At 47.5% G+C, this 128,296-nt stretch overlaps 3 protein-coding genes across 5 annotated transcripts; 1 reads left to right on the top strand and 2 right to left on the bottom strand.

Annotated features, from left to right (window-relative positions):
- Positions 1-10,671: 10,671 nt before the first annotated feature.
- On the bottom strand, positions 10,672-42,813 carry PDCD6 (programmed cell death 6). Its single transcript, XM_075314915.1, has 6 exons — positions 42,657-42,813; positions 33,775-33,836; positions 26,796-26,840; positions 22,808-22,966; positions 19,857-19,966; positions 10,672-11,400 (listed from the first exon to the last, which is right to left on the bottom strand). Exons 1-6 carry the CDS (start codon positions 42,716-42,718, stop codon positions 11,302-11,304), a joined length of 537 nt encoding a protein of 178 aa, XP_075171030.1. The 5' UTR covers positions 42,719-42,813; the 3' UTR covers positions 10,672-11,301.
- A 14-nt stretch (positions 42,814-42,827) lies between these two features.
- Positions 42,828-68,571, top strand: PIGM (phosphatidylinositol glycan anchor biosynthesis class M). 2 transcript variants are annotated; one of them, XM_075314912.1, is made up of 6 exons: positions 42,828-42,886; positions 49,803-50,142; positions 52,128-52,687; positions 53,114-53,372; positions 63,268-63,369; positions 66,764-68,571. In XM_075314912.1, the coding sequence occupies exons 2-6, from the start codon at positions 49,951-49,953 to the stop codon at positions 66,932-66,934; spliced, it is 1,284 nt and encodes a 427-aa protein (XP_075171027.1). In that variant the 5' UTR covers positions 42,828-42,886; positions 49,803-49,950; the 3' UTR covers positions 66,935-68,571. The 2 variants fall into 2 exon arrangements, with proteins under 2 accessions (XP_075171027.1, XP_075171029.1); XM_075314914.1 differs by lacking the exon at positions 42,828-42,886 and adding an exon at positions 43,866-43,928.
- A 1,314-nt stretch (positions 68,572-69,885) lies between these two features.
- EXOC3 (exocyst complex component 3) lies at positions 69,886-125,270 on the bottom strand. 2 transcript variants are annotated; one of them, XR_012724318.1, is made up of 14 exons: positions 125,193-125,270; positions 122,727-122,876; positions 117,469-117,688; positions 115,471-116,152; positions 98,306-98,423; positions 85,825-85,950; positions 83,970-84,070; positions 81,748-81,858; positions 79,861-80,008; positions 76,972-77,094; positions 74,224-74,385; positions 73,870-73,997; positions 73,160-73,779; positions 69,886-72,941 (listed from the first exon to the last, which is right to left on the bottom strand). XR_012724318.1 is itself a non-coding variant. In XM_075314911.1 (13 exons), exons 2-13 carry the CDS (start codon positions 122,868-122,870, stop codon positions 73,593-73,595), a joined length of 2,250 nt encoding a protein of 749 aa, XP_075171026.1. In that variant the 5' UTR covers positions 122,871-122,876; positions 125,193-125,270; the 3' UTR covers positions 69,886-73,592. The 2 variants fall into 2 exon arrangements, 1 of the variants encoding a protein (XP_075171026.1); XM_075314911.1 differs by having other exon boundaries at positions 69,886-73,779.
- Positions 125,271-128,296: the final 3,026 nt, after the last annotated feature.

Here is a 128,296-nt window from a genome sequence, read left to right as displayed (position 1 = left end):
GGAGTCTCAACACAGAAACCAGCCAGAATCCTACTCCACACTGATGAGGGGCAATACCCCGAAACAGCTGTCTGTGGATGGATACCTGGCCTTGGTATTTCCCTTGTCATATCTTTAAACTTGTCAAAAAGCTGGATATTGACTAAAAGGGCCTCTTAATATGGTGGTTATGGTGGTCTCCTAAAAAGAGCCACCCCTTGGCTGGGTCCTTCCCGGAGGGATATCTGGCTGGTTTCTGAATCTCTATGTCTGTCAGTCTGTCTCTCTCTCTGTCGGTCTCTCCCTTCCACCCCCTCTCTTTCATACTCACCGGCGCAGCGCTGCACGGCTGTCACAAAGCTCTGGCGGCTTTTCCGCTTTTGAAAAAGCCGGCCACTCATTATTCCATCTAGTATTTACTGCTTTCCCCGCCCATCGGCGCCTATGATTGGTTGCAGTCAGACACGCCCCCACATTGAGTGACAGCTGTCTCACTGCAACCAATCACAGCTGTCGGTGGGCGGGTCTACTGTATATCGTGCAGTAAATTAAATAATTTAAAAAAAAACGGTGTGCGGTTCCCACCAATTTTCATACCAGCCAGGGTAAAACCATACGTCAGGAGGCTGGTATTGTCAGGATGGGGAGCCCAACGCTATGGGGAGCCCCCCACCCAAACAATATCAGCCAGCAGCCGCCAGGAATTGCTGCATCCATTAGATGCGACAGTCCCGCGACTGTACCCGGATCATCCCGATTTGCCCTGGTGCGGTGACAATCGAGGTAATAAGGAGTTAGAGACAGCTATGGGCTGCTGCCATTAAGTCCTAGGTCAATCATGGCAGGCGTCTCCCGAGATACTTTCCATGATTAACCTGTAAGATAAAGAAAATAAAGACATACACCAAAAAATCCTTTATTAGAAATAAATGACAAAAAAACACCCTCTTTCACCACTTTATTAAACCCCCAAATACCCCTCCAGGTCCGACGTAATCCTCAGAGGTCCCACGACGCTTTCAGCTCTGCTACATCAGAAGCTGACAGAGTGGTCACAGACCGCTATCAGCGATGACGTTACTCAGGTTACCCGTGGCCACAGATCTCAGGTGGAGGACTTCAGCTGTGGCCGCGGGTAACCTCAGTGACGACACCGCTGTTAGCGCAGATTACTTAAGTCACTCAGGGGATTTGCAGTCACTGGTGAGACCTTCACCGGTGACCGAAAATCAGGCCATGACACACAGACAGAGCCGCGGGATGACAATGAAGTCGGGTGAAGTTCATCCGACTTCATTCTGATCGCGCGGCTCTGTGTCTGCTGTCAGCGGCTATGTAGCAGAGCTGAATGGCAGATGACATAGCTGCTGAGAATAAAAACGGAACCCATACGGATCACACACGGATTGCACATGGACTACAATCATGAGAAAAATCACAGAATCGCATTACTGTTGCATTGTACACTGATCAAAACTCGGACAGAGCTCATGCTACTTTCTAGCATGAGACTCGGTCCGATTTTACACTCGTAAGTGTGATTCCAGCCTAAGGCTGGCCCTGGCTACGTTGTCATACTGAACCAATCCCATCGGCTGTAATGAAGATGATATTTGTATTCCCTTCTGTGACTTTTATAGCATATCGAAAGTCTATACCTGAATTTAAACATCTAGGTGCAAATTCTATTTACAGATCTCTTACTTCCACTAATCAGCATTGTATTGTTACATTCACACAGGCCTCAATTCATTTGTTTTTACCCAAGAAATCTGGTTTTTAAAGTTTGAAAGGTCATAGTTTTAGAGCACCGCCATGGTACACAAACGTGACAACTTTAACGATTTTCATGCCAATTTTGGCAAGCTCTGCATAAATATACGGGACGTGGCGGCGCCCATTTGTCTAATTCATGACAAGTTATGGCCCACCTTAGATCACAAATCTGCCTTGAGTAAGATATGTGGCGTAGCCCACTTTTAATGTGCGCCGGATTAATTAAGAGGCATCCTCATCTTAGTGAATCACGCGCATTGGACTCCAACATGGCCCAATTTTGCTTTGTCTTCATTTTCGGAGACCTGTAATGCTTTTACTTTCTTGTCAGTTGAGCTCTATGAGGGCTTGTTTCTTGCTGGGTGAAATGACATTTTCACTGACATCATTGTGTAGTACATAAAATAAAAAGTAATCAAAATGTTTTTTGTTTTTTTTTGGTCTAGTGCCCAAAAAACTGCAATTCTGGATTTGTTTTCCCTACTTCTTGGGTTTTACTAATTTTTCAATTTTATATTTGGTAGATTAGTCTTCAATGAATGCAGCACTACCGAATTATTATTAGTTTTTATTTAATTTTAATCAGTAAGCAAAGTTTATCCTTTTTTTTATGTTAATTTAGTCTCCTTAGGGGGTCTTGAATCTGTGATGGCAGTGACTGGATCCTTGAACAGGCCCCTGGCTGTCATAGTAATCAGTCTCCCGGCTGTCGCATCACAGGGTGCTGATGGGAGGCAGCACATGCCAGTGATGTTATTTAAATGCTGCTGTAAAAAAAAAAAAAAAAAAGATTACAGTGTCGTTGATTTGGTTATTAGCCACATCCAGATCTCTGCTCCTGCTGTTAGATACATGGCGGCAACATCCACATGTGGACGGAGCTCGACTCCTGAGCTCCTTTCCACATGCGGTAATCCCTGTGCGGATTTACAGTATGCCCATATGCGTAAAGTTATTCACATACCCCTCTAGTGCCAACCAAACTAGTCAAGAAACTCTTCTATGTATGAGGCATCCATAGATGTCTACACATTCCACCAGAAGTACTCACCAATCCCTGCGTCTCTGCTGCTTGTCACTACTCCTAGATTACAGGTTTTGCACCTGTGCTTTGGAGAGTAACCATAAAGAGATCAGTGGGGTAGTTTACAGTATGTGGGGAGGCGGCTGCTCTGTATTTCAGTGTTGGAGGGGGCTTATGCGATTACGTTTACTACTGGAAATAGGTGCTTTGAGAAGGATTAATTTCAAAATGACCGGTTCATTGTCTGCAGTGGTCACTTATGCATGGATAACACCAGTGGTGTAACTAGAGTTTGGAGGGGTCCGATTCAAAATTTTGGACCTTAAACACCACCTTCACGTTGGTCAGAAATACAGGCTCTTGTAGCATTCTAAATCCCATAAAGACATGTGTTGTGGATTTCTCTGGAATAAGACATCAAGGTAACCTTTTATTCAGTTTGCAATGACCTAAACGGCCCCTTAAAGGGAACCTGTCATCAGAAATTTAGCTATAAAGCTAAAAGTTCCCCCCTCTGCAGCTCCTGGGCTGCATTCTAGGAAGCTTCCTATAGTTTTTGTGGCCCCTTTTATTCCAAAATAAATACTTTACAAACTTGTACCTTTTCGTATGCAAATTTCTTAAATCTTCCATGGGGGCGGGCTGCCTGATGTACGTTGCTGTCCTCCTGCCGATTTACGCTGCCCCCGAACGCTGAATTTCAAACCTCAGGACGCCGCTCCTGGGCGCCCGTGGTCCCGCGCATGCGCTGTGCTACTGTAGCGGTGCCGTGCACTGTGTGCACGTGTGACCGCTAGTGACACTTTGCGCGGGCACGAGGTTATGGGCGGCGCTGTGTCATCAGCAAGTGCCGCCCATAACCTCGTGACCGCACTTTCCTCTCTTCCTCCAGCGTTCTGCGCAAGCGCTCGCTGGCCAGATGACCGGACGTCACCTCGTTCCCATCCTGCTCAGCAGCAGGAAATAGATGGCAGGAGCGGACGGAGCAGTCGGTGCCCGCGCAAAAGCGTCACCAGCGGTCACACGTGCACGCAGTGCACGGCACCGCTACTGTAGCACAGCGCATGCGCGGGACCACGGGCACCCAGGGGCGGCGTCCTGAGGTTTGAAATTCAGCGTTCGGGGGCGGCGTAAATCGGCAGGAGGACAGCAACGTACATCAGGCAGCCCGCCCCCATGGAAGATTTAAGAAATTTGCATACGAAAAGGTACAAGTTTGTAAAGTATTTATTTTGGAATAAAAGGGGCCACAAAAACTATAGGAAGCTTCCTAGAATGCAGCCCAGGAGCTGCAGAGGGGGGAACTTTTAGCTTTATAGCTAAATTTCTGATGACAGGTTCACTTTAAGACTGTTTAGGAGTAGTGATGAGTGGGTACTACCATGCTCGGTACTCAAAATGAGCAGTCAGACGCTCAGATGGGTTTGATTCTTAATACCGAGCATAATGGAAGTCAATTGGAAACTCAGGCATTTTTCTGGAAGATCTTCCAGGAAAATGCTTTATTTTTCTATAGCAGGTATAGTTCCTATAGAGCAGCATCATTATTGTAAGGTATAGGAATTATACTGGTGCCATTAAGAAAACAGTAATCTACATATCAGAAAAAAATGCTTCACCTTACAAAAGTTTTTATTGAAGCAAAATTATTTCCCATGCAAAATAGACACCAAAATATGAGCAGAAATTAAAAGTACTTGACATTAGACTGTCGTTGATACAATTTTTCAGGGTTGTCCCTATATAACATTCAAAAGTAATCTGCCATCGTTGAGTCATTGTTCCATTACTTTAATGTCCTGGTGCAGCCTCTCGTCTTGTTCATCGCTTACATCCCCAAGATTTTGAGGGAAGAAATCTAAATGTGAATGCAAAAAGTGCATTTTCAGAGACATGTGACATCCAAGGCACTGGCATGCATTTAGCAGCTCCTCAACACCTTCAACATATTTTGGAGATTTAGTTTTTCCTAAAAAGTTTTCACAGATCCACTTGAAGCTTTTCCAAGATCTCAATTCCTTATCATTTAGAGTTCCTTCAAACACATCATCTCTCATAAGCTCTCTGATCTCAGGACCAACAAATACCCCTTCCTTCAGTTTTGCTGGTGAAATGCTGGAGAATATCTGTGAAATGTACTGAAGGCCTTGTGAATTTGTCTTTGCCATGGCTTTCACAAAGTTTTTAATCAATTCCAACTTTATATCTAGTGGAGCAAGAAAGATTTTTGTTGGAGCAACTAAAGGATTCTGCTGAACATAGTCTCTACCTGGAGCATAGATGTTTCTCTGTCCCCAATCACAACAAACATAATGCTCTACTGTATTTGCACTGTCCCATAAACACAAGAAGCAACAAATATTTTGTGAAACTTCCTTGCATTCCCATTACAAAAAACAGGGAGGAAAACGGGTTTCTTGATGATTTCTTTTTTCCCTGAAGGAGGAGATGGACATGTCTCTGAAACGCGTTGGAATTGTTCAATAAAAGAATATCAATTTTCAACATATCTACACTCGTGGTTTTTTAGCGCGGCTTGAAACCAGTTTTCCTCCCTATTTTTTGTGATATACCATATTATCAAACGGGGCCGCTGCTAAACCACCCAGGCACTCACTCACGTCTACAAAGGGGTTGTGAATGGCACAATCCGATCAGGTGAGTGTATCATTCTCCTTTCTTTCTCACCCTTAAACTGGGTAAGACCCTATTGCGCCTTTTCTCTCCCAACCTACAGCTTGCATTCCGATTAGCAGACCAATCACTTTCAAATCTCCACAGATATTCCATTGATGATGCTTATATTGTATAGCATCCACAACTGACATTTTCATAACTTTCTTTTAGATGACATGAGTGAGCAATAGGGATTGATGGTTTCATATTTCCATTGTGAAGCAACACTGCTTTCAATCTTCTCTGGGATGAGTCAAACAATCGCCAATCTGAGAGAAAATACTCTTGATTCAGTTCTTCAAAAGAGGCCATTCACATTGTTACAGTACACCACTGGTCCAGAAACTGAAAAATTGTGTTAGTGTTACTTCTGTTTCGGTAATAACACACTTTGACATCATCATGAAGAAGATTCTTCTGTTTCAACCTAGATGCAAGAAGTTCAGCTTTATCTTTGACAATGAAAGGTCTCTGATGAGATCAATTAATTCATTTTAAGTAAAGCGTTCTGGCTGCTCCACCAGGTACATACTCATCTTGACTTGAGGTCTCCTTCTCTTTACCAGTAGCTTCAGCTCCATATTCTACTTTATTTTCATCCAATCCAGACAACAGTGGTACAGGAACTGGCCTAATTGGAGATTCAAGTTCAGGGTAATTAATCTCATGTTTGTGCTTTGTAGAAAAGCCCTTCAGTTTGACAAAACAAAAGTAGCAGTCATCACTATGATTTTTGGGTTCTCTCCAAATCATGGGAAAAGCAAATGGCATAGCCACTTTCCTCATATTCAACCAGTCACGAAAACCATTTGAACAACTCACGAGGGGCCCAGCATACATTGAAAATGCAGACAAAAATAGTTCTCCCTCAGAAGCTTTATGTGATTAGAGCAAAACTAAGCATATTTTTGGAATCAGGACATCAAACTCCAAAAAACAGACATATTACCTTTGCTGATGCTTTTTTTTGTGTTGACCAGTGTTATGCTTCGTAGTCGAGTCTGTCAGAGAGCCAACTGCTTGTTCCAAGTACTAAACACCTGAGGATGGTGGTGCTTTCTCCTCACTACTTAGGAGCGTTGATCCTACGGACAGATTCCCTTTAACCCCACGTGATCTATTGCCTAGGCCCAAGTAACAAGCTTTTGGCATTATTTGGTTAAGCTATGAACATTGCTACAACGCTTATCTCCAATCTATAAGCAGCCATTTCAGGCTCCATGTGAATTATGTAGAAGCACATTTTTAAAAATACGGTGTAATGGAGTTTTCTCAATGAAGTTGTGTTTTTCTCTACATGAAATGTCTTTCATTAATCTTCAGAAACAAGAATATAAATGCAGCCTCACAGCACAAGCATTACATGGCACTTAAACATTCAATGACCATAGGCAGAATTCCAGTTTCTTTATTAAAATGGTTCATTACTTGCATAACATGGGCCGTTCAGTTTATGAATGACAGTTTTCTGTAGAACGATGTTACAGAATCAGACATGCAGTTGTACAAGGAGTTAGTATGGGCAGCGCTGTATTTCATCCAATGGTGGATCAAACGGCACAGACAACGTTCACATGTATTCACACGCTACCAGCTCTGCTCGCCATGTCTTCTAGCATTACTAGGGAGCAGACTTTTGCATTACCAGTTTCAGTGCTAGTTGCTATATTAGTTTTGGCTTAATGTATTTTGACACACACAATGCCACAGCCACAAAGTTATTGATACAAGTGTAGTAAAAATGACATAAAAATAACTACTTTATGTAAAGAAAATGGCTTAAATTATTACATTTTATGGGGTAAATGTACAAACAAAATGTGCCAACAATACCGAAAAAATTACCAATTGTGCCATTTGTGCTTTTCTTGATTTATGGGGTGAGCATTGTAAGGCTATGTTCACACACTGCATCTTTTCTTAACCACAAAGATGCAGTGTTTTTGGCCCCAAAAAAATGCATCTGCATCAAAAACAGCATGTGTTAAAAAAACGCATTGGGCAAAATGCGGTATAAAGTCAAAACCGCTGGCAAAAATGCAAAAAGAATGGACATGCTGTCTCTTCAAAAATGCAGCCAAAATAGATTGACATGGTGGACACCAAAATAGAAATCTCATAGACTTTGCTGGGAGAAGGATATGCGTGCATTTAGGTGCATCTTTGGGATCTCAAAAATGCACCAAAAATGCAGTGTGTGAACTTAGCCTAAATGAAGCTCCCCGGCTGCTAGAGATTTGCATTCAGACAGGTGACCACTTATTTCAGTCAATATATTGCTTAAATACATATGTGTATATAGAAAGGAGTGCTTATACTGTAAACATAGCGGATAAAGAAGGCTGCAGAGGTTAAGCAAACGTAATTATTTTATGATGTCCATGTCTACACACAGAAATGGAAAATATCCACAATTCAGCCATTATTTGGTATATCCAATGTCTTCCCAGTAGGAGTTTGTCTCATTAATGATAGTCGAGGCATACAGCTAGGATAGACCAACGTCTGACATGACAGTGGTCCAACCACTGAGACCCCTGTAGATCAAACAGTGGTGGCATATTCCCCTATGCAGCATATATGGTTACGAACAATGTATGTAAACCATCATTTATGTTTCTTTGCTAGCCATTATTCTTTTCATTCACAACAAAATAACAGATGGAAATATATGGCTGTAAGAACATCTTGAAATAAAATTACAGAAAAAAAACCCCTTCGGAGGATTAAATATCAGATTGGTCAGTTATTGCCTGTCTGATTTTTTTTTTTTTTTATAAGTAAGTCAACAGGCCAAAAGCCCAAATCTGGAGAGCTATAGAGACAATGCCAGGACACAGTACAGGTACTGGAATCCTGGGTGACAATGCCCACATGGACTAATTGCAGATGCTTCAAATACAGAAATATTCATTTATGGCTTTAATTTAGTGCAAATCTCATGCTTTTGTTAATACATGGAAATACCCACACGTTACAGATCTGCTCGCTATTCTTCAGTCTTAATAAGATAGTGTGGCTAACATCAGCTACTATTTAGTGTAAAAACCTAGTCCTTGGTCAGAAAATCACCATACTATCTGTGGAAGTTAGGAAGATGCCCAATTTGAAGAGAAACTGCCATTTATATCCAGCAGCCTAATAAAAAAAAAAAAAAAAAAAGACTAAAAACCATTTGGGTATGGTGAGGCATCTGAACTGTTTTGCTCAAATAGGTTTACTCATTATGTAAAATTGCTTTAGAGACAGCATGAAAATAAGCAAGTTTGCAATTGACTTGCTTTTTAGTTCTGCTGTCATTGTCCTGCAATGAGTGCTTTTATCTTTCATGGTATACTGCTGGTTTCCATACAGCTCGACCACAAGTACCTGCCCAGACCCTGGCAGCGAATGTGCAGTAGTCACATTCCAGGTGGCGTTAACTCCTAACATCCTAGTCAGCTATCTCCAGCCTATTAATTTCTTAGCAGCAGTTAGATGCTCATCTCCATCCCCCTTCGATCGTGCCGGGGCTTTAATCAGTCCTATAGAATCACATCTCCCAGCACCACACCCAAGTACTGCAGTTCTGCTAATCAGGGCTCTCACTTTCATAAGCTGTATGCTTGTTCAAAGTTACTGATAAAGTAAATATAGTGATAGTGTTGTAGACAATCACTGACTGACCAATACTGTGTAGTAGCAGAATGAAGCAGCTCATCAATACTATCACTCAAGGAGTGGCACCTGCCTCCCAAGCAGCTAGGAAGTAAGTAGACCGCAGAATCCCTCTTTAAGTAGTACAGAGGCACATGTATTACTTGTGTAATTAAGAATCACATCATCTCATGGCACACTAGCTTATGCATGACTTCATGGCTGTTATACACATATGTCAATATTACACAGTATAAAGACTGTGCTTTAGTGCAACTATCACAATATCTGATAGTTCTTTTGCAAAGCAGTCATGCACATCATGGAAGACAACCCCCCCCCAAAAAAAAATAGATTAAAAAATGGCAGCTGTCACATGAACCATTCTCTAGTATATGCTACATTACATTGCTGATGCACAATGCAGGAGCTCCTATGTGTATTAAAAGAAAAAAAAAATGCAACAGGCCTTTGTAATTCTGCACACGTTACCCAACTGGTTTGCAGTCATGTCTTTTCTCTATTGGTATACAGATTGCCATGGTAACAACTCCACTGACAGGCATATAACGGTGTGTTAGAAGCGCTCCCACAATGCACTGCTCTATGTAGTAGTACACAGCTCTTAATTTAGGCTCAGTTATGAATTGTGATAAAAATCCCATGCTTAATAGAGAATCTGACAGGAGAGTCATTCTGCTCGAAGCACTAGTGACAGGTGACAAGAGTCTCCACAGGCCCAATGCGACTTTACACTGCAGAGAAAAGAAGCACAGTGGGCAGGAGATTTCTATAAATCCATCCACTGTGCGTGTGCTGTACAACCCGTTTTGGAAAACAGGCTGAGTGCAAAATGCTGCTATTCCTAATACAGGGTACATACCCAGCAGAACTTAGTGTCTGGTGCCCTTTTCAAGGGAACCAATCACCAGGATTTTCGTATATAAGGTAAAGCCAGTGCTATACTGGCACTATCAGGCTGATTCTATACATACCTGTAGTGGTCAGCTCGGATGTTTAGATTTTGAAACCTAACTAAGTAAAGTTTATAAAATCGGCAGCTTCTTGAGTGACAGCAGCAGAGGATCAGATAATATCTGGGGGGTATTCATAGTTATCCCCTCCTCCTGTTATGCTAATTCTAAGTATTATACAAACGATTCACTATTTCACTTGCAGGACCTGTGTGAGGTCATACCCATGTGACTAGAAGGGGTGGGGCGTCAGCCAACAGAAAAATGTTTTTTTTTGGCTGAGGCCCAGCTCCTTCTGGTCACATGGGTATGACCTCACACAGGTCCTGCAAGTTAAATAGTGAATCGTTTGTATAATACTCATGCTAATTCTAACAGGGGGAGGGGATAACTATGAATACCCCCCAGATATTATGTGATCCTCAGCTGCTGTCACTCAAGAAGCTGATGATTTTAAACACTTTACTTTCTTAGGTTTCAAAACCTATATATCCGAGCTGACCACTACAGGTATGTATAGAATCAGCCTGAAAGTGCCAGTATAACACTGGCTTTAGGTCATATATGAAAATCCTGGTGATTGGTTCCCTTGAAAAGGGAACCAGACAGTAGGTTCTGCTGGGTATGTACCCTCTATTAGGAATAGCAGCATTTTGCACTCAGCCTGGTTCCCTTTAAGTATGTACACTCAGTCACCTTTTCTATGTATAACTTTACTATGAAGTGGCTTTCTTTCCATTATATCAAGACATTTTGTTGTGCTAAATGCTGCACACTGTGTGGAAACTTTATTTTGAGCCATACTTTTAGGGAGCGGTAGCCCCAAGACATCTATAGATTGCAGGCAGTAATCATGCATTTCAAGGGTGCAATGCTGACTACAGATTCATGCACATAGGCGTTTGGCAGAATTTAAGAATTTCATGGCACAGTGTAATTAAAATAATGACAAAAGCTACATGCAAAAGAATATAAACAATACATATGGACATAATTTTAAGACATTGTGTTATCTATTGGTTCAATGCAAATAAAAATATGGCTAGATCAATATTATTACTAACAAACGGTAAAAATAAGCTCTCTGTATATACAACTCAGAATCTGTAGAAGATGTTAGAAAAAATGTATAGGAGGGTGAACCCACAGCACCGTACTCGTGCCACATTCCAGGAAATTAAGAAACTAGACATTTGGCAATTCAGTCTCTGATCAGGGCCAGTGTTCCTTTTGGCATCAAATCACACCAAAGACCATGTGAAGATATTGTTCATATGATACATTTATCCAGCCGTCTTGGTCTGTGTCTTGGCGTCGGAAAACATCGGTAAATTTCTGGAAAGAAAACAAAAATTTAAAATGCTAAGAAATGCATTACAACCATGTCAGACATCCCAATGTCAAGTACATGTGAAGCTTTTACTAACCACCTCTATCAATTCTCCTTGTTACTTTGGAAGGGTCTTCATTTTTGCCATGAATCCCAAATTATAACCTGATATAAGTATGTAATGTATTTAAATGTAAACTATTACTATTTATTTACTGCAGGGAATGTTCTCATTTTTTTTTATATCTTATGTTTTTGTCTAGTGATAGCCACAGTGCATATACGCACTTACACATTGTAATTATACCAACACAGGTGTGCCGGCACTTTTTTTTTTTTTCAGTTTTGCTTTAGTTTCTTGTACATATAGAGGTGTGGATCCACTCATCCCCCTCTTTTTGGGCTGTGCATTTAGTCTATATAGATTTTCCATGGGCAACTCCAAAACAGTCAAGCTTGCATCCAGTCAATTGAGGCCTGCTGGTACCTAGAGAGATTAAACAGTAGAGATCGTACCATCCTGATTAAGTACACCATGTCAAAGTATGATGGCTTGTTAATCAAAATAGTGTCAGCTAAGTACCCTATGTTATTTACACGTACTATTTTAATAACGGCAGGGTATTTTGCTGATTATTTTCATTCTAGGCTTCACCTATTATAAAAGAGTAAGGCCAGAAGCATTGGTTGCAACATGGCCATAAATTTGGGCTACATGGAGCCAATGTGTTTCCACTTGATTGATTTTACATATTGTTTAAGGCTAGTTTCACACTTGCGTTGAACGGTATCCGTTGCATTGCGTTGTGTGACGGATGCAACGGATGTGTTTAATATAATGGCACAACGGATCGTACAAAACAACGGAAAGCTTTTTTTAAATTTTTTCTTCTTTACAGTTTTACCGGCAGCAGACTATTGTGAACGATCAGCTGAGCACTCTCAATAGCCGGCTGCCGGGCGCTCAGCTGAGCGCTCTCAATAGCCAGCTGCCGGGCGCTCAGCTGAGCGCTCTCAATAGCCGGCTGCCGGGCGCTCAGCTGAGCGCTCTCAATAGCCGGCTGCCGGGCGCTCAGCTGAGCGCTCTCAATAGCCGGCTGCCGGGCGCTCAGCTGAGCGCTCTCAATAGCCGGCTGTCGGGCGCTCAGCTGAGCGCTCTCAATAGCCGGCTGCCGGGCGCTCAGCTGAGCGCTCTCAATAGCCGGCTGCCGGGCGCTCAGCTGAGCGCTCTCAATAGCCGGCTGCCGGGCGCTCAGCTGAGCGCTCTCAATAGCCGGCTGCCGGGCGCTCAGCTGAGCGCTCTCAATAGCCGGCTGCCGGGCGCTCAGCTGAGCGCTCTCAATAGCCGGCTGCCGGGCGCTCAGCTGAGCGCTCTCAATAGCCGGCTGCCGGGCGCTCAGCTAAGCGCGCTCACATGCCGGCGGCCGGGGCGCTCAGCTGAACGCTCTCAATAGCCGGCTGCCGGGCGCTCAGCTGAGCGCTCTCAATAGCCGGCTGCCGGGCGCTCAGCTGAGCGCTCTCAATAGCCGGCTGCCGGGCGCTCAGCTGAGCGCTCTTAATAGCCGGCTGTCGGGCGCTCAGCTGAGCGCTCTCAATAGCCGGCTGTCGGGCGCTCAGCTGAGCGCTCTCAATAGCCGGCTGCCGGGCGCTCAGCTGAGCGCTCTCAATAGCCGGCTGCCGGGCGCTCAGCTGAGCGCTCTCAATAGCCGGCTGCCGGGCGCTCAGCTGAGCGCTCTCAATAGCCGGCTGCCGGGCGCTCAGCTAAGCGCGCTCACATGCCGGCGGCCGGGGCGCTCAGCTGAACGTTCGGCCACCGAGAAACAAAATAAAGTTTCTGTGATAAAATAAAATAAAAAAAAAGAAGATGAGCATGTGCAGTTAAAAATAGGGGATGCCGCCGCTCAAAAAAACGTTACATGCTGTGTTCCTTCCGCCCGGCGGAAGCAACGCAGCATTGGCCAGCAGAAGCAGCTCAGGTACTTTTGGCACAATCCGTCATCCATACAAGTGTATGGGAAACAGCGGAATCCGTTAACGGATTCCGCTGTTTTCCAAAAGGGCGGATTGTGACGGAAGGAAAAAAACGCAAGTGTGAAAGTACCCTAACCCACAAATCTGCATGGCCATTATAAAAATGTGCAGTTCTTTGGTTGCACTGTTTAGTGTGGGAAACAAACTGAAATCATTCACCAGTTTTATCAATGAAAGAAGAAAACTACAGCCGTTGATGTGCAGACATTAAATAAGCAAAATTGCCAGGAAGGTCCAGCTCTGTAGCAGCAGAACAGTGAATGCAGCTGTGAGCATAAGACAAAATGGGATCAGTACAGAGTAAGAAACAATGGGGAGGTAAAGATGATAGGACATTCACAATGGCCATTATTATAGGGATCAGTACACAATAAGTAAAGAAACACTGCAGTGGTAAAAACAACAGACATAATTATAGGGCTAAGAAACCCCCTTCAATGGCTTTCCCTGCATTGTAGTATAATAGAGCCCTAAATGATACATGCATGGGTGGCCAGAAATGCTGTGGGTGAAATATGTAGCCTTCTTTTATGTTATTTTCCAAGCTAACCCTCTGCTACAGATGCAATCAAGAAAAAAAGAGAATTTTGTTACTTACCGTAAATTCTTTTTCTTGTAGTTCTGTCATGGGAGACCCAGACCATGGGTGTATAGCTACTGCCTCCGGAGGACACACAAAGTACTACACTCAAAACATGTAGCTCCTCCCTCCTAGCATATACACCCCCTGCTAGCCAGTCCTAGCCAGTTTAGTGCAAAAGCTGAAGGAGGACATCCACCCACAAGAGGAGACAGAGTAAAACCCGGAAGAACCGGAACCTCTGTCTACAACAACAACAACAGCCGGTGAAGACACACGGAACAAGAAACCTGCCAACAGGCAATAGGGAGGGTGCTGGGTCTCCCATGACGGAACTACAAGAAAAAGAATTTACGGTAAGTAACAAAATTCTCTTTTTCTTCAACGTTCCTATGGGAGACCCAGACCATGGGACGTTCTAAAGCAGTCCATGGGTGGGAATAAACAGACAAACTGAGAAGCAGGCGAAACCTAACTTCACAAATGGGCGACAGACGCCTGAAAGATGCGTCTGCCCAAGCCCGCGTCTGCCAAAGCATGAGCATGCCTTGGGTAGTGCTTCGAAAAAGTATGCAGACTAATCCGAGCGGCAGTCTGACAGACCTACTGAGCCGTAGCCTGGTGCCTGAAAGCCCAAAAGGCACCGACAGCTCTGATCAAGTGTGCCCTGATCCCCGGCGGGGAAGGCACTTGAGTACACTTGTAGGCATCGGAAATGGCCGACCTAAGCCAAAGAACCAGGGTCGGCTTAGATGCCGAGAGACCGCTACGCTGACTAGTGGTCAGCACCAGAGAGAGGTGCACCGCCTAATAACGGCGGAGCGAGCACATAGATCCGGAGCGCCCGCACCAGATCCAGGATATGCAACGCTTCTTCAAAGCGATGAACAGGAGCCGGACAAAAGGAAGGCAGGAAAATTGCCCCGGATAAGGTGGAGTAACCACCTTAGGGAAAAAGTCCGGAGTCGGACGGAGACCACATTGTCCACCATTGAAAAAGACCAAAAAAGGGGGTGACTCCGAAGAGAGTGCAGCCAAAACTCTCTGGCGGGAAATTATGGCCACTAGAAAGACTACTAAGAAGAAACAAGAAACCTCCCTAAGAGGCGCAAAAGGGGGGTTTCCGGGAACCGTGAGGACCGGATTAAGGTCCCAGGGCTCCATAGGCCGCCGGTAAGGCGGAATGATGTGAGATGCGCCCTTGAAGGAGCGCACCGGAGCCAGCCGGACGATACGCCGCTGGCACACACTGACAGAGCCGAGACCTGTCCCTTAATGAGGGATAGTCCTAGCTGTAGACCGGACTGTGGAGGGACAGGAGGGTCGGCAAGGCCAAAAAGGCCAAAGGACACTTTGGAGCTCGAGTCATAGTGGAGATGACTTCAGGAAGGATACCAGAAGTCGTCAAGATCCAGGACTCAAGAGCCACGCCGTCAATCTGAGAGTCCAGAATTCTGGCGGAAAAAACGGACCTTTTGAGAGAAGGTCTGGACGGTCCGGAAGATGCCATGGCAACCCAACGGACAGATGGAGCAGGTCAGGGTACCAAGCCTGCCTGGGTCAGTCTGGAGTATGAGAATGACCCGACGGCCCTCTTTACTGATCTTGCGCAGGACTCTGGACAAGAGCTAGAGGGTGAAACACGTAAAAAAGACGAAACTGGGATCAAACATGAACCAGTGCGTCTGCCGCAAAACCTGAGGATCGTGGACCACGGTTGGACAGCTGAAATAGTCTGCCTCGCAGTTTTCACATCTAGGATGTGGGCTGCGGATACGGTGGACTAGGAGTCCCTCGTCCACTGAAGAATGCGTTGAGCCGCCAACATTGCCAGGCGGCTGAGTGTCCCGCCCTGGAAGTTGATGTAGGAAAACGCTGTCACGTTGTCCGACTGGACTCGAATGTGCCTAGCCGCCAACAGATGGTGAAAGGCTTAGAGAGCTAGAAAATACAGCTCTGATTTCCAGCACATTGATCCAGAGGGCTGATTTGGACAGAGTCCAAGCGCCCTGCGCTCCACGGTGGAGATATACTGCTCCCAAGGCGGATAGACTAGCATCCTGGTGAGGATCACCCGGGACGGGGCCAGGAAGGAGCGTCCCTGAGACAGAGTGGCCGAAGCCACCACTGAAACGAGCCCCTGGTCAGTGGCGAAGCCACCACCCCGTGGAAGGAGGAAGTTCGCTTGTACAGCGGAAAACATCCAGTCTCAGAGGACGCAGGAGAACTGGGCAAGGAATCGCTTCCATTGACGCCACCATCTGACCAGCATCTGTATTCGGTGCCTGATAGAACGACGTCGACCGCCAGCGGAGGGACTACTGTTCGACTAAGAGCAGCTTCACAAGTGCCGACAGAGTCTCGAATTGCGTCCCTGGGAACCTCTGGTTCGAAGTCAGAGTGGACTTGGACAGAATGAAAAGCCACCCGAATTGGTTAGAGTGGCGAGAGTGAGCGAAGCACTCTGCTAAGAGTCTGCACTGGATGAAGCCCCGACAAGAAGACCGTTCAGGGCAAAAGATCACTGCCAATCCTAGAGGTGCAGGACCCTAATCACAGCTGCCCCAATGAGAATACTCGAGGGGCCGTGGCTAACCCCAAGGGAAGAGCCACGAATTGGACCACTCTGATTGCAAAACGTAGCCAACGCTGGTGTGAAACTGCGATTGACACCTGCAGATAGGCATCTCTGATGCCGATGGCTGCTAGGGAATCTCCTTGGGTTCTTGATTGATCCGGTGAAAAACACACGGAACAAGACCGAGACTCCATGTGAAAACGCCACACCTGACCATGCTTGAAAAGCTAAAGATCCAGGTCGGAAGGCACCGCCCTCTTCGGGGACTAGGAATAGATTTAAGCAGAAAACTCAGAACCGTTCCCAGTCGGGAACCGGTACAATTACTCCATTGGCCTGCAAGAAAAACCACGGCCTGTGAGAAGGCGGCGGCCTTGGAGCCGGGGGGGAGTTTGACAGAAAAAAAATCTGTTTGACGGGTGGATAGAATTCCATCCTGTAGCCATGGGAGATATAATCCCGCCCCCACTGAACGGAGACGTGTTAAAACTATACGTCGCCAAGTGGGAGAGCCTGCCACCGACCAAGGACGTTGTTGGCGTGGCTAGATAGCTCGGAGGAGGCTGACTCAGTGGCAGCATCTCCTGCGGTCTTCTGAAGACGCAGCTTCGAGCGCCATTTGGGTCTATGAACCTTGGCCGAGCTAGTGGACGAGGCCGAGGGCTTAGGGAACGATCAGATGGAGGAACGAAAACAACCGAAACCTCAACTGATTCCTGCCCTGGACAGGTTCCCTGGTTTTTGGTTTGTGGCAAGGAAGAACTCTCCCCGCCAAGAGCTTCCTTAATTTCATCCAGTTGGTTCCGAAGAGCCTGGTCCCAACAAAAGGGAGCCCAGCAAGGAACTTCTATAGAAGCATCTGACCTCCATTTCCGAAGCCACAGGAGCCTGCGGATAGCGAGGAAAGTAGCCAAGGCCACCGCCGTGCGGTGTCCAGCATGGCAGACATGGCATAGGATGAAAAGACTGAAGTCTGGAAGTTCAGGCAACCATTTCGGGCATAGAGTCCCTGAGAGGGAATGCATCTCCTCTAGAGAAGCAGAGAAGGCTACAAAAAACCCGCACTGCTGTAAAGCTGAGGAGAACGAAGCTCCTACCGCCCCCATACAGATTTGACCAGAAGGACAACCTGGCGGACCGCAAAACCTTAAGTGAGGAGCCATCAGCCACTGACATAACGGTCCGGGCTGAGCCCCTTGAGGTGAATGAGCCCACTTCTTGACCACCATTGGTGGACAGGGAAAAAAACAGTCCTCAGAATCACGCTTCATGGGAAGCGACTGTCAGAGCGGACCCTGGGCTTGGTCACAGTGGCCTGAAAACTGGAGTGGTTAAGGAACACACATTGTGTTCTCCTAGGCAAGGTAACTCCGGCGGATTGATGGTCCAGTACAGAATTAATGTACCGTTGGATCCTTATAGAGGTGCCGTCAGCCACTGATACAATTATCCGGGCTGAAAGTCTAGACACCGGAGGGACCACCCTTGGCGAATGAGCTCACTCCTTGACCACCTCTGATGGGAGGGGGAAACAGGCAGCAGAACCCCGCTTTGGGGTCTGACAGGACAGGCTGTGGGCTTGGACACAGTGGGCTGAAAACTGGAGTGGTTAAGGAACACACTCCTTGTCCTGTTAAAGGTATACTGATGCCTTTCTGCCAGCGGGGAATACTCCCCTGATACAGGCGGATGGAGGTCCAGTACAAGTATAATGGACACAATCCAATCATTAGCATCTGCGTCACCTACGGACAGATCAATGGTACATAAAGTAGCGTCCGAGCCCCTGGTAGAGACATCCTCCTCGTCCAGTGAGTCAGCTCGTAATCAGAGCTGCGGGACGGGGAGGACAGGGGACCCTGCGTCTCCCTGTCAGGAGGACGGGGTCTGAGACCAGAAGGAGAGTCCTCTGTGAGCTTTGCTGAGCGAGCTGTAGCAGAAAACGCCCTGAGAAGGGGGCTGCATGCTCAGTAGATTCAGAGACAGCCGACCCCTGGAAATAGGGATTGTAGCCAAACCAGGGGTCAGCCACCGAAGCCGGAGCAGCTGGAGGGACCATGATGAGCCTCCAGACTGAGGGGCCACTGTGTTTATGAGCTCGGTACAGCCGTACGAGACTACATGCAGTGCATAATAAAAACAGCCTTGCAGCCTCGCTCTGTGAGACATGCTGCAGAGGTGGGGGCTCTGTCCTAGAATGGCCCCCAGCATATATAAACAGATAAAATAAGCAGCTGCACAAACCGGAGGTTGTGGCTGCCAGATAGTTTAAACAGACATTTCTGTGCCCTCCAGTCCCTCAGCCCAGGTCCCCACTTGTCACAATGTGGAATCTCTGTGCCTATGCAGGCACAGAGAACGCTGAGAAAATGGCGACCGGAGCGAGGAGAGGGGGCGGGGCATACTCTGAGAGCGGCAAATGAGGTAGCCAGGGGAGGGAATCCTTCCTCAGTGAGGAGTGTCCCTTCCCTGTGCTGCACAGCCGCTGGGCGGAGTCACACTGTCACTCTGCCTGACTGACATGCAGAGGCAGTGGAAACCGAAACTAGGCCTCAGGCAAAGCCGGGGCCTAGAGTAAAAAAATGTGGCCGGCGTGCAGGCACCATCGGCGCGGTTCTCCAGTGAAAACTGGAGAACCGGCCGGAAACGTTAACACAAACATAAAAACACACTCCCCCAATAAATAAAGTATAAAGGACCCCTGGAAAGACCACTTTCTGTGGTAATAACGTCTCATATACTTAGCTTGTGAGACGCAGGTTGCCAGGTCCCTGGGGGGGTGATAGCTCCGTCCAGCAGGATCCTGAAAAAGGGCTGCGGATGGAGACCGGTCTCCTGCAAAGCAGTGAGAACCGTGTTGGCTCCCACTTCAAGCCAGAGCCCGAGGGATGGTGAAGGAGCGCGGCATGAGAAGGCTCCAGCCTTGGAAAAATCAACCTTAACAGCACCGCCGACACAGTGGGGTGAGAAGGGACATGCCGGGAGTCCAGCTGGACCCGCTTTTCTTCCAAATCTTTGATCCAAAAGGAAAAATCAAAAATCAAAAATCAGAGAATGCATGTGTGTGTGACCTCCTGAAACACAAAGCAATGAACTGGCTAGGACTGGCTAGCAGGGGGTGTATATGCTAGGAGGGAGGAGCTACACGTTTTGAGTGTAGTACTTTGTGTGTCCTCCGGAGGGCAGTAGCTATACACCCATGGTCTGGGTCTCCCATAGGAACGTTAAAGAAAACATTAATAAGCTGCAATATTTTAAGTTCTGTAACTCACCTGCAAAACGATACAGCATTGAATGAAATCATCAAATGCAACTTGACCTCTTCTCTGTCTGTCAAATTTTCTAATCAGGATATCATAAAACTGATCCGTCAAACGATAACCTTCAAATAAAATATAGAGAGGAGAAAAAGTGAATTGTTCAACAGGTTTGAAATAAAATGTAAACAAACACTAAACCGCAGTATAAAGCATGGAGGAGGATAGATCCAAAACCTGGGGACTCTTACAGCCCTAACAGTTGTTAGAATACGGAGGAAACTGGCAGGTAGGCAACATTGTGCCCCACGTGTGGGCCTGACCTAAAGGACAAGAGTTTATCATGCCTTCCATACATACATGGGATGACCTCTCAGTCAGGGTGGAAGGCATGTAATCCTAGCTCTCTCCATCTGATTTCCAGGATCCTAGCAACAGAGATGGCGTCTTCTGTATGCAGAGTCCCTGATGTAGACCGCTGCTCCTCGGTGATTGTCACACTCTTTACTATTTCAGTGCATCTGAATTCTTTTGCACTCTGTTTTGATCTCACATAGTAAAGCCTACTGTTAGGTGCCTGTGGCTATATTGTGTAGGCTTACCTGTCTCCATATATACAGACTAAACCGACCCTGTGCGCAGCCTGGCCCAGCAGGTGTGTTCATGGAGTCATACTGCAGAGCGTTACCAGGTCTACATACACATAAGTAACACATTTTATGCTCCATGTTTATTCTAGAATGGTATATGGAATAAATCAGAAGAACAAAATGACATTTTCCTCTCTTACCCCTGTAGAGGCATTACATTGATAGTATAGGAAAAAGGTTTTCTTGAGAATTTTTAACTCCGTATTATAGACGGTCAGGGATATGAAGTCGGATCACTGCCTCCTAGTAACACCTGGGCACAATGACTTAGGCGGCTTTCACACTACGTTTTTTTAACATCCGTCATGAACGTTTTTTTAACGCAAAAGCGGATCCAGTGCAAATGCGTTTTCATTTCAATGCATTTGTAATGGACTCGCGTTAACATGCGTTCACATGCGTTTGCGTGCGTTATAGTGAGGATCCAGCGAGTTGCAGTTTTTTAACATTTTTCAAAAACGCTACTTGTAGCGTTTTTGAGCTGCGTCCAAATACTGCAAATTGCTGGATCCTGACTAAACAGCATGCAAACACATGTGAACGCTGGCATGCTGATAGACAGGATCCTGCTTGCTCTACTGAGCATGCCCAGAAACCAGTCTCGGGTGATCAGTCCCTCTCCCTCCACCCTCTCATTCCTCCCTCTCTCTCTCTCTGTCTCTCCCCCTCCCTCTCCTGTCTCTCTCTCCCACCTGAGAGCTGCGGACACTCGTAACTAAGGTAAATATCGGGTAACCACTTCTCTTAGTTACCCGATGTTTACGTTGGTTACGTGTACAGACGCTCATTACCAAGGTAAACATCGGGTATCCAAGCAAGTTACCCGATGTTTACCTTGGTTACGAACCTCCGCAGTTGTAAGAAGCCGGCTCCCAGTCTGGCACGTTTAGTTCCCCTCACTCCCGATCACATGACTCCAATGCCCGCCCCTAAACATCCAGTGACAGGATCCTGCAAAATAACACATGCGTTAGCATGCGTTTTTTGCTGTAAAAGCAGGATCCGCTTTTACAGCAACAAAACGTTCATGACGCATGTTAAAAAACGTAGTGTGAAAGCAGCCTTAGGCTAGTTTCACACTACGTCTTTTTAACATCCGCTGAAAACGTTTTTTTAGCGGAAGTACGGATCCTGCTTTTACAGCAAATAACGTATGCAAACGCATATGTTATTTTGCAGGATCCTGCACTGGATGTTAGGGGCGGGCAAAGGAGTCATGTGATCGGGATTGAGGGGGAGCTAGACTGGGAGGAGGCTTCTGACAGCTGCATACGCTGGTAACCAAGGTAAACATCGGCCTTGGATACCCGATATTTACCTTGGTTACGAGTGTCTACAGCTGCTAGGAGCCGGGCTGCGTGCACATAGCAGAGCCGGGCAGCGTGCACATAGCAGAGCCGGGCAGCGTGCACATAGCAGAGCCGGGCAGCGTGCACATAGCAGAGCCGGGCAGCGTGCACATAGCAGAGCCGGGCAGCGTGCACATAGCAGAGCCGGGCAGCGTGCACATAGCAGAGCCGGGCAGCGTGCACATAGCAGAGCCGGGCAGCGTGCACATAGCAGAGCCGGGCAGCGTGCACATAGCAGAGCCGGGCAGCGTGCACATAGCAGAGCCGGGCAGCGTGCACATAGCAGAGCCGGGCAGCGTGCACATAGCAGAGCCGGGCAGCGTGCACATGAGAGAGAGAGAGAGAGAGAGAGAGAGAGAGAGAGAGAGAGAGAGAGAGAGAGAGAGAGAGAGAGAGAGAGAGGAGAGAGAGAGAGAGAGAGAGAGAGAGAGGAGAGAGAGGAGAGAGAGAGAGAGAGAGAGAGAGAGAGAGAGAGACGACCGACCGACCGACCGACCGACCGACCCCTGTCCCTGTACCGGGCATGCTCAGTAGAGAATCAGGATCCTGTTATAACGCAACTGAACGACTTTTGGTAGGCAGGATCCAGCACTCATTGACATGCATTGCAGCTCGCGGCGCAATGTCAAGGATCCTGTGACATACGTTAATTTGACAAAGCCAAAAAACGCTACATGTTGCGTTTTTGAAACATGTTAAATTAACGCAAAATGACGGATCCTGCATCTAACGGACGCAAACGAATGCAAACGGAAGTGGACGTGAGTCCATTGAAAATGCATTAAACACAAAACGGATTTGCACAGGATCCGTACTTCCGTTAAAAAAACGTTTTCAACGGATGTTAAAAAGACGTAGTGTGAAACCAGCCTTACTGGGATTCAATTCAATGTAGCTTTTCAGGTTGTACACATAGTTGCCACCAAGTGTATGATCCCGTGACATAGTACATGTATAGAATACTTACCAAAACCCGATAAGGCTTGCTTTAATTCATTCTTATCAATCAGCCCAGAATTATCTCTGTCGTAGGTTCGAAATATATTCTGCCAATCAGTGATATACTTCCACACTCCAGTAAACTCAGCGAAGTTCACTCCTCCTTTGTAATCACGGTCAAACATGGCTGAAACACAAAATGAGAGGACATTGACACACTAGCCATTAGGTCCACCGGATTTTGGGAAATAAGAGTGTATGCACTGAATACTTCTTCATAGCCACAGCTAGGAGGATACGATCGCATGTAGCCCACACAATCCTGACTAGATACACCCGAAGCATGAATCACTCTTCCTCCATGGGAAATAATTTAACAGAGGGGCGTGGCAGCTAGAAGTCCCCTTACTGGCAGCCAGACTGGCTTGCACAGTCTCCTTAAGGGGAATACTGTTCCCCCGTGGTCTTCCTCCATGAGATTTTGTCACACTATCAGTGGAAATAAAATGGAAGAACCTGGAATTCAGGCTGTTTAGCACCCAACAAAAACACATAAGAGGTTTACAGAAAGTTCATGGTTCCTAATGTCTTATACGATTAAAGGGGAATTGTCCCACCCCCAACAACTTCATCATCTTTACTTAATGAGGATCATCATAAACATGTATGTAATGTGAATCCAAGCTCACGGCGACCCCTGCAGAGCTGCATGCGCTATGTATCAGTGGTCCTCTGCTATGCTTGTTTGGTATTCAAGTCCCCAGTTCTGGACACTAAAAGGATAAACTTGGTCCTGGTTCATGTGACTCATAAGTCTCGAATATACCACTGTCGCATTGCAGGATATATAGCAGGTATATCATTTTGCATTGCTTTCTCTGCCTGAAACTTTCTAATAGGGTATTTTATATATTTCAGAGGCCTGCAGAAACAGAGCTTAAAGTTATACATCATGCACGCTGCCCATTTGTCAATGTAGTAGCTGCTGCAGGATTTGAGAGACACACACACACACACACACACACACACACACACACTTCCATAGGCACTTTATAATTACTGTTACACAGCATATGTCACTTCTGAATCCAAATTGTGAACCTTGCTGAGGTCCATAAGATATAAACGGTAAAAACAAATAGCATAAACGAATAAGCCTCACATAGAGAAGGTAAAAGTACATATTAAAAAGTACAAAGGTAAAATTCCAGTTCATTGTTCTTCAGTAATGGGGCCAACGTTCGTTTTTGATGATGCGGTGACCAGAAAAGCTTATAAAACAGAGATACTTCCCTCTGATGTGAGCTATATATGTAGTGCATGGCACAACTGTAGATATTCATAGAACAGATTATGCAAGAATCCTAATTCTTCCTTGAGTTAGTTTCCCCTGAAAATACCTGCTCCACTGTGGGTACACCCATCCTCTCCTACATCCATACACCTCTCACATTATAACCAAAGACCATTCCTGAGCTCTATAACAAGGGGTAAGCCGAGTACATCCCTCCGCTCCCTGCACAACTTTAGCTTTACTTCATACCCTAATCATTGACAGAGGGTGAGCTCCGTTTGGAGGTCATCCTCGAGATCCAGCTTGCAGTATATATAGTTGAGCCATGAATGTAGGCCTCTCAGTAATACCTATACTACTCCTACCCCTCCATCCATTTTGATGCCCATGGACAACATTGAAATTTGCCTATATAAAATTGGGACACCTTTACATGGCTTAACACAATTACCACCACCGCTTCCTTTATGGAACCTCGAGCAATTCTGGTAAAAGCAGCTCTTGATCATTTTAGAAAGTTTTCCTGGAAGGCTGCACCTGAGAAGTTAAGAAGTCTTCTAGATTCCTTAGCCTCTTCTCAGTGGTATAAGTCAGCCCCCTGATTATAGCTGCTTCCCTGTAGTCTGACAGGAGGTATGGTCACATCCCATCATGGCCCCTGCTCTGAGACAGAACAGAAGCCACTATTATCAGGGACCTGGAGTAGGCCACGCTCCCTGATGTGAGATGTAACGTACCAGAGGGGTGGGGGAGCAGTGAGGGCAGGAACAGCAATGTGCATCTCCTCTTTAGAGTTTCTGAGGGCAGGGACAGTAGAAGAATTTTTTTTGCATCCCCCACGAAATACCCCTTTAACCTTTCAGATTTCAATGTTGTTTGTAACTAGGCTATCACTACTATCCTTCAGGCCGGTTTCAGACGTCCGTGTTTAATCAGGTACAAGTCACACGCATGGTTATGGTCATGTGTGTGTCACACGCAGGTACCGGCGTAAACAAGTGTCTGTGAAATAAAAAGCTATTCCACATTTACCTGTATCCAGTGCTGCTTTCTTCGGCTCTGCTGCCTCCTGCTTCTGACCGCCGCTCATTATATTCATTGATTACTCACCGCACTCAGGACCTGGAAGCCGGAGCATCGCTGGGAACAGCGCTGGGTACAGCACCACCAAGGACAGCATTGCGGGGACAGGTAAGTATTCAGCAGTGTGTGTGCAGTGACTTCTAGGAGGTCATTGAGTTCCCAATGAACTCTGATGACACCCCGGCAACAGCGGGTATCAGGACGGTGACTTCATGGGTTCATCAGAGTTCATTGGGAACCCTGACGAGTCCCTGATGCTGTCCCCACGATGCTCCAGCTTTCAGGTCCACACACACACACACACCTGTCCCCAGCGATGCGGTCCCCGGCACCGAAGTCCCCAGTGCTGCTTTGGCTTCAAGCTCCTTAGTGGAGTGAATATTCAGTGAGTATAATCAGTGGTGGTCAAGAGCAGGAGGCAGCAGAGAAGAAGAAAACAGAACTGGATACAGGTGAATATAGAAAATCTATTTAAAAGACCAGTGTTTTCTCCAGTACGTGTCACACTGATCAAATCAGTATGCGATCCTTGTGATACCCGTGCTGCTGGGGAAAAAAAACAGACATGTCTCCGTGTGTGCATGCGGGGCCAAGAGGGGCGGGGGGGTGTCACATGGTCTGTGCTGAAACAAGGCCGTGTGAATTCCAGTATAGAACAACATGAGTACGTGTGGCATCCATGTTAAAAACGGATGTCACACGTACTTGAAACACGGACGTCTGAAACCAGCCTAAAAGGGTATATCCGGGATGTAAAAAACAAATAAAAAATAAAATAAAAAATATGCCTGAGCACTAATAGGCAAGTAGTTGCTACCTACTTGCCTGTTGTAATCGACACCGTTCTTCACCCCTTCTGCCATTAACCTGGATTAAAATGTTCTAGAAGATGTGACTAATCCTTTTTTGGAGAACTTATTAACCTACCTTATGTGTCCCATGCTCTTTACTGTAAAGTTTTTGGAAATCTTGAAGCTTTAGTGTAGCAACATGACATAAAAGAGTTCTGCTCCTTGGATGTAATAACATGACCCACTAGTCTAACTGTGATAAAGCAGATGCATAGCTACTATATAACAGCTTAATGAAATGCAAGGTTGTAACCCCAATAATTACATATAACTTTCAACTAAAACTAGTAAGAAAAGCTATAAAGAGATATAAGATGTCGATTATCATCTATATGGCTTCTGCCAGGGAAGTGCATACAAGGGAAGGTAAGAAAATAACTACTGTACGTGAGCTACTGGCCAGTGGCTTCACATCACCCATAACTGACCGGTACAATGGTGCGCCACGCTTCTGCTGACAGTGGATTGAATCAATAGATATCACAACATTGTGAAAAATCTTGCTACTATTAATGGCAGCCAACGTAGAATTTTTCAAGGTATGCAAATAGGGTAGACATAATATCCATGTGAGTACTATGTGTAACGACACACCTACCCACTCTTCAATATTCAACAGTTTACCGGCAAGAGCTTGAAAAACCGGATTGTGTTGTAGTTACTATATAGTATACTTATAGAATATATAGTTATATATTGACAAGACTGCTCCTTCCAAGTGTCGACAAGTCTCCACCACTGAAAAAGTATCATGAGAATAGCAAAAGGATTTGTGAGAGTGAACTTACAGATAATCGATCTGACAGTGACGGGGTTAAACGGTGTCCATGTACCTGAAATGAGAAGCAAAGGTTTAGTATTCAGATTGTACCTAGTCATAGATAGATATGGTAAATGTAGGATATAAATGTAGTGAAGGGACTAGTCCCCTGGGTGTTATATCCCCCGACTAGTCCACCCTCTAATCATGTTAGTACGCCCACAGGGGCGTGCCAACATGTTAGTCAATGCAGTGTTACCAGCGGTGATGCAAGTACCTGTGTCCGCAGAGCTAAATGCTGGGCACTTCTGGTCATGCGCAGTAGATCTGTCTGAAGCTGGGACGCGTACACTCGGCTTCATACTGCGCATGACCGGAAGTGCCCGGCCTTCAGAAGCGCGATCACACTGAACACAGGTACGTGCATCACCGCTGGTGACACTGCATTGAATTTCATGTTAGTACGCCCCGTGTGGGTGTACCAACATGATTAGAGGACAGACTAGTCTAGGATAAAACACCCAGGGGACTAGTCCCCGCACTCATTAGCATATGATATAAGATCTTTAGAAACACTTTTTCTAAAGATCTCTTTATCTATGCTAGTGTATACAGGGACAGATAGGCAGGGATTAGCAATATGCACCCAGAACTGCTCATGGTTCTGAGTGCATATTACACCTGACAGGTTACCTTTACTAAAAGCCTGTGTCTAGGTCAATTACCACAGGTATGTTATGGTGCCCTTGCTGTACGGATCAGCTGTCAGAAGGTTCACTGCGTGTCAGAGATCCCTGTGGTGACAAACACGACCAGTCTATGCTAGGAGGAAATACCACGCGATGGTATAACCAGAAAGTTAGTGGCCAGATGATTAAGCATGCCATGACCTTGATGTGTATGTACTGCGGATCATTTCATCAGGCTTACACTCATAGTTAACATTTGGTAGGTCGGAGATAGTGTATGTAGATCTGCTGATTTGTACTGATTATACAGGACAACCCCACAGCCAGTCTTGGAGGTCAGACACTAAGAACCTCTTGTGCAGAAGACTCGGAGGAAGGGAGATGATTGCTGCTCGGCTTCACTGTAAACCGTGTCTTATGGAAAGTCAGGGACAAACAAGAACACCGTGATCAGAGCCCGCCGTCCGGCTTCCATCACCTACAGCGTAGTGTGGTCTGTACCCAGACTGCTGTGTTCACAGATGTTTCCCTACCACTTGTGGCTCCAGTATAGAATCACTAACCAGCCATTTATTTGTATGAATAGAGGCAGTATTCAGGGCGGTAATCCCACATTACACTTAAAGATATATTCTCTAATATTGCCAATGCAGCTATTTGTTAAACATCACAATTTATTCAGATATTTTTTGCAATTCTTTGCATATCTATCAATATATTATTTTATTCTATTATACTTTCTTTTGCTCTTTTCTAGTATATTAGTTTACTATTACATAGCGGTTTACAGCCTTCAATGCATTACTGTTTTAAAAAAAATAAAGCAACATTGTAACTTATTTCACTCTCGCCAGTGTTGGTAATACCAAGTAGCTTTAGCTGCCTTATTAGTGATGCAATGTGCATCATCAACATGACGCTCTCTAGCAAAACGTCCCAGTATTCAAAAAACACTTTATCGTAAGGCAATTGTGTAGCAGACCTTGTCTTCCAGTCGTGGGTTTCACTTTCGAGCATTTAAATCACGCTCTATGCAGTCTGATGGCCTGGACTGCCCTGACGTCACAGCAATCGCCAAGTAAATCCCGCACTGACAATCCCTGGCCATGCACACTGAAACTAGGTGTATGGTCCCAGCTCCATCGCCTTCTGTGCATGCTCCGGTCCCAGCTCCATCGCCATCTGTGCATGCTCTGGAGCTGCTTAGTCAGTAGCTATGTGAGGTTTTATATTGTGAGCACGCGCAACATTCTCACCAGGAACTGAGTCAGCGTAAAAGCAATTGCAATGACGTTGGGCCAGTCCTGGCCATCAATCGGACTACATAGGGCGGGACTACTATGAAAAAGACCGTGCCTGGAACAAGCGCCACCCATGCAATTGCCTAATGATAAAAAGTGTTTTTTGAATACTGGGAAGTTTTTCTTGAGAACGCCATGTTGGTGATCACTGATAAGACATTTGGGGCAGTTTAGTATAGACAAATGACATGACAGATCATCTTTAAAGCAAGTCTGTCACCCAAAACACAAATTCTATTTATATAATTATATAGGGGACTTCGCTCTCAACAAAAATCATATGTGCAGAACAAAATGTCAGCACTTTAGTCATTGAGAAATCTGAGAACTTCCCCTTTCCAAATGCTACCTGATCTGAATCTGCAGCACACTAACACTGAAGGTGTCCAGGGCGTTCAGTGTCAGTGGGAAACAGTGACTGTGCGAGCATACACGGAGCGTGGTTGTAGGTGTGCTCCCATGCCTGGTCCTGTGTGTCTACGGCTCACTACACTAGTACACACAGTGCTGCAGACAGGACCCGGGAATGAGAAGGCACACGACCCATATGTGACGCCCTGGGCAAGCCAGGGGTCACAGGTCATAACACCACCACACCCTACACTCCAGTTAGGAACACCAAGGCTAACCAAAAATCCTTGTTGCCTTCCTCCAGGAGCTGGTGTTCACACCAGGGGGTGGGCCAGGCGGTTGGCTCCGCCCACCGAGGAGTTCACAGCTCTGGAGGCGGGAAAACCAGGCAGATCAGTTTAGGAGAGTGAAGAGTCAAGATAGAGTTTGGAGTTTGAACAGAGTAGTTTAGGAGGAGGAAGTGGAAAGTGACAGTTTGTAAAGCCTGAAGCTGGTCCGGGTGTGTGCCCCGGACTGAGAGACAGCAAGGTCAGCAGACGGCGGTGACTGTCTGCAGGGGTGACTGCTTGGAGGTTGCTGGAAGGACCGTGGACGGGTGGTGACCCGGCGGTCTGGAGCAGTATACGAAGAGCAGTCAGCACCAGTGGCAGGGGCCTTTCGGATCCCGGCAAGGCTAGGAGTCGCCGTGAATTTGCCAAATCCGTTAGTGAAGGGGACCTCTGGGTCTCCCAACAAGCAAGTCCCGATTGAAGGCAACAGTCCAACCATTACAGAGAGACACCGCCACCGCGAGGGCACCAGTTTCTCAGGGCCAGCGCCTGCGGGCAAAGTAGGGCTCCTCCGGCCCATATCCAAGCCGGGGAGCGGGTTACCGGTGGGAACCCATCGCAACCATCATCATCTTAGGTGCAGGAAAAAGGGACCGTCACCGTCAACTACTGGGGAAAGCAAGTGCAGCCGTCCGTGGGAACCGTCTTTCCAGCCGTGTGTTTTACCGAGAACTGGGTCATCGTCTCAGGCTGAGTGAGTACCACAGTGCCGCAAGTACCACAGCTGCCCCCGCGTCCCTGCACCCCACCAAGCCCTGCATCACCCACCACATCAATGGGCCCCAGGACAACCAACCCCCCTACCCACGGAGGGGAGGACTAATATCTAGCTGCTCCATACCATCACCCCCGGGATCCCCATACAGAGCAGCGGTGGTGTCAACAAATCACCACAACCGTGGGTGGCGTCACGGACAATAAACTATCCCAAATCCCAATCCCCTTTCACTCACGGGCGAGGAGCGCCGCTCGAGTCCCCGGGATCCGGCCCATCGCTTGAGCCACCGAGCAGCAGCAGCAGGCCGCAGCAGCTGCACCCGAGCAGTGGGAGAGCGTGACGTCCCCTCCTCCGCCCGCAACACATACAGGGTGTGCCCCTGCACTAAGGCCTACTTCACACATCCGTCTTTATAGTTTTCCATACTATTCACATATACCACTTGTATTCATAATAACCTATGATGCTGCTCACATGTCCGTGCTTTCACATGGACCGTGTGTCTGTGTAAACCACTTGGAAACCGGTCTTTCTTTTCCGGCAGCTCAGATGACAATACAAGCCTATGGGTCCATGTGCCGTCAAAAAGTATAGAAAGTTTGTAATATCTTTATTTCTTTAGCCATACCGGAAAACATGGATTTATGGGACACGGATTGAAAACAGAGATGACACTGGTACCGGAAGGAGGCCTAAGCCTGCGTAAGCACGGTCACTCCTTCAATGTCTGTGTGCCACATATTGAGTTCAGGGAGCGCTTATTAAGGACAAGTGAGCGCTGTCAATCAAGATAAAAAGAAACATTCAGAATGCCAACTGAGGAGGCACGAAAGGTGCACTGAGCCCTTGGTAATACCAAAGCTACAACAAACTGCCCTAATTTGCATGTGAAGAAGAAAAAAAACAACAACCCTTTTAGCTGTTAAAACACCAAAATCTATATTGCAAGCATGATTTGACAGTGGCCAAGTCCCCAATATAACTAAGTAGTTTCGACTGCAATTTAGAGGTGACAGACCATGCCATGAGAAGAGACCCATCTTTTCTTTTCCACCACATTTTGGATTTTTTTCTCTCCTCTATCAGTTACTGTAATCATGATGATCCCTCTAGTTTTAATTCATTTTCTAGTGCTTTTTCAGTTATTTTGATTACTTACCATTTTACTTGCTGCTCGTAAAGCACTTGTAACTAGTTTACTGTATTTTGAAGGAGTTGTCCACTGTTCTGATAAAATTCTGCAATTATGTGACTGCAGACTTCTGAAAACTTACAGTGTGCACACAGTACGCGGTCAGGATTCTCCACTGTTGCTGGCAGAGCGGGTGATCACGTGACTAAGGGCTACTTTGCACACAGAGATAAATCTTTGGCAGATCTGTGGTTGCAGTGAAATCATGGACATATTGTTCCATTTGTACACAGCCAGAAACCTGGCACTGATTGTCCACAAATTCACTGCAACCACAGATCTGCCGCAGATTTATCTCTGTGTGCAAAGTACCCCTAAGTTTATGATTTGCATACTACCGGCCACATTCTGATTAGATGTGCTTGGCCTCGCTCACCTGAAGTGAGCTTAGCAAGGCTGAGCACATCTAGTCGGAATATGGCTTGAAGTATGGAAACCATATACTTGCGGTCATGTGACCACCCGCTTTCACCAGCAACACTGTAGAATCCCGACAGCATGCAGAATGCACACTAAGGATTCAGAAGTTTGGAGTCACAAAGAATAAGTGCATACTTTTCAGAGGACCAGACAATTAATTTAAGGCTACTACAGATTTGCACTGTACATATACTACACCAACATTGTGAGGGTGAAATATTAAACTAAATTTCATTCTAAATCCTTATATATTTAGTGCCATAATGTAAACTATTTTCTAACATACTCCTGTTAAAAATTCCCTACTGTTCACTAACTGCACTATCTAAATGTTATTCTATTTTTCCCCCATTTCCTGTGTGATGATGCTTCATTTGAGAATTCCTGTGCATTCTGGGATGCTCAAATGAAGCATCATCAGAGCACTGGGCAGCGGCTATGGTCACTGCCACAGCCTCTGTCCCCTCCTGAACAGTAAACCTTGTTTCAGAGGCTGTGCTAGTCCCTGGCATGTCCCTCCCTGACAGCTGTGCGATCTGCACAGTGACAGCGTCTGCTCTGCTGTAGGCTCAGATCAGTAATCAGCTGGCAACACAGCGGGTTCACAATATCCAGTGTGCAGGAGACTAGCGCCACTCCTGCTAGTGAAGTCATTAGTCTTCTGCATGCTGGGTATGAATACCGTTTTGTTGCCTTTTTATTATTACTGATCTATGTTGACAAGAGAGCAGACGCTGTCACTGTGCAGATCGTACAGTGCACAGCGTGCAGGGAGGGACACAGCACGGACGAGCAAAGCCCCTGAAACAAGCGTCACTGATGTTTCGTTTCAGGGAGGGGACAGGACCTGTGGCAGTGACTGCAGCCTCTGCCTTCTGCTCTGATGATGCTTCATTTGAGTATCCCAGCATGCACTGGGACTCTTAAACAAAAAGCATCATCACACAGGAAATAGAAAAAAAAATAGAATAGCAGTCAGATGGTGTAGTTAGGGAACGTTTGGGAATTTTTAATGCAAGTATATTAGAAAATACTTTAAAATTATGGCACTAAATAGATAGGGATTTAAAATGAAATGTATGTGGACTTCGGACCACCCCTTTAAGTCAGAGTGTTCTTAGTCACAAATTGTTACAAAGAGAAAAAAAAAAAAAAATTCACAAAAAAACTTTAAAGAAAAAAAGAAAAGAAAAGCACATTAAGTGTAAATCTGAGGCTAAAATGTATATATTAAAAGACAAAAATATTCATTAGCCCAATGACTGGCATATTATTTTCATACTGATGAATGAATCAGTTGTACATTTTCTGCACTAATAATGTTGGAAAAAAAGGGCAAAATATTCATAAATAACATGGTTGTGTTATCCTTGAGGAGGGGTGGCAGTAACATTGGGATACAGCACTATCAGGATTAAGGATACTACACAAGACCCTATCGTTGGCACTTCACATACTCTTCCTACACTGAGGGGTTACATGGCTGTACATATGAACAGTAAGTATGGTGCCAAGAGGGTGTCTATATATAAATCAGATCCTTATGAAGTAGTCTACAGTGAAAGGGCTCTTCATCAGGTCATACTCAGGGTACACCGTCAGATGTGCCGGTTAGTCTGAACTATGAAGATATCCCTCTATAACTAAACGTCTGTGTAATAGGAAACATGAACCTCCCATCTGACTTGGACGCTAGCACAGCTATGTTTTCCTTCCAGACACAGGGCTCCATTGTGTAAACCTGGGCAGGGGCTAGGTCACTAAACCCAGGTTGCTTGGCTGTAAGTCCAAACATGGCTGAGAAGGCAGAAAATGAGCAGCTCGCCTCATACTGCATAATGACACGTGTTGTGTCCTGGGTATTTTTCCTACATTCATTTTTTTTTTCTTAAATTAAAAAGATACTGTAGGAAATAATGGAATTTTCTAATAATTCTTAAAACATAACTTTATATAATGTCTATAGCTGTTGGCGATTAGTGAGGATCACACACAAGGTTTCCTCACCATTGGATAACGCTTGCTGCAGTTCATTGTCCGATATTATGCCACTGTTGTCTGTGTCCACCCTGTAGATGAAAGGAAAGAAGGCAGGATATTACTCAGGATATACAAGTACAGACGTCAGGACAAAAAAACAAAGCAAGACCATTGCCAACCCGCTGCACATGTGACTGCATAGACGACTCCGCGACTTAAGCGCACTCGTCCACCCACAAATCACTGACACAGTGAAGCGCAGCACATTGCCTAGCCATTCATCCACACCACACTCACGGCTTTGATGGGCCAGCGAGACACCTGCCCAGGGTAACACACACCACCCATCTTTTCCCATCCAACACCTAAGGATTAGAGGCATTCCAGTCATACCACTGCTTCTGGTTCACCTGGACCTGTGCCATGTTCACCTCTACCAACCCCAGATTCAGTTTGCATCTTCTCTCTGAATCCCATTACGTAATATCTATGACGTATTCCCCTGGAATGGATAGTTCTCAGGCCGAGGATTCTTTTATCAGACTTAGGAGACCCTGTACCGATCAGCCATACAAGAGCTCAAAGGGGACCAGCTTTTGGCTATGATGATATACCCATAATTCAGGTTGATATCAGATTTTGGTGTTTTCCCGAAGCCAAAAATCCTAGCACTTGATGCCACAGAATTGATTATATCCGCTGATAACAGATGGATCTGCGAACAGTGTTGACATCAGACTATTATCAATATGGCATTTCCATTTCTGTCATGTGAGGTCTCTGAAATGCTGACAACCAGTCTGCCTTAGGCTAAGCGCAGTCGAGTGAATTACCTCTCATCTCGTCACTATGCTAATCACACTCTGATCAGTGTGAGCATATTAGATGTGGAGAACATATAATATATATCTATATATCTATCTATATATACACATACATACATACATACCCACATACAAACATACATAGACACATATACATACACACACACACACACACACACACACACACTAATATAGTTTTCTATCTTTTCCATTCTGTCAGTTCATATCAGTTTGATGTCAGTTGGACTGCAGTAGGACCCATTAATTTGCATGGCCGAGTGTGATCCAATAATCAAATGCAACTCACGCATGCTGCAATCTTTTTTTCAGACTGACAGTCCAAGGAAACAAAAATAAAATAAACTTGGTCTTGGGCACGGCCTCATGAAATAACATTGGTCTCAGTGGAATCAGATGTTCTGTCGGGTCACACTTGGGACTGAAAATACAGTCATGTGCATAAAATAAGCCCTAAGGAACAATTATCTTCACCTTTAATGTAGCATCTATTTGCTAACGAGGAGGTATACAGCAAGGCCACGTGCACACAAGGAGTATTTAGTGAGTTTTTTACCTCAGTATTGTAGCCAAATCCAGGAGTGGGTGATAAATACAGAAGTGGTGCCCGTGTCTCTATTCTACTTTTCCTCCGATTGTACCACTCATTGTTTTGTCTTACAAATACTGAGGTAAAAACTCACCAAATACTCGACATGTGCACGTGGTCTAGCAGTTTACTCTTCCAGAATCTGGCAGCTACTTGCTAATTCCATTTTGACATACAGTGGAGAATGCTGCCATGTATCCATTGGGTTTATTTTTCCATCCATACGTCACCTACAAAGCACTTTCAGTTGCTAATTCTTTTCCTCCAGAAAGATCAGGAATGAGAATTTGCTTGAACATAAGAGCTCAGAACTGGAGTAAAACTCCTTACAGACAATCGTGTACGGACATGACGCCAGTATAACAATTTGGTGGAGCAGGGTGCAGACATATTACACACATCTCCGGGAATTCTTCTCTGTCCATTAGTTCTTTCAAGGGACTGTCTATACAGCTATATTGAGGTCAGGCCGGATGTAATCCATGTCCAGAAGGGCACATCACCGCTCTGATGTTGGGGACTGCAGCTCATCTTCTATTCTCTTCAACAGGCGCTGATCTCCATTACCTGACAGTGAAGCTGTGGTGTTCACCAAAGACTGCTAATCAGTGGGAGTGTTGGACCTCCACTAATCTAATATTGACCTATCCTGAGGATAAGGCCGGCGTTACATGGGACGATATATCGTGCGATCGCACGCGCCCCGTTGTTTGTGCGTCACAGGCAATTTGTTGCCTTTAGGACTTTACGACTTTATGAAAATGAATGAGCAACGATAAGGTGAGTATTTTTGCTCGTTCACAGTCGTTCGGAGGTGTCACATGCTACGATATCTCTAATGATGCCGGATGTGCGTCACGGAATCCGTGACCGACGACATATCGCCCGATATATCGTAGCGTGTGACGCCGCCCTAAGGTTGTAAACTAAAAGTAGTGGACAACCCCCTTAAACCATTTCTCCTATTAAAGACGGGCATTAATGAATGTAAGAATTGTCCAGATAGGTAGAGAGGGTCCTGCACCACTGCACGCCACTTAGCAGTAGCACACGTGTGCTCAAGGAGGGCTGTGAATTACCGTGTCCTGAGCGGGGGTGCTCGTCCAAGAGGAGAGTCCACGTACAGCTGAGAAGAGAGAAATGAGGGACCGCACTCCGTCCGCTGTGCAGGAAATTCAGTTTATTGATCGGTGCAGGGTAAAAGGCTGGAGACGCGCCGTGAGCTGGCTCCCAGGCAAAGGACGACGGCCGTTCACCTAATTAATTAGGCTTCCATGGGTCCATTATTGTTGCACAGTGCACAGACCAGTATGAAGGTGATCACCAGGTAGGCAGGGAAAGGAAAGTGCAGGGTCCAGTATGAAGGTGATCACCAGGTAAGCAGGGAAACTGCAGGGTCCAGTATGAAGGTGATCACCAGGTAGGCAGGGAAAGTGCAGGGTCCAGTATGAAGGTGATCACCAGGTAGGTAGGGAAAGGAAAGTGCAGGGTCCAGTATGAAGGTGATCACCAGGTAGGCAGGGAAAGTGCAGGGTCCAGTATGAAGGTGATCACCAGGTAGGCAGGGAAAGGAAAGTGCAGGGTCCAGTATTAAGGTGATCACCAGGTAGGCAGGGAAAGGAATGTGCAGAGTCCAGTATGAAGGTGATCACCAGGTAGGCAGGGAAAGTGCAGGGTCCAGTATGAAGGTGATCACCAGGTAGGCAGGGAAAGTGCAGGGTCCAGTATGAAGGTGATCACCAGGTAAGCAGGGAAAGTGCAGAGTCCAGTATGAAGGTGATCACCAGGTAGGCAGGGAAAGGAAAGTGCAGAGTCCATTATGAAGGTGATCACCAGGTAGGCAGGGAAAGTGCAGGGTCCAGTATGAAGGTGATGACCAGGTAGGCAGGGAAAGTGCAGGGTCCAGTATGAAGGTGATGACCAGGTAGGCAGGGAAAGTGCAGGGTCCAGTATGAAGGTGATCACCAGGTAGGCAGGGAAAGTGCAGAGTCCAGTATGAAGATGATCACCAGGTAGGCAGTAAAAGGAAAATGCAAAGTCCAGTCAGTATCTGTAGGGCTATCTAGTAATGTAGCGATCTCAGTAGGGTTCTTCTCTAAAGATTCTTTTTTAGTGTTTCAGAAGTGTCAGGAAACATACTAGTACAAGATAAAAAGCGTTCAAACTCCTGTTGTTTTTACATGTATTTCACACTGCTGGGACCCCCCCCCCAATATTCTACAGATGGCAAAGCCCGTCCTCACAGTGCCATGAAGAGTACAACATCTCCCGTTGCACTGGTACTGTCCATCTCTCACATGTGAAGGTATGACTTGACCTTTACCTTAGGGGGTTACACTTTACAGCTCATTCCACTATAATATTCACTTAGGAATGGATTTCCCCTCTCTCGGGAATGCAGGGGGACCTTCTAAGCTATATAGATGCTGTTCTGATTTTCTTAAATCAGCAGCTGCTTTGACCCCCAGAATTAAGGTGCAATTAGTGGGGATTGTTGTAGACAGTCAAAAACTCACTCTATACAGTGGAATTTACAAAGAAGTATATGCTGGAAATGAGAGGTCAGTCACAGCGAGGCACATACCAGGGGTGGCACGGTGTCTCTGGGATGTCAATATGAAAGAAAATGTCAGGAATGAGGAAGAACAGCGTTGCAGGGCTGACAAGCCTCCTTTCAAGGCCACCTCATGTGTGCTGTCGGCATTGGGTGATTCATACACTTGTGGCCTCTGGTTATCACATGACTGACAATCGGGGCTCATGTATACAGTGCTGTACGGCTCCTGAATATGTAACCTACTGTGTACAGAGAAGACATGCTGGGATATGTGCCGGCCTCAGTAACAACCCTACATCAAACACACCCGATCACTACATATATTATCACAGCAGCATATAAACTGCTCACTTCAGTGACATGAGGCTGGAGAAGAAAGAAGAGAAACCCCAAGGTGTGATGCAGCAGGTCTCCTATCCATCCCACCACGTGTCCATGACGCCATACAGTCAGCGTGAGATATGGTCGTCTTCCAGGAATAGGCTCCAATGAGCCCTTATCAAGGGCGATGATTGATGCCTCCACCTATGTGCTGTATAAATCTTACACACTTAGGCCACGTTGAGTATTTGTAGCCAAAACCAGGTGTGGTACACTCAGAAAAGTAGAATGGAGACACGAGCACCACTTCTGTATTTATCACCCACTCCTGGCTACAAATACTGAGGTAAAAACTCACCAAATACCCGGTGTGTGCACATGGCCTTACAAACACTGAGGTAAAATCTCCCCAGCTCCTCACCGTGTGCACAGGGCCTAATAGCACAGCACGAGGTTCACACATCAGGGCACAGCGCAGCAGAGGAGCAGATTTAGAAACCTAACCATAGAGCGTCTGGTGGACTCCCCACAAGACAAAATCCACAGTGTTCTCTCCAGGTCTTATTCTGAGACAAGTGGTTAGTGTTGTACAGCGGGCGCCATACACAGGGCTGCACCCCTGACAGCACGAGCCCATGACAAATAGTGCACACACCTGGAAAAAGTGACATTCCCGGCCCGTCAGATTTCCTCACAGTGTTCTTTGTACGGAGGAGCTCCGCTGCTTGATGAATCACAAGTGCCTGACCGAGACCAGATGACTCAGTGTATGGGGATAGTCAGAAATAATGAAGTAACGGCAGAGAAAATCCAGGAGGTTGTGTATAATCACAACACTGGAGTGTAACAGCCACAGTGTCTTGTTCCTGTAACGCGACACTGATCTAACAAAGCCAAGCTAGTATAAGATGGTACAGGTAATCCGAGGTGCCATGTGTACACATCTGACGGGTAAAGGTGGTGTCACACACAGCGACGACGACAACGACGTCGCTGCTAAGTCACCATTTTCTGTGACATAGCAGCGACGTCCCGTCGCTGTGTGTGACATCCAGCAACGACCTGGCCCCTGCTGTGAGGTCGCCGGTCGTTGCTGAATGTCCTTCATTTTTTGGACGTTGCTCTCCCGCTGTGAAGCACACATCGCTGTGTGTGACAGCGACGAACTGAAGCGAGCAGGGAGCCGGCGTCTGGCAGCCTGCGGTAAGCTGTAACCACGGTAAACATCGGGTAACCAAGAAGACCTTTCCTTGGTTACCCGATATTTACCTTAGTTACTAGCGTCCGCCGCTCTCACGCTGCCAGTGCCGGCTCCCTGCTCCCTGCACACGTAGCTGGAGTACACATCGGGTAATTAACCCGATGTGTACTCTGGCTAGGAGTGCAGGGAACAGGGAGCCGGCACTGGCAGCAAGAGAGCGGCGGACGCTAGTAACTAAGGTAAATATCGGGTAACCAAGAGAAGTGCTTTCCTTGGTTACCCGATATTTACCTTAGTTACGCTTTCACGCGTCGCTGCTGGCTGGGGGCTGGTCACTGGTTGCTGGTGAGATCTGCCTGTTTGACCTTTCACCAGCGACCATATAACGACGCAGCAGCGATCCTGATAAGGTCAGATCGCTGGTCGTGATCGCTGCTGCGTCGCTATGTGTGACACCACCTTAAGATATGGCAGACACTGAGTGTTGGGGGTCCCTGTCCTGCCACCTCTGATGGAGCTACCAGCACAAATCACATGACACATACTACTACCCTTGTCAAAATGACCAGAGGCATTACAGACCCTACTGTATATGATGGTGGCATCTTGTGGGTACACTGACAGTGTAATACCAAGTCTGAACTAACATTGGTGTGCCCCCACTTCTGACTGACCGCTCACGTCCTACACTGACAGTGCCTGACTGCACACAGTGCCTGGGAGTGTTCTCCCCACTGATCCCGCTCACTACACACATACACCAGAATACTCTGGGAAGAGTGCACTGTCAATCACAAGCGGGGGAGGCTTCATGCAGAGAATGGGGCATAGCGGTGCACCGAGCTTTGGGCAATGCCGATGGTGCATAGAAAGCCCCTCATTTACAGATGGAACAACCCCTAAGGGCCAGGCAATTTTTATTTTTTTCCTCCTCTTATTCCATAACTTTATTTCTATAAATAGTTATGGAATAAGAGTTCCTATACTGTGAGCCCACTGTAATGGCTTGCCCTGCTCATTGGCTAATAGCCGGCCCCGAGGTGTGCATGTGCGCGCTCAGCGGAGTGTGTGTGTGCAGTGTGTGCGCGCTCAGCGGAGTGTGTGTGTGCAGTGTGTGCGCGCTCAGCGGAGTGTGTGTGTGCAGTGTGTGCGCGCTCTGCGGAGTGTGTGTGTGCAGTGTGTGCGCGCTCTGCGGAGTGTGTGTGTGCAGTGTGTGCGCGCTCTGCGGAGTGTGTGTGTGCAGTGTGTGCGCGCTCTGCGGAGTGTGTGTGTGCAGTGTGTGCGCGCTCTGCGGAGTGTGTGTGTGCAGTGTGTGCGCGCTCTGCGGAGTGTGTGTGTGCAGTGTGTGCGCGCTCTGCGGAGTGTGTGTGTGCAGTGTGTGCGCGCTCTGCGGAGTGTGTGTGTGTGTGCAGTGTGTGCGCGCTCTGCGGAGTGTGTGTGTGTGTGCAGTGTGTGCGCGCTCAGCGGAGTGTGTGTGTGCAGTGTGTGCGCGCCCTGCGGAGTGTGTGTGTGCAGTGTGTGCGCGCCCTGCGGAGTGTGTGTGTGCAGTGTGTGCGCGCTCTGCGGAGTGTGTGTGTGCAGTGTGTGCGCGCTCAGCGGAGTGTGTGTGTGCAGTGTGTGCGCGCCCTGCGGAGTGTGTGTGCAGTGTGTGCGCGCTCAGCGGAGTGTGTGTGTGCAGTGTGTGCGCGCCCTGCGGAGTGTGTGTGTGCAGTGTGTGCGCGCCCTGCGGAGTGTGTGTGTGCAGTGTGTGCGCGCCCTGCGGAGTGTGTGTGTGCAGTGTGTGCGCGCTCTGCGGAGTGTGTGTGTGCAGTGTGTGCGCGCTCTGCGGAGTGTGTGTGTGCAGTGTGTGCGCGCTCTGCGGAGTGTGTGTGTGCAGTGTGTGCGCGCTCTGCGGAGTGTGTGTGTGCAGTGTGTGCGCGCTCTGCGGAGTGTGTGTGTGCAGTGTGTGCGCGCTCTGCGGAGTGTGTGTGTGCAGTGTGTGCGCGCTCTGCGGAGTGTGTGTGTGCAGTGTGTGCGCGCTGTGCGGAGTGTGTGTGTGCAGTGTGTGCGCGCTGTGCGGAGTGTGTGTGTGCAGTGTGTGCGCGCTGTGCGGAGTGTGTGTGTGCAGTGTGTGCGCGCTCTGCGGAGTGTGTGTGTGCAGTGTGTGCGCGCTCTGCGGAGTGTGTGTGTGCAGTGTGTGCGCGCTCTGCGGAGTGTGTGTGTGCAGTGTGTGCGCGCTCTGCGGAGTGTGTGTGTGCAGTGTGTGCGCGCTCTGCGGAGTGTGTGCACAGAGTCGGCTGTCACTCACAGGCGGTGAAGGATTCCCCCGCAATGTGCAGTGGGCGCAGACTCTTCACAGCCCGGCCCAATGTCTGGCGAGCGGCTGTAAGGAGAATACAATGTCATTTTCTCCCTGCCACACTTCCAATTAGACTATGTTTAACAGTATTTATCAACAGACATACGGTATTACCACTACAGCTGCAAATAAATGCAACTTTTTTTTTTGCTTACAGGATCCCTTTAAATATTATGTGATGAAAAAGAAATAGTTCTTCGCCCCTAGGAGACCGATGTAGAGCAGTGATATCGAGCCCTCTAGCTGACACTCTCTTCACCATAAGGCTGGATTCACACAGAGTGACAGCAATCACACCAATGTCATCCAATGGGCTGTTCACGAGTGGTTTCCCCCCACAAGGGCCGCAAGAAGAAAAAAAAAAAATGGTGAATGATGCGATTTGCTTCTTCCGTATCTTGGATGCAACTCGCCCAAGTTAAGTCTATTGGTGTGGGGGGAGGAAAAAAAAGGAATCCGGCACCGATGACCCGACTTTACGGACTCTGCAATTCTTAGGTAGGAAGCGGCCTTAGGGATAGGATTGTACATTTTTAGAAACTACTGATGTAGAAAAACAGGTGCCATAAGGACGACATTGGAGATGAAAAATCAGACGATCTTTATACCCTGGTGTGAACTGAGCCTGAATGTGCTGAAGAGAAGGTGGTTGCAGCCTGTCCTGATGATCGTCCCCCGATCACCCAGTCACCGCATGGCACAGATGTGAAGAATGGAGGGCACACTTCCAGCCTGGGCTGATGATCGTTCCCCGATCACCCCATGGCACCGATGTCAAGAATGGAGGGCACACTTCCAGCCTGTGCTGATGTTCGTTCCCCGATCACCCAGTCACCCCATGGCACCGATGTGAAGAATGGAGGGCACACTTCCAGCCTGTGCTGATGATCGCTCACAATTCTTCCGTGGTACAGCGGGCACAGCGGTGCCACACAAGGCAGTTGCCAGCAGTGGACCCGATAATGCCCACATGTATATCATAGTTAGGGCCTCCCGCTGCAATCCGGCCAATCTGCCACACGAGACTCCCCCATGCCCGGCTCCCGGGCAGTGCCACTCACCTACGGAAGACGTTCATGAGGAAGGACTGGTCCTGGCCGCGGTACTGGTACTGGTACGCCATGGCGGCTGCTCCGTGTCAGGCACTGGCTCCTACTGCGCAGAGTACAGGCAGCCCGACCCGGAAGGTGTCACCACCACTCCTGTGCCCCGGCCCCTAACAGGCCATGGTGCCCGCCCCTCTGCCGCTATGCCCGTCCCCCTCTACTGTATGGCTGCGCTGGTGTGCGCGGTGAGTGAGCGCTGCGTACAACTCGGTACGGGGAGTGGGCACTGACTGAGCTAGGTATGGGGAGTGGGCACAGGCTGAACTAGGTATGGGGAGTGGGCACTGACTGAGCTAGGTATGGGGAGTGGGCACTGACTGAGCTGGGTACAGGGAGTGGGCACAGGCTGAACTAGGTATGGGGAGTGGGCACTGACTGAGCTGGGTACAGGGAGTGGGCACAGGCTGAACTAGGTATGGGGAGTGGGCACTTACTGAGCTAGGTATGGGGAGTGGGCACAGGCTGAGCTAGGTATGAGGAGTGGGCACTGACTGAACTAGGTATGGGGAGTGGGCACAGGCTGAGCTAGGTATGGGGAGTGGGCACTGACTGAGCTACGTACGGTGAGTGGGCACTGACTGCTGCTGGGTACGGGGAGTGGGCACTAACTGAGCTAGGTATGGGGAGTGGACACTGACTGAGCTAGGTACGGTGAGTGGGCACTGACTGCTGCTGGGTACGGGGAGTGGGCACTGACTGAGCTACGTACGGTGAGTGGGCACTGACTGCTGCTGGGTACGGGGAGTGGGCACTAACTGAGCTAGGTATGGGGAGTGGACACTGACTGAGCTAGGTACGGTGAGTGGGCACTGACTGCTGCTGGGTACGGGGAGTGGGCACTAACTGAGCTAGGTATGGGGAGTGGGCACTGACTGAGCTGCGTACGGTGAGTGGGCACTTACTGAGCTAGGTACATGGAGTGAGCACTGACTGCGGCTGGATAAGGGGCGTGGGTACGGACTGCGGCTGGGTTCGGGGACTGTTCCTCATTTACATGATTAGGGGACACTGGGTGACTTTGATAGCAACCAATAAGATTTCTACTTTCATTTTCAAAGTAAAAATCAGAGCTCAATTTTGATTGGTTACTGAAGACACTTTCTCTCGGCAGTCACCAGCTTTATTGGTGGCAATAGAGGTGGTCACCTAAAGGCTATGGCGTTAAGCATACGGCACTGGTGGCCATTGTGGGGCAGTTATTAACAGCTCCTGGTTCTGTGTGATGAGGTAAATGGCTGTGCCCTCTGAACAAATGAAAAATGTTGTTAGGAAAAAATCGGTCTCGTTTTTAAGAATCCGGTGGCCAATTATCAAGTCCTAAAACGTATTCTATTTTCCAGCGATAGTTTTAACAGTATTTCTTTGTCGCTCCATTGGGAGACCCAGACAATTGGGTGTATAGCTTCTGCCTCCGGAGGCCACACAAAGTATTACACTTTAAAAAGTGTAACCCCTCCCCTCTGCCTATACACCCTCCCGTGGATCACGGGCTCCTCAGTTTTATGCTTTGTGTGGAAGGAGGCACACATCCACTCATGCATTCTCAACTTAGTTATGTCGGTTAGAAGAAAAGAGGGCCCCCGGCATGTTCCCTTCTCACCCCACTACGTCGGCGGTGTTGTTAAGGTTGAAGTACCCATTGCGGGTACATAGGCTGGAGCCACATGCCGTCTCCTTCACCATCCCTTAAGCGGCTCTGGGAGAAGTGGGATCCTAAGCGGTCATCCATTTACTGGGACCGTGCTCCATCCGCAGCCCCTGTGGGAACCTGCCGGACCGGAGCCTCTTCAACCTCAGGGACCGGGCCCTGCAACTCAAAGGTACTCTGTGTCCCCATAGGGGACTGTGCAGGGAGCGCACCTTCTTCCTGGAAGCCGCGGCGGCTGCTGAATTCAGGAGGCCGGTGGACTTCCGTGCCGACCGTGCCTGCTTGTCGGGCGCGGTCTCAAATTTAGTCCCCGGCTTCATCGCGGCCTAGTCGCAAAAATCCCGCCCCCGGGCCTGCCTGTCAGGGGTAAGGGCGGGATTACCGACCTGACGTCGGATGTGAGGGCTGGAGCATCCTGCATGTTTCCTCCCCCCTCACTGATCACTGGGGGGACCCCAGATTCCTGCACTTTGCTGGCGCCGCCCACGGCTCCACTCCTCCCCTGAGAGCTCCGGCAGCCATTTTTTGGCATTTTGCCGGTGGAGGATTCTCAGTGAACAGCTCTGCAGCTCCGGGGGATCCAAGGCAGGGAATCTGGAGGACACACTCCGCTCGTTAGCGGTCGGTAAGCCACACCGGTCACCCGGTGCTGGTCCCCCTAGGATGCCGGATTAGATACGTATATATCTATATATATCTGTTCGGTGGGCTGTATACCCCTTTCCCATATACCCTCAGTGATCACTCTCCTAGGAGACAACAGCATGTCGTCCACAAGGACCAAAGCTGCTAAGGCACAGGGGTTTTTTGCGGCCTGTACCTCTTGTGGGGCTATGTTACCTGCGGGTTCCACCTACCCTCACTGTGAGCAATGCTCGACCCCTGTTTCGCTTGCTCAGCCGGAGTCTCGGACACTGGTGGGCCCCTCGGCTCATGTAGACCCCCCTGCTCCCCCTGACCAGGCTGCAGGGACAGAGTTCGCATCTTTTGCTGAGAAACTCTCTGAGTCACTTTCTCAATCCATTGCACAGTCTATGGACAAATGGTCTTCTAAGCTGCTAGAGGCTTTGCAGTCCAGACTGGACCTTTCACAGGCCCCGGCCCCTGTTGGCTCGTCGCCTCCAGGGCCCTCTCGGTCCGCGCCACAGCGCGCTCATAGGTTGGCCCCTCGGTCTCAGGCGGAAGACTCCTGCTCGGACCGTAGTCCTAGACCGGCTAAGCGGCCTCGCTGGGACTCTTCCCCGACTTCCTCTCGCTGCTCGGGATCCCAGCTTGAGGACTCTCTGGAGGACGAGGCGGACGTCGCAGCTCAGGGCTCTGACCCTGACGTCGCCCTTAACCTTGATACACCTGAGGGGGATGCCTTAGTAAATGATCTTATCTCGTCCATCAGGTTCGGGTGGATCATCAACTTCCCGAAATCCAAGTTGACACCGACCCAATCACTGACGTACCTTGGGATGGAGTTTCATACCCAGCAAGCGTTAGTCAAGCTTCCGAGCGACAAACAGCTTTCTCTGCAGGCAGGGGTGCAATCCCTTCTTCGGAGTCAGTCACACCCCTTAAGGCGCCTCATGCACTTCCTGGGGAAGATGGTGGCAGCTATAGAGGCAGTCCCGTTCGCGCAATTCCATCTTCGGCCACTACAATGGGACATTCTCCGCAAATGGGACAGGAGTTCGGCTTCCCTCGACAGGAACGTCTCTCTTTCCCTTGCAACCAAGACGTCACTTCAGTGGTGGCTCCTTCCCAACTCTCTGTCGCAGGGAAAATCCTTCCTACCCCCAACCTGGGCTGTGGTCACCACGGACGCGAGCCTGTCAGGGTGGGGAGCGGTTTTTCTCCACCACAGGGCTCAGGGAACCTGGACTCCGATAGAGTCATCCCTTCAGATCAATATTCTGGACATAAGGGCAGTGTATCTAGCCCTATTGGCTTTTCATCGGTGGCTGGAGGGCAGGCAGATCCGTATCCAGTCGGACAACGCCACTGCCGTCGCATACATCAACCACCAAGGCGGCACTCGCAGTCGTCAAGCCTTCCAGGAAGTCCGACGGATTCTGCAGTGGGTGGAAGCCACAGCTTCCACCATCTCCGCAGTTCACATCCCGGGCGTAGAAAACTGGGAAGCAGATTTTCTCAGTCGTCAGGGCATGGACGCGGGGGAATGGTCTCTGCACCCAGACGTGTTTCGAGAGATCTGTCGCCGCTGGGGAACGCCGGACGTCGATCTCATGGCGTCACGGCACAACAACAAGGTCCCGGCATTCATGGCACGGTCTCAGGATCACAGAGCTCTGGCGGCGGACGCGTTAGTTCAGGATTGGTCGCAGTTTCGACTGCCTTATGTGTTTCCTCCTCTGGCGATGCTGCCCAGAGTGTTACGCAAGATCAGGTCCGACTGCCGTCGCGCCATTCTCGTCGCTCCAGACTGGCCGAGGCGGTCGTGGTACCCGGATCTGTGGCATCTCACGGTGGGTCAACCGTTGGCGCTTCCAGACCGCCCAGACTTGCTGTCACAAGGCCCGTTTTTCCATCTGAATTCTGTGGCCCTCAAACTGACTGTGTGGCCATTGAGTCCTGGCTCCTAGCGTCTTCAGGGTTATCTCAGGATGTCATTGCCACCATGAGACAGGCCAGGAAGCCTACGTCCGCCATGATATATTATAGGTCTTGGCAAATCTTCCTATCCTGGTGCGCTAATAACGGTTTTACTCCATGGCCGGTTTGCCTTACCCACTTTTCTTTCATTCCTTCAATCCGGAATGGACAAGGGTTTGTCACTTGGCTCTCTCAAGGGCCAAGTATCGGCGCTCTCCGTGTTTTTTCAAAAGCGCCTAGCCAGGCTTCCGCAGGTCCGCACGTTCCTGCAGGGAGTTTGCCACATAGTCCCACCTTACAAGCGTCCGCTGGAACCCTGGGATCTTAACAGGGTGCTAATGGCTCTTCAGAAACCACCTTTCGAGCCGCTGCGGGATGTCTCTCTATCACGTCTTTCGCAGAAGGTGGCCTTCCTAGTGGCAGTCACATCACTTCGGAGAGTGTCTGAGCTAGCAGCGCTGTCATGCAAAGCCCCCTTCCTGGTGTTTCACCAGGATAAGGTGGTTCTGCGTCCGAACCCGGAATTTCTCCCTAAGGTGGTGTCCCCTTTTCATCTCAATCAGGATATCTCCTTGCCTTCATTTTGCCCTAATCCAATTCACCAGTGTGAAAAGGATTTGCACTCTTTGGATCTTGTGAGAGCACTCCGGCTCTACGTGTCTCGCATGGCGCCCCTGCGTCGTTCAGATGCGCTCTTTGTCCTTGTTGCTGGCCAGCGTAAGGGCTCGCAGGCTTCCAAGTCAACCTTGGCTCGGTGGATCAAGGAACCGATTCTCGAAGCCTACCGTTCTTCTGGGCTTCCGCTTCCTTCAGGGCTGAAAGCCCATTCTACCAGAGCCGTGGGTGCGTCCTGGGCATTGCGGCACCGGGCTACGGCTCAGCAGGTGTGTCAGGCAGCTACGTGGTCTAGTCTGCACACTTTCACGAAACACTATCAAGTGCATACCTATGCTTCGGCAGACGCCAGTCTAGGTAGGCGAGTCCTTCAGGCGGCGGTTGCCCACCTGTAAGAGGGGGCCGTTTTTTCGGCTCTTTTTTATTGAGGTATTCTTTTACCCACCCAGGGACTGCTCTTGGACGTCCCAATTGTCTGGGTCTCCCAATGGAGCGACAAAGAAGAAGGGAATTTTGTTTACTTACCGTAAATTCCTTTTCTTCTAGCTCCTATTGGGAGACCCAGCACCCGCCCCTGTACCCTTCGGGCTGGTTGTTTTTTTGTGTACACATGTTGTTCATGTTGAATTGTTCTTTTGGTTCATGGTTTGCAGTTCTCCGAACATCCTTCGGATTGCATTTACCCTAGACCAATTTATAAGTTTTCTCCTTCCTGCTTTTGCACCAAAACTGAGGAGCCCCTGATCCACGGGAGGGTGTATAGGCAGAGGGGAGGGGTTACACTTTTTAAAGTGTAATACTTTGTGTGGCCTCCGGAGGCAGAAGCTATACACCCTAATTGTCTGGGTCTCCCAATAGGAGCTAGAAGAAAAGGAATTTACGGTAAGTAAACAAAATTCCCTTCATCTCAGCTAGGGATGAGTGAACCCAAACACCTAGTGTCTGGGGCTCGGACACGGACTTCTCATGGAAGTCTTCGGTCAAGTTCAGATGCTGAAGAAAGTTTGCTGAAAGACTCCAGCGTAGCCAATCAAGAAGCTTTTTGGCTGTGGGCACTTCCTGCTATTACAGCCATGCCGAGTACTGGCATGGCTGAGATTGGCTGGAGGCATCATGTCATTGGGTCTATATAGGACCCTGTGATGCAATGCTTGGCGCACACTGACCTCTGGAAGTTGACAAAAGCAAAGTTCAGTCCTCCCCGCTACATATTGTAGACTTGTGTCTTTCATGGGACACTAATGAGGGCGTCACACGAGACGATCTATCGTGCGATATGTCGTCGGGGTCACGGTTTTCGTGACGCACATCTGGCATCGTTTGCGACTTCGTTGCGTGTGACACCTCCAAGTGACTCTGAACGTTCGCAAATCGGTTACAAATCGTGTATCGTTGACACGTCGCTCATTTTTAAAAAGTCGTTTATTCTTCTTTGCGCCGGTTGTTCATCGTACCCGGGGTAGCACACATCACTCCGTGTGACACCCCGGGAATGATGAACACAGCTTATGTGCGTCCTGCCGGCTATGCGGAAGGAAGAAGGTGGGCGGGATGTTTACATCCCGCTCATCTCCGCCCCTCCGCTTCTATTGGCCGGCCACTGTGTGACGTCGCTGTGATGCCGAACGTCCCACCCCCTTCAGGAAGTGGATGTTCGCCGCCCACAGCGACATTGCTCAGCAGGTAAGTGCGTGTGACGGGGGTTTAACGACTTTGTGCGCCACGTGCAACTAATTGCCCGTGACGCACAAACGACGGGGGAGGGTGCGAGCGCTCGTGCGATCACACGATAGATCGTCTTGTGTGATGCCCGCATTAGGGTGTTTTTAGCCTTGTTTAACTAATAAATAAATTATTTTAAAAAACTATGTGAGGTCCCCCCATTTGGTAACCAGCCAAGGTAAAGCAGACAGCTGGGGGCTGGTATTATCATGCTGGTTATTTGGCCCTTCCCAGCCCAAAAATACCAGCATGCAGCCACCCTAGAAGTTGCGCAGCACATAAGATGCGCCAATTGTGGCGCTTTGCCCTGATCTTCCTGTTCAAAAATTAGTGGAGCAGCGCCAATTAGAGGAGGGGCTCAGCTTAAATGTAGAAGCTCAAGTGAAAGTTTTCCTTTAATCTAAGTATTCCAAGCTGATCACTTATAATCTTACTGACGTATTATGGTTTGTGAATTTGTCAGTAAAAATGATGACTGTCTGTGATGAATACATGCTTTTCTTTTCCTGAAACAGGACTTCTTAACTGCAAGTGAAACCCTCCTAGCGCAGTATAATGGCTGTGATTTCATGCCATGTGCAGCTTGCACGTTAAGCGCAATATGCTCACAACTGTCCATTTGTGGATTCTTGTTACAACAAAACAAATAAAGAAGATATAACAATGGAAAAGAAAGCAGCGCTCCAGAAAAAACCTCAGAACTGTTTCCTAACACTCCCATTTATGTTTACAACTGCATTCCTTGTAAGAATGATCCTTATCACTTACGGCGTTTACCAAGACCGCACAATGTTGGTGAAATACACAGATATTGATTACCACGTCTTCACGGATGCTGCGCGATATATCACTCAGGTAATACTGGCCTTCAGTGCAGCAATAAGGCCAACATCAATGCTTCTAATGGAAATGTGTGAAAAATGTCTGTTATAAAGATAGAAGCTATGAGCGCTGCACCCTAATTTGCCATGGGCTTCTCTGAATTGGGGTGCCTGTCACCATCTATTTTATTATGACTACCACATTTTAATGAGAAAAGAATTGGGGCACCTCTTAAAGGGAATCTATCATCAGGATTTTTCTACCCCATCTGAGAGCAGCATGATGTACAGACAGAGATCCTGATTCCAGTGATGTGTCACTTACTGGGCTGCTTAGTTTGGTTTTTATAAACTCAATATTTTATCAGCAGGAGATTATCACTAGAGAACTAGTAAACCAGCTGCCAAGTAAACAGTGCCCCCACTTTCTGCCTATGCACAGTGTACACAGAAAGCTGCCAATCAGTGGTGTGGGCGGAGTTATACACAGCTCAAACTACTGTAGGCAGCCCAGTAAGTGACATGACTGGAATAAGGGTCTCTGCGTATATTTAAGCTGCTCTCAGATACCTGGTGGCAAATCTCCTTAATCACTGAATTAGGTTTTTTTTATTCAGCCCCATTGCTGCAGATGTATGACTTCCGGCACCTGCCGTGCAGTCTGCCTTTGCCAATACTTGTGAAAGATTGGCTACTTCTCTAGAGTTGGGTACTGTACGGGGATGACGCCATCGTAACAAGTCAGTTTGTAGAATTTCTTCCTTTCTTAGTATTTCATCAGCTCAGTTTATGAGAAGTGAAAGACAACATAAAGACATAAAGGTACAGAGTAGGGTGGTAACGCACCAAGCTTGTGGAGACCCTTCCCGGAAGGGCGGTAACGCACCGAGCTTGTGGAGACCCTTCCCGGAAGGGTGGTAACGCACCGAGCTTGTGGAGACCCTTCCCGGAAGGGTGGTAACGCACCGAGCTTGTGGAGACCCTTCCCGGAAGGATGGTAACGCACCGAGCTTGTGGAGACCCTTCCTGGAAGGGTGGTAACGCACCGAGCTTGTGGAGACCCTTCCCGGAAGGATGGTAACGCACCGAGCTTGTGGAGACCCTTCCCGGAAGGGTGGTAACGCACCGAGCTTGTGGAGACCCTTCCCGGAAGGGTGGTAATGCACCGAGCTTGTGGAGACCCTTCCCGGAAGGGTGGTAATGCACCGAGCTTGTGGAGACCCTTCCCGGAAGGGTGGTAACGCACCGAGCTTGTGGAGACCCTTCCCGGAAGGATGGTAACGCACTGAGCTTGTGGAGACCCTTCCCGGAAAGGTGGTAACTCACCGAGCTTGTGGAGACCCTTCCCGGAAGGGTGGTAACGCACCGAGCTTGTGGAGACCCTTCCCGGAAGGATGGTAACGCACTGAGCTTGTGGAGACCCTTCCCGGAAGGGTGGTAACGCACCGAGCTTGTGGAGACCCTTCCCGGAAGGGTGGTAACGCACCGAGCTTGTGGAGACCCTTTCCAGAAGGGTGGTAACGCACTGAGCTTGTGGAGACCCTTCCCGGAAGGTTGGAAAGAGAGATAGCTGTGAAGGTAGGGTCATCTCCATGTTAATGGGGCGTCCTAATAGTTCCTGGAGGTATAATGTGTATGTTTCATAGTTTAAGGCTGACGGTAGACTTAAGTCCTTAGCTTCGTTTTTTTGATCGTCTTCTGATTGAATCCATTCCCATTTATGGCTGTGACATAAAAATCTAACAAAGGATACTAAAAGTGTTTAAGTCCATATGTATTGACTTATGTAAGAAAAAATACCTTTTTTAGATGGGCACAATTCTGTTACCATCACCATAAAAAGACAAATATAAGTGGAAACTGCTGAGACACTGCGAAACCCTAAAGACGCAAATAGGATACGAGGAGGGAACGTAGATTACACAAATCAGTGGAAGAATGTGGGAGCTTATAATGGAGGCCTGGTACATGCTGAGGAGACGTAACACTGAGTAATATTTTGTTTCTTTCCTTTTTCAGGGATCGTCTCCTTACGAGAGGGCGACATATCGTTACACACCATTACTTGCCTGGATCTTAACACCAAACATCTATCTCAGCGAGGTTTATGGGAAGGTATTGTTTGTGTGCTGTGATTTAATGGCAGCATTCCTCATCCACAGACTCCTCACCCTGGAAGGCCTGGATAGCCACACTGCCGGCAAGTACAGTGCCTTCTGGCTCTTTAACCCATTGCCTATGGCGGTGTCCAGCAGGGGGAATGCAGAATCCGTCTTGGCGGTTCTTGTCTTAGCAGCGCTATACTTTGTGAAGAAGCGTCACCTGGTGAAGGCTGCTCTTCTCTACGGTCTCTCAGTACACATGAAGATCTACCCCGTGACTTATCTATTGCCCATTGCATTGTCACTACAAACACCGAGAACTAAGGGTAATAAGCCGCCTGTACATCGCGGGTCAGTGCTGAAATGGCTACAGAATTCCTGGGCGCTCTTCCTGAGGATCCTCAATTGGGACACCCTAACCTTTGGAGTTGTATCTACTATCACCTTATTTACACTAAGTGTGGTCTTTTACTGTAGGTAAGTTACTTTTTCTTCCTTTTTGGGGGGCCTAGAGTGCAGCAGATTTACTACTCTGACATATAGATGCCGTAAGCGTAGTCTACGCAGTCTGGATTCGTGCCAAATTTACCACAGTGGCTCATGCTGGTTGACGAATGGCCAATGTTATTTCATTTAATGCCGCTGCTTATGTAGCCTACTTTTAGAGCAGCTTTTTTGACAATGCATCTTAAAGGGATGGTCCACCTTAAATGTGGTTGGAGCTACAAATCATTTTTATAACCAGGTTTCATGAAACATTTTGCACCGTGTACCTTCTATAGCTGATGTATTACACTATTTACGGAATTACACAAGGTCAGGACTCTAGATGCAACATTTGTACCAAAATGTGGCCCATTTTCCCATGAGTTAACCTTGCTATATGTCTTATGTTTTCGGCAGGTATGGCTGGGATTTCTTGGAGCACACGTACCTCTATCACTTGACCAGGAGAGATATTAGACACAATTTCTCAGCATACTTCTACATGCTTTACCTTACTGCGGAGAGTGACTGGAGCTTTGTGCTTGGGCTTGTTGCCTTTGTGCCTCAGATACTGCTGCTAGCTATAGTCTCCGTAGCCTATTATAAAGACCTGGCCTTCTGCTGCTTCCTGCACACCGCAGTCTTTGTGAGCTTCAATAAGGTGTGCACATCTCAGGTAAGCTGAAAGCATGGTGGAACCCAAGTGTGACGTATTGTGGCTCACTGTTAGGGCTCACTCATAGACAAGTGCTATCTGATGTTTTATCGGATAGCCCTTGGACCAATGTTAGGGGTGCTTCACACACAGCGAGCTCACTGCCGAGATCGCTGCTGAGTCACGCTTTTTGTGACGCAGCAGTGACCTCATTAGCGATCTCGCTGTGTGTGACACTGAGCAGCGATCTGGCCCCTGCTGCGAGATCGCTGCTCGTTACACACAGCCCTGGTTCGTTTTCTTCAAAGCCGCTCTCCTGCTGTGACACACAGATCGCTGTGTGTGACAGCAAGAGAGCGACAAATGAACCGAGCAGGGAGCAGGAGCCGGCGTCTGACAGCTGAGGTAAGCTGTATCCAAGATAAACATCGGGTAACCAAGGTGGTTACCCGATATTTACCTTAGTTACCAGCCTCTGCAGCTCTCACGCTGCCTGTGCTGCCGGCTCCGGCTCTCTGCACATGTAGCTGCTGTACACATCGGGTTAATTAACCCGATGTGTACAGCAGCTAGGAGAGCAAGGAGCCAGCGCTAAGCAGTGTGCGCGGCTCCCTGCTCTCTGCACATGCAGCTGCATTACACATCGGGTTAATTAACCCGATGTGTACTGTAGCTAGGAGAGCAAGGAGCCAGCGCTCAGTGTGCGCGGCTCCCTGCTCCCTGCTCACACTGGTAACTAATGTAAACATCGGGTAACCATACCCGATGTTTACCTTAGTTACCAGTCTCCGCAGCTTCCAGACGGCGGCTCCGTGCAAGCGCAGCGTCGCTTGCACGTCGCTGCTGGCTGGGGGCTGTTCACTGGTCGCTGGTGAGATCTGCCTGTTTGACAGCTCACCAGCGACCATGTAGCGATGCAGCAGCGATCCTGACCAGGTCAGATCGCTGGTCGGATCGCTGCTGCATCGCTAAGTGTGAAGGTACCCTTATTCTATGGGGCAATGCCAATCACCGTTCAGTCCAATTTCAGCTGACTCACAGAATAGAGAACTTTTGTTCTTCTTCTGACCGTGTGCTCCAATTGTCTCATCCGAGAGAATCGGATCACACTAACCTGCCACTCTGATCAAAGTATAATCAATCCAATTCTCTCACATGAGGGAATCTACGACTATCTGACCATCGCAGCCTTAAATAGGACCAACTACCAGGATTTTGCTATATGAAGTATAGGCAGTGCCATACTGACAGTAAGATGCTGTATCCAAGCATACCTCTTGTTTAACACTATAAGTCCCAGAGAGGGTTCATTTAATATTTCTACCATTGGAACCCTATGGAGCTTGAAATTCCTGGGACTTCTAGTGTTAAAGATCTGACGCTTGGTTGCAGAAATATCTGTAAGCACAGTTGCAGACATGCCCTGCACTTTAATGTGTGCAATTGGAGGCGGTCCTTTTGTGGGTCAGGTCCTCAGCATATATTCCATCTCCTGCGTTTTGTACTGCATGTCCTTTTTATTTAAATATTGCGCATGCCGCCATTGCTGCTGTTCGCGACGCATACGCATTGCCACAGTATTTATGGCGCCAGAGTCCACACATGCGCGTACCGCAATCTCCTGCGCCATTTTATTGAAGACGCTGTCGAGAAGACGATGAGCGGCATCGGCGCGTGCACAATTTTTTTTTTTTTTTTTTTTTTACATTCCAAATACAATTTGATACCTATTCTGAGGAAGAAGTGGGGAATCACTTTGAAACGCATCAATAAAGCACCCTTTCTTTTATACTACAGATTGGACTATCATCTTATTCACAGTAGCACAGATTGAGCCACATTTTGCTAGGTTCTTGTATGTCTTGTTCAGCCTTAGGGCTAATGGACCTTGCGGCAGCTAAAAACATTTTTTTGCACTGGTTGTGGGTTACACCTGCTTTTTCAGCCTTTTCCCTTTCATAGCGGGTAAGATTCTATTGCACTTGTTTAATCCACAGCTATATACACTACATTGTATAAAGAGTCAGATCTTCAGTGTCGCACCATGAAAAGATGTATTAACCCCTTCACCCTAGGGCGATTTTCCGTTTATTTCGGGGGGGGGGGGTTTCCTTTCTTCCGAGAGCCGTAACTTTTTATTTCTTTGTCGCTCCATTGGGAGACCCAGACAATTGGGTGTATAGCTTCTGCCTCCGGAGGCCACACAAAGTATTACACTTTAAAAAGTGTAACCCCTCCCCTCTGCCTATACACCCTCCCGTGCATCACGGGCTCCTCAGTTTTATGCTTTGTGTTGAAGGAGGCACACATTCACTCAAGCTCCCATTTTAGTCAGCAGCAGCTGCTGATTGTATCGGATGGAAGAAAAGAGGGCCCTAACAGGGCCCCCGGCATGCTCCCTTCTCACCCCACTAAGTCGGCGGTGCTGTTAAGGTTGAGGTACCCATTGCGGGTACAAAGGCTGGAGCCACATGCCGTTTGTCCTTCCCCATCCCTTAGAGGCTCTGGGAGAAGTGGGATCCTAACCGGTCACCATTCACTGGGACCGGGCTCCCTCCGCAGCCCCTGGGGGAATCTGACGGACAGGAGACTGAGTATCATCAGGGACAGGCCCTGCATCTATAAGGTACTCTGTGTCCCCTTGGGGACTGTGCACGGAGCGCCTGTGTTTTTTTGTGACGACCGGGACTACCGCGCCGACCGCGCCTGTTTGCCGGCCGCGTTATTAAATTTAGTCCCCGGCTTCTGCGGCCTAGTACCATAACTCCCGCCCCCGGGCCTGCCAGTCAGGAGTAAGGGCGGGACGGTCGACTGGACGTCGGCAGTGAGGGCTGGAGCATACTTAGGTGTTCTCCTCCCCCCTCACTGAGCACTGTGGGGCACCAGATTCCCGCACTTTATTAGTCACGCCCACGGCTCCCTCCTCCCCTGAGAAATCTGGCAGCCATATTTACAATCACTTCTGCCGGTGGAGGATTTCAGAACGAGCTCTACAGCTCTTGGAGGCCCAGGCAGGGAATCTGGTGGACACACAACCGCTTTGGGCGGTCGGTAAGCCACACCGGTTACCCGGTGCTGGCCCCCCTTGGGTGCCGAAGTGTATATATATATATATATATATATATATATATATACATTTTCTCTGTTCGGCCGCATTGTTTTGCTTTTGGCTATATACCCTCAGTGATCACTCTCAGAGGAGACTACAGCATGTCGTCCGCAAAGAGCAAGGGTGCCAAGGCACAGGCTTATTTTGCAACCTGTACCTCTTGTGCGGCTATGTTACCTGCAGGTTCCACCTACCCTCACTGTGTGCAATGCTCGGCCCCTGTGGCACTCACTCAGCCGGAGCCTCGGGCACTGGTGGGACCCTCGGCTCAGGTAGAACCGCCGGCTTCCACTGTCCAGGTGGCAGGGACAGAGTTTGCAGTTTTGGCTGAGAAACTCTCTGAGTCGCTTTCACAATCCATGGCTCAGTCTATGGACAGATGGTCTGCTAAGATACTAGAAGCCTTGCAGTCCAGATCGGTCACACAGGCCCCGGGCACTGTGAGTTCATCGCCCCCAGGCCCCTCTCGGTCGGTGCAGCAGAGTGCTCCTGGGGTGACACCTAGGTCCCACGGGGAGGACTCCGACACGGACCGCAGTCCCAGACCGGCTAAGCGGGCTCGCTGGGAACCTTCCCCGGCTTCATCACGCTGTTCGGGGTCGCAGCATGAGGACTCTCTGGAGGATGAGGCGGAGGTCGCAGCTCAGGGCTCTGATCCTGACGTTGCTCTCAATCTTGATACACCTGAAGGGGACGCCATAGTAAATGACCTTATAGCGTCCATCAACCAGGTGCTATATCTTTCTCCCCCAACTCCACCTATAGAGGAGTCGGCTTCACTGCAGGAGAAACACCAGTTTAGGTTTCCCAAACGTACACGGAGTGTGTTTTTCGATCCCTCTAACTTCAGAGATGCTGTCCAGAAGCACAGAGCATTTCCGGACAAGCGCTTTACTAAGCGCCTTAATGACACACGTTACCCCTTCCCCCCTGACGTAGTTAAGGGTTGGGCTCAGTGTCCTAAGGTGGATCCTCCAGTCTCTAGACTGGCGGCTAGATCCGTAGTATCAGTGGCAGATGGTTCATCGCTCAAGGATGCCACTGACAGGCAAATAGAGCTCCTGATGAAATCCATCTATGAAGCCATAGGCGCGTCTTTTGCTCCGGCCTTTGCAGCCGTGTGGGCACTCCAAGCTATCTCAGCTTGTCTGTCTGAGATTAATGCAGTCACACGTACCTCTGCTCCGCAAGTTGTGTCTTTGACTTCTCAGGCATCGGCCTTTTCGTCCTACGCCATGAATGCCGTCCTGGACTCAGCGAGCCGTACAGCGGTAGCGACCGCCAATTCGGTGGCAGTCCGCAGGGCCATGTGGCTACGCGAATGGAAGGCAGACTCTGCTTCCAAGAAGTTCTTAACCGGTTTGCCATTTTCTGGCGACCGTTTGTTTGGCGAGCAATTGGATGAAATTATTAAACAATCCAAGGGTAAGGACTCGTCCTTACCCCAGTCCAAACCAAACAAACCTCAGCAACGAAAAATTCAATCGAGGTTTCGGTCCTTTCGGCCCTCAGCCAGGTCCCAATCCTCCACGTCCAACAGGTCAGAGAAGGGCCAGAGGAACTCTTCTGCATGGCGGTCTAAGTCACGTCCTCCAAAGACCGCCGGAGGAACCGCCTCCAAGGCGGCCTCCTCATGACTTTCGGCCTCCCCAAACCGCATCCTCGGTCGGTGGCAGGCTCTCCCGCTTTTGCGACGCCTGGTGGCCACATGTCCAAGCTCGATGTCCCAAGGAGACTTCCTAGCCTCAATCGACATCAGGGATGCTTATCTCCATGTGCCGATTGCACCAGAGCATCAACGCTTCCTGCGTTTCGCCATCGGGGACGAACACCTTCAGTTTGTGGCACTGCCTTTCGGCCTGGCGACAGCCCCACGGGTCTTCACCAAGATCATGGCATCCGTGGTGGCGGTCCTACACTCTCAGGGCCACTCGGTGATCCCTTACTTAGACGATCTCCTAGTCAAGGCACCCTCCCGGGTGGCATGTCAACACAGCCTGACCATTGCTCTGGAGACTCTCCAGAGGTTCGGGTGGATTATCAATTTCCCAAAGTCAAAATTGACACCGACCCAATCACTGACTTACCTCGGGATGGAGTTTCATACTCTCTCAGCGATAGTGAAGCTTCCGCTGGACAAACAGCGTTCGCTGCAGACAGGGGTGCACTCTCTCCTTCGGACCCAGTCACACCCCTTGAGGCGCCTCATGCACTTCCTAGGGAAGATGGTAGCAGCAATGGAGGCAGTTCCCTTTGCGCAGTTTCATCTGCGTCCACTTCAATGGGACATTCTCCGCAAATGGGACAGGAGGTCGACGTCCCTAGACAGGAACGTCTCTCTTTCACTGTCAGCCAAAACCTCTCTTCAGTGGTGGCTTCTTCCCACTTCCTTGTCGAAGGGAAAATCATTCCTGCCCCCATCCTGGGCTGTGGTCACGACGGACGCGAGTCTGTCAGGGTGGGGAGCGGTCTTCCTCCACCACAGGGCTCAGGGAACCTGAACTCCAACAGAGTCCTCCCTTCAGATCAATGTTCTGGAGATAAGGGCAGTGTATCTAGCCCTAAAGGCGTTCCATCGGTGGCTGGAGGGCAGACAGATCCGCATACAGTCGGACAACGCCACGGCGGTCGCGTACATCAACCACCAGGGCGGCACACGCAGTCGTCAGGCCTTCCAAGAAGTTCGGCGGATTCTGCTGTGGGCGGAAGCCACAGCCTCCACCATCTCCGCAGTTCACATCCCGGGCGTAGAAAACTGGGAAGCAGACTTTCTCAGTCGCCAGGGCATGGACGCAGGGGAATGGTCTCTTCACCCGGACGTGTTTCAGAGATCTCTTGCCGCTGGGGAACGCCGGACGTCGACCTCATGGCGTTTCGGCACAACAACACAGTCCCGGCATTCATGGCACGGTCTCAAGATCACAGAGCTCTGGCGGCGGACGCATTAGTTCAGGATTGGTCGCAGTTTCGACTGCCTTATGTATTTCCTCCTCTGGCACTGCTGCCCAGAGTGTTGCGCAAGATCAGGTCCGACTGCCGCCACGCCATCCTCGTCGCTCCAGACTGGCCGAGGAGGTCGTGGTACCCGGATCCGTGGCACCTCACGGTGGGTCAACCGTGGGCACTCCCAGACCGACCAAACTTGCTGTCTCAAGGGCCATTTTTCCATCTGAATTCTGCGGCCCTCACCCTGACTGTGTGGCCATTGAGTCCTGGCTCCTAGCGTCCTCAGGGTTATCTCAAGATGTCATTGCCACTATGAGACACTATGAGAAACCAACGTCCGCCAAGATCTATCACAGGGCTTGGAGGATCTTCTTATCCTGGTGCTCTGATCGGGGTTTTACCCCCTGGCCGTTTGCCTTACCCACTTTTCTTTCTTTCCTTCAATCCGGAATGGATAAGGGTTTGTCTCTCGGCTCTCTCAAGGGACAAGTATCGGCGCTTTCCGTGTTTTTTCAAAAGCGTCTAGCCAGGCTTCCGCAGGTCCGCACGTTCCTGCAGGGAGTTTGCCACATAGTCCCACCTTACAAGCGTCCGCTGGAACCCTGGGATCTTAACAGGGTGCTAACGGCTCTTCAGAAACCACCTTTCGAGCCGATGCGGGATGTCTCTCTATCACGCCTTTCGCAGAAGGTGGCCTTCCTAGTGGCAGTCACATCACTTCGGAGAGTGTCTGAGCTAGCAGCGCTGTCATACAAAGCCCCCTTCCTGGTGTTTCACCAGGATAAGGTGGTTCTGCGTCCGGTCCCGGAATTTCTCCCTAAGGTGGTATCCCCTTTTCATCTCAATCAGGATATCTCCTTACCTTCCTTTTGCCCTCATCCAGTTCACCAATGTGAAAAGGATTTGCACTTGTTAGATCTCGTGAGAGCACTCCGGCTCTACATTTCTCGCACGGCGCCCCTGCGCCGTTCGGATGCGCTCTTTGTCCTTGTCGCTGGCCAGCATAAGGGGTCGCAGGCTTCCAAGTCAACCTTGGCTCGGTGGATCAAGGAACCGATTCTTGAAGCCTACCGTTCTTCTGGGCTTCCGATTCCTTCAGGGCTGAAGGCCCATTCTACCAGAGCCGTAGGTGCATCCTGGGCATTGCAGCACCAGGCTACGGCTCAGCAGGTGTGTCAGGCGGCTACCTGGTCGAGTCTGCACACTTTCACGAAACACTATCAGGTGCATGCCTATGCTTCGGCAGATGCCAGCCTAGGTAGGCGAGTCCTTCAGGCGGCGGTCGCCCACCTGTAAGAGGGGGCCGTTTTTCGGCTCTTTTTTATCGAGGTATTGTTTTACCCACCCAGGGACTGCTTTTGGACGTCCCAATTGTCTGGGTCTCCCAATGGAGCGACAAAGAAGGGAATTTTGTTTACTTACCGTAAATTCCTTTTCTTCTAGCTCCTATATGGAGACCCAGCACCCGCCCCTGTTCCCTTCGGGCTGTTGTTCTTTTGTGTACACATGTTGTTCATGTTGAATTGTTCTTTTGGTTCATGGTTTTCAGTTCTCCGAACATCCTTCGGATTGAATTTACCCTAGACCAATTTATAAGTTTCCTCCTTCCTGCTTTTGCACCAAAACTGAGGAGCCCGTGATGCACGGGAGGGTGTATAGGCAGAGGGGAGGGGTTACACTTTTTAAAGTGTAATACTTTGTGTGGCCTCTGGAGGCAGAAGCTATACACCCAATTGTCTGGGTCTCCCAATAGGAGCTAGAAGAAAAGGAATTTACGGTAAGTAAACAAAATTCCCTTCTTTTTTAGTCAATCTTGCCATATGAGGGAGCTTTTTGCGGTACAAGTTGTACTTTTGAATAAAACCGTTAGTTTTACCATATAGGGTACTGGAAAATGGCAAAAAAATTCCAAGTGCGAAAAAAGTTCCAAAGAAGTGCAACTGCCTGATTGTTTTGGGATATTTTATGCACCGTATTCACAATATGGTAAATCTGATGTCTTGGTGTGATGCCTCAGGTCAGTACGAGTTTGTAGACACCAAACATGTATATATTTACTTTCATCTAAGGAGTTAAAAAAACAAAACAAAAGTTTGTCCAAAAAAGGCACACTTTTTTGTACCATTTTTCACCATCCACAGCATTCTCATTTTTTGGGATCTATGGCTCAATGATGCCTTATTTTTTTGCATTTCAGGCTGACATTTTTATTGGTACCATTTTTGCACAGATGCTACGTTTTGATCACCTTTTTATTGCATCTTATATGCGGCAACCCAAAAACATGATTTTGGTGTTTGGATTTTTTTGCCGCTATGCCATTTACCAATCAGATTAATTGATTTTATATTTTGATAGATCGGGCATTTCTGAATGCATTGATACCAAATATATGTATATTTTTTTAACACTTTAATTTTCAATGGGGCAAATGGGGGGTGATATGAACTTTTAGGTTTTATTTTTTTACCTTTTTTTTTTTTATTTATTTTACTAGTCCCTCAGTCTGATTGCTCATTCTTTTCTGTAGATCAGATCAACATTGCTCTGATTTTCAGAAAAGCTGCTCTTCTCTTAGACCCGGCGGTCTGCCGGCTGTGAGAGGAAATGACTCATGATAACTACAGGAGTCATCACATGACCCTATGCTACCTTGGCAACCATCGAATCCACGTGATCACATCATGTGAATTCCGATGGCGCCGGGTAATTGAATGCTTACTGCAACCGGCATGTACAGCACGCTGTGACATTTTCACAGCGCACTGTAAGGGGTTAACAGGCAAGAGTGGGTAGCGAATCCACTCGTGCCTGATAGCTGCACATGTCAGGTGTTCAAATCAGCTGACATGTGCAGAGATCGCTGCCGGCTGACCACGGCAGCATGCAGGAATTAACCCGACACGATCCATGATGTACCCAGTACGTCTTGTGTTGTGAAGAGGTTAAAATATTATAAAAAAAAAATGTGAGGGGTGTACTCACTTTTGTGATATACTGTACCTGGGATACACCATGATTTTATTATTGGTGTTTGATTCTGGAACCTCCACAATTCTGAGAATTAAGGGATTTAGCGGTTTCACCCCGCCCTCTCCCTTTTTCCAGTACAGCGGTGCTCTGTGTCACACAGCTGTGCAGAGAACATCAGCCAGCTCCATTCACTTTAAAGGATCACTCCAGTGTTTTGTTTGTTTTTTTTTTGGTGCTTTATATCTAAATTCCATACTCCTGGTCTTATACATACCCTCCGTCGTCTTCATCTGTTTTCAACGCTTCTCCTATTGGTCTTCGTCAGTTTGTGACCTGGTTGCTGCTTCAGTGTTTCATGCAGCGCGCCGGAGGTCACAACTCAATACATGTCTATGAGAGCATTGTCCTGGCTGTTGTAGACTTGTATTAAGAGCTTGTACCTTAACTTCTAACTTCCAGCCAGTCAAAAGTTATGGTCACAGGTTGGTGCAGCGGAACTGGAGTGACTTCGAAAAGAGATGAAAACACTGGAGTGTGAGTATAAGACCGGGGGCAGCTTTCAAACATAGAGGCACAGCTAGAGAAGGGAATGGTGTCTGTAATCATGAACTGGCACTGACTGACAGACAGATCTACACCGATGCAATATTGAGCCGGTTGTCACCAACTGTGTAGTAGACAGTGACTGGAGCTTCACCATAACTGAAAGCTGGAGGCTGCTGGGAGGAATAAAATTAGTTTCCTCCCAGTAGCCAGACAGCTTAGGATTGCTATTAACCTGCAGATTAACCCTATAGCTGCAGGTTAATAGTGGTTTGAGACCTGACAGGTTCACCAATTAGGGCAATTCATAATATAATTTGTTAATGTTTGTCTTTTATCTTTTAGTATTTCCTGTGGTACCTTTGCCTTTTGCCATTGGTTTTGCCCGGCCTGAAGATATCTTGGCAGCGGAGCACCTTTCTTCTTATTTTATGGTTTGCTGGACAGGTAACACAGTTTTTGGATAACTTGAATTTTCCTTCTGAATGAAATGTCTTAATTTAAATAGCTCGGACACCATTATACAATGTACCCTGAAATTCTGCTGTTCATTTGTGTAAATCATGACCTGCCTTTAATTGCTCCCAGACATGAGACATACTGAGCCAGCTCCATGCACAGCGGGTACCATCTGTGTTATACAGCCGGCTCCTGCCTGTAACAGAGATGGAGCTGACCACTGACAATGGTATACACGTGGAGCGCTCGCGTCAAGCAACTGTCAAGCAAATGTCGTAAAAAAAAGACAAACTATTTAAACTCACTTGGAGGGTTTTTTCCAGATTTCCCTGCACAATATGTGGTAAAGTGAATCATAGCATTCAAAACGCCATCCGCAATACAATCCCACACATGTAATTGTAGATGAAGGGGAGGAAAAAGATGAAAGTACAAAAAATCCCCTAAAAAAAAGCCACATTGGGTGGGGGTTAAGTAGCCACTAGCAAAACGCTTCTTTCACTGAAGTCAGTGCAAATACGTAGATCCCAGCTGAGGAAAGAAGGAAACTGTCCCTTATTTTTGCACTTTGGTAGAGCTGTACAGTCTTCTGAACGGCAATGTGAGTGAAGAATTAAAGGGGTTTTCTCCTATGAAGTCACTAGGGTATGCCAGCTGCCGTTCTGTGGGGTCTGATGGCTGGAATTGTAATTGCTGGAATATAGATTCTGCAGTGTCAAGTACTTACTTTCCTCTTCATACCTCCCAGTTATCTGCTAATCTAAGAACTATAAATACACAAAAAAGTCTAAAGGCACTAAACAACTTACCAGCGATCCCAACAACGATACAACCTGACAGGGATCACTGGAGCGTCGCTACACGTGGAAGCATGCTGCACTTGGTAACTAAGGTAAATATCGGGTAACCAACCCGATATTTACCTTGGTTACCAGCGCACACCGCTTAGCGCTGGCTCCTTGCACTCCTAGCCACAGTACACATCGGGTTAATTACCCGATGTGTACTCCGGCTACGTGTGCAGGGAGCAGGGAGCCGGCACTGGCAGTGTGAGAGCCGCGGACGCTGGTAACGAAGGTAAATATCGGGTAACCAAGGAAAGGGCTTCTTGGTTACCCAATATTTACCGTGGTTACCAGCGTCCGCAGAAGCCGGCTCCCTGCACATTCAGTTGTTGCTCTGTCGCTGTCACACACAGCGATCTGTGCTTCACAGCGGGAGAGCAACAACTAAAAAATGGTCCAAGACATTCAGCAACAACCAACAACCTCACAGCAGGGGCCAGGTTGTTGCTGGATGTCACACACAGCAACATCGCTAGCAAGTTGTGCCTCAGCAGCGATGTTGCTTAGTGCGACGGTACCTTAAAGCTAAAGGGGATAATCCAACAAAAAGGTACAAACAATAAACAATGGAAGCAGCGATCTCAGATAATAGTAGTACTCTTTATTAATTCAAGTAAGGAATAATCCTATAATGAACAGCAAAAAGGTAACTGTTAATGGTATACCCTACATAATAGGCACAAATTCAGCAGTGAATAACGATGTATGTATCAGAGACAGCCCACGGGAGAAAGTAACTGCGGATTTTGCTGCTAAAGACCCGCTGATTTTCCAGATAAATCCGCGGGTTTACGCAAGTACAGACACTCCCCATGTTATCCTATGGGATTCGGGAAGTGCTGCATCAATGCTGCGGTATTTGCAGCTGCGGATTTCCCACAGCTGCACGTAACTACATGTCAATTATTCATGCGGAGTTATCTGCGGAATTCCTGCCTTTCCACTATGGAGATACAGGGCGGGAATTCCGCATGAAATCCGCACGGTTTCCGCAGGTTTACCGCAACAATTCCGCAGAAATACCGCATCAATGGATAGCTGTGTGAACCTGCGGAAATACCTGCAGAAAAGTCCACAGGTACGATCTTCCTTGGGCACATCCGCAGGTACGATCTCCCTTGGGCACATGGCCTTAGAATGAAGATGTATACCAGTACAGAGTAAACACCCCCTGAAGAAGCTAATGTGAAACGCTGGTTGAAGTCTGTACCTCGCCATCCCAAGCTGATCCTACTTGTCTACTCCTTCATTCTCATCTTAGGTGTCTCTGATACTTGCATCGTTATTCACCATTGCATTTGTGCCCATTATGTAAAGTATACTATTATCATGTCTTTGCTGCCATTATTATATACAGCTGCATTAAGGCTGCTTTCACACCTCCGGTTTCTGCAATGCGGCACAATCCGGCACTTTGCAGGAAAATCGCAACCGTTTTTTTTTGCTGCCGGTTGCGTTTTTTCTGCATAGACTTTAATTAGTGCCGCATGGGCTCGCGTTTGGTCTGGTTTTTGCCGCATGCGGCAGATTTAGCCGATGCGGCGGCCGGATGAAACGTTGCCTGGCACGTTTTTTCGTGCGGCAAAAAAAAACGCATTGCGCCGCATTCGGCCGATGCGGCGCATTTTTCAATGCATGCCTATGCGGTTTTTGCCACTGCGCATGCTCAGTAGCATGCCACAAGCGGCAAAAACCGGACGGGCCGCATGGGAAAAACCTATGCAAAGGATGCGGTGTTTTCGCCGCATCCGTTGCATAGCTTGCACAGCTGGATTGAGCCGCACAGCTCAAGCCGGATGTGTGAAAGCAGCCTAATATGGAATATATTCTACCTCCTAATATTCTTTTTCAGTTTTTTACCTTGGACTTTTTTTACTTTCCTGCATTTTATTATAACTGTCTTGTTGACTCATGGGGAATATGGTTTTTCTTTGCTCCAACTCCTTTATTTCATTGCTTTTATCTCTTAATTTTTAATAACTCAAGTAAAAAGAGTGCTGCTTCTATTGTTTATCGGATTTAAAACTATTTTTTTTTTACTTATTTGCAATTATAAATTCTCAGATTATAAATTGAGAAGTAGGAGTCCCATTGTCATAGAGTGGTGTTGCAGTCCCTTGCACAGTAGGGGGCCAGAACTGGTGGGAAGAAGAAATATCAGGGGGACCACTGTCCCTTGTTCTCCAGAGGAGTGAGGGCCCCAGACTTCAGACACTTACTTATAATGTTATGGCATATCCTAGTGATATTTTAGAATACCCCTTTAATTATACTATAAACCCACTTAAAACCTTGTACATGAAGGACCCTTTTAGACATCCGTGATCATCGCTCTGATTTCAGATTGCAATGAACGGACTGACCGCTATCTCTTGACCCGAGCGTGATAGACTCCTAAAAATACATGAAGCTGTCATGCTCGGGTCAGGAGAAGTGTAGCCAATCCATGCAAGATGATGGCGGACATCGGAAAGAGCCCTAAGCCATGTTCTGTTACATTTTCTTGCTGAAGCTAACTGATTTCCTTTGTCTTGCAGGCAATATGGCTCACTCCTGCCTACTTTCTGGAATTTGAAGGACTAAACACTTTTCTATTTGTTTGGCTGGCTGGGCTGGCCTTCCTTATTGTAAATAGCTATGTTCTCACCCAAATTATTGTCAGCTACAATGTACACAGCAAAAACGGTAAAACACATAAACAGGAGTGATACTCGTGTTTGTTGCTATACTTCCTCCTTCATGTATAGATTACCCTTTATTGGGGAATCTTCTCTGAAGAATTTTGTTAATAAGTGACTGTTTTACTCATACACTTCAAAAATATCAATAATAATAAGGGTAATAGCTCACTAATGCAAGAAACGGGATTGACCTTTAAACAAGAGAATAGGAGTCTTGTTGTGGGACTAGAGAACAGTGCCGGGTCCAAGGGCCGATGAACGATTCTGCAGTGTCCACACACATTAGACATGCTGGCCAAAACCACCAATTTCACTGGGACTATCCAACGTATAAAGTGTTCAACATGTCCTAAGATCTCTAGATAGGTTACCGGCAGACGTATCTGGCAGCTGCCTATTCCCCTCACCCCAATGAAAATGCATGCACAATTGGCTGAACATAGCATGCATGCATGCATAGGGGGTGTGCAGCCACCCATAGACTTTGTCCGACTTTCCTTTAGATCAGACTGGACCTGGATACGTAATGTCTTATCAAAAGTGATGGTGACATGGTGCAGGTTTCAGCATATCCAATGATCCCTCACAGTGCTAATAATAATAAGCTAAGAGGGTTTATTAAAAGTCAACAAAAGAGATGTTTTCATCCTGTGCTGTGTGACAGCATCATTTACTAAAGACGAAAAGGTGAGTGGTTAGGTAAAGAGGTACAGAGTATAAACGGGTAAAAGGACACGGAGAATTGCTTATTTGTTGTGTAAGGCTGTGTTCACATAGAAATGTATCCTGCATTGCATGGCTCCATTGGAGGATTACATCTAAACCCCCTGAAAATGGGATTCGAGCCTATGCAAAACCAGGGGCCATTGACCTTGACGTTGCAGAGATTACACAGTGTGCTCTGTCATACATAATGTTTAGCCTATTGAAGGCGAGCAACAAGACGTATTAGACTATGTTTTACACCCGCCGTAACTAGGTGTAAACAGCCGAAAATTTACGACTGTGACTGTTTGCATCATAATAATCAGAGGCCCCGTCCTTGCATACACTCAAATCCCATTTTGGAGGGGTTTGAGACATATGCCCTAATGGAGCTGTTGATAGTGTTGTGAACCCTGCCTAAATGTTAGGGTCAGTTTAAAGGATTTTCCAGTCAATAATCCCTTTAAATATCCTTTACGTAGTATGTTAGATAACGTACCAATTAATTCTTATTAGCCCTGATGCATCAAACTGTGGCTCTGGTGTTCCACGCGTGTACTAGGCACATGGCCGCATATGCTGGGTAGGAATTTCCATAGCCAAGTCATCCCTGTTTCCCAGCCGCAGAGGACGTCAGATAGGAGTTGGTTAGCAGGCTCCCGTCCTGCGGCCACAGATTATTGGTGTAGGGTTCACACTCTCTATCGTTAATACGGTATTATTTATGCTCTGCTTTCATTTCCAAATCTTTTTGTCGTAGCCTGAAAATATTTTGAGAAACAATGCAACAAACGTAGTAGAAAATACTCCACAAACTCAGGGACTTTTAAGATTTTCTATTTTGTTGAGAGGGAAAATGCTGTTCTGATGAAGGTTTTTATATGATGCTGGTCATTGGGGTATTTATTTTACAAGGGTGATGCAAATGTATCTGATTCAATAAAGTGGATTTTGCTCAATGTGGTGATTGCTTATTAATTGGCCTATAAAAAGGGAACTTTGACAATTTTTGAAGTATAAAAAGAATTCTACTTCTGCATGGATTTTGTTACCAGGGCTGTGTAGTCGCTAAACCAAACCTTCGACTCCTCAATTTCCCTTGCACCGACTCAGACTCCTACATATATTGCTTATAGTTAGGTGAAAAATTTATTGTAATACATGAACATGTGTATGTGAACATCAGACATTTAATAATTTTTATGATACAATAATCAAGATATTTGGATAGAACATAAAATATATTTATTGGAATACAACTTTAGAACACAAACTAATAAATTGTAAATATGTAATACACTATGTAATATACAGTAGATTACATATATCTGTGTATATATATTATATTACATATTGTATTACATATTTACAATTTTAGTTTTGTGTTCTAAAGTTATATTCCAATAAATATATTTTATGATCAAATATCTTGATTGCATCATAAAAATAATTAAATGTCTGATATTCACATTGTACTACAATACATTTTTCACTTAAATATAAGCATTATACTAAATGTTGTTATTTAGTAAAATATTCAGCACATTCTGCATTGCACTACTGTCCCCAATTTATTATATATTTTAGGAGTCTGTGCATTTTATACAGACTCAGACTCCACCAAAATGAGCTCCGACTCCACAGCCCTGTTTGTTACATCCCATTTCAGTTTCTTCACGTTAATGAAACTAATGATCAGAAACATTTTAAGGCCCTGTGCGCACACTGCGTTTTTGACATGTTTTTGGGTGCAGAAAACTTAATTCATGAAGTCCTTCCCCAGCAAAGTCTATGAGAAATCCAAAATTCTGTGCCCACGTTGCTTCTTTTTTCCTTACAGGTTTTGCTGCAGTTTTTCTGAAGCAAAGAGAAGCAGCATATCACTCCTTTTCTGCAGGTCCCTGCATTATTTATGGCATTGCTTAATGGTAAAGGCATAAAAAAAATGCAGGGACATAACACACCAAAACAACGCAGTAAAAATGAATGCGTTTTTCGGCCAGAGGTGCGGTATTCTGCTAAAGGGTGTGTTTTTTTGCTAAAGAAGCAAATCTTCAGTGTGCACAAGTACTATGGTGGCTAATGAAGGGGTACCAAAAGACAATCAGAATGTGCAGTACCAAATCCATTGAGTTCCAGTAGCTTACCTAGTTCAGTTCATTGAAATGTTATGTATCCATACATACACAGCTATATATATATTTAGAATTCTGTTGTATTACTACATGTGAAATTAATATGAAAGAAAGTGCAGACAATGAAACCAGAACACGTGCACAAAAAGTTGCGGTTTACTAAATAAAGTCATAAAATGTACAATTTGCACAATACCGCCCCCACCACCATAAACTACTGCCATAAAAAGATTAAGTCCTAGTCCATGGTCCAGGACTGGTGGCCATCTTTATCCATACAATAACATGGCTCATAGTAACTAAGGTTTGCTAAACATTTCTTTAGCGATTTTTCTCTTTATAAAGCAATTCCACACACACATTTGTGAAGTCTAATATCTATACATAAAACTGGCATTAGGGCTAATTAAATAAAAGCTTCTGTAGATGCCCAAACCTTCAGAGGATGGCGAGTTTTGCAGAATTCAGACTTCTGGTATACCGTGTGAGGGAGGGAACGTGCCACCACTTAATCTTACATCCTTTTTTAGATACATCTTAAGTAACAGACAGACTGGGCTTCTAGTACTACACACCGGTTCATCGTCGCAGTGACTTTTTCAGGACTGATAAGAAGAAGCCGTCAGCCATTCTGCTTCACCCAGCTCCCTTCTTGTGCATCCATAAAATGATCATCGAGACTTCAGTGGTACATTACATTTGACATAAACTACTCCTCTCGTTACTATTACATAGTAGGTGATGAAGCCTTTCAGCGTTTCTTTGCCGGCAGAGATTTATAACATTCAAGTGTAAACATAGGTTTCGACTTCTGCTCTGGTGACAGACCACATTGCTCTGTATTATATTCTTAAGTATTGAATTAGAAAATGTCTTTATATAAAGTTTATGATAGTATTTTGTCAGTGTTCACAAAGTAAGAGGTTGGTCATTTAGGCCATGTGCCCACAAGAGCCTGTTTGTGTGGATTTTGCCGCGGAAAACCTGCAGATTTTTCTGGATTTTCCAGATAAATCCACAGGTTTTAGCATGTACAGGCACTCCCCATGTTATCCTATGGGACATGAGGAGTGCTGTGTCCACGCTGCAGAAAGTGCTGCAGATGTAGGCATTCGCATGTATAATTGCATGTCAATTATTCATGCGGATTTACCTGTGGATGTTTCGGACCTCCGCTATGGAGATGAGAGGCCGCGACGTTCGCAGGTAAGCCGCGTGAATCTCCGCATGTTTCCCGCAGCTATTCCGCTGTAATCTAGCAGCTAAAAATAGCTGCGGGCAGCTGCGGGAAACATGCGCTCGTACCTGCGGATACATCTGCAGGTACGAGCGCCCGTGGGCTCATAGCCTAACAGTGAAGAATGAAGTCTGGAGGACCAAATCTTGGTGGGAGCCAAGATATTCGTCTAGAATCAGTGCCTCTCTGAGAAAATAAATTCAGTACATATCACATCCTACCGAGTGTGGCATATAAGATTTATACAGAAGCCAAAACCAAAAAACCTCAATATGTATGTGTACTAAAGGGAACCTGTCAGGTCCAATATGCACCCAGAACCACGAGCAGTTCTTGGTGAATATTTCTAATCCCTGCCGCAATCACCACTCGACGGGGGATTTTGGATCATACGCACTATGAAGCCGGGTATACGCGTCTTGGCTTCAAACTGAAGTAGTGTTCATGACCCAAACTCTGGGGTCATGTGCACTGAGCTGAAATCCCCCGTCGGATGCGATGGCGGCAGAAAGGTAAGTGAGATCATCCTGTGACGCTGCATATTCATTAGCATGTTAGCACGCCCACAGGGAGGGAAACTAACGCCCAGGGGGCTAGTCCCCGTGCTCATTAGCATACGATCTAAGATCTTTAGAAACACTTTTTCTATAGATCTCTTTATCTATGCTAGTGTATACAGGGACAGTTAGGCAGGGATTAGCAATATGCATCCAGAACTGCTCGTGGTTATGGGTTCATATTGAACCTGACAGGTTCCCTTTAAATCACAGACCTACAGAGGTCCAGTTGAATATCTATATCAGTATATACAAGAACAGCATTATATCTTTTCCGGCCCATACAGATGGGGCTACTAAGTGTGGACTCTATTTCTGGTATTATTGAGGTTTTTATTTTACTGTGAAATAAGGCATTTAATGTGGCTTATATTACGTGTAGGCTCCAGCTAGAGATAAAGTTCTGAATACAGGAAGTTATGGTTTAAGAGGAAAAATTTATTCCATAGCAGTAATTTTTATATTTATTTTCTTTGGATTCAATATCTGGGGTGTCACATTCAATGCACCCGGGTGCTACCAGGCCTTGCACCTCAGTCAGTGGATGAGAAGACTGAACATACAGGTAGCTGAATGTAAAAGATTATTTCTTATGGCAACCACGATGATCTGCTGGGGAAATCTATGTACATATGTATTGTGAACGCTGTCTTAGGCCTCTTTCACACGTACGTGCCTCCGGTAAGTGGCTGGTGCGTTTCCTCACGTACTGGAGACACGTACACACGTAGACCTATGTTTTCAAATGGCGTTGGACACACGTATGTATTTACGCACGGAACGTGTGTCCGTTCCGTACATACGTGTTTCTCACGGCAACATGTCCGTTTTTTTCCTGCATCACGGGTGTCACACGGAACGCAAAATGGACCACACGGAGGTGTTTCGTGTGACACGTGCTAGAGAAAACACGTGTTTGAGAAGAAAAAAAACAAAAACTTTACTTACCTTCTCCAGCCCTCCTGTCTCTGCTGTCACTTGCTGCCGACCGCCGCTCATTGAATATTCACTTCACTGCAGCCGGAAGCAGCAGCAACGGGGAGTCGGCAGGACCGGAGACCGAAGATCAGAACTATGGACAGCGACACCAGGGACAGGTGAGCAGTAAGTTTCCGTTCTCCGTGTGTTATCATGGATAACACACGGAGAACACACGCAGGGCAAACTGCACCTTTGACACGTTCGTGAAAAACATGCGCGATTTGCACGAACGTGTGAAAGAGGCCTTAGGTTGTGCTAGTTCATCCATTTATCAGGCCAAAAGACCATCATCAGCTCTATTATGGGCGCACATTTGTGTAGCACTATGTCTTTTTATAGTCTCAATCCATTGCTTATTTTATGATCCAATGGATATTAGTAATGTACAGACAGCGCATGCATTAAAACTTACCAGTTGCCTCTGTCTTTCCTCTCTGTGTTACTGGTTTCTACGGTTTAAAATGAGGATCTATGTATCACCACAATGACTTATAATCCACTATGACTCCTATGACAGTTTAATATTGTCCAGATGTTTGATGAAATCTATCTATCATTACATGGTCCCATGCTCTTTTATTGTATGCTTATGAAAATTCAATAAAAATTTAAATTGGAAAAAAAACTTACCAGTTGCAGTCTTCTGCCGTTTCCAGCACTGATCTGTTCCCTCTACTGCATCATGTGACTGCAGCTCTCACTGACCCGCTCACACCATAGACCAGAAGTCCTTCTCTTAATATAAGATCTTTGTTCTGACTTAACATGGAGAAAATCACTTCTGGTCACAGAGAAAACGCTGTAGCGAGCCGGCTAGTCACAGTTGATCCAGGAGAGGACCAGAGTGGCGCCGGAAACTACAGAAGATGGCGACCGGTAGGTATTTTAATGCATCAAACATACATTAATGATATCTAATTGATAGTGAAATTTAAAAACAGGAAGAAATCGCTCAGTGGTACTTTCTGGAGAGTGGCAGAACACATGCACGTTTCCACTGCTGTAAAATGTACCCATCATGTAACGAGACACAGATCATTTATGAAGTGAAACCTGGAGGCACAAGAACACTACTTCAGAAGTTTTGGCACAGTCAGTGTTGGCACGCTGGGCACAATTATGTCTTTAAATATTGGGGTGAAGTTTTGACCCTGTTGCCTCTGACTCTGATTTTGATCCACAGTTTCTATTATTGTCTGTTTCATCTCCCGGCTGGCATCGCCCCTCATTGCAAGTAGAGCAGCAATGTGATCATCCCTGCCAGACAAAAAGAAAAGGAAACGTTAAACTTTATACATTTCCTACCAACAAGAAATGGACACAAGCAAATAAATTCAGAAACGTTACCTGAGATCCGGATATCTAGTAACCAAAGTGGAGACTTCCAAGTAAAGAAGTGAAGGGTCTGTGAGCTTTATAACCTCTGCAATATCAACGATGGTATCACAGAGTCCATCCGTCTCTTCCTTAAACCCCTAAAGAAATACTATAGTTTAGGAAATCGCTCTGAACAGACTACACCCCAGTCTGCACATGCGCTAGTGTATCATAAGCCGTAGGTTTCCTTACTAACAATGACAGACACATCACAATATTAAGGACGGGGCAATATAGCCTTCCTCGAGCTTTGCCTGCAGCTTCATTTTATTAGTGGCAATAATACAGGCAGTCATGTATGTATTGGTATTAACAGATACTTACAGATGTAAGACGCTTAAACAGGAACTTAAATTGCTCTGCTTCCTTAATCATGCGCTCTGCACCCTCCTTGCGTTCTTCTGCATTTTTGAAGCAAATCCGTTTTTGCATGATAGCTTTGATATATTCCGTCACTACTTTCCTGTGGGCTTTTATGGTCATTTTCTACGAAAACAGAAAATGTTAATATTATTGATTTTTTTCTATTAGGTAAACAGATAATCAGTCACAATAGAGTTTGGAAGCTTTAAGACTACATAACACACGACACTATTGCTAGATTTTAGTTACACAACAAGTCACCTGGATTAGACGGGTTGCAGAGAGATTTACAAAAAGTTTGGCGACGTGTTGTTGCCGCAATTAATATATGCAGGAGGCGGTGATAGTAGTAATTCTTAAGCCGGGTAAGGAGCCCATTCTCCCTGATTTCTACAGACCTATTTCTTTGCTCTCCACGGATATTAAAATGCTGGCCAACGTTCTTGCTACAAGACTGAGTAATGTGATGAAAGTCATACATGCAGATCAATCAGGCTTTTTGCCTGCTAGGTCTGCAACAATTAATGTTCGTAGGCTATACCTTAACCTCTAACTACCAGTAGATAGGATCATATGCTCGCTTGATGTGGCTAAAGCCTTCGATTCACTTCAGTGGGAATACTTATGGGCAGTGATGGGAAGGGCGGGTTTGGGTTCCATGTTCATTTCCTGGCTTCAACTGTTATATGTTAGGCCGTTAGCTAAGAAAAGGCAGAATGGGGGACTCTCTTCAGGATTCACTTTGAAAAGGGGGACAAGGCAGGGCTGCCCTCTCTCCCACTTAAGGCTACTTTACATACTACAACATCGCTAGCGATCTCATTAGCGATGTGAAATTCTAGATCGCAAGTGCGATCTTTAGAGATCGCACATAGGTTATTTTACGCATGTGCGATCTCTAAAGATCGCACTTGCGATCTAGAATTCACATCGCTAATGAGATCGCTAGCGATGTCGTAGCATGTAAAGTACCCTTTATTCTTTGCCCTGGAGATCGAACCCCTTGCAGTGATTATTAGGGGACATACTGGCATAACAGGTGTTAGAAGTGGCAATGTGGAGGAGAAGGTGGCTCTCTATGCCGATGATGCTCTCCTCTTCCTGGCGGATGCCTCATCTGGTTTAAGGGTGGCAATGGACACTATTGAAACATTTGGTACGTACTCTGGTTTGGTTATTAATTGGCAGCCGATACGGGGTAAAAAGGCGCCTAGGGTTAGATTGGAAATGCTGCAGACAAAAAAAAAGAGGTCGGGTGAGGGGGGTTTGGCGGTACCGAATCCTTGGGCATATTTGGTAGCTGCCCAACTACGACATTTTCGGGTACGGCATGATCGGGGGGTGGAGTGGGGGTGGGAGCGGGAGCAGTGGAATTCAGTGTGTACTGCTCCAAATGTTAGACCTATATGCGACATTCGAGGCTCTGCCGGGTGACTTTCCTACAGTGGTATTGATAATTAAAATATGGTGGAAAGTGAGGGCTCTACAGGATATCCATGGGGTTTCACAATACACATCGTTGTGGGACACCTCATGGCTTACTCTACATGGATAGTTTGGTGGGGTTCCACACCTGGAAACAGAGGAGGATAGACAGGTTATATTAAGGTTTTTTTTCTCAATTACAGGAGGAATTTGGTCTTCCCCATAATTCATTTTTATAAATATCTTCAATTGAGACACACGCTTGAAGCTGAAAAACTTTTGATGATGTTCCCCAAACTCTTATTATTCGTAAAATTGTACAGACTGGTGGATCGATGGGGTTGACTTCTACCCTGTATATTAAACATCTTATATCTTGTTTTGAAGAACCAGATGGTGAACTCGAGGGCAAAATTGGAGGGTGGATTGGGCCGAGATTCTGGAAATAGTCACTGATCTGTCCCTGAGTGACCCACATAAACTATCATAACTGTACCTACTTCACTATAAATACTGCACTTCGCAGTTCCTATTTGATATAGGACTATGCTCTTCCCCTTTATGTTATAGATGCAAAAATCAGGTAGCAACCTTATCTCACATGATATGGTCCTGCCCAAACTTGGAGCGATTCTGAAAAGCGGTTGTGAGCACTATAGGGAGGGTATACTCGGTAGTAATAGAGCTGACTCCATTGGTATGTGTTTGGGTTATGTTGAGGATTTGCTAATAGATGATTATGGTAAGCCAGCTATAGCTAGCATGCTATATATGGCTAAGAAACTAAATTGTGCAACACTGGATATTGGAGAGACCCCGCAATATCGGAATATATAGATAAGATAAATTGGGTAATAAATATGGAAAAGCATATCTATGACAAGAGGAAGTGTATTACTAAGTTTGACATAATCTGGGCACCTTGGATTGATCATTCAGGGTTAGCGTCCAGGGAGATGGCGTGGTTCAGGCATGGCCTGATTTAGTACGCTACTTCTTTGTTTGTCAATCCATAATGCCTTAGAAATTTCGTTATGGGGATGCCATATATGCAAATGTTCCCTATTATTATTATGTCTGATGTTTTATGTATTGGGACTGACTAGTTTATTGGTTTCTCCTTTCTACTCCTATATACACGCTTTGTCAAAACATTGGGAGGGTGGGTCATGACCTGTATAGCGCTGCAAATTGCAGATGTTGCTGTGTTGTTGACTTTGTGTGTAAAAAGTTAAAATCTATGTTCAATAAAGAATAACTGATTTAGATTTTAGTTACACATACCTGCTTGTAATGGGTTTTAATTCTAGCAAAGTCGTTAAAATAGTCTTCTATGGTGACACATATAGTGTCCACAGAATTCGAGCCAGCAAGCCATTTCCTAGTCATCAGGTCATTCAGATGTGGCTAGAGAATAAAATCGTTATTTATTAATGGAGATCACATGAAATCTAGGAGTAAGCAGTGTCCTGGATAGTGGAAGTCAATAATAGGTTTGGGTTACTTTGATTGTAATCTGTTTTATCCTTTTTATTAGGAGGAGAAAACAGTCTACAAATTTTCACATATAAGATTTTCACTGTTACATCTTTCAAAACTTCGATCAGTGTAACTAACAGTGGTAGAGGATTAATCTTAGGCTATGTGCGCACGTTGCGTAATTACATGCAGTTACAATGCGCTTTGTAGCGCAGCGTAACTGCATGCGTCCTGCGTCCCCTGCACAATCTATGGAGTTTGTGCAGGGGACGTGCGCACGTGGCATATTAGAACGCAGCGATTCGGCTGCTGCCCGAATCGCTGCGTTCTAAGAAGTGACATGTCACTTCTTCAGTGCGCTGTGCCGGCAGCCCCTGCTCTGTCTATGGCAGGAGCTGCAGGCAGAGCGCACGTTCTCTGCCGGCACCATGCGCTTCAGAACGGAGCTTTTCAGCTGCGCTCTGAAGCGCACCTTTTAGGTGCAGTGCAGAGCGCACACGTGCGCACATAGCCTTACATATACCACGATGGAATGTCCCTCCCAAAATCTGACACTATACATATTACGTATGAAAATGACCCCACAGAAAACACAAGAAAATATAGTGCTACGTGTTGCACAAACAATAAATGCCACAACATTTTTTGGGGGTTATTATATGGTACCTGGACTTGACAGCTGGCATCAAGCCCAGGGGTTAGTAATGGACAGGCATCTATCAGACATCCCTTTTACTAGCCTGGTAAGTGTACAGTTAAAAAACACACTGGAAAAATTAATTAATTTAAAAAAATCCTCAAAGCTCCTACGTAATCCAATGGTGTAATGCCCCACGACATAAATCGAATCCTATGGAGCCTTGTTCTGAGAAGGAGGCTCCATAGGTCACTCCCGGGTAGCGGCTGGTTTGGTATTTAAGAAATCCTGTACCTGTTGCTAACAGACTGGCCTATGTCGCAGTTGACATCAACCCCTAAAATATTACCCCGACTGCCACCGCACCTGGGCAATCGGGAAGACCTGGGTAAAGCGGCATAATTTCTGGGGTGGCTGCGGGCTGCTATTTTTAAGGCTGAGAAGGGTCAAATAACCATGGACCTTCCCTGCCTGATAATACCAGCCCATAGCTGTCTGCTTACCTTAGCTGGTTATAAAAAAAAAAAAAAGGGGGTGTAATCCCACACCATTTTTTCTTTTATCCCTAATCATAAGTATGAGACGTATAAGGAAAGAATAAGGCACTGATTCATTAAGGCGTTTTTGCTAGTTTTCTGGCGTATAACACTAAAGTCGCAATATTTTTATGTAACTTTGAAGTAGTGCAAAAATTGTGAGAGACTTTTTGCCTTTTTTACATCAGTCCCACCCACCTTTGCCAAAATGAGCAAAGCATGGGTGGGACAGGGTGTGGCTCTGGCTGCCCATCTAATTCATGAAACGTTACACCACTTCAGTAGTGTAACTTTTGCCAAATATGTACACCACTGCTTGAAAGGAGTGCATTTCTGGCAGAGGAGCACAGCACTTGTAAAATGGGCTTAACTCCTTAAGTGGCAAGCGCCTCTTCATGAATTTGGTGCATCTTACTCCTGCCATGCCTTTCAATAAAGCTGGCCTCGCTGATCTTAGTGAATCGGGCCTTGAGATTACTTCTTTTGAATACATGACTTCAACAGGTAAACAGAGGCTTTAGAGTATGCTCATGTAAAACTAAAGCACTTAGCCCATAAATAAAAGACAATTGTTATCAGCTATATTACTAAAGTGATGTCCGCTCTTGATTCTACTTATTATTGAGCTGGCATCCGTGTTTATGACAAGATATTTTGTGTTATACGATAGCGTAAGACCTGGAGTGATTCATCCTTTAACCCCTTCCCGCTGTGGTCATTTTCTGTATTTGTTTTTCTTCCCCTTCTTCTAAGAGCCATTACTTTTTTATTTTTCAGTCAATATAGCTTTATGATGGCTTGTTTTTTGCAGGATGAGTTGTACTTTTGAAAGACGCTATTCATTTTACCATATAGTATACTGGAAAGTTGGGACCCAGCATTATAATTCTTCAGCTCAGTACGAGTTTGTAGATACCAAACATGTATAGTTTTTTTTATTTTAAGTAGTGAAAATTATTTTTTTTTTTAATTTTTGGTTTTGTCACTATTTTAAGAGATTGGCAATATTCTCATTTTTCGGGATCTGGAGGTGACATTTTTACCAATACCATTTCGAGATAGATACAATAGTTCAATAGTTTGGTGAGTATATATATATACACATACATATATATATATATATACACATACAAAGCAAGAAGGCCTGCGGAGACACAATCACATGTTTCTCAACGCTGGCAGGAAACTAGCCAGGTATTTCACCGGGAAGGAACAACCACGGGAAGGGCAGTCTCCAGTCAAGGAGACCACCTATGCCAAACATGGTATCCATCCACAGACAGCCGTTTCGGGGTATTTCCCACTAGCCAGATTCCTACTCCACACTGATGAGGGGCAAATACCCCGAAACAGCTGTCTGTGGATGGATACCATGTTTGGCATAGGTAGTCTCCTTCACTGTTGACTGCCCTTCCCGTGGTTGTTCCTTCCCGGTGAAAGACCTGGGAGACGACCTAGGACGTAAATATACGTTACATGTCGTGAAGGGATAATAAAAAGCACAGGTAAACTCATGCCCACCTCTAAGTCCATGAAGACTTCATCTAGAAGACTCCTGCAGCCATCATTGGCAATGTTGTCCAATATGGAGTCCATATTTGTAGAGCCAGATGCCATGAAATCATCTTCACTCCTTAAATATTTTCTTTTCAGGCTCACAATCGACTCTCTACAAAAACAGAATATAATAACGGCTGTATTACAATATGTAGAGATAATGATTGCAGAATGGAACTTAGTACATCCTCCTCCATTCTTGGTAGGTACTGATGTGTAGAAAAATCCATAGCATTGAAAGAGAATCTTCATCATATAGACAGGATTGGTTTACTAACGAGATTGTGCAAAAGTAATCAAATTTGTTATATATTTTTCAAAGAAATGCAGGTAGTGCATTGTGATGAATAGAGGAACCCTGCTGTATGTTCTCTAGACAAGCCTGTAAAGAAGTGCCGAGGCTCACATTCCCGCTGCCTCCATGCTTGCTTTTTATGTCATTTGTGCTTTATGAAATTATGCTTTATTATCTAAAGAAAAAGGTGTTTTGTTTTTTTTTAACTTTATATTAAGCTCTTAAAGGAGTTGTCCAGTTTAATGTTTTTGGCCATAATCTTGTTATAGGTTATAGATCTTGTTAAAAAAAAAAAAAAACAAAAAAAACCCAAACACAGTCCTAGCAACTTTTGATGTCCTTGAGTTTAGCATTGCTTCTCCGCCGATACTCCAGTCTCTGTTGATAAGCTAAAGCAGCGAAGTCACATCTATAGCACACGCCAACCCTGCAGCCAATCACTGGGTTCAACGGTGATGCAGATTTAGGCTACACAGGCCTTTGAGCCCAGTGATGGGCTGCAGTGGTGTTGTTCGCCCTAGACCTGACATCACTGCTGCAGCCTCTCAACAACTGCCGAAGCGGCTGCAGAGAAGTTGACCCAAGGATGGTAACAGTTGTGATTGTTATTTTAAAGGTCTGGATACCTAAGGCTACATAAGATTTTAAACTAGATAACCTTTTTAAGAGATGGGTTTTGTAAGGGATTAATATGTGTAGATTACACTGCTCAGCATGGCCGCTAAAAAGAGATAATGGAAAGTGTAAAGGTACTGTCACACTTTGCGACGCTCCAGCGATCCCGCCAGCAATCTGACCTGGCAGGGATCGCTGGAGCGTCGCTACCTTGTCGCTGGTGAGCTGTCAAACAGGCAGATCTCCCCAGCGATCAGAGATCAGCCACCTGTGTAACGGCGCTGTGCTTCGTAACCATGGTACACATCGGGTTACTAAGCAGAGCGCTTTGCTTAGTTACCCGATGTGTACCTTGGCTACGTGTGAAGGGAGTAGGAAGCCAGCTTCTAGAAGCTGCGGACGCTGGTAACCAAGGTAAATATCGGGTAACCAAGCAAAGCCTTTGCTTGGTTACCCGATGTGTACCTTGGTTACCAGCGTCCGCAGAAGCCGGCTCCCTGCACATTCAGATTGTTGCTCTCTCGCTGTCAAACACAGCGATGTGTGCTTCACAGCGGGAGAGCAACGACCAAAAAATGGTCCAGGACATTCAGCAACGACCGGCGACCTCACAGCAGGGGCCAGGTCATTGCTGGATGTCACACACAGCGACATCGCTAGCAAGATTGCTGTTGCGCCACAAAAATCGTGACTCAGCAGCGATGTCGCTAGCGATGTCGCTTAGCGAGACGTGGCCTTTATTCCTGCTGTGCTACCCACTTCTGCATCGAGACATGAGTGCTGCTAATAACCATCAACAGATACCTGTAAAGATGGATGAACCAGAATAGGCCATTTTCAGCATTCACAGTAACAGACTTTGAATAACTATTTTCCTTTTAGAATATTTTCACCATCTCACTAAGACACCTTGAATTGCTTTGAGCAGATGCACGGCTTACTTAAATGTCTGGCAGTTATTAATGATGGCTATCATGTACTGGACGTAGCATGCCGGGAGCTGTCGGTTCTTTAAGTGATCTTCTTTATAGAGCTTCGCTTCCTCGCTGTACCTGTAATCACAGACACATAAAGGTTACTACAGATTGTATACAATATTTCAGCATATAAGTACTACAATATTCCATTGTACCTTATTTAATACAGATAGATGAGAAGTGACCCCACATATTTCATGCTAGGTTATTACTATACAAACTTATAAACTGTACTGGATATTGTTTACCAAGCAGTCTGCCAAGTGTTGGGACACATGGGAACGAAGCCTGATCAGCCTGAACATTAATCAGTGGTACGTGTGGAGGCTTGCTGCAATCCCACCATGTCTACCTAGCATGTGCTCACAGAGCAGCATGACATGAGGATCTGTATTACTACTTTAGTGATTTAGAGGTTAAGATTGTGGATTTTCAGATGCTGAAGTCACAGTTGTGAAGCTATAGGAAATGAAGGCCACCTATGTATACGTGACGTTACAAGGGTGGTGACATACACTTTATTGCTAAAGGCACAATACATACATGGACTGACCGGCAGCACAATAAGGCTATGTGCCCACGCTGCGGAAAATGCGCGGAATTTGCCGCGGATTCTTCACGGAAATTCAACGGTTTTTTTTCAAAAATCTGCAGCACAGCTACTCCCCAGCCATTTCTATGGCATTTGGGAACTACTGTGCCCACGCTGCGGATTTTTCCGCAGCGGAAATAATGCGGATTTCCCTGCGGAAAATCAGCAGCATGTCAATTATTCCTGCGGATTTCTCCGCAGGGTCCCATCTACTTACCTGCCTCACTGGAGTCACTTTCTCCGTCCGGTGTACAGGAGCGCGGTGGATCCAGCCATCCAGGTATAGGAAGGAAGAGGTGGGCGGGGCCTGCACGAGCTCCGGTCATGTGACCGCTGGAGCTAGTTCAGGCCCACCCACCTTCTCCTGCAGACGCTGACAGAGTGACCCGGCCGCCGGAAAGCGAGGTGCTGCGTGATGGAGGCGAGTATGAACTCCCGATCACTGCAGCACTTGTTCTGGATTGAGGATGCAGTGCCGAAGCCATGGTACTGTATCCTCAATGCAGAATGACCGCAGTATATCCGCAGGACATTCCGCAGCATGGCAACAGACAGAAGTTGTGGTGCAGTTTCCTGGGAGCTCCTGCGGAATGTCCTGTGGATATATCCGCAGGACACTGTCCCCGTGCGCACATAGCCTAAGGTTGCTGATCGGCAGTCGTTTGCCTCTTTACACAAGCAGACAAAAGTAAACGATGTGCACTTAGCGCTCTATACAATATCGCTCAGTGCACATAGGCTACATGTTTTTGGGAGGGTGAGTCTTGTTTACACAGGATGATGCACTTCTGAGATTAATGATGTTCTGTGCTGTACTGATGAACGGGCATTTTGCATACATTCACACTTGTTCACAATTGTATTGCAGTGTAAATGCTCCTTTAGGGAGGTCTCATGGACATAACCTACTTGCTCCCAACTATGACACCAGGACGTGTGATAACACCTATTTATTAGTGCTAGTGCAAAATGATTTCTACGATCCGGTCTATAGGCCAGGTCAGTAATAACTAATAACTGAGTGTTGGACAAGAGCTGTGAGAACCACCTCTTTTGATTAAACAGCCAATATAGTGTAATGATGCATTTAGGTTTGTTCACAGGTATAATAATGTAAATTTAAAGAGGTTGTCTGGGCATAAGTATTAATGACCTACCTAATAGATAAATTATCAATACCTGATTGGTGGAGGCCTGACACTCCATGATGAACTGTTACTGGCGGTCAGATATAAACACTTTGAATGAAGATGCGGAGTCATCTTCATTCAAAGTGTGGCAGCCACTCCCGCAGCTATTGCAGCACAGCTTCTAATCAGAACAGGCGCTGTGCTGCAGTACCTGGCAGTGGCCACTACACTTTTAGCGGAGCTGCTGACTACAACTCCATTCAAGGTGTTCCCATCTCGTCGCTGCCAGAACAAACAGCTGATCAGTGGTGGTGCCGGGTGTTGGACCGACACCAATGTGCTTTGGATAACCTATCCTGTGGAGAGGTTATCAATACCCATACCCGGGCACTCCATTTAAACACTACCACATAAAAGTAATGAAACATTAGTACTATGGCACAGGAGTAACTTATACTCCATACCTGTTGAGGAATGCATTCATTTGTTGCAGGCACAAGTGCAAAACCTTCTTCTTCAGCTCTTCACTTATCTGAGCTGCGACTTGTAAGTTTTGTTCAAACATCTGAAAGAGAAAATAAAATGGATACCTGCATCAGACAGCATTCACTACAGGCTCAGTAAGTGACATGCTATATCCCTCCGCCTGAGATCATTTAACCAGTGATTTACACCGCAAACAATATTAAATCACCCACAAATTAGTAATTGTGGTCACAGGGTATGGACCTCACATTATAGAGTCCAAAATGCAGAATAGTATGACAAGGCCTAGTAATGCTCTCTTCCACTAAGCGTTCAATCCCAAAAAATAAAGAACAGGATAGAGTAAAAGGGTTTCCACAGAAAATCTTTCATCACCTATCAAATAGAGGGAATCCCACCAGTAAAGATCCCAAGGATGAACGAGGGATCACATCCCTCTGCTCAAAATTGTGGAGTCTCAGCAATGAAACATATTACATCTTCTTAAAATGGGATAAATGTCTTTCATTGGTAAAGGCCTTTAAGGGATTTTCCAATTTCCAAAGACAATCTTAGGGTGGCTACTTACAAAGTAAATTACTACTAATGCCCATACTTCGTGTAACGGTATAAATTACTGCAGTGATGGCATGCCATACCGGCACGTGACTGCTGCAGCCAAATACATATACAGTGGAACCTCCGTTTACGAGCAAGCTTTGCTGTACAAGCAAATACTCATCGCTCACACTTCCGGTTCCGTACTTTAACAGCGCTCTAACACGCTCTTGCAGTCTGCACATACACAAACACACACACTTATTATGCTCACCTTACCTTACCTTCTAGGCCTCCTGGTTCTTGTAGTCCGCAGGTACAGGATGTGTATCGGGTAACCATAGCGACGATGGAGGAACTTCCACTGTCAGCTGCTACGCAAAGGCAGCGCGCTGACCAATCAGAGGCAAGCGGCTCCTGCCTTTGATGTCAGCGCTCTGGCAGCGGAAGGTCCAACATCGGTCACGATGGTTACCCGATACACATCCTGTACCGGCGAACTACAAGAACCATGAGGCCGGCGATGGAACGGAAGGTAAGGTGAGCATAATGTGTGTGTGTGCTTGTGTATGTTTGTGCGTGTGTGGAATGGCACAATAGGGGACCAGGATGGGACATTGAACAAGTTGTGGAACGAATTGTCTGAGCTTGCACTATTTCCTATGGGAAATCTTGCTTTGCTAGACGAGTAACTTGGTTTACAAGCACATTCCCAGAACGGATAGTTCTCGTAAACCAAGGTTCCACTGTAATGAGAATGTGGCCAACAGCTAGAGTTACCGAAATACTTATTACAGTTATGTAACAAAGTCAGGACACCCCATGGAAAGTTACATATTTGTTAACATGTGCAGATGTATAAAAGTCTCAATCCGGACACATTCTACCTCTTCTCATCCTCCTTCATCTTCAACTCTATAAAATCCTCCAAAACAGCTCAATTCTATTCCATTTCTTCTATGAAAAACACATGTGTGCCCATAGCCTTATAAGCCCTGAGATTTCAGAAGTCATCATTCACACACTTGTTTTTTTTTTCCCCTGACTGAATCTGAGAATCACGGGATTTATGAAATCTGCAGCATGTCAACTCTCTCCATGTATTGGCAATGTTTTTTCACCCATAGAAAGTAATAAGAAAATGAAAACTGCAAAAACAGAAAACAAAACCGCAACAATCATTTTTGCTACGTTTTCAATGCATTTTTAGTGAATAAAACCAAAAATTTTATTAAACGTACTGTATAGAAAGCCCAGAAGTAATGTGCACCGGAGAACTCCTAATAATGTAGTTACCTGGAACACAATAGCCGGCAGGGTGGTCTGGTAATACCCATCTTGATCCGCTTCAGGTTCTGTATTTTTATCCCAATCCTTTTTGTCTGTCTCTAAGGCTTTTCTCAACCATCCAATGATATTGGACTTAAAAAAACAAACAAACAATAATTATGTCTTTTCTTATGTCTGAACCTTAAAGAGAATCAAAGGAAAACAAATGGTGGAATTGTGAAATCCATTCTCTATGCTTACTGATGATGGCCCGGATCTGTACATTGTACACCTGTTATTGTGTATATGTATGGGGAGGTCAGGAGGAAGAACAGTCAGCCTAAAGGGTGCTTTACACGCCGTGACATCGCTACCGATATATCGTCGGGGTCACATCGTTAGTGACGCACATCCGGCGCCGGTACCGACATCGCAGCGTGTGACACCAAGGCGCGACAATCAATGATCACAAAATCATCCAAAAACAGTGATCGTTGACACGTCGCTCCTTTATTTAATATCGTTGGTGGTGCATGCCGCTGGTTGTTCGTCGCTCCTGCGGCAGCACATCGCTATGTGCGACACCGCAGGAATGACAAACATCTGCTTACCTGCGTCCACCGGCAATGCGGAAGGAAGGAGGTGGGCGGGATGTTACGACCCGCTCATCTCCGCCCCTCCGCTTCTATTGGACGGCCGCTTAGTGACATCGCTGTGACGCCTAAAACACCTCCCCCTTGAAGGAGGGATTGTTCAGCGGGTACAGCGACGTCGCTGCACAGGTATGTGTGTGTGACGCTGCCGTAGCGATCATGTTCGCTACAGCAGCAATCACGAAATGTCGCACGTACGACGGGGGCGGGTGCTATCGCGCTCGACATCACTAGCGATGTCGCAGCGTGTAAAGCACCCTTAAGTGTATGTCGCCTCTTCCATCCCATTAAACATATCACGCTGTTGAGGAGACATAATACCTTCAGCCCATGGGGGGAGGATTGTTTGTACCCAGATACTACTCGTTTCACAAAAGACATTGAACATTATTATCAGTGTATTACAATTTTTTAGGGGTATTACTGGTGTGTACTTGATCTCAGGTTATGCCAAATTTCATGGGTCGGGTGATGATCTGCTGGACGTGCAGAGAAATGTGGTGTGCCCCTGAGCCTGTCAATCACTATGGTCCCATCCAACAGAAGGCAGACCGGAGGCGCACAAAATATATTACAATAAATAGATTACAATTAGCATTCTATCCATCTATCCCCGTAATATCAATGTAATATAATGTAAACTATCTGTATAGTTGTTTTTTTTATTATTAAAGTTGCAAATGAAGGGAATTTTGTTTACTTACCGTAAATTCCTTTTCTTCTAGCTCCTATTGGGAGACCCAGACAATTGGGTGTATAGCTTCTGCCTCCGGAGGCCACACAAAGTATTACACTTTAAAAAGTGTAACCCCTCCCCTCTGCCTATACACCCTCCCGTGGATCACGGGCTCCTCAGTTTTGGTGCAAAAGCAGGAAGGAGAAGAAGACTTATGAATTGGTATAGGGTAAATTCAATCCGAAGGATGTTCGGAGAACTGAACCATGAACCAAAAGAACAATTCAACATGAACAACATGTGTACACAAAAGAACAACCAGCCTGAAGGGAACAGGGGCGGGTGCTGAGTCTCCCAATAGGAGCTAGAAGAAAAGGAATTTACGGTAAGTAAACAAAATTCCCTTCTTTGTCGCTCCATTGGGAGACCCAGACAATTGGGACGTCCAAAAGCAGTCCCTGGGTGGGTAAAAGAATACCTCAATAAAAAGAGCCGAAACGGCCCTCCTCTTACAGGTGGGCAACCGCCGCCTGAAGGACTCGCCTACCTAGACTGGCGTCTGCCGAAGCATAGGTATGCACTTGATAGTGTTTCGTGAAAGTGTGCAGACTAGACCACGTCGCTGCCTGACACACCTGCTGAGCCGTCGCCCGGTGCCTTAATGCCCAGGACGCACCCACGGCTCTAGTAGAATGGGCTTTTAGCCCTGAAGGAAGCGGAAGCCCAGAAGAACGGTAGGCTTCGAGAATCGGTTCCTTGATCCACCGAGCCAAGGTTGACTTGGAAGCCTGTGAACCCTTACGCTGGCCAGCGACAAGGACAAAGAGCGCATCTGAACGACGCAGGGGCGCCGTACGAGACACGTAGAGCCGGAGTGCTCTCACCAGATCCAAAGAGTGCAAATCCTTTTCACATTGGTGAATTGGATTAGGGCAAAATGAAGGTAAGGAGATATCCTGATTGAGATGAAAAGTAGATACCACCTTAGGGAGAAATTCCGGAACCGGACGCAGAACCACCTTATCCTGGTGAAACACCAGGAAGGGGGCTTTTGCATGATAGCGCTGCAAGCTCAGACACTCTCCGGAGTGATGTAATTGCCACTAGAAAGGCCACCTTTTGCGAAAGACGTGATAAAGAGACATCCCGCAGCGGCTCGAAAGGTGGTTTCTGAAGAGCCGTTAGCACCCTGTTAAGATCCCAGGGTTCCAGCGGACGCTTGTAAGGTGGGACTATGTGGCAAACTCCCTGCAGGAACGTGCGGACCTGCGGAAGCCTGGCTAGACGCTTTTGAAAAAATACGGAGAGCGCCGATACTTGGCCCTTGAGAGAGCCGAGTGACAAACCCTTGTCCATTCCGGATTGGAGGAATGAAAGAAAAGTGGGTAAGGCAAACGGCCATGGAGAAAAACCGTTATCAGAGCACCAGGATAAGAAGATTTGCCAAGACCTGTAATAGATCTTGGCGGACGTTGGCTTCCTGGCCTGTCTCATGGTGGCAATGACATCCTGAGATAACCCTGAAGACGCTAGGAGCCAGGACTCAATGGCCACACAGTCAGGTTGAGGGCCACAGAATTCAGATGGAAAAATGGCCCTTGTGACAGCTAGTCTGGGCGCTCTGGAAGCGCCCACGGCTGACCCACCGTGAGATGCCACAGATCCGGGTACCACGACCGCCTCGGCCAGTCTGGAGCGACGAGAATGGCGCGACGGCAGTCGGATCTGATCTTGCGTAACACTCTGGGCAGCATCGCCAGAGGAGGAAACACATAAGGCAGTCGGAACTGCGACCAGTCCTGAACTAACGCGTCCGCCGCCAGAGCTCTGTGATCCTGAGACCGTGCCATGAATGCCGGGACTTTGTTGTTGTGCCGTGACGCCATGAGATCGACGTCCGGCGTTCCCCAGCGGCGACAGATCTCTCGAAACACTTCTGGGTGCAGAGACCATTCCCCCGCATCCATGCCCTGACGACTGAGAAAATCTGCTTCCCAGTTTTCTACGCCCGGGATGTGAACTGCGGAGATGGTGGAGGCTGTGGCTTCCACCCACTGCAGAATCCGCCGGACTTCCTGGAAGGCTTGACGACTGCGAGTGCCGCCTTGGTGGTTGATGTATGCGACGGCAGTGGCGTTGTCCGACTGGATACGGATCTGCCTGCCCTCCAGCCACCGCTGAAAAGCCAATAGGGCTAGATACACTGCCCTTATTTCCAGAACATTGATCTGAAGGGAAGACTCCATCGGAGTCCAGGTTCCCTGAGCCCTGTGGTGGAGAAAAACCGCTCCCCACCCTGACAGGCTCGCGTCCGTGGTGACCACAGCCCAGGGTGGGGGTAGGAAGGATTTTCCCTGCGATAGAGAATTGGGAAGGAGCCACCACTGAAGTGACGTCTTGGTTGCAAGGGAAAGAGACGTTCCTGTCGAGGGAAGCCGACCTCCTGTCCCATTTGCGGAGAATGTCCCATTGGAGCTGCCGTAGATGGAATTGCGCGAACGGCACTGCCTCCATCGCTGCCACCATCTTCCCCAGGAAGTGCATAAGGCGCCTTAAGGGGTGTGACCGACTCCGAAGAAGTGATTGCACCCCTGCCTGCAGAGAAAGCTGTTTGTCTCGCGGTAGCTTGACTACCGCTGACTGTGTATGAAACTCCATCCCGAGGTAAGTCAGTGATTGGGTCGGTGTCAATTTGGATTTCGGGAAGTTGATGATCCACCCGAACTGCTGGAGAGTCGTCAGAGCGACTGTAAGGCTGTGTTGACACGCCACCCGAGAAGGGGCCCTGACTAGGAGATCGTCTAGGTAGGGAATCACCGAGTGGCCCTGAGAGTGTAGGACCGCCACGACGGATGCCATGACTTTGGTGAAAAATTATTAATTTTGGTGAAATTAATAAATTAACCTAGCCTCCTCTTGTAGCAACAATTTGTGCAGGTCGCCCCCCCTTCAAAAGGGAGGGAGACCTTTTTGAGGCCGGCAAAACGCAAAACGTCGGGGTCACCATCATGACAATCCTGGATATGGGAAATTAATCTGGGAGAACCTTTCCCTGATGTTATTGAACTATAATGTTCCCTGAATCGCACATATAAGCATCTTATAGTCTTGCCTATGTAGAACCTGCCACAAGGGCAGAGCACCACATAGACCACAAACTTAGTTTTACATGAGATGAATTGATGGACAGTGTGCAAGTGCGGGCCGACTTGTACGGAGCGACCTTTTAAATGCTGGCTGCAAAAACGACACTGACCGCACCGGTAATTCCCTGGTGGGCAGCATTTGTCTAGCCAAGTTGTCGAATTGGTAAGTCTGTTCCTCACAAGTTTGTCCCGCAAATTGCCGCATCGTCTGAACGATACCAAAGGGTTGGACATTGTCCTGTCAGATAAAGCCGGATCATTCTTCAAAATATGCCAATTTCTGCAGAGAGCAGTTCTAATGGCATGCTCCAGAGGTCCAAATTTAAAATTAAAAAGACAAACCTACCCAAATTGTCAACACATTTTCTGGTGCGGTTTTTACGGACAGACGTGGCGCCGTCTGATCTAGCTCTCTCACAGGCCGAATCAATCAGTTTTTTTGGGTAGCCTCTTTGATGTAATCTAATCTTCAACTCCTGAGATTGTTGAAAAAAAGATTCCTCTGAACTGTTTGCTCTACGTACTCTCAGGAATTGACTGTAGGGCAAACCCGTCTTAATGTGGAGGGGGTGGGCACTTTGATAATGAAGAAGGGAGTTTGATGCCGTCGGCTTTCTGAACAACCTTGTACAAATATCGCCCTCCTTGATAGAAACCTCAATATCTAAAAAATTGAGAGTATCGTCACCATATGAGGAAGTAAAGGACATATTCATGGTGTTACAGGTGTTAAGATAGGACACGAAATCAGCAAAAAGGACCTCAGTGCCAGCCCACACTATGAATATGTCGTCCACATACCTCAAAAAATGGCGAATATATTTCAAAAAAGGGTTGGTGTCAGAAAAAACATATTTGCTTTCAAAGGAGCCCAAAAAAATATTGGCCATGGCACAAGAGACAGGGGTACCCATAGCGGTACCCCTGCACTGCAAGTACCAACGGTCCAAAAACATGAAAGCGTTTTTAGATAAAACGAAATCAAGGGCTTCCTCAATGAAACTGCAAAACAACGCATCTTTTCCAGTCTGCGCCACCAAATCCCTAACAGTCTGTATACCCAAATTCTGAGGAATGCGGGTATACAGACTCTCCACATCAATCGAGGTTAAAGCAAAGCCCTCCTGCCATGTCATACCCTTTAGCAGTGTTAAAAAATCACTGCTATCCTTGACATAAGAGGGGATATGACTCATAATTGGTCTTAACAGCCAGTCCAAATAGTGCGACAAAGGCTCAGTTAAAGAGCCGATGCCGGCCACTATTGGGCGACCAGGTGGATTATCCCTGCTCTTATGTATTTTTGGTATGCAATACCAGTGGGGCTTTGTAGGAAAAGGAGGAATTAGTTTTTCAGCCTGTGAGCGAGACAGAAAACCCAGCCCCACGTATTTGTCCAGCAACCGCACCAAAGATTTTTTGAAATCTTGAATAGGATTTGCAGAAAGAGGACAATAGGTAGATCTGTCCATTAGTTGTCTATTGCATTCCTGGATGTAATCATGTTTAGGAAGGAGGACAACGTTGCCCCCCTTATCGGCCTGGCGGAACACCGTGTCCTCCCAACCCTGCATGACACATATCGCGGCCTGTTCTTTTTGACTTAGATTCTGGATCGGCCTGGCGTACACCAATGACTCGACATCCTTCAAGACAGCTTCCTGATATAAATCAATCAAATTTCCAGGTACAGTAGGGGGACAAAAGTCCGATTTTATCCCCTTAGTAAACCTTTCCAAACCTGGACTATTGCTGGAACCCACGATATCAGTTGAAACATTTGGCTCATTCAAGCTGAGCAACACCTCAGCGTCTTGAAGGATCCCAGAATCAAAAGCCCCTATCAGACCGGTCCGAGCATCAGCTATACTGCACAGAACATGTCCAGCAGGCGCTGTATGAGCTGTATTAGGCGCCGTTTGGAAATGTTTGTGCAGATGGATCTTTCTAATAGCCTTAAAAAGATCAATCTTGAACTCAGCAAAATCGAACTTTTCCGGAATGCAATATTTAAAACCTTTAATTAATACAGAGACCATATCTGGAGTAAGAGTATGAGATGTTAGATTGATGATCGCATCGGAAGGGGGACAAGAAGTAGACTGGAAACTTAATTCCTCCAAGTTACAGACTTCCTCTTGCGACCTCTGCCCTGTGTGCCTTTTCCTGCCCCCCCGTCGGATCCGTTTCCTAAAGGGGTGGTGGGTGCAGCACCAAGGGGGTTAATACCAGAGGGGCCCGAGATCACGTCCTCTGATCCACTGGATTCCGAGTCCGTGGTCCAGTACCCCCTGTTAGAGCCAGCACTACCTCGTTTTTTTATGTGCGCTCTCTGTCTATAATTATGTGGCCCATCTTTTGTCCAACAAAAAATCTGTTTCTTTTCATAATCCTTCTTGTCCCTTAGGAACTTTTCCCTTTTTCTATGTTTTATTTCCGTCTGTACGGTCACCAAACGTTTATCCAGCCTCTGACTAAAGGTGTTCCAATCATCCGCTGACATCCGTACTTGGGTGTCATGCATCCTTTTCCTACAAAGCCCCACTGGTATTGCATACCAAAAATACATAAGAGCAGGGATAATCCACCTGGTCGCCCAATAGTGGCCGGCATCGGCTCTTTAACTGAGCCTTTGTTGCACTATTTGGACTGGCTGTTAAGACCAATTATGAGTCATATCCCCTCTTATGTCAAGGATAGCAGTGATTTTTTAACACTGCTAAAGGGTATGACATGGCAGGAGGGCTTTGCTTTAACCTCGATTGATGTGGAGAGTCTGTATAGCCGCATTCCTCAGAATTTGGGTATACAGACTGTTAGGGATTTGGTGGCACAGACTGGAAAAGATGCGTTGTTTTGCAGTTTCATTGAGGAAGCCCTTGATTTCGTTTTATCTAAAAACGCTTTCATGTTTTTGGACCGTTGGTACTTGCAGTGCAGGGGTACCGCTATGGGTACCCCTGTCTCTTGTGCCATGGCCAATATTTTTTTGGGCTCCTTTGAAAGCAAATATGTTTTTTCTGACACCAACCCTTTTTTGAAATATATTCGCCATTTTTTGAGGTATGTGGACGACATATTCATAGTGTGGGCTGGCACTGAGGTCCTTTTTGCTGATTTCGTGTCCTATCTTAACACCTGTAACACCATGAATATGTCCTTTACTTCCTCATATGGTGGCGATACTCTCAATTTTTTAGATATTGAGGTTTCTATCAAGGAGGGCGATATTTGTACAAGGTTGTTCAGAAAGCCGACGGCATCAAACTCCCTTCTTCATTATCAAAGTGCCCACCCCCTCCACATTAAGACGGGTTTGCCCTACAGTCAATTCCTGAGAGTACGTAGAGCAAACAGTTCAGAGGAATCTTTTTTTCAACAATCTCAGGAGTTGAAGATTAGATTACATCAAAGAGGCTACCCAAAAAAACTGATTGATTCGGCCTGTGAGAGAGCTAGATCAGACGGCGCCACGTCTGTCCGTAAAAACCGCACCAGAAAATGTGTTGACAATTTGGGTAGGTTTGTCTTTTTAATTTTAAATTTGGACCTCTGGAGCATGCCATTAGAACTGCTCTCTGCAGAAATTGGCAAATTTTGAAGAATGATCCGGCTTTATCTGACAGGACAATGTCCAACCCTTTGGTATCGTTCAGACGATGCGGCAATTTGCGGGACAAACTTGTGAGGAACAGACTTACCAATTCGACAACTTGGCTAGACAAATGCTGCCCACCAGGGAATTACCGGTGCGGTCAGTGTCGTTTTTGCAGCCAGCATTTAAAAGGTCGCTCCGTACAAGTCGGCCCGCACTTGCACACTGTCCATCAATTCATCTCATGTAAAACTAAGTTTGTGGTCTATGTGGTGCTCTGCCCTTGTGGCAGGTTCTACATAGGCAAGACTATAAGATGCTTATATGTGCGATTCAGGGAACATTATAGTTCAATAACATCAGGGAAAGGTTCTCCCAGATTAATTTCCCATATCCAGGATTGTCATGATGGTGACCCCGACGTTTTGCGTTTTGCCGGCCTCAAAAAGGTCTCCCTCCCTTTGAAGGGGGGCGACCTGCACAAATTGTTGCTACAAGAGGAGGCTAGGTTAATTATTAATTATGGGGCACAGGGCCCGCAAGGTTTAAACGATCGTGTGGATCTATCTGTGTTCCTATGATAGTTCTGCCTGTCTGTCACCCTTTGCTTCATTTTATTCAGGTGTGTTCTTTTACATGTTTGATATCCGTGTTCCTATGACAGTTCTGCCTGTCTATCACCCATTGCTTCATTTTATTCAAGTGTGTTCTTTCACATGTTTAAAATTTGTTGTAAATTCATGCATGGAAATGGATACATGTATTTTATATGCATACACAAATCTCCTATTTGTTTTTATGTGGTCTGGGGCAATCTGTGAGCATTCCTTTAAAAGGGGTGTAGCCGTGGCTCCACATGTGGACCTGTGGAAGCCCAATTTGGGCGAAACAGCTGTCGTCCATTCTTGAGGAGCCAGCTCACAGTGTGTCTCCAGCCCTCCACTCTGCACGTGTTTGAATAAAGAAATCCTTCACAGCGGATTGAGTGCGGTCTCTTTCTACTCTCATGCTTCATCACTGGACTGGGGTAAGGATGAGTCCTTTCCCTTGGATTCCTTAATAATCTCATCCAATCGTTCGCCAAACAAGCGTTCGCCAGCAAACGGCAAACCGGTTAAGAACCTCTTGGAGGCAGAGTCTGCCTTCCATTCGCGCAGCCACATGGCCCTGCGGACTGCCACAGAGTTAGCGGATGCCACAGCTGTACGGCTAGCAGAGTCTAGGACTGCGTTCATGGCGTAGGAAGAAAAAGCTGACGCTTGAGAAGTCAAAGACGCAACTTGCGGAGCAGAATTACGTGTGACAGCATTAATCTCAGTCAGACAAGCCGAGATAGCTTGGAGTGCCCACACGGCTGCAAAGGCCGGGGCAAAAGACGCGCCCGTGGCCTCATAGATGGACTTCACCAGGAGCTCTGCCTGTCAGTGGCATCCTTTAGCGATGAGCCATCTGCCACCGATACCACAGATCTAGCCGCCAATCTAGAGACTGGAGGACATTGAGCCCACCCCTTAACGACTTCAGCGGGGAAGGGGTAACGCGTGTCAGTGAGGCGCTTAGTAAAGCGCTTGTCCGGAACCGCTCTGGGCTTCTGGACAGCGTCTCTGAAGTTAGAGTGATCGAAGAACGCACTACGTGTACGTTTGGGGAACCGAAACTAGTGTTTCTCCTGCTGAGACGCCGACTCCTCTACAGTAGGAGGTGGGGGAGAGAGATCCAACACCTGGTTGATGGACGAGATAAGATCATTCACTAATGCGTCCCCCTCAGGTGTATCAAGGTTAAGGGCGACGTCAGGGTCAGAACCCTGAGCTGCGACGTCCGCCTCGTCCTCCAGAGAGTCCTCAAGCTGGGAACCCGAGCAGCGTGAAGAAGTCGGGGAAGATTCCCAGCGAGCCCGCTTAGCCTGTCTAGGACTGTGGTCCTGGCAGGAGTCCTCCGCGTGGGACCCAGGGCCCAACCTGGGAGCGCGCTGTGGCTCGGACCGAGAGGGGCCTGGAGGTGACGATCCAACAGGGGCCAGGGCCTGTGTAAGGACCGGTCTGGACTGCAAAGCTTCTAGTAGCTTGGCAGACCATTTGTCCATAGACTGAGCCATGGATTGTGAAAGTGACTCAGAGAGTTTCTCAGCAAAAGAGGAGAACTCTGTCCCTGGCGCCTGGACAGGGGGAGCAGGGGGGTCTACATGAGCCGAGGGGTCCACTAGTGACCGAGGCTCCGGCTGAGCAAGTGAAACAGGGGTCGAGCATTGCTCACAGTGAGGGTAGGTGGAACCCACAGGTAACATAGCCCCACAAACAAGAGGTACAGGCCGCAAAAAAACCCTGTGCCTTAACAGCTTTGCTCCTTGTGGACGACATGCTGTTGTCTCCTAGGAGAATGATCACTGAGGGTATATGAGCAAAAACAGGGTATACAGCCCGACCGAACAGAAATATATATATATAAATACGTATCTATTCCGGCACCCTAGGGGGGACCAGCACCGGGTGACCGGTGTGGCTTACCGACCGCTAACAAGCGGAGTGTGTGCCTCCAGATTCCCAGCTTTAGGTCCCCTTGGAGCTGCAGAGCTGTTCCTGAGAATCCTCCACCGGCAGAATGCTCAAAAAATGGCTGCCGGAGATCTCAGGGGAGGAGTGGAGCCGTGGGCGGCGCCAGGAAAGTGCGGGAATCTGGGGTCCCCACAGTGATCAGTGAGGGGGGAGGAAACATGCAGGAGGCTCCAGCCTCACATCCGACGTCAGGTCGGCAGTCCCGCCCTTACCCCTGACCGGCATGCCCGGGTGCGGGATTTTTGCGACTAGGCCGCGATGAAGCCGGGGACTAAATTTGAGACCGCGCCCGACAAGCAGGCACGGTCGGCGCGGAAGTCCGCCGGTCTTCTCAATTCAGCAGCTGCCGCAGCGTCCGGGAAGAAGGTGCACTCCTGCACATTCCCCAATGGGGACACAGAGTACCTTAGAGTTGCAGGGCCCGGTCCCTGAGGTTGAATAGACTCCGGTCTGGCAGATTCCCACAGGGGCTGCGGAGGGAGCACGGTCCCAGCAACTGGATGACCGTTCAGGATCCCACTTCTCCCAGAGCCGCTAAGGGATGGTGAAGGAGACGGCATGAGGCTCCGGCCTTTGTACCCGCAATGGGTACCTCAACCTTAACAACACCGCCGACGTAGTGGGGTGAGAAGGGAACATGCCGGGGGCCCCGTGGGGGCCCTCTTTTCTTCCAAACGACATAACTAATATGAGAATGCATGAGTGGATGTGTGCCTCCTTCCACACAAAGCATAAAACTGAGGAGCCCGTGATCCACGGGAGGGTGTATAGGCAGAGGGGAGGGGTTACACTTTTTTTAAAAGTGTAATACTTTTTGTGTGGCCTCCGGAGGCAGAAGCTATACACCCAATTGTCTGGGTCTCCCAATGGAGCGACAAAGAAATAAATTTTTTAATCACAAAAACAAGTTGCCATTTTCATTGATATCACTTCAGGACAGATGTTTTTTTATTTGCTTCTTACTGCATTTTTGTTGCTTCTGACAAAACAGAAATTCTGATATTTGGAATGTTTTTATTTTCACAGCGTTTACCAGCTGGATTAAATAATTGTTTATTTTGATAAACCAGACTTTTATGGGAATAACAATACCAAAATATATACATTTTATTTTATTGGATATTTGAATGTTTACATTTTTTGTATTGTTTTGAAATTATTTTTTTTTCACCTTTTTGCTTTATTGATGCCAACGCTTGAGATAGTCTTATTGTTTATATTATATAATGCAATACCACAGTATAGCAGTATATAGGACAACTCACGGTTTCCTATTAATGCAAAGCAATAGGCTGGTCTTCATAAATATAACAGGCACAAGAGCCTTCCGCAGGCCTGAGATGTCGTGACACTCCATGATCAAGTGCGAGGGACTGATGTGTGAGTGTGAGTGTAATGGTACCCCTCCCCCCCCCGAATCGCACATCTAAATGCCCTGTCAGAGATTAACTGCAGCATTGAACGACTTAAAAGCAGCAGGAGGCATAGTCATGGTCTGCTGGGAATGATGCAGGCTCAGCTCCCGGGCCTGTATGAAAGGCGAGGATGCATCATATCTATTAGTTTGTGATATGTCAGGAATGGGTTAACGGAGGCACTAATAAAATTGATAATGTGTAGTATAAACTAGTACTTTACTAAATGTGCTAAACAGATCTGGGTTTATAAAGATATAAACACTTACAGAGGAGGGCAGATTTATCAAAACGGTCAAAAGTAAAAATTGGCCATAGCAAGCACAGTGCAGCTTTTATTTTGATCTTCTCGAGTCGATTGGCTGCTATGGCAATAAGGGTGGTATTTCTTTTCGGCAGGTTTGATAAATAAGGCCCACTGGTTTATAGACACAAGTCATGGTAAAAGAAAAATAAAAGATATCTTACTTGGAGAGTGGCCATGTATTTGTGGAGAAGCTGGTCCACAACGTCTTGGGAAAGAAGTGGCTTCATTGTCTTTATGTCAACTTCTGGGATCAGGTCCACATTTCCCATCATTTCTGAACTGTGGCAGAAAAAAGAATAAGCTTTATTCCTTAAGGAAGAATAAGAAAGATGATTATGGCTGGACTTCTAATGACAGGGTTGACTGGAGTGAACCCGATCATACAGTGGGGGATGCCCTACTACATGTCGTCTTCATTGCATTAGCTGTCCTAATCCCTATCCCCACCAATCATCTATTTATAGCCCCTTTAAATGGAAGGTGTTGTCAAAATCCTACTGTAGAACTAGCTCACATTACAGCTGCAGTAAAGTGGGTGGAATCTGTTCTCCTGTGTGTGATATCACACCTCCCCCCTCCCACTCTGGGTGTTTCCAACAGGATAAGGGAAGATGAAATTTAGGATCACAATGCGGAGCCATTTGGTTGGTGGCCACAGAGTGATCCTAATATGTCTAAAGTGTCACTAAGGCCAGCTGCATAGTGCTCCACTGTCTCCCCATGCCCCGCTCGCTGTCTCCCCATGCCCTGCTCGCTGACTGTCTCCCAGTGCCTCACTGTATCTTGCGCTCCCATATACTGTGCTGCCGGCCGGCACCAGTACTCACCCCATCCATCCCGGCGGGAAACAGGGGGAAAGTGGAGCACACAGCATACGCTGTCAGCTCCACAAAGATGACGCTGATCTCCCTCTGCTGTGATCTGGACAGCCCAGGGGGCGCGTCCATTTCATAGCAGATACTGTCTCTGTATTAAGTATAAGAGTCGGAGTCCGACTATCAGAGTAATGCCCTGGGAGCTGCCATAAAGGAGGTGAGTAACTGTTACGCACAGCAAATCCAAGATGGCAGCCCCCAGTGCTTCAGTAAAACTAGAATTAAATAAAAACTAACTAAATAGTGAATCTAATTTTGTATTAAAAATACTTGATTTCATAATCACTATTATTATTACAAAAATAAAAAATGCGACACCTTCCCTTTAATGGCGGGCCCCATGGCGAGCATATATGCCTTATACAGCGTAGCGATTTCTCTGGTGTGACCCTTTAAGCCAATAACTTTCCTCCTTCACAATTACTATATAGTTCAGAAAACAGACCCCTGAATCCATGTAGTTAATGGGTGTGTTGGAAACTGAAGCAAACTCAAATCAAACCCGATTTAAACCAGTTTCACACCTCTATACTTCAGTCATCAACGACTGACTATGGCAAAGCGGCAGCCCTACCGCACAATGATGATGCCATATTCGACATGCCAGCATATTATAGACTATAGTAGTTGTCTCACTGCAGATATTCGGGTATATGTGCACATTTCACCCTTCTCATCATAGTCTGAATGAATTTTGGAAAATCTCACCCACAATTCTGCTGCTCTATTAGAAGTGTTTTAGAAAAAGGAAAAAAAAGTGGGTTTAGTTTTGTCCAAATCCAGGAATGGATAAAAGGTAAATTAAATACTGATACTGCTCTCTTTGGCTCGAATAGGTTGTCAGAAGACAAATCTATCGTGGGCCTGAAGAATTTAGTATTCTCAACAACACGACACATTCAGCTGTGCTATGTACTGTTAGTTTGGGGTTTTCTGTACCTTCTAGCTACCCGCGTGTTTCTTTTTATACAAAAAAGCATTATTCTGTTTTTGACAAAATATGTAACAGGAAGGTGCATAACTCATTTACTTCGGTTCTGGGTATATCGTTATTACTGGGAGTATGCAAATGGATCTTCTAAAGAAGGGAATTTTGTTTACTTACCGTAAATTCCTTTTCTTCTAGCTCCTATTGGGAGACCCAGACAATTGGGTGTATAGCTTCTGCCTCTGGAGGCCACACAAAGTATTACACTTTAAAAAGTGTAACCCCTCCCCTCTGCCTATACACCCTCCCGTGCATCACGGGCTCCTCAGTTTTGGTGAAAAAGCAGGAAGGAGGAAACTTATAAATTGGTCTAAGGTAAATTCAATCCAAAGGATGTTCGGAGAACTGAAACCATGAACCAAGAACAATTCAACATGAACAACATGTGTACACAAAAGAACAACAGCCCGAAGGGAACAGGGGCGGGTGCTGGGTCTCCCAATAGGAGCTAGAAGAAAAGGAATTTACGGTAAGTAAATAAAATTCCCTTCTTCTTTGTCGCTCCATTGGGAGACCCAGACAATTGGGACGTCCAAAAGCAGTCCCTGGGTGGGTAAAAGAATACCTCGATAAAAAGAGCCGAAAAACGGCCCCCTCTTACAGGTGGGCAACCGCCGCCTGAAGGACTCGCCTACCTAGGCTGGCATCTGCCGAAGCATAGGCATGCACCTGATAGTGTTTCGTGAAAGTGTGCAGACTCGACCAGGTAGCCGCCTGACACCTGCTGAGCCGTAGCCTGGTGCCGCAATGCCCAGGATGCACCCACGGCTCTGGTAGAATGGGCTTTCAGCCCTGAAGGAATCGGAAGCCCAGAAGAACGGTAGGCTTCAAGAATCGGTTCCTTGATCCACCGAGCCAAGGTTGACTTGGAAACCTGCGACCCCTTACGCTGGCCAGCGACAAGGACAAAGAGCGCATCAGAACGGCGCAGGGGCGCCGTGCGAGAAATGTAGAGCCGGAGTGCTCTCACGAGATCTAACAAGTGCAAATCCTTTTCACATTGGTGAACTGGATGAGGGCAAAAAGAAGGTAAGGAGATATCCTGATTGAGATGAAAAGGGGATACCGGGGGGCGGAGCTGGACATGGCAGGCTAAAGACGTGCTTCTCTGGAGCTCCTCATAATCCTCCATAAAGCCGGCTATTATATACATAAAATGGGCAAATCATCGGCCAAAAAGGGCAAGCTCAACACCCCAGGACGGCCACCTGCACCCCTGAATAATATTGGAGCCTACTTTACCCGCTCCAAGGAATCGGGGGCAACCTCGCAGCCGGAGCAAGAATTGCGGCCTGCAGAATCCGAAATGAGTCCTGCCCCTGTCCGGATGCCTGAGGACACAGCAACCCCGGAGACCCAAAAGAGGGGTGAAGCAGCTGAGACCCCCCATGATGCGAAAGGACCCACCGGGAGATCCACAGCAGCGGTGAGCAAGAAACAAAGCCCTGCGGCGGGGGACTTAGTGAAGCTGCAGACGCCATTCCAAGATGGCGCCCACCTACCTGAACCGCGGCCCCGGAGGCCGGAGCTGGAAGACGGGACACTCGCAGCCGCGACCTCGCCTGCCTCATGCCCTGCTGCATCGCGGATGGGAGCGGTGAGTCCCCGCAGTCCACCCGCGGCTGGTGTCGGCGGGATCAGGGAGATCTCGGCGTGCAGCCGTGGATTGCACGTGAGATCGGGCCTGGAGGATGAGTCACCGCCCCAGCCCCGGACTCAGGGAGAACAGGCTCCACGCAGAGCAGCTGAGGCCCAGACGGGAGCAGCGGATACCCCTAACAGACTGCCTGATCCCAGGCCCCCGGTGCGGGGCTGGAGGGGGGACTTGCTGCCGAGGGCCCATACTAGTAACGGCAATAACAACATAAGCCACACTTCCTCGCCGAGGGACACACAACCCCTGGGGGACCCAGTGACTGGAGGGGGACCGCATGAATCCAGGGAGACGGCCACTGAGTTCTGGGGGACGCCCCAGATGGAAATGCCCCCCACCTCACCCAATAGTTGGTGCACAGGATCCTCCTGGGCTGAGAGCCTGGGGGACACAGACGGGGTTCCGGAAGGGGGTGCACTGATGCCCATGAATAAGGGGCCCATGGTGTCAGGGGTAGCCCCACTTCGTCTTGTAACCGTATCACCATCATGGAGCGGCATAAATAATCCCCAAAGTGCACAGCAAATGATATACGGTCCAGCTGTACAGGACTCTTTCTGTGCATACCCCAATTTATCCTACGCTGCCGCCTCGACAAGGGAGGACCGCCCGGCGTCCTTGGCAGACCTGCGATCACTGCTGCAAGCGATCCCCACCAAGAATGACATCGCAGCACTGGCTAATCAAGTGGTGGCGGAATGTAAGCAAGAATTTATCCAACTGCGATCTGATCTTTCCTCACTCACCCATAGGGTTGATACCCTCACTGAGCAGCAATCACATTCACAAGTCTCTATGCAATCTATCCAAGAGACAGTACAAAACCAGTCTAAGCAGCTATTTGCCCTTCAACAACACGTTGATGATCAAGAGAACAGAAATAGAAGGAACAATTTAAGAATTAGAGGCCTACCTGAATCTATAGCTGCTCCCGACATCCCTGGCGTCCTTCGTTCCATTTTTAATAATTTGCTAAAGAAACCGCCTGGTGCCCCCCTAGAGCTCGATAGAGCACATAGGGCTCTGCGTCCCCCAGATCCGGATGATCCCCGCCCAAGAGATGTGGTCTGTAGGGTGCATTTCTTTGTAGCAAAGGAGGCTATTCTACAGGCAGCCAGGAAGAAGCCAAACTTGTCATACAATGGTTCTGCCATCCGCATAATGCCAGATCTCTCAAGACACACTCTAGCCCAACGCGCTACTTTGAAGCCCCTTCTGGATGTTCTGAAAGAAAAGGGACTTCCGTTCCGGTGGGGGTTTCCATTCTCCTTGGCGGTGCAAAAAGACTCTCAATGGCGGGTCCTGCGCTCCCCAGAGGACCTCCCGGCATTCATCAGGAGCCTGGGCCTACCCACAATTTCTATAGCAGCCTGGCCAACTACCCTGCTTCAGACCTGGACCCCCAGGGAAAGGATCACACCCACCAGACCAACCTCATTCCCGGGGCCCAAGAGGGGCCTGCCTCCGAGAGGAGAACGGGGCCGAGGGGCAGGACGCTTTCGATACCCGACATAGAGAGGCCCTGAGGCCGTGTGTGCCTTCATGACATATTCTACACACAGTTATTTACAGTTATTTACAGCTAAGTGACTCTCATCTGCTGAGTTTAAACCTATCCATTGCCCGTATTACATTAGTCATCAATTCCTTAGCCGGTGCTTGTGGTCATCCTTAAGGTTTCTAGTATATCCGGAGTTCTGTTTTGCTTTGCTATGTCTGACATCTTTTTTCCCCAAATAGGTTGGGATCCCCTGTCCTGCCATTCAAAGGCTGACATGTTCCCTAGGAACGTTTGTTCGAATCTAGTTTATCATACAAGGTTTTGTGCTTTGTTGTTCTCTTTGTTTTCTTCTTCGCTATACTCTACCTCTTTCAACTCTCTTCCTCCTTCCTCTCTTGGCGACCGGGCTGATCGTGTTCGATTCCCTCTCTCATTTATCTTTAATGTCACACTCTCTTTTAGATGGCGGACCTGACTATTGCCTCTTTTAATGCCAGGGGCCTTAATGTTCCGGAGAAACGAACACAGATCCTGTACCACTTCCATAAACAGAAGGTGAGCATGGTATGTTTCCAGGAGACCCACTTCAAACAAGGGCATGCCCCCATTTTCAAAAATAAGTATTATCAGACATGGGTATCCTCAGACAACCCGGATTCCCGATCTAAAGGGGTGGCGATAGCCATCCATAAATCCCTCCCACATCAAATCCTAAAATGTACGACTGATAGTCTTGGACGGTATATCATCCTCTCGCTAAAGGTAGGGGATCAAACACTCACAGTCATTAACGCATATGCCCCAAACCAAAAACAAGACAGCTTTGTCACCCGCCTGATAGACGTTGCGGTCCCTCTGATTCAGGGTACAGTGGTTCTGTGTGGCGACCTCAATGTCACCCTCGACCCCACATTGGACAACTCCAGGGGGAAATCTAACATTGCCTACAGCACGATCAAACGTATCAAAAAAGCTCTATTGCGTATTCAACTGTTCGACACCTGGAGACTGAAACACCCGTCCGACAGGGACTATAGTTTCTATTCCCATACTCAAGACTCATACAGTCGCATAGACTATATACTTTTACAACACAACGCTCTCCCCTGGATTCGATACACTGGGATGGACAACATTCTATGGTCGGATCATGCCCCGGTCTATTGTACAGTTGAGATACCCTCCCTCCCGACCCCCAGGGGTTCGTGGCGGCTAAATGAGTCGCTGTTGCTGGATGAGCTTTGTGTTTCCGACGTTCAGACCTCTATCACGGGGTTCGTAGCAGACCACTTAACCGATGACACAGCCCCCACTTATAAGTGGGAAGCATTGAAATGTGTCATACGGGGTATTTTTATTAAGCATGGGTCCCGAATCAAAAAAGAACGGGCCCAAGATATAGTAACAGCCCTTCGTAGGGTCTCTGAACGTGAGCTTATACACAAACGAACACTATCGGCCACGAACCTGCAGGCCCTTCTACAGGCCAGGATGGAAGTCAAAAAGTTGTTGGACTCCTCGTATAAGCGCCTGATACAGGTAGGGAAAGGGAGGTTTTATGAGTTTGGAGATAAACCGGGCAGATTGCTGGCCAACGCATTGAGAGAGGGAAGAGCCCACACCCTTATACCTTGTATCAAGAACACACGTGACGAGCTACTCTATGCCACCCCCGACATCTCCAACACGTTTCACGACTACTATTCCAAGCTATATAATTTACCTGTCGAACCCTCTGAGTTGAGTGCCGAATGCCCCTCAATGCCCTCACCCTTTACGCGCCTTAGTAGCTCCACAATTGAGGACCTGGAAAGTCCATTTTTATTGAATGAATTGTTGATGGTGATTCGTGACACACCGGGTAATAAGAGTCCTGGACCTGACGGATTCCCCGCTAAATTTTATAAAGCCTTCTCGGAACAGTTAGCTCCCTTAATGCTCCTCTCTTTCAACTCAATCTCGGACTCGGTCCCTTTCCCGCCCCATTCAACCACTGCCCATATTTCTCTGATTCGTAAGGCTGGAAAGGACCCTACAATATGTAGCAGTTTCAGACCGATATCACTCCTTAATGTAGATTTAAAAATCTATGCCAAGCTTTTGGCAAATAGACTGGGCCCTTTGCTTCCTGACCTGATCCATCCAGAACAGGTCGGGTTTGTCCAGGGCAGAGAAGCTAGGGACAATACTATAAAGACCTTGGACTTAATCCAACACGCACACACTAAAAAACTCTCTTTGATGCTTTTATCTTTGGATGCTGAGAAGGCCTTCGACAGAGTCTCATGGCAGTCACTTTCACAGACATTGGAGCATATGGGCCTGGGACCCATTTGCTCCTCTAAGATTATGGCTTTATATCACTCTCCGACTGCATACATTAAGATTAATGGCACTCTGTCGAGGCCCTTCCCCATCCGGAATGGGACCCGGCAGGGATGCCCCCTATCACCTTTATTATACGTGTTGGTAATGGAACACTTACTGTCGGCCATTAGGGCTAACCCAGATATTCAAGGCATTCGGGTTGCAAACCGGGAACATAAATGTGCCGCATTTGCCGATGATCTCCTTATTTATTTATGTAATCCTCTCACCTCCCTTCCGTCCCTGCTAGTGGAGCTAAACCGCTTTAGTAAATGGTCCAATTTCAAAATTAATTTTGACAAGTCGGAGGCGCTGAATATCTCTCTGCCCCACACAATGGTAAACGCCCTAAAACCAAGTTTTCCCTTTAAATGGCCATCCCATGGTAGCATTGAATACCTGGGCATAAAGATTCCCTCCGATCTGACTAGGCTCTTTCAATTAAACTATCAAACCTTTCTGTCAAGACTCAAGGGAGACCTAGCCTCATGGCAAAAAGGCACTCTTTCGTGGTTTGGCAGGATTGGCGCTCTCAGGATGACCGCCCTGCCGCGATTATTGTACCTGGTCCAGACGGTCCCGGTATATATCCCGGCAGCATATTGGGCCAAGATACAACGCATATTTAATCAATTTGTCTGGTCCAAAAAACGCGCTCGCTTGAGATGCAGCGTTTTAACCAGGACCAAGAACGCGGGGGGAACAGGTCTGCCCGATTGTAGGCGATATTATATGGCAGCCGCTCATGCCAGGGTCTTGGACCTTTTGCACTGCTCTAAGTCTAAGCTCTGGGTTTGCCTGGCACAGGATCTGTGCCCTTTATCGACATCGACCTTGCCGTGGACCTGGCCCCTCCTCATCAAACATAAAATTGAGATGTCCTATAGTACCAAACAAACACTACGAACGATACACTCTATATCATCACGCAACCTCATGATCCAGCCTAGGGGACCCCTCATGCCACTAACTGACAACCCGGAGTTTCTACCGGGAGCATCGTCCAACAACTTTCTGGGTTGCACGAAACTAAACCCCCTGAGATTAAACCAGGTAGTTTCGGGGGGGTCCCTCCTTCCACTCCGGGAGATTGTAGAGAACCGCAACTTCAAATTGCGGTTCCACTTTGAATATGCCCAGCTCAAGCACTTCATAACCTCCCAGGACATTGACATAGCCCACCACCTGCCCCAAACGCCTTTTGAAAACCTTTGTAGTGGGCCCTCTGGTGCACGCCATGCAATCTCAAAGGTGTACAAATGTATGACGAACGCGGCGGAGACGTCTTCCCCCCGATTCTGTGCGGCATGGGAAGAGGAGCTCGGCCAGACTTTCCCTGAGAATCAGTGGAAACGTTGTTTCCGTTTGACCCACAGGTCCGTGGTGGCCACCAGGATGCAAGAAACCAGCTATAAAATACTGTCTAGATGGTATAGGGTCCCAGCATCTCTTCATGCATGGTATCCCGACGTCCCTGACACGTGTTGGCGATGTGGAGCGCAGGGGGGCACTATGTCGCATATCTGGTGGTACTGCCCGAGCTTGTCGGCCTTTTGGAAAAAAATACTGGCGGCCATTCATGAGGTCACCGGGGTTGTGGTTCCGAGTCGCCCAGAGGCGGTATTATTGTACATCTTTAATGTATCCGAAAAGGTCTATAAAAATTCTATCCTGGGCCATCTTCTCCAGGCAGCTAAGACAGTGATCCCACGACGATGGAAGGACTCTGCTCCCCCTTCGTTGGAAGAATGGGTCATGGAGGTAAATGTGATTCACCGTATGGAGGTGGTGATGGCTCAGTCACGCGGGCAGTCGGTGGTGACAGCCACCAAATGGCTTCAGTGGGAATCTTTTCTGTCTAGTAAAAAATTCTTGGATCTGTGTGACTCCTGAGGAGCAGGAACCCCCGGCTCCCTCCCTTCTTCAGATGACATACACCATCTTTTCGAATGGTCTTGGTCCGGCGGACAGTGTATCAGCCCCGGTCACCGCGCTCTACTTTCTATTTTTCCTCCTTTCTCTCTGACCTACGCTATCTTTCCTACATACCATGACTGCTACTCTCCTCTGTCTTTCCTCTCTGTGTTACTGGTTTCTATGGTTTCTACGGTTTAAAATGAGGACCTATGTGTCACCACAATGACTTATAATCCATTATGACTCCTATGACAGTTTAACATTGTTCAGATGTTTGATGAAATCTGTCTATCATTACATGGTCCCATGCTCTTTATTGTATGCTTATGAAAACTCAATAAAAAATTTAAATTGGAAAAGGGGATACCACCTTAGGGAGAAATTCCGGGACCGGACGCAGAACCACCTTATCCTGGTGAAACACCAGGAAGGGGGCTTTGCATGACAGCGCTGCTAGCTCAGACACTCTCCGAAGTGATGTGACTGCCACTAGAAAGGCCACCTTCTGCGAAAGGCGTGATAGAGAGACATCCCGCATCGGCTCGAAAGGTGGTTTCTGAAGAGCCGTTAGCACCCTGTTAAGATCCCAGGGTTCCAGCGGACGCTTGTAAGGTGGGACTATGTGGCAAACTCCCTGCAGGAACGTGCGGACCTGCGGAAGCCTGGCTAGACGCTTTTGAAAAAACACGGAAAGCGCCGATACTTGTCCCTTGAGAGAGCCGAGAGACAAACCCTTGTCCATTCCGGATTGAAGAAAAGAAAGAAAAGTGGGTAAGGCAAACGGCCAGGGGGTAAAACCCTGATCAGAGCACCAGGATAAGAAGATCCTCCAAGCCCTGTGATAGATCTTGGCGGACGTTGGTTTCCTGGCTTGTCTCCTAGTGGCAATGACATCTTGAGATAACCCTGAGGACGCTAGGAGCCAGGACTCAATGGCCACACAGTCAGGTTGAGGGCCGCAGAATTCAGATGGAAAAATGGCCCTTGAGACAGCAAGTCTGGTCGGTCTGGGAGTGCCCACGGTTGACCCACCGTGAGGTGCCACAGATCCGGGTACCACGACCTCCTCGGCCAGTCTGGAGCGACGAGGATGGCGCGGCGGCAGTCGGACCTGATCTTGCGTAACACTCTGGGCAGCAGTGCCAGAGGAGGAAATACATAAGGCAGTCGAAACTGCGACCAATCCTGAACTAATGCGTCCGCCGCCAGAGCTCTGTGATCTTGAGACAGTGCCATGAATGCCGGAACTTTGTGGTTGTGCCGAGACGCCATGAGGTCGACGTCCGGCGTTCCCCAGCGGCAACAGATCTCTTGAAACACGTCCGGGTGAAGAGACCATTCCCCTGCGTCCATGCCCTGGCGACTGAGAAAGTCTGCTTCCCAGTTTTCTACGCCCGGGATGTGAACTGCGGAGATGGTGGAGGCTGTGGCTTCCGCCCACAGCAGAATCCGCCGAACTTCTTGGAAGGCTTGACGACTGCGTGTGCCGCCCTGGTGGTTGATGTACGCGACCGCCGTGGCGTTGTCCGACTGTATGTGGATCTGCCTGCCCTCCAGCCACCGATGGAACGCCTTTAGGGCTAGATACACTGCCCTTATCTCCAGAACATTGATCTGAAGGGAGGACTCTGTCGGAGTCCAGGTTCCCTGAGCCCTGTGGTGGAGGAAGACCGCTCCCCACCCTGACAGACTCGCGTCCGTCGTGACCACAGCCCAGGATGGGGGCAGGAAGGATTTTTCCTTCGACAAAGAAGTGGGAAGAAGCCACCACTGAAGAGAGGTTTTGGCTGCCAGTGAAAGAGAGACGTTCCTGTCTAGGGACGTCGACCTCCTGTCCCATTTGCGGAGAATATCCCATTGAAGTGGACGCAGATGAAACTGCGCAAAGGGAACTGCCTCCATTGCTGCCACCATCTTCCCTAGGAAGTGCATGAGGCGCCTCAAGGGGTGTGACTGGGCCCGAAGGAGAGAGTGCACCCCTGTCTGCAGCGAACGCTGTTTGTCCAGCGGAAGCTTCACTATCGCTGAGAGAGTATGAAACTCCATCCCGAGGTAAGTCAGTGATTGGGTCGGTGTCAATTTTGACTTTGGGAAATTGATGATCCACCCGAACCTCTGGAGAGTCTCCAGAGCAATGGTCAGGCTGTGTTGACATGCCTCCCGGGAGGGTGCCTTGACTAGGAGATCGTCTAAGTAAGGGATCACCGAGTGGCCCTGAGAGTGTAGGACCGCCACCACGGATGCCATGACCTTGGTGAAGACCCGTGGGGCTGTCGCCAGGCCGAAAGGCAGTGCCACGAACTGAAGGTGTTCGTCCCCGATGGCGAAACGCAGGAAGCGTTGATGCTCTGGTGCAATCGGCACATGGAGATAAGCATCCCTGATGTCGATTGATGCTAGGAAGTCTCCTTGGGACATCGAGGCGATGACAGAGCGGAGAGATTCCATCCGGAACAGTCTGGTTCTCACGTGTCTGTTGAGCAGTTTGAGGTCCAGAACGGGACAGAATGATCCGTCCTTTTTTGGCACCACGAACAAGTTGGAGTAAAAACCGCGACCACGTTCTTGAAGGGGAACAGGGATCACAACTCCTTCTGCCTTCAGAGTGTTCACCGCCTGAAAAAGTGCATCGGCTCGCTCGGGGGGCGGAGATGTTCTGAAGAAACGAGTCGGAGGACGAGAGCTGAGCTCTATCCTGTAACCGTGAGACAGAATGTCTCTCACCCATCGGTCTTGGACATGTGGCCACCAGGCGTCGCAAAAGCGGGAGAGCCTGCCACCGACCGAGGATGCGGTTTGGGGAGGCCGAAAGTCATGAGGAGGCCGCCTTGGAGGCGGTTCCTCCGGCGGTCTTTGGAGGACGTGACTTAGACCGCCAAGCAGAAGAGTTCCTCTGGCCCTTCTCTGACCTGTTGGACGTGGAAGATTGGGACCTGGCTGAGGGCCGAAAGGACCGAAACCTCGATTGAATTTTTCGTTGCTGAGGTCTGTTTGGTTTGGACTGGGGTAAGGACGAGTCCTTTCCCTTGGATTGTTTAATAATTTCATCCAATTGCTCGCCAAACAAACGGTCGCCAGAAAATGGCAAACCGGTTACGAACTTCTTGGAAGCAGAGTCTGCCTTCCATTCGCGTAGCCACATGGCCCTGCGGACTGCCACCGAGTTGGCGGACGCTACCGCTGTACGGCTCGCAGAGTCCAGGACGGCGTTCATGGCGTAGGACGAAAAGGCCGACGCCTGAGAAGTCAAAGACACAACTTGCGGAGCAGAGGTACGTGTGACCGCATTAATCTCAGACAGACAAGCTGAGATAGCTTGGAGTGCCCACACGGCTGCAAGGCCGGAGCAAAAGACGCGCCTATGGCTTCATAGATGGATTTCATCAGGAGCTCTATTTGCCTGTCAGTGGCATCCTTGAGCGATGAACCATCTGCCACTGATACTACGGATCTAGCCGCCAGTCTAGAGACTGGAGGATCCACCTTGGGACACTGAGCCCAACCCTTAACTACGTCAGGGGGGAAGGGGTAAAGTGTGTCATTAAGGCGCTTAGTAAAGCGCTTGTCCGGAAATGCTCTGTGCTTCTGGACAGCATCTCTGAAGTTAGAGTGATCGAAAAACGCACTCCGTGTACGTTTGGGAAACCTAAACTGGTGTTTCTCCTGCTGCGAAGCCGACTCCTCTATAGGTGGAGTTGGGGGAGAAAGATCTAGCACCTGGTTGATGGACGCTATAAGGTCATTTACTATGGCGTCCCCTTCAGGTGTATCAAGATTGAGAGCAACGTCAGGATCAGAGCCCTGAGCTGCGACCTCCGCTTCATCCTCCAGAGAGTCCTCATGCTGAGACCCCGAACAGCGTGATGAAGTCGGGGAAGGTTCCCAGCGAGCCCGCTTAGCCGGTCTGGGACTGCGGTCCGTGTTGGAGTCCTCCCCGTGGGACCTAGGTGTCACTCCAGGAGCACTCTGCTGCGCCGACTGAGAGAGGCCTGGGGGCGATGAACTCACAGTGCCCGGGGCCTGTGTTACCGATCTGGACTGCAAGGCTTCTAGTATCTTAGCAGACCATCTGTCCATAGACTGAGCCATGGATTGTGAAAGCGACTCAGAGAGTTTCTCAGCCAAAACTGCAAACTCTGTCCCTGCCACCTGTACAGTGGAAGCCGGTGGTTCTACCTGAGCCGAGGGTCCCACCAGTGCCCGAGGCTCCGGCTGAGTGAGTGCCACAGGGGCCGAGCATTGCACACAGTGAGGGTAGGTGGAACCTGCAGGTAACATAGCCGCACAAGAGGTACAGGTTGCAAAATAAGCCTGTGCCTTGGCACCCTTGCTCTTTGCGGACGACATGCTGTTGTCTCCTCTGAGAGTGGTCAGTGAGGGTATATAGCCAAAAGCAAAACAATGCGGCCGAACAGGGAAAATGTATACAAATATATTATATATATATATATATATATATATATATATATATATATATATATATATATATATACACACTTCGGCACCCTAGGGGGGCCAGCACCGGGTAACCGGTGTTGCTTACCGACCGCCCAAAGCGGTTGTGTGTCCACCAGATTCCCTGCCTGGGCCTCCCAGAGCTGCAGAGCTCGTTCTGAAATCCTCCACCGGCAGAAGTGATTGTAAAAATGTCTGCCAGAGCTCTCAGGGGAGGAGGGAGCCGTGGGCGGTGACTAATAAAGTGCGGGAATCTGGTGCCCCACAGTGCTCAGTGAGGGGGGAGGAGGACACCTAAGTATGCTTCAGCCCTCACTGCCGACGTCCAGTCGACCGTCCCGCCCTTACCCCTGACTGGCAGGCCCGGGGGCGGGAGTTATGGTACTAGGCCGCAGAAGCCGGGGACTAAATTTAATAACGCGGCCGGCAAACAGGCGCGGTTGGCGCGGTAGTCCCGGTCGTCACAAAAAAACAGCAGCCGCTGCAGCGTCTGTAACACAGGCGCTCCATGCACCGTCCCCAAGGGGACACAGAGTACCTTTTAGATGCAGGGCCTGTCCCTGATGATACCCAGTCTCCTATCCGGCAGATTCCCCCAGGGGCTGCGGAGGGAGCCCGGTCCCAGTGAATGGTGACCGGTTAGGATCCCACTTCTCCCAGAGCCTCTAAGGGATGGGGAAGGAAAAACGGCATGTGGCTCCAGCCTTTGTACCCGCAATGGGTACCTCAACCTTAACAGCACCGCCGACTTAGTAGGGTGAGAAGGGAGCATGCCGGGGGCCCTGTTGGGGGCCCTCTTTTCTTCCATCCGATACAATCAGCAGCTGCTGCTGACTAAAATGGGAGCTTGAGTGAATGTGTGCCTCCTTCAACACAAAGCATAAAACTGAGGAGCCCGTGATGCACGGGAGGGTGTATAGGCAGAGGGGAGGGGTTACACTTTTTAAAGTGTAATACTTTGTGTGGCCTCCGGAGGCAGAAGCTATACACCCAATTGTCTGGGTCTCCCAATGGAGCGACAAAGAAAAATAACTAAAAGGTTGCTTCAAGGAGTTTTAGACAGGACTTATTTGCATCAGATTTTCGTACATATATCACATGGCACATCTACGCCATATTACAGTACAATACCAGTAGATGGTCATGACCGCGTCATCTACATGTAGCGGAAAGTCAAGCACCGAGAAGCAGAAGGCAGATTTGGAAATTCTGTAGAAATGTAGGTGTTAATGTAAAGGGTTAAAACTGCAGTGAGTGTAAGGCTATGTGCACATCTATCAGCCGCCTGAAAAAGTGGTAAAGAAAAAAAAAAAAAACACAAGAAGGGATGAACATAAGCACTGCCATGTCAAAAAGACTTACTGTGCGTATGTTCATGTTCAGTCTTTTGTAATGTGTAACTGCCTGAGGCTTCTAAAGCCGGAGAGGGTAATGTAAGTGATCATTCTTCAGGCGGCTAGATTATATTCTGAATAAAAAAAATAAAAAACATTGGCAGAAACGCTGCCACAAAGGACATCCAAAAACACGTCAGAAAGACGCTACAGGGAAAACAATACTGGCATTATCCTGACGTGTTTTCTCCTTCAAAAACTATGTGGATACACTGGTGTTTATAAGACGCCATGTACATGTATCCTATAGCAAAATGTGGCGTCTGCTGTGGAATTACTGTAGGTTCAAAAGCTTGCAACAAGAAATTCTACTACATGTGGCATTGCTCTGAAGGCTGCCATAGAGGACTTCGACAGGACCGGCCACCCATCTGAGAGCCTCACAAACAAAACCAGCCAACCAACTGAGAGCCTCACATCAACAGGACCGGCCAACCATCTCAGAGACTCACATCAACAGGACCAGCCAACCATCAGAGCCTCACATCAACAGGACCGGCCAACCATCAGAGCCTCACATCAACAGGACCGGCCAACCATCAGAGCCTCACATCAACAGGACCGGCCAACCATCAGAGCCTCACATCAACAGGACCGGCCAACCATCAGAGCCTCACATCAACAGGACCGGCCAACCATCAGAGCCTCACATCAACAGGACCGGCCAACCATCAGAGCCTCACATCAACAGGACCGGCCAACCATCAGAGCCTCACATCAACAGGACCGGCCAACCATCTGAGAGCCTCACATCAACAGGACCGGCCAACCATCTGAGAGCCTCACATCAACAGGACCGACCAACCATCAGAGCCTCACATCAACAGGACCGGCCAACCATCAGAGCTTCACATCAACAGGACCAGCCAACCATCTCAGAGCCTCACATCAACAGGACCGGCCAACCATCAGAGCCTCACATCAACAGGACAAGCCAACCATCTGAGAACAGCACATCAATAGGACTAGCCAACCATCTGAGAGTCTCACATCAAGAGGACTAGCCAACCATCTGAGAGTCTCACATCAACAGGACTAGCCAACCATCTGAGAGTCACACAATCCTCTTGTTTTCAAGGGAGATAAGAAGCTATCTGAAGGTGTAGCAGCAGCTTTATCTCACGGTTTTACAACTGTCCTGCCGAGCTGAGTGCTCATGTATATAGTGGAGTCAGGAATCATAGATGGATGCTAATTTAAAGTTCTATCCCTTGTGGATGGCTAGATGAAAAACCTCAAATGGGCATGCTGATGTTGTACCACCTAAAGGTACCGTCACACATAACGAGATCGCTAGCGAGATCGCTGCTGAGGCACGGTTTCTGTGACGCAGGAGCGATCCCGTTAGCGATCTTGTTATATGTGACACCTACCAGCGATCAGGCCCCTGCTGTGAGATCTCTAGTCGTTGCAGAATGGTCCAGGCCATTTTCTTCAAAGGCGATGTCCTGCTGGGCAGGACACATCGCTGTGTTTGACACTGTGTGACAGGGTCACAGTGACTGCTGAGATCGTTATACAGGTTGCTACTGCGACCTGTATTGTTCCTGCATCGCTGGTAAGATCTGGCTGTGTGACATCTCACCTGCGACCTCCCAGCGACTTACCTGCGATCCCTATCAGGTCGCATCGTTTTCGGGATCGCTGGTAAGTCGTTGTGTGTGACTGGGCCTTAAGTCATAGCCTAAAAAAACCTCTTCAAGTGATTTGAGGGACATTTTTCTGTAAACACATCATTCATAAACCAGCTATGTTTCCTTTCATGCCCAAAACAAGATCCATTATGACGGATGAAGATTTTGTCTGACCACATAATTTGCTCAGGTCACGGAGACCTTATTCATTTGAGCCTCATTTTAGCCTCTACATTACAGCTGCAAGTCCTTGTTTATCTAGCAGTCCAAGGACCAAAACTAACCAGAAACACACGGGCTGAGCTGATCTGCTGCAGTGTATGGAAATGCACAGAATAAATATCAAACACACAATGTGATGGAGTGCCCACATGTAGCATCCAGTTCCCATACATTTTATGGTAGGACTTGATGTCTATCACTCACTTTGGATGTTTTGGTAATTAGGTCAAGTCTAATATTCAAGGCTAATCATAATTTCATATATTCAACATTAATATATCAAGACTGGAAAGATGTGCACATGTAAGGCTGTTATTACCTATTATAGGTGTTCAAAACCCAAGTGAGGAGGCTGACAATCTCGTTAGCTTCAAGGTCTTCTGATGCCAACTCCTGGATGCGTGAAGATAAAGCTTGGTGATACAATTCTAACACCTTATTGAATATATTGTAATTCACTGGAAAACATTGCACCATTAGGTTTTTAACTACTACGAGATCATCCAGTACATATCGGCGGATAATTTCCAAATGGCGGACCAACCACATTTTATCAGACTCTCGCGTTTCTGCCTGGCTGCCCTCAATTCTGGTTCCAACAGTTTTTTCCAGAACCACAAACATCTTTTCCTTCCATTTCTTAGGTCTCCCGGGAGGAATAAATCCAGTCTGTTTTTTCCTGTCCGTCATGCGACGATCTATTTTCTCCTCCCGCTCTATGATGCGGACCACCGAGACAAGCAAAGTAGGATCCTTACGAACAGTGGTTATGGATCTCTGTATGACCATCCACAGCTGTTTAGCCAGCTCATCCGATAGATGCTGAACCTTTCCAAAATAATTCTGAATTAGGTTCATGTCATGGGTATTTTTGCTGTCCATCCGGTACTGTTCGTACATCAGATCATCACGAGAACATTCCAGGTCCATCAGTTTTCGATGTGCTTCCAATAGTTGCCCTTGTTCAATGAGATCTTGTGTCTCTCTTACAATTTCTGGTACTGTAAAACACACAAACATTTAGGACAAGAACAGATACTCATTGCCACGTGTTACCCTCAATGTCCAAAATAATACACCTCCATTAAAAAGCAGTGCCTCCCACATATTAATGAGGGGACCATCTCATTTCCCAATCTCCAGCTAGCTCTGTACAATTATGGTAATGTAATACATTTCCTTCCCTGTGTAGAATTGGGGTATACAGCACAAAGATCTACATTGTGTGAACATGCCCTTATTGGACGATGTAGTGCAACTCCTAAAAACAAACACAAATCACTACAGTCACGGGAAAGAACGCAGAAAGTAACATCTGCAATTCAAAAAGATTAAAAATGTATTTCCAGCATGAGCTGCATTTATAGCCAAAGCTACTCTAATTCAGATATATTAGAAAGATAAGAATAAATAGGTACTGGTCCAAGAAACTGCAATGCATGCTGAGAATTGAGTGGATGGAAATTCCAGCAGCTAAATGAAAAGCCAGATTCATTGCTGCCGTCATGACTTTACTGCAGTTGAATGAATGCTTTGCAGTGCCGTAAAGCATTCAACTGCAGTAAAGCGATGACAGCAGCGGCGGCCACGTGTACAGGACGCAATCATGGAGGGATTTATGGGCCTGCGGTCTACAAGAAGCACTCCTCCATGATCGCATCCCATACACGGGGCTGCTGCTGTGAGCGCTTTACTGCAGTTGAATGCTTTATGGTACCACAAAGTATTCAACTGCAGTAAAGCCATGACGGCAGACAGCAGCCCTGTGCATTGGACTCTATCACGGAGGGGTCTATGCGTCTTGCGGTCTACAAGAAGCAGCTGAGGTCACTGAGGGAACAGAGGAGAGGTGAGAATAATGTTTATTGTGTGTAAACAACGGCATAATAGGGGACAAGAAAGGGACCGGTAGGAGGGCATTACTAAACGATGGCCACATTGCTACAAGGGGGGACAAGGATGGGCACATTACTAAACAATGGGCACATTACTGCAGGGGACAATACTAAACAATGAGCTCATTACTAAACAATAGGGCTATTACTCGAGTCGGCTTATACTTATTATATACGGTATATCCCAAACTATATTTTAACTGAAAAAGTTTGGGGTCGTCTTATACGACGGAAAATACGGTGTATCTTACATGCAGCAGGATGTGTATATTATGTGACTGGCTGATGAAGATTCATAATGGAAAGCCACAAAAGATCCGTCAGCAGTCAGTGTCCAGGGGGTGGTTGGAATGCATTGGCTGCCGCAGATATAGAACACATTCATCTGTATACATACGTATAAACATTCAGAGACACATTACCAGAGAAAATGTTCTTGAGATTCTCTACGGCTGCAGCGAGCTGGCTGTGCTGAACCACCGCGTCCTTCACATCTTTCAGGCTTTCGATAGTATTTATACTCTGCCTCCAGTCTTTACTGAGGTTTCCCAATGAATGCTGGATGTCTTTTACATCGTTCAGGGCGTTGTGAAGTTGGCTCAAACCTGTTCTCACACCGTCAAGTTGGGACTGGATGGCCGCCTGAAAATAATGTGCAACATTACAGGTCATACTCCTACAGGTCGCTTCTTAAAGGGAACTTCTAAATATTAAACTGTGAACCCCAATGATCTATTCCATGTGCCCCTATAGTCCGGCATACCTGAAAGAAGAACCTTTGTGCACTTATCCGATATGGTGATCAGCACCAAGCAGTCTGATGGGCGGGCGCGGACCAACTTCAGGGCCTGCTGTAAGCCCCATGCGAGCCAGAAGTCAGAGGCAGAAGGCTGAGATAGCCCGCTCTCAGGAGGCGCTGCTGTTGGTCCGTATCCGCTCATCAGTGCTTGATGCTGATCATTTATAGAGGTATGCTGCCAGGCTGCAGGGGCACTCGGAATAGCTTGTTAGGATGACAATTAAGAGGCACATAATGCCTTGTCAGAGGTTTAGTAACTGGAAACCTGATTACAGGCTCCCTATAAAGGCTACCTACACTTATTATCTGTAATAAATCACAGGCCATGAAATGCCACGCAGAGCCACAGGGTCTGGGGTCCCAGGCCTCCACCAATCTGCAGGCTCATATAGAAATAATAAAATAGTGTAGGTACCCTATAAGGGTTACCAGCAGAATGTGAGGATATGACCCAATAGCACAATTCTCACCATTATATGCCTATGTGCTTCAGCGGCCATACTCATCAGGCCCCATGTCTGCCATTGACTGCAGGGAAATGCACTAAATAAAAAGGCACAAGACCACAGAGCACAGGGTCATGTGCTGGTCTGTCACTGCTGAGGACATACAAAAAGAGGGGGAAGGGGACCACCAAAGCATTGGTACAAGCATGGAGGAGGATCTGAGAATTGAGCTGCAATTTGTATTACTTTTCTACTAGCAGTTGTAGTTATTGACACCTATGCACATACAGTGCCTTGCAAAAGTATTCGGCCCCTTGAATTGTTCAACCTTGTCCCACATTTCAGGCTTCAAACATAAAGATAAAAATGTTAATGTTATGGTGAACAAACAACAACAAGTGGGACACAATTGTGAAGTTCAACGAAATTTATTGCTTATTTTAAACTTTTGTAAAAAAGAAATAACTGAAAATTGGGGCGTGCAATATTATTCAGCCGCTTTACTTTCAGTGCAGCAAACTCACTCCAGAAGTTCATTGAGGATCTCTGAATCATCCAATGTTGTCCTAAATGACTGATGATGATAAATATAATCCACCTGTGTGTAATCACGTCTCCGTATAAACGCACCTGCTCTGTGATAGTCTCAGTATTCTGTTTAAAGCACAGATAGCTTCATGAAGACCAAAGAACACAACAGGCAAGTCCGTGATATTGTTGTGGAGAAGCTTAAAGTCGGATTTGGTTACAAAAAGATTTCCAAAACTTTAAACATCCCAAGAAGCAGTGTGCAAGCAATCATATTGAAATGGAAGGCGTATCATACCACTGTAAATCTACCAAGACCCGGCCATCCATCCAAACTTTCATCTCGAAGGAGAAGACTGATCAGAGATGCAGCCAAGAGGCCCATGATCACTCTGGATGAACTGCAGAGATTTACAGCTGAGGTGGGAGAGTCTTTCCATAGGACAACAATCAGTTGTGCACTGCACAAATCTGGCCTTTATGGAAGAGTGGCAAGGAGAAAGCCATTTCTCAAAGATATCCATAAAAAGTGTAGTTTAAAGTTTGCCACAAGCCACCTGGGAGACACATCAAACATGTGGAAGAAGGTGAGAAACCAAGGAAAAAATTGTGAAAAAATACCCTGCTGTAACTAAATAAAAGCATAGTGCATATAAACATAAACATAGGGTACTTAGTAAACACTGTTTTTGATCAAAAAAAGCATAAAGCTATCCCACCAACGCCAAGGTGTACCCAGTTGGGATAGTACCTACACTCTCTAATATTAAAACCTTACCATGGGTCTAAAATAGACCCTGTTGGGACCCGGTCGCTCTCAGCCCTTAGCCACATTGAGGCCTATTTTAGACCCATGGTAAGGTTTTAATATTAGAGAGTGTAGGTACTATCCCAACTGGGTACACCTTGGCGTTGGTGGGATAGCTTTATGCTTTTTTTGATCAAAAACAGTGTTTACTAAGTACCCTATGTTTATATGCACTATGCTTTTATTTAGTTACAGCAGGGTATTTTTTCACAATTTTTTCCTTGGTTTCTCTTTGTCTCATGGCCAGTGTGAACATGGTCTCACAAGTACCATGTATACCATCTCATACTCCGGCTCACTTTTTTGTTTTTATGTGGAAGAAGGTGCTCTGGTCAGATGAAACCAAAATTTAGGTTTTTGGGCACAATGCCAAACGATATGTTTGGCGTACAAGCAACAGCTCATCACCCTGAACACACCATCCCCACTGTCAAACATGGTGGAGGCAGCATCATGGTTTGGGCCTGATTTTCTTCAGCAGGGTTAGGGAAGATGGTTAAAATTGATGGGAAGATGGATGGAGCCAAATACAGGACCACTCTTGAAGAAAACCTGTTGGAGTCTGCAAAAGACCTGAGACTGAGATGGAGATTTGTCTTCCAACAAGACAATGATTCAAAACAAAGCAAAATCTACAATGGAATGGTTCACAAATAAACGTATCCAGGTGTTAGAATGACCAAGTCAAAGTCCAGACCTGAATCCAATTGAGAATCTGTGGAAAGAGCTAAAAACTGCTGTTCACAAACGCTCTCCATCCAACCTAACTCAGCTCGAGCTGTTTGCAAAGGAAGAATGGGCAAGAATTTCAGTCTCTCGATGTGCAAAACCGATAGTGACATACCCCAAGCGACTTGTAGCTGTAATCACCGCAAACGACAGCGCTACAAAGTGTTAAGTTAAAGGGGATGAATAATATTGCACGCCCCACTTTTCAGTTTTTTATTTTTTACAAAACTTTAAACATAAGCAATAAATATCGTTCACCTTCACACTTGCGTCCCACTTGTTGTTGATTCTTCACCATAACAGTAACATTTTTATCTTTATGTTTGAAGCCTGAAATGTGGGAAAAGGATGAAAAATTCAAGGGGGCCAAACACTTTCACAAGGCACTGTACCCCAAGAGTATGAAGACAAGATCCAAGTGTGTGGCGTGCCCCTATTGTACTGACAGTGCGGACCAGCGGTATGCTTGTGACACTGTCCTGAGCTGTGCACTGTACAATGCAGGTTCACATCGAGGGCTATAAAACCGGCTGGACCTACCTATCCGGCCATCTTCAGAGCAGTGCTTACAAGCTCTATACAAAAGAGCTTGTCACTGTACGCATCTTCCCCAGCAGACGAGCCACCGCTGATAGACTGCAGAGGTGGCCGGTAACCTAGCAACAAGCCTTAACTAAAAATGAAAATTCCCTCCATTGTGAATCCTTCCCTCTCGGAAGCAGCATGGCCGCCAGATGGCTCTTCCATGCAAGTTTTCCTCTGAAACCCCACAGCATTCCAGAGGGGTATATACCAGGCTGACATATTACAGTAGCATAAAAGCAAATAGACAATATAAGAATAAGATTTGCAGAGACAGATGGTGAGTACCAGTAGATGGCGCCCTCACCCCACAATAGGTACATGGTGGCACATGTTAAAGAAGGAGTCACACCGAAACCTATAGGTCGGGGATCTGGGCTCTCATCTATCATATAGGTACGTTAGGTTGCACTTTATATGTCTCTAGTGCTTTGTTACATGACCTTTACACTGTGTATGTTTGATTCAATTGCAATCTTCAGCACACTTTATTGTATACTAACTGGTTTTTTAGCCATTTAGGTGCTGTGCGTTTGTCTTTAACATGTGCCACCATGTACCTATTGTGGGGTGAGGGCGCCATCTAGTGGTACTCACCATCTGTCTCTGCAAATCTTATTCTTATATTGTCTATTTGCTTTTATGCTATTTCATTAATAAAATTTAATCCTTTTATAATCTAGTCGTTGTACAGAATTTTTCTCTTTTTTTGTTATCATTAATCTGTATATGGCTTTATCCATGTTGTGAATATGGCACGGGATCGTCCGTGTCCTTTGGTATCGTACATTTGACATATTACAGTGTCTGATACCTTCCGTCATTCAGGTGGGTGTATCAGCTGTGCTCTAAAGGGCTTTCAGGCGTGGAACAAAAGTCTACACTATGACTGCGGCGTGCCAAATCATGACAGTGCGCACTACACACGCCGTCACAATTCCCCGCACTGACTAGTCTCATCCGGCTTCTCTCCATTCACTTCTACTGACAGAAGCCGAATGGATCTGGCTGGCATTTCACAGCTAATCGCTGCCATACAGTCATATGACCGCTGAGTGGCACACCGAATATTGGGAAATCCTGACAGTGTGCGCTCAGTTTGTGACTGCAGGCTTTTTCGCCCCCAGCACAGACAACCCCCTTTAGAGTTCATTTTAATCAATAGATCTTAGAATAATAATAATTTTTACAATTGGATGGTTTTAAAAAAAAAATAAAAAAAAAAATGTTCCTGTGCTGAGATAATCTTATAAATGTGCCCCTGCTATGTACTGTGTAATGGCTGTGTCTGACGGTACAGGGACATGATCTGATCATTTAGGGAACAGAACAAGTAATACAGTATACAGACATTACAGCACAGGATAGCAAATAGTTCTTTGAGGTAAAACATTTTTTAAAAACAGGCAGGGAAATGTTTTACCTGCCATACACTTTTTTTCTCCCCTGCCCAGGAGATGTGGTATGATCAGACCACATCCCTGTACAGTCAGACACAGCCATTACACAGTACACAGCAGGGGCACATATATAACATTATCTCAGCACCGGAACAATTTTTTTTAAACACATCCAATTGTGGAAGTTATTATTATTCCAAGATCTACTGATTAAAATGAACCTTAAAGGGGGGTTGTCTGGGCTTAAGGGGAGGGGGGATCTGCAGTCACAAACTGTGACCCTGTCAGGATTTCCAACAGAGTGAATTTTCCACTAACAACCCCAAGCCTTGCTGAACTGATCAAGAACTGATGCATAGGTAGAAGCAGCCCCTCAGTATACGCTCACCTTCAGCCTGGCCTCAACCGAGGCTTTCTTGCGAGCTTCCCTCCTCCGATACTGCTCCACCTTATCCAGCTGGTCCGGCCTCTGCAGCATCCCCGCCACGCGCTGCACGGCAGTGGCCACGGCCTCCCGGTCAGGCTCCTCCATGCTGAGCTTAGAAAATCACAACAACACAGGAAGAAATTCAATTCTCACATAAATATGCTCAGACTAATGTAATAATGATTTCATATTACAATCCGGGAACACACCATAAAGGGCTGTACACACTACAGCCTGGCTACAGGACATTGCATGGAATAGCCCGACCGCCAGCAAGACGCCGCGGCTAATATGGAGGGGGCGGGCACAGGGGGTTAAGGGAGGAACAACAGGGGAGCACCGTGTGTATAGTAATGCATGGACAGGGCCCATTACACATACCATACTGTATGGCCGGGGCTCATCACACATACCATACTGTATGGCCAGGGCTCATCACACATACCACACTGTGTGGCCAGGGCCCATCACACATACCACACTGTGTGGCCAGGGCCCATCACACATACCACACTGTATGGCCGGGGCCCATCACACATACCATACTGTACGGCCAGGGCTCATCACACATACCATACTGTATGGCCATGGCTCATCACACATACCATACTGTATGGCCAGGGCTCATCACACATACCACACTGTGTGGCCAGGGCTCATCACACATACCATACTGTGTGGCCAGGGCTCATCACACATACCACACTGTGTGGCCAGGGCTCATCACACATACCACACTGTACGGCCAGGGCTCATCACACATACCATACTGTATGGCCATGGCTCATCACACATACCATACTGTATGGCCAGGGCTCATCACACATACCACACTGTGTGGCCAGGGCTCATCACACATACCACACTGTGTGGCCAGGGCTCATCACACATACCATACTGTATGGCCGGGGCCCATCACACATACCATACTGTATGGCCAGGGCTCATCACACATACCACACTGTGTGGCCAGGGCTCATCACACATACCACACTGTGTGGCCAGGGCTCATCACACATACCACACTGTGTGGCCAGGGCTCATCACACATACCACACTGTGTGGCCAGGGCTCATCACACATACCACACTGTGTGGCCAGGGCTCATCACACATACCACACTGTGTGGCCAGGGCTCATCACACATACCACACTGTGTGGCCAGGGCCCATTACACATACCACACTGTGTGGCCAGGGCTCATCACACATACCACACTGTGTGGCCAGGGCTCATCACACATACCACACTGTGTGGCCAGGGCTCATCACACATACCATACTGTATGGCCAGGGCTCATCACACATACCACACTGTGTGGCCAGGGCTCATCACACATACCATACTGTATGGCCAGGGCTCATCACACATACCACACTGTGTGGCCAGGGCTCATCACACATACCACACTGTGTGGCCAGGGCTCATCACACATACCACACTGTGTGGCCAGGGCCCATTACACATATCACACTGTATGGCCGGGGCCCATTACACATACCATACTGTATCTCCGGGGCTCATCACACATACCATACTGTATGGCCATGGCTCATCACACATACCATACTTTATGGCCAGGGCTCATCACACATACCACACTGTGTGGCCAGGGCTCATCACACATACCGCACTGTGTGGCCAGGGCTCATCACACATACCGCACTGTGTGGCCAGGGCTCATCACACATACCGCACTGTGTGGCCAGGGCTCATCACACATACCGCACTGTGTGGCCAGGGCTCATCACACATACCACACTGTGTGGCCAGGGCTCATCACACATACCATACTGTATGGCCAGGGCTCATCACACATACCACACTGTGTGGCCAGGGCTCATCACACATACCATACTGTGTGGCCAGGGCTCATCACACATACCATACTGTGTGGCCAGGGCTCATCACACATACCACACTGTATGGCCGGGGCCCATCACACATACCATACTGTATGGCCGGGGCTCATCACACATACCACACTGTGTGGCCAGGGCCCATTACACATACCACACTGTATGGCCGGGGCCCATCACACATACCACACTGTATGGCCGGGGCTCATCACACATACCACACTGTGTGGCCAGGGCCCATTACACATACCACACTGTATGGCCGGGGCCCATCACACATACCACACTGTATGGCCAAGGCTCATCACACATACCATACTGTATGGCCGGGGCCCATCACACATACCATACTGTATGGCTATACACTACATACAATTCATCCACCCTCAGGGACGTATTGGGGACAGAGTGGGACTGAGCCGCAGGCCTGCCGTCCTTTCATGGGCCGAATAGTCAATGTGAGCCCGGCCATGTCCGCAGTGTATGGAGCATTCACACATTGCCTGTACGGCGCTATGGTCGCGTCCTATCACACGGCGCCATGAACCGCACGATGAGCACATCATACCCGGCGGTACCGCAGCTGTGTCTTGTGACGGCCGCTACCGGAAGCTGATATGTATCACAGCAATACACTTCCCTGCCGTGTGGGCCCGCCCACCTTACAGGACACTCACCAATCAGCGCTCTTATGTCAGCTGCTTACTCTGCTGCACCGTGTCCCGCCTGCAGTGATTGGTGGGAGTGTCATTACGCACAGTACAGGCACTTTCTGGGGATGACAGAGGCGGCGGGGGGAGACTGACAGTCTGACAGCACAGCAGGGTCGCGGTGTGGAGCTGCTCCTGTCAGGTGCTCCCGGGGCCGCCTCCATGAGGCAGGTCAGTGGGGAGGTGACTGCAGTGGAGGGGATTACAGGAGCTGCACATGTGGCTCCCTCTCTGCGGCCAGCCTGCACTGAGGACCCTGTGCTCAGGATGATACTTATGCGGTGATGTGAAGAGTGTGCGGAGCTTTGCCAGGACATGGCCGAGCACAGCCGACAGAGGCAGAACAACACCACTAATGGCAGAAAAGTACTCCATCCCCAGTGGCGTAAGCAGGGTCCGATGGGCCCCTGTGCAAAATCTGGATCTGCCCCCGCCCCCCGTATATATTGACCCTGTAGAATTCTAAGGCTATGTGCGCACTTACCGGATTTTGCCGCGGATTTTCCGCGGATTTGCTGCATGTGATGTTTCGCTGCAGAAAATGTTCATAACATCTCTGCAGTGAATCACCAGCAAATCCTATGGAGAAAAAAAATCCTGTGCGCACTGGGCGGAATTTGACAGCTGCATGTTTTGCTGCGGGAATCCCGCAGCAAAAACAAGTGCATGTCAATTCTTTTCCGCACGTCGCTGCGGGATTTCACTCCATTGACTCCAATGTTAATCATGAAATCCCGCAGGGAATAACGCAGGCAGCAAATTCTGTGCGGTTCACTGCGTTTTCCTGCGTTATTCCCTGCGGCATTTCGCGGTTTACCTCCGGTAATGTGCATCGCTTGTCTGCGGTTTGCAGGGAAGTGATGTCATTACAGGAAGAGGAAGCCGTGCAGAGAGTAAACACACACACATCACAGACACACACACATCACAGACATAGAACACACACAGACACATAGAACACACATAGAAAGAAAACTGAAATATAGAAAACAAAGAACGTGGGCTCCGCTGCATATTTACCGTCCAGCCGAGGTAAGCACACAGCGGCGGCCCGGTATTCTCAGGCTAGGGAGGGAGAGGGGTAGGGATAATGTCCCCTGCCTCACTCCCCCTCCGGCAGCCGAGAATATCAGCCGCAGCTGCCCCGGCACTGTCGCATGCATTATGCGGCACTACCGGCGTGTCCTCGGCTCTTCTTGCCACCGTGTAGCAGTGGCAGCAAGGTAATACAAGGGGTTAATGATGGTGGGGGACCACCGCCATTAACTCCAGGCTTGATCATGGCAGCGTCTATGTGACAGCTGACATGATCAACCCGTAAGTAAAGTGAAAAAAACAGACACCGAAAAATCCTTTATTTTAAATAAAACCAACAAGCCTCGTTCACCATTTTATTAACCCCTCCCAAACAAAGCTCCGGCGTAGTCCACACAGCTCCGGCTCCGGCGTCCTGCACTGCTTCCATCCAGCCGCGACTGTCACAGACACAGCGCTGAATGAATGCAGCAGACCGCAGAGGTAATTACCGGTCATTTCCCACGGCCGGTAATGTGAACTCACTGCCGACCGTGGGAAATGCAGCGATCTGTCCTCTATCTCTCTATCTATCCCTCTGTCTGTCTATCTATCTATCCCTCTATCTATTCTTCTGTCTATCCACTATCAGAATTAAATGTATTTTTTTTTTTTCTTCAATGTGCTTTATTGCATTGAATGCAATAAAGCACATCCCAACCCGCACGCGGCAATACCGCGAACAATGCCGCGGTAAAACCGCAGCAAACCGCGGCAAACCGCATGCGGTTTTCGGGTGCGGTTTCCCGCGGTTTTTTACCGCGGGTGCGGTAATCTTTGAGAGCATGCGGAATTTACGCAAGGAAATTTCATTTCCCAGTGCGCACAGAGCCTAAATCCTAGAAAGTCATGATTGTTGCTATCCTGCCCCCTGAATGATATACTAATGTCCCCAATCTTTGCCTCCTACCTCGTATATGTCTCCCTTCCTGGTATATACAGTACAGACCAAAAGTTTGGACACACCTCATTCAAAGAGTTTTATTTACTTTCATGACTCTGAAAATTGTAGATTCACATTGAAGGCATCAAAACTACGGTATGAATTAAAATGTGCAATGAAATACTTAACAAAAAAGTGTGAAACAACTGAAAATATGTCTTATATTCTAGGTTCTTCAAAGTAGCCACCTTTTGCTTTGATTACTGCTTTGCACACTCTTGGCATTCTCTTGATGAGCTTCAAGAGGTAGTCACCGGAAATGGTTTTCCAACAGTCTTGAAGGAGTTCCCAGAGATGCTTAGCACTTGTTGGCCCTTTTTCCTTCACTCTGCGGTCCAGCTCACCCCAAACCATCTCGATTGGGTTCAGGTCTGGTGACTGTGGAGACCAGGTCATCTAGCATACCGTGTTTCCCCGAAAATAAGACGTCCCCCGAAAATAAGACATACCAGAAGTTTTCAGGGATGCTTTAATATGACATCCCCTGAAAATAAGACATAGCTGCGGTCAATAATGAAGTGTCATGCAGCGGTGAAAGAGTTAAAGACACTGCAGGACACTTCATTATAGGCAGCGGGCACCCCCAGAAGAGAGAAGACAGAAGAAAGAAGACCCCCGATCATACTCACCAGAAGCCAACCGGGAGCAGATGAGCGCATCAAGGTCCTGCAGCGGCGGAACACACACACACACACACACACATAAGAACAGACACACAAACACAGATCAGATCACACTCACTCACTCTCACACACACATCAGATCGCATCCACACACTCACAACATCCAGTGATATCGCTTACTTCTCGGCGGCGATACTGTGCGTGCAGTGACCTTCCAGGTCCTGCTAAGGATCACATGGCCAGAAGCATGTGGTATCTCCGGATGTTGTGATTGTGTGAGCGCGTATGTGCGATATCGTCAGTGTGTGTGTGAGTGTATGCG

The sequence above is a fragment of the Anomaloglossus baeobatrachus genome, chromosome 6, assembly GCF_048569485.1.
Source record: "Anomaloglossus baeobatrachus isolate aAnoBae1 chromosome 6, aAnoBae1.hap1, whole genome shotgun sequence".
Classification (NCBI taxonomy): domain Eukaryota; kingdom Metazoa; phylum Chordata; class Amphibia; order Anura; family Aromobatidae; genus Anomaloglossus; species Anomaloglossus baeobatrachus.
Note: the sequence above shows the minus strand (reverse complement) of the source record. Positions and strands in the feature narration are given on the sequence as shown.

Coding starts and splice junctions, on each gene's coding strand:
- PDCD6 (XM_075314915.1), bottom strand. CDS start 42,718: ATGGCGTACCAGTACCAGTACCGCGGCCAGGACCAGTCCTTCCTCATG. Junction 26,841..33,774: donor GCAGCAAGCGTTATCCAATG/GTGAGGAAACCT, acceptor TTCTCATTTCAG/GTACATGGACACCGTTTAAC. Junction 11,401..19,856: donor AATGCTGTATCGTTTTGCAG/GTGAGTTACAGA, acceptor TTTTCTTTCCAG/AAATTTACCGATGTTTTCCG.
- PIGM (XM_075314912.1), top strand. CDS start 49,951: ATGGAAAAGAAAGCAGCGCTCCAGAAAAAACCTCAGAACTGTTTCCTA. Junction 52,688..53,113: donor AGTGTGGTCTTTTACTGTAG/GTAAGTTACTTT, acceptor TGTTTTCGGCAG/GTATGGCTGGGATTTCTTGG. Junction 63,370..66,763: donor TTTTATGGTTTGCTGGACAG/GTAACACAGTTT, acceptor TTTGTCTTGCAG/GCAATATGGCTCACTCCTGC.
- EXOC3 (XM_075314911.1), bottom strand. CDS start 122,870: ATGGAGGAGCCTGACCGGGAGGCCGTGGCCACTGCCGTGCAGCGCGTG. Junction 116,153..117,468: donor TCTCAAGAACATTTTCTCTG/GTAATGTGTCTC, acceptor TGTGTTTTACAG/TACCAGAAATTGTAAGAGAG. Junction 73,780..73,869: donor ACTAGATATCCGGATCTCAG/GTAACGTTTCTG, acceptor TTTGTCTGGCAG/GGATGATCACATTGCTGCTC.